Source organism: Anopheles ziemanni, chromosome 3 (genome assembly GCF_943734765.1).
Source record: "Anopheles ziemanni chromosome 3, idAnoZiCoDA_A2_x.2, whole genome shotgun sequence".
NCBI classification, from domain to species: Eukaryota; Metazoa; Arthropoda; class Insecta; order Diptera; family Culicidae; genus Anopheles; species Anopheles ziemanni.
In genome coordinates, this window is record NC_080706.1 from 89707025 (window position 1) to 89846808 (window position 139784).

Sequence of the window (139784 nt, forward strand, 5' to 3'; positions counted from 1 at the left end):
ACCACACACAAACTTCGTTACACTTTTGGTATGTCTCGTTCAACGTCGGAAAGAATACTGAACATTCGATGCTGGCTTTTTCTTGTTCGGTAAGTAATGCATTTTTTATATTTTTTGGAATAGTTTCATTTCAATGCTACCGACTGTTTTTTATAATGTAGGAAAAACTCCTTCGATAACGTGGAGCGATTGCAATTGCAATACTATGAGTCAAATCAAACATAATAATCAGCGCAAAGAAATGAAACACACTGGCCTGCGAGCATTATTTATTTGTCCATTACTTTGCACTTATAAAAATGTTTATGTCTTGTTAAAACCCCTCATCTGTCCTTATCAAAATAATTTGAATATCGTAATAGCCCATCACTTTTTACAAAGGATTTCTACATAGAGTAAGACAAAACACAGCAAAAGGTTTTTATAGATTGTTTCTTTATGGAGGTATCTAATATGATCTCTATTAATAGTCCAAATGGGTTTCTTGTTCTAGAACTAAATTTCAAATAACAAGCGTTTTCATGTTTGGAGCAATACTACAGTGTGCTACCGTCATTTTTTCAACCTAAACTGTTTGTACTTAAACTCGATAGGATTTGACTCATAATGACCAAAAAACCAATGTTGACTAACGTTTTTGATGATATGAACCGTTTATTTTATATTTTTCACCATCGCTAACAGTGACTGACTTTAACCCTTTCAGGACCGTAAGCTATTCAAGACTAATTGGCAATACAACATAATATTTTGACTATTTGGGGTGTAAAATTAGATAATATCACCAGAAAATGCTAGCAGTATGGGTAGGTTTTTTTATAATTTCATGTGAAATATTTTTGTCTATGAACCATAAAAGTCAATAAATGACCAGTATAGTTATGATACCGGAATTTATTTTATTTGCTTTCCACTACAAATTACATAATAAAATTTCTAAAAAAAAGATCTTAGACATTTCTATAAAAAAAAGAGTTCATCAACTTGCCAAATACTAAGTTTTTGTTGTTGGTTGAACGCACGAATGGTTTGGTTTTGGAGCAATTAATTTTGATAGTTCTTTTTTGTTTAATCGTTCAGAAAGACATTTGCTGCCTTTGACATAATGTTTTCTTTGATGTTTCGTTTTTAAAGTATCGTTTTGATAATAGTTGAACAAACAGTAACGAGTTTTGTAGATGGGAAAAATATTTCCCTTGATCGTGAAAGGGTTAAAGTCGCAATCGTCAAAGAATCCAAATAGCAGCCTGACTCAAAGCTATGGACAACAAATGACTTAGGGCACGTTGGGTTCATTTTATAGGTTTTATGCAAGCCTGTCGCTAGGTCTGAGGATTTCAACCATTGTCTTGATTAATTTTAAACAGTAATTTGTTGAAATGTGTCTCATTATACAAAAATTTACCCTCCTGTTTTTTCCATCAATGTTTCACATTTACCTATCTAAAATGTTTCTTCGGTTACTTTTTCTTAATCAAATGTAACTGATAAGATATGTGAACTCTTATTTATGGTCTCTTATCTTATTGCTCTCATATGAATGTTGAAGTTTGGCGTGTACGAGGTGACAAATCGAAAGGTCAATCATTAGTTTGAGGGTTGACTGTTAGTAGTTAGTTTCAGAGTTGACGGTTAGTAGTTTGAGGATCCGCGACAGCCGAGCGGTGGTGCCGGTTAGAAAATCGGTCCATGAGTGTTTGGGCTCACCGCCTCATCGGCGTGGGTTCGAATCCCAACCGAGACCGGACCCTCCACTGTACGAGAGGAGTGACTATCCACGTACACGTAGGGTAAACAGTCTCGTAAGCCCTTAACGGGGCAGGCATGACAAAGAAGGTCGTTACGCCGCGGTCGTAAGAAGAAGAAGAAGAAGAAGAAGAAGAAGAAGATGAAGAAGAAGAAAGGCTTCAATATACCAACATGCTTCTTATCATACCAACTTAAATGAAATTGACATGATTTGTCTTCATTTTACTTCAACTTGTTATTTTTGATGTCTTATCGACATCCCGCTTATCAAATGCATTTTTATTTCTACATGAAAGTTGAGAAGATTTCTAATTTTTTTTATTTTTAAAAATTTACGCAGTAAGAATTGATAAAAAAAATGATTTGCAGAAACGTGATCAATCTATACGAAGTAGTTCAAATACAAAAATTACCGAACAACAAATAGAATAACTTAAATAAAATTGGCAAACTTACCTTCGATATTAAGAGTTAAAAATCGACGGCCACAAATCCCTCGCCACCATTCGACTCCCTCGAAAAACATCCCTTAGGAAATGCACTCCAATCGAAAGCAGTCGTTTGTTGTCGGGATGTATTTGTGTCCTTCCGATTCCCCGTTCCTGCTGTTCCGCTCCTGAAGACTAAACCCAACCGCAGCAACATCGATATTCAGCTCCACTTCCGGGACGGTAAAGCATCAGCGTGCTCCAGCTTTTCCGAGCGCTTGCGATGGATAAACCAAGCGATATCGTGTCGACTCTTCACCACCCGAAACCAGACGTTCCAAAATAGTAGTTGGCGTTGGATTCACCATGGTGATGACATGATCCGAACGAAGTTTTGCTAGGGACACTCAAGAAGTCGCCCGCTAGCACACACACACACGAACGCTAACGTATGCGGCAGGAAGTTGACAAATTTTAATACGGCTGCAGAGAAGCTTTCGGGTGAGAAAACCCCCAAGCCAATAGATGCTACGCCACCGAACTTAAATTGAAGAAGCAAAAAGAAACGATAGCGAAGGCGTATAAAACGCAGGAAAAAATAAATAAACTCATCCTACACAGATGAAGCCACTTCCGATTGCAGACATCGGCCGCACACTACACACGCAAGCGAGCGTTCACTTCAATGAAGCTGATGATCAGATGCGGTTTTCGTTCGACAAAATGATGGCTAAATCTCGGATGTTTGGGCTCACGCCACAAAGTCGTGGCGCAATCATGCTAAGCACAACAGAAACCGACGAGCCAATCGACTTCCGGAGCCCTGGCCGGCTGGCGCTAGGTCAATTGCAGCAAGTGCAATTGCTTTCGATGTCGTTTGTATTTGCTCACGCAGATGCACGATAGTGTGGTTGAAGGAAAATCGAATGGAAACCGATTCGAACGACAAGAGGATGTACTGGAATATATCGAAGGAAGGAAAGAAAGGAACCGAGTAGGAAAATGAGGTCTCATAATGTAGCGTAATCAGAATTAAGCGATGCCAATATTTTACTTCTCAGGAAGTATATCATTGTTGGAATAATTAAGCTTCAAGAAATTATTAAACCGTGCTAACCGGAATTTATTTCACACTCCAATTATTCGCTTCAGATTCCGTTAATCAAATGTTTGTTCATATCCGATATTCATTAATAACATCTTAGAATTTCATCTTTTCTTATAGTGTTGATACTAAAATTAGTATTTATACTTAAAAGATTTATGAAGTTTATCTTGCACGGTTTTTTACTCACATAAACTTTCTTTTGGCTATCATTTTTAACGAACATAAACTCAGTTAATTTACTTTTCCGATTGCATCAAACCGTTCAGGTAGATTGTCACCAGCATCTGTATCATGGAAAGCTTCAACATGGAAAGCACTTTTTATTTCATGTTTTATTTCCCTCCATAACATCCGCCTGCCGAACCGGCTTTCCCCACCGAATAACGGGTGGCATATCGCTAATCAATCTCACAGTAATTGCCCTCCACGTTCGACGCCGTGAAGTGGGCGCATCTCGGCGATATAAATTTTTACACCAAATCAAGATAATTACCGGTGAAACCGTAAATCACGAATCATCGTTTTTCTTTTTATTGCGCAAAACCTGACGAAAGCAATTGGCCATTCATGTCCTATTTTACGAGCGCGCTGAAAGATGTGCCTTAAATGGGAGAAGGGAGTTGGGAGGAGTTGCAGGATGTAAATGGGAAAGAGTGGAGGAAAAATAACAGAAGCAAATAGCATATTTTATTGCGAGTGCTGCCGGCATCACACTCCACAGAGGATGTTAAAGTCGGCCGGATTTGCACGATCCTTCACGAGCTTCGTTGTTAATCTGCGGAGAAAATAATAATAAAATTGGTACAACGACTGCCTCACCTGTCCCTTTTCCCTCTCCACGGTAAGCAAACCCAAAAGAGAGTTCCAATTCGTATCGATTTCGCGTAATCTACACCAATCTGCCTTGAATACTTTGATTTAATGGTTTTCGTCGACCGAAGGGCAACGGTTCTGGTCCGATCGTCCGATTCGGTAAGCTCGGAAAGAAATCGATAGGTAGAAGCACTCATACACAAACACACGTCGACACAACTTGAGTGGAAAACTTCGATGTGAGATTTTTCTCCCGTTTTCACATCGAGATGCACTTTTTCCCCGGGCGAATGGCGCTGCAACCATTTATCGTTAGGTTCGTGCTTTCCTCGATGACGGCGAGCGATAGTTTTCCTTGAAAGCCTAATATTTTGCCACTCTTGGTGAACTATTTTTTAACCCACCGAGGCAGACCCACCTTTCGGACAGCGAGAAATGATTCTCAAATACGAAAATTAAACAGGAAAAAAGAACCACCGGGAAAGCAGGGGGGAAAGTGCAGAACCGTGCAAATGCAAACCGAAATCTTTCAATAGGTTGTTTGCAAGCGCGCGGAGAAACCGAGAACACGATCGGCCCCCAAAAACGGAAAGACAAACTTAGGTTAAAAGCACGATTTTTCATTTGCTTTCCGGTCACGAAGAGCGATTGAGGGAAAAAATATATAAAAGGATGTGCGAGATAAACTAAAATAAAGGTCAAACAAGGAAAATGCTCGGCACGAACGGAGTACGAGAGCAGAAAAAGAAGGATTAATCTGGCAGAAAGGCAAACACAAGACAACCAAAAAGTGCTCCCTTGCTTAACCACAAAGGATAAAGAAATGCTCTTTTTGTTTCTGCTGGGTTATGTCGCTCGCCCGAATCCAATTATTAGAATTTTCCGGGCCTAAAACTTTCAACTTTCAGCAAATCTTTCTAAGCTTCAGCAACCGCATCAAACAGGGAAAAGTCAAGTCGAGTTTTTTTACGGTCAACAAAGGATTCGTAATGAGCGCCACACTGGAGGTTATGTAAAGAAGCATAAATGTAATTAAAACTGTAAGAAGATTTGTAGCGCAGCGAAGGTTGTGAAAACCCGAAAACCTATCGACCCGGAAGTGGAACAGCAAAGAGCGTCGAGTCAACTTTTTCGGTAGAAAACGAGAAAAGTTGTTTGCTAGTATCCATGTACTTGTTAGGAGAGGTTATTCGAAAAGAAATTAAATTAGAACTTAAATTACTAACAATTAACTCCAAGGCGATCTCTATTTTCGCATTAGTTTGTCAGGATTGAAACTTTTTTTAGTTTAGTTGTTTTCTTTCTTTTTTATTCTCAGTTGTAGATAGTTTTAAAGCTAGCTTTTTTCGTATTTTCTTCCTTCTTTTAAAATTGTATTTCCAAACGCAACAAAAAATGTTAAAGTTAAAAAAACGAAAATCTTTTACCAGCGTCTTACATTCGCAAAGCATTTGCAATCCTTCGTCAGATTCTCTGAAAACTGACCTTTTTAACGCCATTCGGAAAAGAAAACCGATAGCGAGTGAAATAAAATCCCTTCCCATTGATGGGAGAGTCGTTTCCATCTTCATCGTAATCATCATTATCATCGCCATCGGCATGATCATTCCGTTGCACATTTGAGCCGCTCATTATCTCCGTCGTGAAAGGAGGAAGGTTCCCGGAGTGCGGTGAAGACATCAGAAAACGCCTTCCCGTCAACACAAAAAAAAAAATAAAAGAAGAAAAGTACTCCGCCCGCGAGCAGTTTATGTCTTCGGCTCGTAAATTTACTCCACCGAAACATCCATGGCACCGAAACATCCATGGTGGTGGATTTTCCGACGTTCGGGGAAAAGAGTTCATTCCGATGGGGTCAAATTGAAGGCAGACTGAAGCAAATCGTAGGTTAAGATGGGTAATATTGGGGGCCACAATCGGTAGAGGCAAAGGTAAAGGATCGTACGAGCTAGTTTTTATTTGCTTCCCCCCCTCATTTCTCTCGCCATTCCCCCATCACCATGCACCGCTTCGTCCTACAGTCGACCGGAAAAAAGGCCAACACAATGAGCGAGTGCCTTTAGCGCTCATTGATGCATTTTATTTCCTTCGACTAGAGACACCTTAAGGCTTAAGCGCCCGTTGGCCGTCATTTTCTTCCCTCAAACCTAACCGAGCCGATGTCGGGCAGCCGGCGCTAGCCCACCGACCCGATTGACCCGATGAGCAATAAAACATTCGGATTCGGTGGTTTGTATTTCGGAGAAGGAAGACCCACATTCCCGCTTTCGTCCACAGTGACCGTAAAAAAAAGGGTCGTAAAGTCAATGGGTTTTTGCTCGCCGGAACAAGGAAGGACGGTACGATGAGGTGGGTGTTACGTCCTGGCCTAGAACCAAACGCAACTGTTCGGGGAAGGTGGAAAAAAGTCAGTCGACGCTGGGTGCTCGAATGGCCAGTGCTGTATTTTTTTTATCGAAGAAGTTTTTCCCGAGTTATTGATATGCCACCCTTAATAAAGAGTGTTAAAGCTACCGGTGAAGCAACAGGAAGCACTTTTTTATCCATTTTTGTCCTCTCTTCTTCGTAGAATGGACCCAAAAATAGTAGATTGTGTTTGAAAGCATTTTATTTACATCTTCCAATAGTTCATCTTAACAAACATTAATCGTGAATTTGGTTATAATGTTTACACAACTGAACCCAACCCAAAGAAACTGATTCTTTGTGTTCTAACATTGTATTATTTATTTACAGCATTGTTTACACACGTTTAATCTCTCTAATTGCAATCATTTAGTGGCATTTATTTTAAGCAAAAAAGCCTCCGACCGCCGAATGCAACGGATTCCTTTTAAATTTACAGAAAAGCACTTCTTGTGAAAAGTTTCAATCCTTGATGAAATATTTCAAATAATTTAACTTGATGAAATATTTCAAATACCCCGCATTTGTCCGCATAACTCCGCTGATCGCTGAATGCAGTTGTGGCTTTTAGTTTGAATATTGCATTTTTCTAACGGAAACGCGACTTTTGTTGACGATAAATTTTGTTTTTTCAACGGAAAAATACAAGACATCAAACATTAAGCGAGTCTGTAATACTTGTTCTAATATTATCATAATTATTTGCTTGATAGGTAAAGCACGAATAAAATCTTCGCTGATTGAAATAGATGTATCAAAGTAATTAAAATTCATTTAAATCAAAAACAGTTTTACATTGTATTTCCTTTTTATTACATTGTATTTCCTTTCATCTTTACTTTACACAGGTTCAACAGAAAATCCATGTTGATCATTTTAATTTCACTCGTCCAAAATCCTAACCATTATGAGTACAATTTACATTTCACTGGCATTGCGTTTGTCTGGTGGTAGAAGATTGTACATTTGTACGTGTATATTTTACTATTTACAACAGTTTTGTCAGGTTTCGATTGACGGTTACGTAAAATCCATTCTGATCCAGCTATTTACAGCGAAACCAACCAACGTCACCACAAGTGGTCCGGTTCGGGAAAGAACGAAACAGGGCCGCTTTGAAAACAAATTACAACCTATCACAAACACGGCGGAACGCTTCAGTCCGAAGGACCAGCGATGCCAAAGGGTCGTTTTGCTTCCCGTCTTTAAACGGCGCACGCGAACGCCTCCGGGAAAGGTCTTCAGGCATCGCCGGGCTTCTGCATCCTACGTTTGCTACCACACTACTGCACCGCGTACATATCATTTGCGTGATAACCGTGCGCGGGCCCGTAATTGGCCACATTAAACAGCCGCTGATAGCCGCCGTCCATCTGGTCCGGGCTGACCGGTAGCACCGACATCATCAGATCTCTGTGGAGGAGAAGAATGAAAAAAACAGTGGTTTACGAAAAACGGAAAGAGAAAGTGAGAACGATGGGGACGGGGGCAGGTTAAGCGGTACGATAAGCCGACGATGTTGTAGAACCAGAAGGGACGCCCTAAAATCGATCGCCCTGAAGATTCTCCTGGCGGAAACCGAAAGGCAACAGACGTCGTGCGTTCTTCAACGGCGCGCATCAAACATTAGGTCGCGAAGAAAGTTCGTTGATCCCGCGGGCTCCCGAAGTGACGCCCGGGCATCATAATTAGGGGAAAACACCACCTTACGGTTGTGCAGCAACAAGTGCACCGAAATCTCGCACCGAGCGGCTTTACGGATGCATATTTTCGGTTGCCCCTAAGGGTACCACTTTTGCATGCTTAATTTTGGGGCTAATGGGCTCCCTCGGGTGTTCTTCGCACTTTGCATCGGTAAGGTCAATCATCGGTGCATTGCAGAGGTGAACTTTTAGACGACGCTGTTGTTTTTACCGTCTTGGTACGTTTTCAAATTGATTATGGAATCATTTGTACATAAGAAAAATGTTCTTCCCGAATCTCACAAAAAAACTTGAGTATCGATCTGTTTCCCTTGATCCTCGTCATGATCTGCACGTCAAAATGGGTAGTTTTAGATTGGATTTGCTCTTATTCACAATTAAGGACATACAAAGTCAAGCTTTACTCGTTTCTGTAATCTTTTTCAACTCCTTGTTTATGAAGATTTCACCTTTGTGAATTCCATTTCTATTGGTCAGAACATTAAGATTCTTATTCGTCTTTGACAATATTTTTGGTAAATGCACTCTTTTTCGTACAACCATTTTCTTCTTTCGTTTTACTGCTTGTTTAGAAAGATTTCTACTTTAAAATTGCATTACTATTGGTAAACACCGTACAATTCTTATTCACCTTTAAGAGTTAATGAAGGTAAGCCACAAATTATTGTATATTCATTTGATTTTCATTTTACTCCTTGTTTAGAAAGATTTTTCCTTTTAAACTGAATATCCTTTAGTGAAAACGATAAATATTGTATTTACCTTTAAGAGTTTATGAAATAAATTTGCACTCTTTCGAATAATAATTTTTGACTTTCATTTTACTCCTTATTTTTACAAAATTTTCCTCAAACAAATCATAAAGCTTCTGGGCTAGAATCAAAAAGAATTAGTTACTTTCTTTTGTGTCTAATTTGAGCAAACTACAACATCAGATACGAGCATATCACTTCACTTTCCACTGACGCTTTAGATGCGATTATCTTTTCCTATCTTTAAGGTCAAGTGTTTGGATGTTTTCCAAAAGAGACTAGATAACTGTAGATAATCGTACTCATGCACAACAAGTCCCACATATGGTAACTCTTGAGAAAACAATAAAAAAAACACGATCCTTCAAGATCCTCAGCTTCTTCGTAGCAAGTGTGAGCTTACATTGCGACGAAGGGCTGAAAACAATCTGTTTTCGTGAAGGAAAAAGAAGCCGACGTTGATCCTTCACGCCTTCCCATCGGTAGGGATCGGCATTTGCCTAGCTAATGAGCAAAAGGACTCAGTTTGCTGCCATAATTCATCTCACCCCCGGAGCACAGGAAGACGTTCTTCAATGTCCCGTAGGATTTTGGGATGATATCAGCCGACCAAGAGCTCGAGTCGATCCTTTGGTCCGTTCGTGGAATACATTAACCCAACCAACGCCGAACGGGTCCGTTGGCTGCAGCAAGATGGTGGTAAGGTCCAACCCGCTTGCCTCTGTCGGTCGAGAGTGAAAACATGTGTTCCGGAGACTTCTGCCAAAAAAGTGCTTTGAAGTCCTTGTTGCATCAAACTCTCGTAACCTTAGGTTCGCGTGACTTTGGACCTTACGGTTTCCGATTCGTCCTTGACCGTTGCACATTTGTTTCCGCTTGCAGGGATCGAATTACCCAAAACCCAAGAGGTCCACCGGCACTGGGCCGAAGTTCTGCATACTTACGGTCGGTTCTGCGGCGTCCGGTCCCGCTGGCGACGGTTCTTGAACCAGTTGGACACTTGGGTCAGCGTGAGGCCCGTCTTCTTCGCCAGCGTCTTCTTCTCGTCCGGCGTCGGGTAGCGGTTGCGCGTGTAGCAATCCTTCAGCGCGTTCCGGCTCTTCTCCTTGAAGCAGTACACCGTCTCCTCGCCGTCCCAGATCGTCTTCGGCAGCGGGTACTTCTTGCGCAGCCGATACTTATCGACCGCCCCGAGTGGCCGGCCGCGTACCTTCTCCGCTTCCCGGTAGTGTGCCTTAAACCAGAGGGCCTGCAGGTCCGCGTGGTACTTCGGGGCGAAGAAGTGCGACTCCAGCACGCCGTACAGCTCATGGTAGAGTCCCCGGTGGTAGGCGACTAGGGCTCGCGCCCTCAGCAAACTTTCGTTGCCACTGATCAAATCGCTCGGCGATAGACTCCACAAGAAGGTGGCCAGCTTCTCGAGGTCGCCTTCTTGCTGTAGCGCCTCGCACATACACTGGATCTGTTCCGCGCTAAAGCTGAAGCACTTCCGATCGAGATTCTCACCGACGCCATTCGATGGACCGAGAGGGTGAACCGTGGGGAGAGGAGCGGATAGGTGTCCTTGCTGTGGCGTCCCTGCCGAAGTATGGAGTGACTGAAGGTAGGCGCTGTTGTTGTTTTCCCGCACTCCACACTGTCCCACCGACGCATTGTGAACTCCAGCTCCGACGGGATTCGGAACGATCAACAGGTTGCCAGACTGTCCGGACTGGTTCACCTGATTCGCTTCCCCTCCGTTCTCCACTCCGTTCACCAGCACTCCACCGGGACCAGAGGATGCTTCACTTATAGGTTTATCTAGAAACAAATGAGAGATTAAAGAACCCTGGACAAATACCAATCTCTTAGGGACACTTACTTGCATAGTAGATAACGTCGGATGGATGCTGCACCGATTGCGTCGGAGGTCCAGACTTCATCTGATGGTGATGGTAGTCGGTCGGCTCATGATGGTACTGCTTCCGTTCGTGCTGGTACGGCTCCTTGTCGGTGAACTCTTGCAGCTTTTCGGAGAAAAACAGCGTCTTTATGGGGTTTCCGGTGTCTCGGTAAACTGCATAAACGGAAGAGACTGATCGTTTCAATGGTATGAAATAAAATTAAACTCAATAAAGTTCTTAAGGTTTCATTTGACCTGCTCGCGACATCCTACCCGATCGAACGGTTCATAATGTCGTCGAAAATAAAACGATAATCACGTAAACCGTTTCATCATGTCATAACGCCCGGGACATCCTCGGGCACGCTAACGAGGATTTGTGCTTCGTTAAACGTAAACAAACTAAGATAAATAAAAACACACAACACCCAACTATCGTCGGGAGTTTTGTTTTTTTTGTATATATGACCAGCCCCGTTGGCGAACTCTTTCGAGATGATTGTTATGACTCCTTGCGGATTTACGACCAACCAGAAGTGAATTATAAACATTCAACATCGATAAGGCGAGTCCCCGTATGCTGGAAGGGTAAAAATTAATACCATGAGTTCGGGCAATAACAATTAGCTGCGCGGATGCCATAAACATGAACTCCCTTGACCTGACCAACGTTGTGCTGTTGCCATTGCTTTCTACCATTTCTTTCCGGAGAATGTTGTAAACAGATTTATAACACCGAGTTATAAGGCATAAGATATGTCAATTTTAAGGAAGAGTAAATGTAAAATAAAGCATTTTAATTTTGAAAGAGAAACCTAAGTTCACTTTGTCTGAAGCTATGAGGCATGATTCTAACGGAAGTAAAACAAGACTTGAAACACAAACTAGATGAAATGCTCCCCTCTTTCCTCTACGTACAACTATCAGAAATACAACCCTACGCTAGAACACGTTTCTCGTTTCGCCGGAAGTCCTGATTGCCATGTTTAGCACATCTTTGACCATGCAAACACATTGATTCCTATGCTACCGTTTCTGGAAAAACAGTTCACAACTTCTCCACTTCTCTCTGCTTTCCGTTTCGCAAATATTTTTGCTTGTGTATGCGAAACAAGGAATGCAAGTGCTTCCATCCGCGCGTTCGCCATGAACTTCGTCATCTTGGACGTATACACAACCGCAAGCTGACCGTAGACAGACGCAATCCGGCACGAATTATGTTGTATATTTGGTGTTCGCTAGCACTCGCCAACTCCCCAACAGTTGTCTGGACGCTACTGTTTGTACATTGTTCCTTGGTTTATTTTATGCTTCCCGACGACTACCACGAGCCGCGGATGGGATTCACGTTTCAAAAAGGAAACATTCATTACGACGGGCAAAAGAAAAACCAAACACACAATGGTCAGAGACCGGAGGAAGTGCTAGTGACGAACTAGCACGGCATAATTAGGGAGTGATCGATGGTGTCGACAGATCGGTCGAAATGTTTGAGGGTAATTCAACACCTCCAACAGTCTCCCAACGGAAGGCGACAAGTAGATTATTTTATGGAAACATTCCTAACCATCCTTTCTTTATGATTTCTTATTTTGATGAACAAAATATCCCTATGGGATATATTTATGATTCATGTTAAGTCCGTACCTCTATTCTTTGTTACTACGGTTAAATAAAAGATCATATTAAACTATAACAATTTTCCTTCAATATGAGTACAAAAAGAAACACATTGAAATTGACACCTATTTTCCAACAATGAAAAGATGACACAAAACACGATTATTTTATACAAAATATTAGATAGCTCTCCTACAATATACTCATGTTTCGAATACTAAAACAATAAAAACAACCTATGCCAGTTTGTCAAACATCTTCGTAATAGTACGTTATTAAAACCAATCGTTTTAAGGTATAAAATAACAAGAAAACTTTAAATAATTTAAACAAATATTTGATTCGTTGTACTTTAATGACCTTAAATGATCATAACAACCAGTCTAAAGATTTATATTACTAGAATATCTAAAACAAAAAGCGTAAAATGGACAACTACACTACAGTACAAAGTCAATTAGGATTTCAGTATAATCCTTTTGAAAGAACCTCTAAATCACAGAAGAAGATTTGATTCATATTCTTTGTATCTTCTGAGTACCCATTTCATATTAGTTTTCTGAGATTTTATCTTATGTAGAATTGAAATCGTCTTGCTAATAACAATTATATAACACATTAGTTTTTCACCCAACTTATTTTAAATACTCAATAATACGTTTCATTTCTTGGTTAAAACGACAATTTTTAAGAAAAGGTGATCATAATTTGTTAATTTCATACCATTTTGATTCATGTAGATCGCCTGATTGTGATTAAATCCTCCGACGCCGTCCGATCCGCCGGAACTAGAGTCCAAATCCGCCAACGGCGATAGTCCTGAGGTATCCATTGTGGTTTCACTTAACGTCGTTCAGGTTTGTTTGATTAAAGAACTGTTTCCACAGCTTTTAAGGTAATTATCTTTTTCCAACTTTTTCTCTATCGTTACTCTTACACCGATTGTTCCACTGGGGTTTCTCTTATTTTTCACAGCAGAAAACCATTTTCACTAGTTTAAAAACATTATAATCACTTGCACGAATTGTTATTCTATTTCTTTTACCATCAGGGTTGGTTTTTTGATAAGTTTCACGAAAGACCACCTCACAGCGTGCGCCACCGTTTTCGAAAACTACGAACCGTCGCGAACGAGGGAAAATTGCGTACTGCGAGTCCCGAGACCGCACCTCCGGCAACGGAACCCGAGCGAAAAAGGGAAGTTCTCGCCCTTTTTCGCTGTCCCAATACTCCTGCCTCCTCGACGGAAGGCTATCCCATTCATAAACGCAAGACAACCACGCGCGAGAGGGTTCCGGAGCATCGTTTTTCCTTTCTTCCTTTTCAACGCGCATTGGCTTTCCGTCTCCGTCTTGTGCGTCTCCTTTCGAACGTGTTTGTTCGCGTGCAGAAGTGACAAACATTTGCGTCCGCTGTCCCGCTTTGTTCCAGTTCGGTTTACACAATTTTATGTCCCTCAGCATAAATCCATGTTGTCGCAAGGGACCCCAGCAGGTGGTGTGAGTAGGAAGGCTGCATATCAATCGAAAGGGAAAATCGTGCTCCTGCTCGACATTAAGTGAATATTTGCAACCAAGTAGAGCGAAGTAAAGAGCGCACGAAATGGGACAACCAACGCGCGAAAATGACGACAATGCTTTATGTTGTCCAGAGAAGCACGCTCTGCTATCTTTTCTCTTTTGGAGGATCGGTTGGAAGCTGTTTTTAATCCGATTTCACACTCGGCAAGGAGCGGCCTCCTTGGACATTTGATTCTTTGAGTTGAACAAGGACAACACGAACGAACGGGCAAGGACGAGGGTGCAAGGACGACGACGCTACCATGTTGGCTCCGCCCACTGAAAAGGATCTGTCACTCCAGTGGACCGTTTCCGGGCGAGTTGCTATTTAGTTGTTGCTAAACTATGGCTGCTGTGATGAAGCTGTTTTCTTTTTTACAATAAATCCATTTTATCCTGAACCGGATGTTGCATATTCTACCAACAGCTGTGAAATGTTCAAGGTTCCCCGAGGGCATCCTTTCTACCATTTACCGGCATACGAAAGCGATACACATGTATTGTAATTAAATTAATTGACCGTAATTTGTACCCAAAATAGTTACTGATAGTTTTAGAAATAGGAAAAAGGGCAGTTTATTCCAAATGTGTCATTTTCTATGTACTCCTCGCCTACACCAAGGAGTTTTGCCGTGTAGTTGATAATGTAGACTCTGCAAAAGAGTATTATTTCGCAACTTTTCGGTTTTCAGCTATCATAACAAACTCTCGACCAGGTCCTATGAAAATAATTCAGGGTATAATATTTAATAAATACATTTCCCAATGATATAATCGCGGTAGCAGCACCAACCACATATCGATTTTTGGACGTTGTTCTTTCGCTCGGAAGAAAAATAGGTTAATTTACAAACAGAAGAACTACTACACTTTCGCAGGTCAGGTGTATGCATAAAACGCCTGTAAAATCAAATTAAAGAAAAGAAAGATAACCTAAATATAAGAACCTAAATATCCACCTTTTGAAGAGATCTACTTACATAGTTCCATTCGATATTTGTTGGTAGATGAGGATGGTAACACATGTTGTATACTTTTTTGGCAATAGTCCATAAGCAAAAGCAAATGCTGAATCTCGATGTCTTCAGTCGTGGATGACAAATAACTGAACTTGGATCTGTTTAACGTCACAAGTAGACTCTTAGCGATGGCGTCAAATATTCTCCGAGTGGTCTTTACAAACGGTGCATTCCGATGCTTGGCCACGGTACGTGGAATGTAAGACTGCAGCATATTTCAAGTTAAAGTAATTCACTTATCGCGACATTTACTCCCCATAGTTGCGTGTGCGATCGACGCCGGATGGCGACATATTGACGGCGTGCACGTTTAGCAAAACAAACACGAAGTAGGCGAAGGAATCGCTGCCAAAATCGCGCAAAGAATCGACAAACGGTACGTCAAGGAACTCTCAGCGTATTTTGTTGTTATCTATCCAACTCCGATTGTATGTGTTTATTTTTGAGTGAGAACATATTCGTGACAAAACTGGGAAACGGGTGCACTCCGAGAATGAAGCGTTTGGTAAATATCAGGCTTGTTCAACTTTAACTCGCGCCAGGTCCAGTGTATCCTCGATATAACTCGTCTTCCACCAACCAGATCGAATACATCAGACACGTCTAACAGAGTTTTGCCACCGACAAGGAGGCGCCGTAACCGACCGTGGTCCACTTGGGTCGCCAACTTGCGCTTGGGCGAAGCATTCCTATCCGGTACTTATGGAAGATCAGGTGGCTGCTTGGGAGCGGATTGCTTCCAATGCAGACGTGTTCGGGTTCGCCCTGAATGATCATGGCGATGACATAAAGCAGTTGGCCGGAATGGAGCAAAACGGTCGAATCTTTCCAGAATCGTTTAGTTTTCATCACGCACACAATCTGTTTGAAGAAGAGTCCCGGAATTCACTTCCCTGATATACAAAGTGCCATCACCATTTATAAAAACAAAGCGTAATAAGCTGACCTTTCAGTAAAACTATTTCAAATCATAAGTACCAAAACATATTATACTAAGGTTCCGAAAACTGATTAAGTTGAGCTCAATTACTCGCTTCAAAGTCTTCATAACGAATCACGTTTCCCAACTGATTCATTTTTTAGTACGAAATGAAATAGGGGGATAAATCTTCGCATTGCGAGTGAACATTATTTATTTATTTTGTCATCCACCATCGACATGGTTCTCGTCTTGCGCAATGCAACTCATCGTACCAGAGAGTAAAATCCTCCTCCCTATCCCCATCTTCAAGGGTGTGGCCTATATTGGACGCCATTTCTAGTAGACAAGCAGTACACAAACATCAAGCAACCCAAACTACAATAAGAACTTTTGTATCAATCGTATAATTCCATTTTTATAGGTCGTTGAAAAAAAGTGTTTTTGATTAAGTATTTCCTTATATTTAAACGCGTAGTTTGTGGGAACCGGCACTAAAAATTATGAACCAGACCATCGCCACCATTGTTTTCCAATACGAATGAGCTCAAAAAATTGCGCAACGATAAGCAGGAAACAACATTAATACAGTTTCCCAAGTCCCGTTATTCCTATGACTGATAACGCCAACAACGCCATTTTAGCCAAGCGGCCAGGAATGGGACGGTCACATAGCAAAAAAAATCGAACAAACATCAACTCCACAATGAGGGCAAAGCCAAACCGAACCGCGCTCCCGGGGATCGGGAATCAAATTTTTGCAGGCGTAGGCGCACTCCAAAACTTGCGTACTGGCGACCGCCTCGTGTACCCTAAATAGGTGTTTTTCGCGTCGATTTCTGCCACTTACCTTTTTCCCCTCCCGCGTGATTGAACTGTGGATGGCATCACATTTCCTCGAAGGTTTTCCTGCGCCATTTCTCGAGTGCCCTACGTCTAGACCTGAAGTGTCATCGTAACCCGTTTTAAGACTTGGTACAACGGAACCAAAACTTTTGTGGGGGTCGAGGTGCCCTTCAAAATACCAGTACAAAACTGGTGCGTTCATACGGAAACTGCGTTGTTGATAATTACAAATGTATCTAATATTGGTGTCCATTTTAATCAGGTTATGAAATTTGACTTCAAACTGGAGATGGCGTCGTACACACTCAGGAAGAATTTAAAACTGTATCTGGTGTTCTAGTATCATATATATCCCGAGTTGAAGTGGCTCACTAAATCATTCTATTCGACGCCATTCAGACAGACCAGCAAGAATTGCTACCAGAACTAGAACCTGACTAGTACAGCTAACGCCATGGAATCAAATTCGCGTGAACTAGAGCCTTTTCGTTCGGTAGAGGTTAAGGAACTCTCGAGTCACATCAAGGGCGCATAGATCTCCAAGAGCTAACCACAAGACTCATCAAATTATTATGAATTGCTTAGAATGTAGTTGCTCCGTGAGGTATCCCCAACACTGGAGACAAAACAAGTGACATATCCAATGTCCGACAAAAATACTCGCGCTAGAAGTGAAGAACCCAGGGATCCAAGTTGGAAGGAGAAAAAAAGTCTACGTCGTCAATCGTGGGAGCTGAACCGTTCGGATACTTGTCGTTGCCCGCTGAAACCAAGACGATGCTCTACGGTGGCTATGTAAAACGTGATTCCAGAATGGTAACCATCGGCAGCCAAATCGTCACCGACACCAGCGGTCTGGATGGAAAGGACGCTGCCGTTCTCCCTGGTTTCCCTCGACCGAGACCCGAAACTGTCTCGAGCTTCGTAAGGGAGAGGGTGCGGTAAAGAAGGAGCCGGAAACCGATTGTTTATGTTATGCGCCGTCGCCCGGATGGTTCCTTTTTTTTGCATCACACATATGAAGGCGGTGCGCAGAGGATTGACATTTCACACGATGGCACGGCTAAATGTTGCTGATTTTGACGAAAACCGTTGGTGGACGGAGAAATATGGGAAGGCAACGTTAAATAACCGGGGAGAAAGGGGAAAGCAGGACGCCGATGACGATTCTCGGATATGCTCGGAAGGTTAATGCTGTACAACTTATGACCGGTGGATATTTCATAACTTGGCGATAGCGTGCCACAAGCGGAATTCCGGTGAAGTGATACGTGTCGTACATCTTCATAAATATGACGGTTTGTAGGTGTTTATTTTAACTACAAGTGAGAAATTAAATAAACGTGAACCGAGTAACATCCAATTTTTTAATAACGAACATTCTTTTGAATTTTAGTATCAAATTATGTTAAAAACTACCAGATTAAACTACCATCCTTCAAATCAACTCATATCCATATTTCAATTTCAGGAACAGTGGCAAAGCTTGCTTGTTAAAAAAAAAATCAAAGTAGTCTCATTTTTCCCTCGCGGACAAGATTTATCGTTTGCGGTTGAACGGTTTTTTTTTGTTACATTACACCGTTACAAGTGGCGCCTCGCTCCTTTAAGGTTAGGTTGTTCATGGTTCCGTATGGTTTCCACTTGGAGTTTTATATAGACCACTTACTCAGAAAGAGTTCCCTGATGTAACGTTTTAACAAACTTTAGGTGTTTTCTACTACTAGATTTACAATTGTTCATCTCTCTATCCTTTTCATACTAGTTCTCGAAAAGCGTTTCCGTAAAACACAGACTCAACAAATCCCCCTTTGAATTTAAATTTTCCACTGAAAAAACGACCTGATGTTGGGTCATTACGGTGGCGTAAAAAGGGAACTGTACTGCACCCGGGTACAAACACGGCACGGGTACTCAAGTTCCAAATTTGACAGGGGACATAAACCCTTCATACCCCAACAGGGACGGGTGCGTGATTTATCGCACCGTCCAATTAATCATAATCCTTACACCGACGTTGTGGTTCGGTCGACAACTAATTAGAGGAAAAACTCACACCACCAGGCGATGCCAAACATGGGCCTCTTGAAGGGAAAGGTGTTTGGTCCTTTAACAATCAAGCGTGTAAGGATGGGTGTTTTCATTTTCAATGTGCTTTTCTGGGAAAAATAGAACACGTTAAACATAGCGTTACTCCGGATGATCTCATGTTCGCAGCTAATGGCAAAAAGTGGAAGAGTCTTCCTTGAAGATTTTCCCAAGAGCTCGTTGTTTTATCCTGCAGAGTGCTTTCCTAGGGTTTAACAGCTGGATTTGCAAAACATTGTACTTGATCATCTCCCACGACCGCCCAAAGTCAGCCTTGCCCATGAGCGAGCAAGTGAATGCCGGCAAAGTGGTCAAATTCGGACTGCAAAAAAGACAGCTCTCCGACCCGCTGGTTCCGGAACAAACAACACTCCCGGCAGGGAAGCCTCGCACTCCCAGCAGGATTCGTTTGGCTATTTTATGTTTTTCGACTATTGAAAATTGCATATGGTTTGGATTGTTCCTTCCCCGACCTTATTTCACACTATTGCCCTAAAGGAATAACAGTGTTGCACTTCTTCTGGTAACCCCGGTTTGCATCGTTCTACGTAAACGACTCCGACGGTGTACAGAACCCTCCAGGAGATTCCAACAGGCACAATCATCGGTTCGTCGGTTGGTGGTAAATATACTTTTCAGGACAATTAACCATAATCCCCACCGTGGGTTACGACGAGCTGAGTGGAGTGGATATTGCCGCAAAAGGTACACACATGTCATGCCCTGTAATCCGCAAATTATGCGATCAGCTACCGTACATGCAGAGAAAACAGGGAAGAAAATTCACATGAAATGGAGTGCCATGGAAAGGTGATCAACTTCTGACAATAGTAAACCAACATAATAAACACCGAAAGAATTGCTTACTTGATCGTGCAATAAAATGTCAACATTTGATTTGCATTCAACTTTGACACTTCACTGTCAGAATGTGTCAATTCGTTCATTTATCCACTTTTGCCGTCCAAAACGAAAAAAAACAAGCCAGAACCTTTTGCCAAACGCAATAAATTCGTCCACCTTACCTCATTTCTCAATGAATCAGAATTGCATCCCGTCCCGGTAAAGCCGTCCCGAAAATGTAAACCAATATTTTGCTGCCGAATTGTTGCTCGAGTGCCTTTTGTTGACGGTACATTGTGACCGAGGGCCCATTAAACGATTTTGTATGTTTTTTCCTACTTCTTTTGCTGCTTAAATCTCTTCTATTTCTCGTTTTCTTTCAACTTTGTTTTGGGCAAACGCCGGAGATAAGTACGAGGTCGCACGAGGGAAAGGTGTCAAACACTCGCACTTTTCATCATCCCTATTTTTTTTTCTCTGTACTGTGCAAAAGGACATCGGGCAAGAACTCAAACAAGAGGGATTAGAGGACAAGCACGAACGAGAGGATTAACATTCTTCCACCATTTCCATTTGCTTCGCTCTAGTTTTACACAAAGTTTTCGGTGGAAAAAAGATGTACATCTTATCTTTTGCTAGAGACTTCAAGCGCGAGCTGCAATCTTAACTTTACCGTACTGCTTCTTCGGTATGTATAGTGTAGAAGAAGAAATTGGAAGGATAAATCTCTTCCGAAAGATCACCACCGGGTCGGGTCATCTTCTCCTTCGGATGTTCTCCTTTTATTTATCTCCGAGTGCGCGCTGTGGGCTTCGGTTTGTCTTGAAAAAGATAAGCAAACACCTACCAACTTAACACTTCCCCCTGGAGAGTGGGTAATCAGCATAAGAGCATCCTAAGTGATCGTATCACAACCTGGAGGTGTTCAAGCAAATATTCACGCCTTTAAAAACACTTTTTTAGACGACCAGGACTGCGTGTCCTGGAAGATGAAAGCTTTATCGGTGAGTCCTGGAAATGATCTCGAAACTGGTAGCAGCTCCACGGTTTCGTCCTGAAGTAAATCGATAAAACTGTAAACACATCGATCGGAGTTTCCCGATACAAAGTGCCAGCGTATGGCTTAGCCCGATTTAAGACGGAGAATAAACTCGAAACAAACGCTTACAAAGCTCTCAACCGAGTGTGAAATCTGATTTCCAGCCAATCCGACTCCATTTAAAGGAGTCGTCCTTCCCGGTTTTTACAACCATACGCCTTTTTTCCCCCGAGAGGATACATTTGAGGGATGTTTGAAACCTCTCATCGTTCGTCGTTACACACGCAAACAACACGTACCTAAATGGTGGAAAACGAGGAAATTGGGGTGAACGAGTTTAGTTGTTTTTTATGCCCTCTTCAAATGCCACTTGAATTTATCTATTAAAATAAGCAAATAATTATCTCCCCTGGGGATTCCTGGCGAAAGAAACAAACCCAGTGGCTGGCGGGAAAATCAGGCGAGGGAAATCCACCCCAAAGCAAAGCACCCTATCCGAAGGTCAACAGAGATTTGGGTTTAGAAAAAGAAAGGCGAAGTACACACCAACAATAATTGGCCATCCAATTAATTCAATTAACTGCCAACACGGAGCCACCTTCCGAGGCGACCATGTGTCGACGTTTAATCCACCACGTGTGCAGGATCGTTCGCGCGCTAGGAAACCCAGCGCTGGCGTCCCCATGGTAACGTCAACATACACTGTACCCCTTTCGGGCTCGTTCCGAACCGGAAGGTTGTTGCGTTCAGGTCCGGGCCGGAGCCAATTCCGGCCATTTCCAGCGTGTTTGCATCCATTCGGTGTCAGGTGAATCGAACGTAAAGCGACACCTTAGGTTCGTTTCGTTGCTCATGCTCATTCCAGACTGGGCCACTTTCTAGCAACGCTCGTCATAAACGGTACCCTTGCATTTCCCGAGCCAAAAGGCGAACCGAATCAAATCAGGAGAAATAATGAAAATCTTCATGAAAATACACCACTGGAAATATTAACAAGAGCGACAAATCAAGTGCAGGTTCAGATGGTAAAAATCTAAAACAATATTCTTTTCGGTTGCGTCACTGCCGGTTTATAAAGCAAAAGTTTAACTACAACGATGTAAGAATAACAAGTTAAAGTTTACAACTGCAAAAGATAGGTGCTGTAAGAAGATTGGTTTGAAGAAGAAGTATAGTCAGTAAAATGTTCTTAATTCAGCGGAAGGTGAGTAAACATATGAACTTTGAAGTGCATTTCGAAAATGTTAAAATCTATCAGATATTCAAATAAAAAAGCGCAACAAATTTCGTGCTAAAGGGTAGGATAAACTCAGTGGAAAAGTTAAAAAAATAATTTAAGTTTTGAAAAATATCATAATTTATGTTAAGCTTAAAATAAATAATAAGATTATTCATCAATAAGAAACTTTAAACTACTTTAAGTGCACTAGCTTTAAGGTTCTTATTCTGTTTCTAAAAACACGACGCACAGCTTTCTGAAGCATTGTAGTTGTTCAGTGTACTTCTCTAATATCGCATCAATTCAATACAAACAACGAGTGTTTACACGAATTACAAATTATGGTCAAACAAAAGTAATATAGAAACGCAGTAATAAACTAAACGAAACGAAAATAACATAATTTTAAACAGAATTTTTAAACTTATTTTTCCATACAAAATGAAAATGTGTGTTTTTTTAAATGTTTTTTATGAATCGGAAGGTTTGTTACGCTTATACTTTGTCAACTTACTGTACTTTTTGCTTGCCAAGGTAAACGCAACCAACAACCAGTAACGTTTGTACTGAGCTAGATGTGTTGCTACCTAGCAACCCTGGCGTACCGGTTCCAACGCTGCTTTGATGTTTCCTATTCTCATCCAGCGCGCTCCGGATGTGCCGAGTGATGGAACAGCATCATTTCTCACCTTCCACCACCACAAAGTCGACGACACGGCCGTCGGCCGGTTCTCCCACGTGCGCTGCTATCCTCCGCCGTCGATGGCGGACGACCCGTAATCCGATCCCGAGCGAACGGTACCGGAACAAATCGGCAAGCGGATGATGACGAGATTTCTCCCCTCGTTGGGTGGATGGAAAAAACATTCAAATACACGAGTGGCTTTCCCAGCGATTCGTTGGAGAGCAAACGATGGAATTGTTTAATTAAAATCGGATTCCAAAACCCAAATCGGACCTTCCGGGACAGTTCGTCACCCGAGACAAATTAAGTCTCCGGAGAGTTTGCAGGACATTTTAACGCAACTTACGATTGTTAGTCGGGAAAAGCTGTTGTAAAACACTTTTCATTTTTTACAATCACTACACACTTTCGGGATGCCATTTTAGGAAGACATGTATTCCTTTAATCCACATTGCATCCAAAACGCTCATCAGAATTGCATCGTTTGCAACCGGCGTTTCTTCTCGGCTGCGCGTTGCTCTACCTTTCCGTCATCTGTCGTCGGTCGTGTGAAATGAGGTGTTAAATTACCGGCAAAATCCACTTTTCAAAAGAGCAACGCTCTGTCTGCTGCTTGGCCGGAAGAATAGGACGAATCAAATGACACAGACCCTCGGGCGCTTCGCCCTACCATTGCCGGTGTCCTTGGCTTGGTTTAGGCAGCCTAGACGCATTCCAGTTGTTCACAATTGCTCTCTCTATCTCTCACTCGTAGACCCTATTAAAGACATCCAGGTGAACCCGGGTGGATGGACATTTTCGTGTAAAATTTGTATTGAAAATTTATTGAATGTTGTTTGGTCCATTATATTACGCGTTAAAAATCTGTAAAAAAAAACAACTATGTTTATATTGGTTACTACTAAAGTTCTATCAAAAACAAATTCAATTTACCTCGTAACGTAAGTATTCACAACACATAAAGATTTTATTTCAATGTACAGATATTCGGTAATATTTTCGACATCGTGAGGTCCACATTTTAAATGATTAAGACCTCTGTTGGAAACTGTTCCAACGTTGTGCAAGCAAGAAAAAGAAACAAGAAATTTCTTAGGGACCGCTGTGGTGCGGAACCAAAAAATTAGTTTTTATTTTACAGGTTTGCACAGAATCCCTCATCGCTCCCAAACGTGCCCTATTTATAGCCTCCTGCCGGCGAAGCCGACGCCAAGAGCCATCGCTCCTCTCGATCAGCCGATCCGTCAGCTGATCGATGAAGTTCCCTTTTTGGGTTATCACTATCGTCAGGCTGTCTGTTCTTAGCCGAATTGACAGCTGGCGTTAGAAGCAAAAGTGTTTCTAACAACCTCCAAAGACTAATTCTAATTGATTAATGTTGCCAATCCTTCAAAACGCATTTTCTAAACTGGTTGATCAAGCATTATTCCTGCAAAGCTAGCCAAATTGTTAGTAAACATTAATACACACTGAGTAGAACAATATTTTCAAGTATTGCCGAACAGCTAACTTGTTTCCTTTGCCTCTAATTTATGGGATTTATTTTTTAAATTTTGTAATGATTGTGATACTTCTCTTATTACTTATTACTTATTCTCTTATCGAAGCGTCAAGTTTGACATTTAAAGTTGTTTAAAATACAAGTTGGATAAAATACAATAAAAAGAAAGTTAGAGGTAAGTTAAGGCAATTCAGAAGATACAAATCTTGAAGTGTCAAACTATTCCACTAAAAAGGGGAAGCTGATAGCGAATTATGAAACAACTCAATGTATTTGGAGAATGCGTTTCATGAAACGAATTGATTTCTGTCTTCTCCTGCTTTGATGGCAAAAAAAAATATAATAAAAAATGTAATATAAAAAGGCCATAAATATGATTAAGTGAATACCCCATCCAGTCATACCATTACCAGGAATTACTTCTTCCGCCCAATCCGAGCCACTAAGCGCTTACCCACGCGATGCAAGGTGCACTCGACCAAAAATACCGCTCCACTGATGCCCCAACCTATGGCCACACAAAGCCACAGCGAGTGCAGATCTGTGAAGCTAAGTACCGTGCCGTTGATGCCGAGCTGCTTCTTCAACTGCTGCACCTGAGCCCAGTGCTCGTAATGCTTCTCCACCCATACTCGCAATCCGTTTTCCTCGTACTGTCCAATGCAGCGCTCGAAAATGTGCTTCATGGCCGTCTCCTTGGCGAAGGTGTACTGATAGTGTATGACAGCGAGCGGTTCGTCCAGGATGTAGTAGTTCCGGCGCCCGGTGACCGCGTCGAATGGTTCCGTACCGTGTAACAGCTGCACGACTCGACTCCTCACCTCCACGTAGCACTCGTCGGTGGACTTACCTATATCGCTTACATCAAACGGCACGAAGCGTTCCTTTAGACGAGCGGACAGCTCCGGACCGGCCTGGAACAGAGCGTACTTCTTATCCAATGGTTCCAGTATCGGAAGTCGGGCGGCTAGAAATTGCTCCAAATTTTGCGGACCCTCGGTGTAGCGGAGTGTCAGTAGGAGCGAGGTTACCTTCGCCAGGTACGCCTCGATAAGGACGAACGTCAGCACGTCCGCAGCTAGGTTTAGCCAACTGGACCAAGGTTCTAGCGAGCAGTACATCTTACCTACGCCTAGATAACCTACCACTGCGCGAACACCTATGAACACCCCGATCAGAATCCACAGTTCCTGCGTGAATGGCTGCAGCAGTGCATCGATCAGGGTACGCTTGAAGGGTCGTGGAACGACCAAACTCAGATGATCCCGCGCGTACAGATGTATCTTGGGCTGCCCGTCGAGTACTAGCATGTCCCGTGTGGCTACGAAGTGAACCGTCCCATTCCGCATGGCAGGCGAGTGAGCCGCGCCGATGAACTGAGGGTTATTTGGCTTGGCGTAAATTAGCTGAAGGCGCAACCGTAGCTGACCGGCGATGACGTTCCACATGTAAAAATCCGTCCCCATCCAGTACCCATTCCGGGCAATGTAGCTGAAGGGATAGAAATTGTACAAAAGTCCGGCCACACGTTCGCCGTCGAGCGAGCGAATGTCGAACCGAAAGATACTCCAAGCGTCGTCAAGTTCCGGCGGTGCGTACGTCACCAGCTCACCGAAGCTGATGCGCGTCACCGAAACCGGATTCTCGGCGGAAGGGGCGAAACTTAGCAGAGCCAAATATCCAATGCCAGAGTTACGTACAGCTTTATAGACGTTCCTCACGCCACTTGCTTGGACACCCTCTGTAAAGGTGCGATCCACAAGCAGGACGAATTTGTTGCTTCCGGGGTTTTTAATCCTTGCCAGCTCCTTCAACATATACGCCAAGCACTTGTTCTGCGCCTATAGATGTTGATTTCAAAATGGTGCACAAAAAGCGACGACAGTTCCACATTACTCACCACCGGCTCGTGACGTCCATCAATCACCACCATCGATTGAGCTTCGATTCGAACCTTTCTCCCATCCCACCGACCGGTACCCAATCGAGGCAGAAATACTCGCGGATAGTCACCTGCGAGTAAGGATACACCGCTGGCACTGCTGGCGGTGAAATACACTACGTTAAGGTCCGATTTAGCCAACCCTGCCTCTATGAGGTTCTGTAGGAAAGATTTTCCACTTTGGCCTGAAGCTGTGGCTAGAAAAGCCACAAGAAAGAAACTCATGCGCAACAGGACAACCATCGTGTTGTTTCTAATTCTTCAAACACTAAACGAATGACGGTACGCCAAGGTCCTTTATATAGAGATGAACAATTAGGAACTGAAAAGCATTCAAAATTGTTTTCCATTAGATCATAATTATGGCTTAGTTATCGCTTCGATCGATTTATTGTTCGTAAAAATGCTGACCGTGTGGAAATTTTCTTTTTCTAAAGGTTCAGCTTGAAAATGAAAATTAAATTGAAATGGAACTCAGACCCCTCTACACAGACTCTAATATTTTTTAGAAATACCTAATAATCAGAAGAATATGTAGACTACCTACCTTGAAGATTCGCGACAGCCGAGCGGTAGAGCCGGTTAGAAAATAGGCCCATGAGCGCCGGGGCTCACAACCTCGATGGCGAGGGTTCGAATCCCAAACGAGACCGGACCCTCCCCTGTACGAGACGACTGACTATCCACGTACAACAGGGAAACAAGCCTCGTAAGCCCTTAACGGGCAGGCATGACCAAGAGTTCGTTACGCCAAGAAGAAGATGTAGATTACTTAATTTGGTTATTCTTATCTTGTCTAGGCTTTTTCAACAAATAATTAATGATGACGCAATATTTTACTCCAAAGATATCATACTGAAAGCCATATGTGAATCATACTCTATTTTGCATTTAAAAAGAATGATGTGTTTGTTGATTTGTATATAAAATAGTAAATTTGGTATTTTGTAACTAGAGTTTTACTGACTTTTCTTTTCTATAACAAATTGATATTATTAGAAAAGGTATAGCATTCAAACAACAATGTAATTTTCAGGATGAAAACCAAATTGCCGATTTAAACTCTTTCGATACTATTTTGCTAGAGATGGAGGAAACATACGCCAACTGAGTTTACTAAGCCACACCTGAGTAGGCGAGCTAAGTGAGCCGTCTGAACAGGTGAGTTTGGTGAGCCACCGATTTGTTGTAAAGCTAGGGCGATGCAACACTTTCCTGAGCCAACAAATTATTCGGTGAGGTGAGCTGAGTGAGCCAAGTGGCTCACATGCTCACTACCCAACACTAGATACAACCGTAAAATTAAGTTAAAAGCACACTCATAAACCATTTTCGCAAACGCCTTCACATTGTTCAGCATGAAATATGCCACCACCCACGTGGTGGGCTAATTAAACCAGCCAAACCCCTGCCAAACAATTTCCATTTGCCTCCTCCACTCCCACCCAAAAAGACCTTGGTTTAAAAGGCTGCGAGTAAACATTTTCGCCTAGCGTATGACTTTGACATTTTCTCCATTCGCTCGCGAGAGAGAGGCACTCGAGGAAAAGCTTTTTCCCGCCGTGAGTGTCAGCATCGCGCTCGGTGAGAAAATTTAGTATTCCCACATCCGTATCGTCCCTTTTCATTCAACGATAGTCGCTCGAACGGGACGGGACATTTTTCAACCCCCCCAAAACGGTCCGCCCGAAACACGGTCGTGACACCGTTTTTCCGTCGCAAATTCGCAACGCTCCAGACGACTCCGGCGGTTATGCAAACCAGCCAGCAAACACCTGTCGGTAGTGGTTAACGGTAGTGCGAACGTGAATCGAATTTTCCGCCGACGAGAGCCAAGTGCAGTGAAAAGTGCAGTCCGAACCGCGGGCAGAGGAAAGCAGCGCAAACGGCAGCGAAAATGTTTTCCCGCAGGGAGCTGCTCTATCTGAAGGCGATCCTTTTCGGTAAGTGAAGGAATCGGTACGCCCGAACAAAGCCAAAGGAGGGACATGGAGGCAAAAAAGAAGTAGATCGAAGTGCGAATAAAACCATCTCCCCTTACCGTTCCTCTTCCACCTAGCAACCTTGCTGCATCTGGCCAACGCACTCCAGCTGGAAGGACTCTCGACAAAGAAACCCCGCATCACGAAGTACACCATGAAGCCCACGGCCAGCTCGGTAAGTGCGATACCGTGTGGCTGCGAGGCGTCGTCCATTTCCGGCCCACTGTCGTGGTCAATTAGTCTAATGACCACCCCCCCAACCCTCTTTTTCATGAATGAACCCTATTCCCCATTGCCAAGTGGTGGGCAACCCAGTGCCTTTGTGTCCAGTGTCTCGATAAGGTGCTGCTAGTTCACCACACGTAAGCGTATCGATTTTTCCTGTCCCTTCGCTTTCCCTACACCAACCCACACACACAGACAGACACATACCCAGCTAATAGTACAACCAGAAGAAGTTGGAAGGACTGTTTTCTTTCTCCCGTTTTGCCCACCCTCTGTCGACGAAAGCATAAACCAACCTTTTTGAACTCACTCCCACTCACTCACTCTTCAAAATTTCCATTGCCCCGAGCGCTTTTCCGAAGCTTTCGCTCTCCGGAAAAACTCCACTGTCACCGAGGGCGCCCACGGAGACACCCACGTTTGACATTTTCCGCGACACCAGAATCGTCTGTTTACCTAAATGTCATGGAGTTTTCATTATGTTTTTCTTGCTCTTTCCCCTCTCCCCCCACGCAGGCCACGGCCGTTCCATCGTCCCTGTCGCTGTACCGTCTGAATGCGTCAAGTGGAGCGACGTGCATTCTGATTCAAACCGACGGGCTGCTTAGTATCCAGTACCGGGATAAGTACAATGAGGATAAGGTGAGTGTGACAAAACGTGTGGCGTAGTGCGTACTGGACAGTCGGCTATCGTGTCGTTTAAATCTTCGCTAAAAAAAGCACGATAAAATGATAATAAAACAAGTGGAAAAGTGACTTCAAAGTTCAAAGTAGTACGGTGAAAAAACAAATCTAGTTTAAGGCACACACAAATGAAAACAAAAGTTCAAATTAATAGCACACCTATTGAGCATGTGATCATGTGTTGCTGCAGCGAATTTAAGAAAAAAATATGGAGGATTGATTGCCAAACGAATATCCCATTGACATAATTATGGCTAGTGTGTTGTTTATTAGATATTTGTGATTATTTATATGAAGAATCAAATCGCTTGTGGGATTATTGTTTCCCGACATCAGATTAATACATTTCACTCGTTTTATAAGGAGAGCGTTTTATTTGCGTATATAGAAATCTTAATGACTTCAACCCAAAATGATACCATCTTAGGAACTGAAACAAATCCCAAAGTCCAAAGAATAAATCTACTTCACTTCTTGATAATCGGTTACAAATCATGGATAATCAATGCCACAAAATGTTATAACTAAGCTTGTGTGTGTATAACAAGTTCAACTTGCAACAATGGATAACAAATATGACAAAACAGAAACAGAAAAGGACTAAAGTCTTCAGTATAAACCAATATCTACCATTATGATCCTTTATTGTGTACAACATGGCCAATTTAAAAAGAGAAAGATGAGGTGAAATAAGTTTAAAGATTAAGGTTAGGAAGTTTAAACATATTCATCAGATTTCAGCATGAGATTATTGCTTGGCTTTCTCTCTACAAGTCAATCTAGCTATTGAAAAAAGCCAACAAAATCACAATTCATTATCATTATTCATGTTGTAGGAAGCGGACACATTCATGCCGGACCAGATGGACATCTCCGGCGAGTGCTGGGAGGACGAGTCGCGTATTACGCTCGCCTGGAAGGGTTTCACCATCAACATTTACTTCTCGAAGACGCCGGGTGGCGAGCGCTGGTACGTGAACAGCGTCGACCTGGCGTACTCGTCCTCCAACAAGCTGTTCGAGCACATCGACCGCCCCGGGCTGGACGTGAAGCTGTCCACTCCGCCCGGCACGCTGCTCTTCCCGACGCCGGTCGGTAAGTCGTACACCTGCGACAAGGAGCTGACCATCACGATGTTCGCGCAGGACGAGAACGACAAGTCGGGCCACCTGGCCAAGCTGTACCTGCGCGAGCTGCGGATGCAGAGCTTCATGTACAAGGCCGGCAACGCCTGGGGACCGACGTTCCAGTGTAGCGCCACCGGCACGTACCGCGACGAGACGGCACCGATCGCCGTCGGTTCCACGCTGGCCGTCGCCACCGTCTGCACCGTCGTTGGCTACGGACTGTGGAGGTACCTGTTTTAACCTATGACCATATCACCATCAGATATTAAATTAAGCTGCCCTTTCCCTTTGCAGATACTTCAAAGTCAAGAAGTTCCAGTACGGAACCATGGCTTAAGGCGTGGATGGTACACCGCCGTACAGCACAAGACAATGGGAGCAGAGATAGTTCTATCGTGGCCAAACAGTAGAACATCAGATACCCAGCACAGCACTTCGTCTATAGCGGGGGAAAAAAATATCCAACCGAAAGCAGCTAGACTATGAATTGGATTGAGAAAACCTTCCATCATGGACAGCAACAGACAAGCACACGCAGAACACCGCCAATCTCTTTAGCTTTCACTGTGCAACCCCTTAGGAACCACAGCAGGAAAGTTGATAACATATGTGAAAATGGGGGAAAACACTTTAAACACACATTAAAACAACTAAAAAATTGAAACACATTGAAAGCATCTTGAAACAAAATCGCAAAACTTGGTAACACTAAAAAAAATAGTAACAATACGATGCAAAAGGAAATATGAAAACCTAAATACGAAAAAAAAACTCTATCACTCTTAATAGTTCTACCGTGCAAATGAAAATCCAATGTATTTACCAATGTTTTAAGATGTAAGCGTAAAAACAAGCGAAAAGTTGTATCAAAATACACATATATATATACATATTATTAATATACATATACAAATCGGAACGTTTGGAGCGCAGATCGGTTAGGAAAGGACAAGCACAGTGGAACTCGGAATTGGATCGATAAGCAAAGGAGAGCAAGGGAATGCAAGTGAACAAGCGAAAAAAAAAACACAAACGTCTAGCGCAGAATAGCGTTAAAACAGTCTTCCATTTTCATTTTAATGATATAATCGTGTGATTAAGAAATTAAAGAAACAAAGTCAAGAAACACTAAACAAAACTAGAGATGAAAAAAGAAAATAAAGGGACACTATAACTAACTAGATAAGCTTACGGTGTTGATGTAATGATAAGATAGTGTTGAAACGGGGGGCGTGAAGTGAAGGATGAATGCCACGGAAGGGTCGATAATTAATGACGATATAAAACATTCGTTCGTCGACAGATAAGGGAACTTTTTCCTCATACAAAAACCAAAAATAATCTTTCCTTTCGCACATTTTTACAAACAAATTGCACTACACTCCGAGAGCAATAGTATTTTTGCAATGAAAACGCACCGTGTCATTCCCAACAAACTAAAAAGTAATTCCCAGCATTATCAATTTGCACCAATTTGTACATATTATCATTCAATAGAGCAGTGGATCTTAACACAACTGACGAACTCGTCATTATTCTCTCCGTACGCGTCCCTTCACTTCCAACACGGGACGGGACATAAAAAGTGCACTCGTAAAACTCGTTAGTCTTTTTGGCAAAAAAAAGTTAAGCCCATGCTAAAACTAACGGTTCGAAAAAGCATTAAACTATGACAGACGAACGGGAATAGACATTCTTCTTAAAACCCAAAAAAAACCCACCCCGTATAAATTCGAACATATCTTGGTGTCCTCGGTGATTCGATTTTAGTTCGATGGAATAAATAAATTAACAACCATAAAACGACGACCGAAACATTTGCCGGGCCGAACGCCTTTCCCTGACTCGAACTAAGAACAGCAAATACTTTACTCCTTCTCGCCGAGGGGTTAGGTGGGATATGTTTTCGGTTCCGGCCGCCTATCGTAGGAGCATAAGTAGAATAACGCAAATGCAAAGTAAACGAGACAACAAAAAAAACCAAAACCCAAACAATGCCGGATGAGAATTGTCTGCAGTAATTCATACGTTTTCAAATTCAACTATCTGTATGTCGTTCGCCAAAAACAATTAACTCGTACCGTCGATACTCGAATAATTCCTCGGTGTGCTTCGATTTACAAGCGTCTTACTCTGACTTTTTGTTCCACTAAAACGTGTGAATTAAACTTGACGTATAATTTCAAAGCCAACCACGACATCTGACACTTATTCATACTCAATACTTTTTTTTCTTATTTCAAACAATACAAACTGTTTTCTGTAGTTTAAATGCATTTAACATATTGTTAGAGCTTCGCAAAGACGAGCGTATTAAAATCGTGAAAAATGGTTTGTGTTGCCGTTCAAAGTATGACCGTTAAACAAATTATTATGCAATACAATATTAGTTCGAATAAATAAATTAGTGTCCGAAGTTTATTCAAAAATCCGAAGAATATATCCCATCACAACATGGTATTACAGCCCTCGATAATTTACAATTAAATATTGTATTTTCCTCGCAAAGCGTTCGGATGCAATAAAAAACCACTAAATGTCGGATGATTAAAGTTTCAAATTGAAATGATATTTCAATACTGCGTAAACGTATATTTTCCTTGTTCAAATCGGCATTCGAAAAGTGAGCCACCAGCTTTCGCTATAAAGATCACCAAAATATACACAAAAACTAAACAATAACTATGGTAAAAAAAAACATAATAAACAGTACAACCCATGTGCCACGAATTGTGCAGCGTATAAAACAGATTAACTCTACAACTTGCCACTACACTTCTAGAGCTGGTTTCCGGATTGTATTATACGATTAAAAAAGATGTCGACGCGATCGCATCCACGAGACACGATGATGCACGATTGGCCGGTTTATGATATATATAGCTGATGGTAACAAAACACTAAAACGCACGGGTGCTTCATTGGACCGAACGGTTATCATCCTTTTGGCTGGCTGGTTTATGTTTGCAATGTTTTTTTATGCTTCTGTGTTTTTGGCTTTGTTTGTTTCGCTTTCCTGATACGGACAAGCTTTTTATACGGCAGCATTGAAGCGTAGGTTTCCTTTAATGAAGATAATCGAAAAGTTAGTTCTCGCCTACGGCACAACTGCAGGAATTGTACAGCGTTTGAAAGGGGGCTACTACTACCGATACATTGTTGATATTTTGTTTTTCAAATGACGAAAGAAGTGGCTTTGATTGCACAGTTATTGATGTTTAATGTAATGTTGTTTTAATGTGATTAGGCTTCCTCCTTTGTGCTGCATCCACAAAGCCATCGTATGTCGTAATGCTATGCTCTTGGGTTTTTTTCTTTTGTTTTACTTCGTTCGATTAGTTCGATAGTGAATAGTCGTTTTCTTTAGGGTATATATCGGTTTCTAATACTTAAATCACGTGTCATAATGTTTTAAGCTTAATATGAGAAGTAATACGAACGAATGAAAATTATGGAAGAAAACAAAACATAAATGATACACTAACTCTCTACGTGTTACTCTTGTCCAATCGAAACTTATCTGCGCTTCTTGGAGCCCGCGAGACATCGACTTTTCTAACCAAGATCACATTCGTTTTACTTTCGCTCGTTTTAATCACGCATTTAATTTAATGCAGTTAATTTTCATAGTTTTTTTTTTCTTTGCATACGCCAGACACACAACAAGCAAACACACAATAGAAAAAATCCATCCCATCCATCCAATTCATTCATCAGGCATGTTTCGAAAGCCAGGATCTAAGCGTTTGCTTCCTTCTGTGTTCATCTTTACATTGTCCAGCCCCTTGTCACACTACGCTGCTATTATATGACTAATTTTTGATAGTTTTCAGTTCCGTTTGAGTGCCGACCGCCGCCACCGGAGTGTCACGAACGGTTCTTCTCTGCTCCATCCCGCCTCCGACATCACAGTAGTACATCGCAATATACCACTTTCGCATTGCGCCACCACTTACAGCTACCGTCGATCGATTCTCAATCGCCCACGATAAACTGCGGTTAACCGGCGCTGATCTGGAGATGTGTATAAGAGAAATTTGTCTCCAAATTAACTTGAAAGTATCAGGGAGATGGGGAGCAATCGTTAACTAGCGGCATAAACAACAAACTGGAAAGCACACAACCAGCGCATTACACAAGGGCACTGGGTGTTAGTAACAAAACGCGTGAACAAAATCATCTAACAATGTTGAAGACTAAACGACATCGATAATCCAAGCACTGTCTACAAAGGCAACAGATCAAGAAACAATGTTTTGAAATAATTTACGGAGTGTTGTAATAGGTTTTAAAAATTGTTGTCCTACTTTATCCTGTACCGTTCAACACCATTTTTGTTTTGCAACAGATTCGATGTTAGCACCAAGCTAATTTGCAACATTCTCTTTTCTGACCGAGTAATAATTGATACAAAAGTGTACATCATCCTCCGTTTGAAAATACAATACAAATGAGTGCTATTAACCCTAGATTGATTGGTTCTCCTTCCAGTACAACATTCCTTCTTATCCCTACCTCGGATCGTTTCCTTGGATGTTTTTTCTTATTTTTTGACTGTTTTATGTTAACCTACTTGAACATAGAGTGGTGTACGGTGTACGGTAGACACATCTCTTTCATTCTTCTACACAACACAACCATCATAAAATTCTAAACAAATTCTACACAAAATGACTTATTGGTAAATTATAAAACCCTATCTCTGTTGTGCGTCCGGAGGGCTTTACTTACATACATAGTAAACCTTTAACGCAGACGGTGCATCTAAATACAAAGATAATCAAATATTGCAAACCTACGCGCGTACGGCGTAGTAGATAACGAAACAGCTAACAACTAACTAACCATCGACTGCAAAATACTTTGTTGTTTTTTTCCTAAACCATATACTCATAGTGCTGAAATCGATGTAAACTTTACAAACGTTTTGCAGAAGGAACGATCGTTTCTCTAGGTGCAAGCACCGTCGGTACAACACCACCGTTTCAAATTATCGCCCCCCACCATCATCATCGTTTGGCTCTTCGATCATCAGTTGTTTACTCTAACTTTTGCTTCGTTTGTCGTTCAACTTCTTCCCGTCCTCTTTCTCGTACCATTTCCATTACTACTTTTTAGTGCGCAACTAAACAAGCGGAAATGATCGTCACTAGGGTGTCGCCCTATATTCGCAAAATTCTAGTGCGCACACTAGAGTGCTGGTTTGTTTTTTGTTTCGTTCGTTCCTCTACGTAAGGTCGCTTGATTTTCTATAGCAAACTATCGGCTTGTCCTAAGGATAATATAAGGCATGAAAAGAATACACAAATGACCAAAGGAAACGTGGTCGGATGGATGAAACAGTTACACCATCATCTATCCGGACGGATTGTAATAAAGACTGGAACTACACTAAACAATATGTATTACCTTAGTGAAATCATGAAAACTTAAACTTCTTGTTCCCAACCTAAACGTACAACGTAATGAGACCTAACGATATCTACAATCATAACGCGCTTCAGTTGACGGTGCGTCAACCGATTTCCTCCAGATCTTTCGTCTACTCCATGGTGTCTAATTTTTTTTTTTCACTCATTGCAATACGAATTGGCCAAAGAAGTACCGGTCTTTAAGCCGGTATCATTTAATTTAGGGTCCTCACTACATTTTCTGTTCTGATTTCTTTCACCTGCTCTGGTTTTTCTGATAAAAAAAGCTTTAGGCGGGTAGTTTGCGTTTTCTAAAGCTCCACGTAGGACATAAAGCTTGGGAGAGGTTATTTTAAAATAAAATCTTAAAAAGCTTTATGCGCATGTGCTACTTCCGCTTTGATCCATGCACTTGTGCCACTCGGACTCGGACGCTGTTAGTATTAGAAATACCAGGATGCCCGTGGCGCCTCAATTGATGTAATGCAACTCTCCTTCCAGATCCTCACTAGACTCAGTCGATGTCAACGTCCACCGGTTATTGCTGTCACCATCGTCCGACGGAAGCTCGTCCCCAAGCGTCTGGTTGTAGGCTCCGCGAAGATTTACGTTGCTGCTGTTACCGACGGTGCCTTGATAGAGGCGTTGCTGACCGCCAACGTTGCCGACGCCACTGTGATACGATTGGGATCTTAGAACGGAGCTTGAATGTAAGAGAATTCAAGAAGAAGTTATTATTCACGGTAATCGAAACGAACATCGTAATTGGAGGATAATCATAATCATTCTTGATATTTAATGTCGTTTATGTCTGATAATATTCATCTCACTTTGTTTCAATCACCCAAAGCGACTGTCAAATTCGTAACCAACCTGCCATGAAAGCATTTATTTACACACAAAAACAACTCAACAAATGAAAATCGTCCAGTACACCTCCATTTTACACACGAAGGTCAATGTTACTCGATTTATCTTAAGCACAACACACTAACACACGGAGCATGAATAAGCTAGCGGTAATACCTTCCACCTGACCTACTCCCACCTAGATTCTATTGGGAAAGATATCAAAAGAATTTAACGCACCTAAAGAGGTATGTAACGCTATCAAACTACCTCATGCCCAAGACGGCATACGGGGTCTGTGCATCTTTGCAGACTCAAGATAAGGGCGGCAAGTTGAAACTATCCACACGAAAGACAAACGTTTTGATAAAATACTGGCATTGTGGTAAGGGCCCAAAAGCGTGGAATGAAGATAGATTGTTTGGACTGATGCAACCAAAACAAGATAAAACGTCGCACCTTATCGGTCACGGCGAGCTAGTCAAGGTACCGTCGTAAAAAAAAGGGGAAGTAGGAAATAGGCTGCAGAGTTTGTGCCACGGCCAGGGACACAATGACAATTGATCGATGAACGCGTCGGGGACATCGAACAGCTAAGCGTTTAGAAATGATAAGCAAATCTCACTCAAAATATACACCCACAGGTAAGGTTTAAACACGATAATAGCATCATCGCTGCAGTGCTTTGTGCAGTTGAACATCATAGAGAGAAACACATACAAAACATAAGGGTAGGAAAGTATAGCTTGAGATACCACGGACGATTACTTTTTTTCAATTTTGTAAACAATAATCAAAAGAATTCATCTGCCAAAAAAGGTAATTGAAACCTTAGAAACAGGAGAAGATAGATTGAATACTTATTCTACAGGTAACGACAGTCATACGAAAGGAGGAAAGGGATAGGACATAGGAATAGAAGTTACAACAGGAAGATAGTGTAGTGAGAGAAGCATCAAGCGTAGCAAACCTTTCGTTCGATTTACTTTGGCGATCCGAATGCTGCGGCTGATGCTGCTGAAGCTGCTGCTGTTGCATCGCCAGCCGTCTCGATTCTTCCAGCTGTTTCTTTTTGCCCTCGAGGGCAGCCTTCATCGGATCGTAGCTCGCTCGGCGGCGCCACATCTCGAGCTCTTGTTCCTTCGCAATTTTCACAGCTAAAATCAAACGAAGAGCGTTATTGTTTGTACACTTTTTAGTTTCAAATGGTAGCACTTACGATCCTTTTTATTTGCCCCGGCCGGACCAGCACTACCACTCGACTTGCTGGCGGTACTACCGGCCGACTTGATACTCCGGGCGCTCATGCGAGTCGGATCGGCCCGACTGAGGGCCGACGACACGGACGCACTGCTCGGGCTCTTACGCACACCACCCCCCTCCTGCCGGACGAGGTAGCTTTTCGATTCATCCTTCTTGAGGAAGTTGGCCGCATTGGAGGATTTGTATTTCGAAATGTCCAGATACTTCGGTTGCACCTTACCACCACCACCGGCGGCTGCCGTCGACGAAGTGGTGGACTGAATCGACTGGGTAGACTGCTGCTGACCCTTGCCGAGCAGCATCTCCCGGCCGGTGCTACTTTTTCGCAGCATCAGATCCTGCTTCATCCGATTGAGGCTGGAATCGCGTGGCATTGAAGCACGGTCCCGTCCGTGCCCCAAGGACACTCCACTCCGCACTTGCACCGCACGCCGTGGAAGCTCCGGTGTGTTAGGGCAAGCCGCAGCGCCACCACTCTGCTTCGAACCACTAGCCGCAGCTGCTCCACCTGCTGCCGCTGGTGCCCCCGAACCGGCCGCGATTTTCTTGTTTTGTTCCATGCGCATCAGGAACGTCTTGTTGTAGCGTGTGTTTGTCAGCGGTTCCTTGCCCGCGCGTCCACCTTCTTCCAGCTCCTCGTCATCCAACTCCCCACCATCGTCGTCCTCGTCCGTAAGCGAGCTAGACGAATAACCCTGCTGCTGATGGCGCCGATCCGCTCCCCCACCGTGCATCTGCAAGCCGTCGTCATCACCGTCGTTTATGTACAGCATCAGCTCGTCCGGGTAGTTCGGGTCCATCACCAGCTGATGCCGATGGTGGGGCGGTTGCACCGCGTGATGATGATACTGTTGCGGCTGCACACCGTTATCTAGCGCTCCGATCATCTTCTTGAAGCTGGTACTACTGGCAGACTTTTGAATCTTTGAGCCACCACCACCCGCCGCCGCCGCCGTCCGTCCATTAACACCACCACCGGTGGCCTTCGCTGACAAGGTCGGTGTAGCCGGTTTCATGACATTCGGTTTAACCGAAAACGAGCTCGACCGCTTGATCGGTGATGTAAGATGTTGCTGCTGCTGCTGTTGAGGATGCGTTTTCTGGCCACGATTAGTGACATTCTTCATTGCGACCGTATCCCGCTGCTGCCCTGCGGCGGTGGTCCCTTGCTGTTTGGCACCTGTGGAGGATGATATAATGTGATGTTGCTGTGGTTGATGCTGCTGCTGCTGCTGTTGGGGTGTTCGTCGAGGGCCCAATGACATCGCCCTTGGTCGCGGCATTGCATGATCGTTAATAGAGGTTATGTCCACCAGCCCTGCCGCCCTTCGATGAAGCTCCTGCTGGTCCAGTTCCTCCTCCTCTTGCTCATCGTCATCGTCGATGTCGTCCTCAAAGTCCTCGTCGTAATCCTGACCATCTCCCACCAGCACATCCATGTCCACGTCATCGCCCACCACAAGTTCGCTCTCACCACCATAGTACCCGACCACCGGAGCACCCGAAGGATCGTACTGCTGGAAGCACTTGACCGGTTTCGGTGGCAACGACGCCATCACACCTTCGTACGAATTGTGGCGCGTATGGTGCCTCATCTTGTAGTCCAGCTTGGGGCTAGTGTTGGCGTTTGCACTCTTCACCATATGACCGGTGGCTCCGTTGGACATGTTGTAACCGGCCCCGGGCGATGCCAGCGGATCCGGCGTTCCGGAATCGAGCGAATGGTTCCTCTTGTGACCGACTCCACCAATGTTTTGATGGAGCTGATGGTGCTGCAGGTTACCGCGCGGATGATGCTGTGGTGAGTAGAGCGGTGAGTTGCCGACACCCTCGCCATAGTTATTGTAGGCCTTCTCATGCTGATACGACGCCGATGGTGAGTGAATTGGCGAGTGTAGTGAATTCATGGGGGATACTTTGGGGGAAAGCTTGCGCGAAGCCGGACTTAGCGGGCTGGATGAGTGATGTGAGGAGCTGTTGCGCAGCGAGTTGCGCCGCTGTAGATTCTGGAGCGTCGAGATGGCGGCCGCAGTCTTGAGGAGATACATTTCCGTCTCATTACCGGAGAGATCCTACAACGAAACAACAAACAAAACATGACATGTTAGGAACAGCTTGTAGAAGAAGGAGAGATCTAAACAACAAAACATTTCCCGCAGTCCCTCTCACTTTTTAATGTTACATAATTTGTGTTGGTGCATCGTTCTCTGTCCCATTTTGCGCGACTCATCCCCAAGGTTATATATTTACTACCGAGCGAAAACACGTGTGCACGAGCAGCTCATGCATACGAGCATCCAAAACTCTATTGCTTTGGCTCAAGGCTACCAGTCACAGATGCGAATCCAAAACCAGCAAATGCCAATGCAATGTGCGCCCTCCTGTTGGAGTTCTACCTCCGAGCAGGTTCGGGTGGGGGGGGATGCCAGTCCGTGTCAGATTTTCCTATAAATAACCCACCGCACTACTCGGCCAAACCAGCCAAACAGTCGAGACCGGGGTGGCCTAGACACACTGACGATATCCGCTGGCGGATGCTGTACCCTTCTCCCTTCCTTCCTCGCCCGACATTCGGAGGAAACCTTGCGCCAGCATGAACAGGCGGGACTCAAGCCAACGAAAAGTTAGGGAGACGGAACACAACACACCCCGGGGGCGATTGCGGACCATGAAAATTTGAAACTTCTCATTTACAATTCACACCACCCGTGTACCGTACTAGGAGGTACAATCTAACCCCAAATATTTTCACTTCAACCAACCAAAGGTGCCAACGAAATGATGCGATGGCATGTTCACACCCGGGGAAATCCTATCCACTTCGCTGCCAAAATAAATGCCACCGTATCATCGTGTACAAACAAACCAGTGGAAAGTATTAGTCTTTCCTCCGATCTCCGATTCCATTTCACTCATCACGCTCGGTAAGTAGTTGCCCGCAGCAGGTGATGTGGTTGGTATGCGGTATTCGATAATATTTACTACCAGCCGGAAGCATTATACACATTAGTGCGAGTTCATTTCCACATCCTCTAATGTTCCGTTCCCGCCGGATAATTGAAAGTGCATAAATTATGAAACCTTTCAGCTGTACACAGCATGCTGCCAACAGCTTTAGGACTTTAACCTTCGATTACTAAACATGAATTTTGAGCCAACCGGTTTGGCCGGACAAGCTACTCCCGCTTGATAGAGGCAATTAAAATCATTAACCTTCATCCAAACCAACCCAAAGGCGCATACACTCTACTGGCGGTAAAAAGAACGCGTTCAAAAGGGAAGGTTGTCCTTTAAATCTCAACATATGCTGGTAGAGGTCGATCTAAACAACCGCGGCCAATCTTTCCCTTCGGCACGCATTCGACCGGGTGCAAACTTTAATTAATGTTCACCTAAACGTTCACCTAAACTTGATCAAACGGTTGTCGGTGGAGTAAAAGGCCACAGTGGTCATCAATATTTCAGAGTTCTGGTTCTAAATTTGAAGTGTATATTTTGACACCAGTGACATTAATAAAACTCAAGGATTATCCTTCTCTTTCGGGCTGTCTATTCTATTAATAAAAACACTACCATATTAACCTTCGGCGTGTAAAACATGGCGTCATATATGGCGTTGACCTTGGCACTTGGGTTGAGCATTAAAGTAAGAGTGTCATAATTTGTTGTGAGTATCAATCCATAAGCATCCAGCGGAATGCTATCCTTTTACGATAAATCTTTCCTCATATGGTCCTCGCTTCATCCACGCCATTCTTGAAACATTAATTTATTCAACCCGCGGATAATAAAGTCCCAACCAACCAAAAAATAACCATATTTCAGCACACCTCCTCATCGTCCGCCGATAGTACTTCCATTTATGGTACCCATATGCCACACGGTATTGAATTTACATGAAACACCCATTATCACCTTCGGATTCTGACTTTCTCGCGCGCGCGCGTACTCTGACAACGGAGGAGGACCTTCGACGCCATCGCAGACATTGGCGCATCAAATCTGTCATCGTAATGAGGGAACATACCACCCGAAGGCTCTTGAGGGACCATTGAAGGCCACCCCTCGGAATGGGTCGACCTTGACATTTACGGTAGTGGCTGGCGACACTTTTATCAGACACAGTCCTATACATGATCCATCCCTTGAGATCCCCACCACACGACACAGTGGTCTCTCAGGAAGAGAGGATCATGGATGGACAATGTTTCTTTATGAAGCATCAAAGATGGTTCTTCAGCATGAAGAAGGTCGTATCGATGCCGTGAAGTACAAGAGCTTTACAGTTCTATTGTTGTAGTCTTAAAGTGTTGTCAAGAGATTTTTTTAAAGTCAAAATGTAATACTCTATCATGTTTTTGTTTCTTGTTACTGTAAAACAAATCCACTAATAAAATTGTTGCAACTTTTAATTGGTTACATTTTTTTTTTTTGAATTGATAAGAGTGACTGAAGAAAAACCTTCAAACTGAGTGTGATTGGTGTTCAGAACGGAACGGCTGGTTGTGTAAATTTGTAACGAGTAGATTCGAGTAGGCGTTTCTTGACAGCGTTTCAGGGGTGCAATTTTTTACCAACGCAGCAGGCTAGATTAATTTTTTTCTGTATGGTAACACTCTCTTGCTTTTGTATAGTGGCACGAAAAGCACGCATTTACTATTTTGAAATAAATCACAACGTAGGAATTAGAGGACACTAAGAGCGATAGTTTCAAGAGGCAGTTTCGAACAAAACAATTGGTGTTAAGCTTGTTTTCCATTTTAAAACTTCTTCAACGAACACTGTGTGTGTGGATGTTTTTGTACCAACCTTTCATAAATAATATCGTGCTTTACAAAAAGGGCGGCATATGCAGGCAGATACACCCACCATCACATCTTTATACGTTCAGCTTAATGCTCCAATGCCACGAGACACGATGCGACAGCCTTGAACCCTACGCCGAGATGGAAGTAACGATGGGTTGCGGTTGAAGTAAACCCTCCCAGCGAGTTCGCATCGAGTTGCAGTTCGAACAAATCGACAAAACATACCGACAAAGGTGCGGGGAATGCAAATATGTTGGAATTGTTCGCTCTCATTTAAAAACCACCAGAAATTATTCCACTTCCTCGTCGGCTTGTATAGGAGAGGCTTATCATCGACAGCAAAATGTCGTTTCCAAACGCAAACGCTCTTCCGCATCTTCAGCCCTCGAATGATGGTGGAATCGTTTCCGTTCTGCCCATTTCCGGATGTTTGCCGAAACCTTTTGGGCCCCAGTTTCCCAACCAGCGCTCGTTAATTGCCCTGCCATAGTTCGAGGTGTTCGAGAGGCATCTTCTTCACGCTTCCTTCTGTGGTCGGATGTAATGGAACGAGCGCCTAAAATAAATCTCTCACGAGCCACACGAAAAGATGCACTTTTATGCATTCTTTCCACGTCCGCCCTTCGGGTTTCCTTGGCATTTTATGAAAGCCACTCAAGATCCGGTAGTGCTAAACGTTTAATTGGGGGTCGGTTAACGATCGCAACGTGGGAGGGGACCGTTTCAGCCCACGGAAGCTTAGCAGAGCGGTTTGTTTTAATTAGCAACTCATTTTTTTACTCCCTTCAGCGTGCCATCCTACTGCTTAACGCGACGGAAGTTGCTTTTATCACACTGGATTATTAATTTTCACACCTTAGAACAATTTGGAAACTAATCCTGCACCCATTTAGGATGGCATGTGTTGAAAGAGAAATAGAATTTACAGCAGATGATGAAAAAACGATAAACGAGTTTAAATCATCAAGTTTCGTTCAGGAAACTAAACAAGTGGACTTGCTAATGGAGTGAGGAACAATTTAGCAATGTTTTAGTAATCACACGATCTGTTTTCTCTCACTCCAGCGAAGCGAAACTGATGATTTGACGGATCTATAATTATCGGGAACCAATCCTAGACGAACGAACTACAATTTAATGCGAGATCTCCCTGAGTCTACTGCAGCTTTTAATTGGTTTTCATTCAACAGTTAGTCCAGTTTTTCCCCCGTACGGAAGTACGGTTACATAAGCAAAGCGAAAATCAAATGTTGTCACCATCCATCGAGACTTGCCGAGGACTGAGCAAGTAACCAATTCAAGAGGGAATTGCTGCATTAGACTAGACAAAAAACAAAAACATTGAAACCGTCGTGAGCGTAGGTTAACGTGCACGTTCACTCGGGGGGAAAATCAACCAATGGATGAAAACAGTGGGGAAAAGAAAATCGAAGGGTATTGATTGGAAAATCTACCGTCGTCCTCTCGCCACGACAGTTCACAAACTTTAATACACGGTTGTGTCAAAGGGCTGCGAAAATTGAATCTTACTGAGGCAGAAAACCATTGGGCAAACAAACCACTCGACTGCGTTAATTACTACATCGTCTTTCGGGGAGTTTTCAACCGGAAAACCGATGCGAAAAATGTATCCGGAACAAGGAAGAAAAATCACTTCCACAAGGGAAGGAACGAACGAACTTAGAGCTCCTCCTGAGTTTGAGTATCACAAAAACAGTCAGATATTTTTTACTATAAATCACGTCCGTCAACCGACACGTGCACAAAAGACAACATAAATGTAAGTCCAGGGCAGTAATAATGCCTGCCCATTTCAATGTTTGTGCCGTGAGATAAGAATGCGAAACGCGACACTTGAACCACCCGGGTTGGTTTGCTTTTTCAAACAAACAAAGACCGACAGAAGGAGGTGTGGCTGTATTTGTTTCATTTTATGATTGTTTTTCAAAACGATTGCTCCCAACAAACGAAACGTTATGGGAAACTGTAATCCATTCATAAAAGTTACCGTCATTTAGGAGAAGTTACCATAAAATAATGCAGCTCCTCGAAGAAAGTGAAATGTAGCATTCATCAGAAACACAAGAGATCCATGCTGAGCATTCTGATTGTCGAACTATACATTTGCGTGAATCGACAACCTCTTTCTTAAGTCTGGTGGAGGACTGATAATCTGCCTTCTATAACCAAGATTAAGGTAAAAAATGGGTTCCTCTAATAGGAAAACAGACAAAACCGTAAAACCAAAGCTTGATAACAAGACAGAATGTTTCAATCATTTTGGGTGGTAGAGTGCTGCAAGTCTCTGGAATTGATAATTTCGACAGATAAGCTTGGCTGATGCTGCCAAACCTTGCGTCAGCTTGGACGAATGAGTCATGGCGAATGCTGGTAGTGATCGCTCCGATCGGAGGCAACGCCTTCCATGGAGGCCATACTGATCTCACTGGACCAGCTCCGTATGGTCATTAACAGGGTGCACAACATAAATCAATGCCAATCACCGATGGGGAGGGAGCGAACCTACCGAGATGTGGAAATGGTTCCCCAGTGTCGGAGAGTAGACTATCCAAGAAATATTTCCAGGAGAAGTGAATTCGCCAGCGTCGTCCGGCTTGAGATCGTAAATGTCAGGCTTGATGAACTTTACCACGCGTTCGAACGATGCGAAATCCCAGACACTACTGGTTAGAAACGTAAACATGCGAGGAACCAGACATGGTTGAGGCCTTAGGTAGTCATAACCATGCTAATGAAGTTCTTTCCGCTCCTACCAATGAGTCTTTGTCTGCAGAATATACTTGTCTACCCTTTCAATGCGTTATTCTACGATAGATTTTATTGCAACCAGCTTCAACAAAATAATCTGTAATAATAGAACGTCTACTCCTGTTAGGAATAACTTGTTCCTTTGTGTGGCTTATCTCGTTAAGAGGTCAGTTCCACACGTTGTCCATCGCAGAGACCTTTTACTTACAGTAATCTCCACTCGATTTCTACTGAAGTCATTATCTCCGGCTCACCTGAATTCACGCAGAGACAGGTCAAGGAGAACTCAGGCCACGGAATCAACTGGTGAACACAATGTCTCGTAGAGGCTCGAAGTCCTGCCTTCTCGGCTCGGTGTGACTCAACCCGTGGGGCACATCCGGACATCGGTAGGAAGAATATATGTACCGTGCAGGGTGCAACAGTGCGTGCGTGTGTGTGTGCTTTGCATATTTACTTTCATTCTCTTCGCCGTCTCTGATTCGAGCCGCCTTTCTTCCAGCTCCCTGCTTCCCAAAGCGCACAGACACGCCCTGCGGTCGCGCATTGGGACACATTAACCGGTTGTTTACATCACGGTCAACCCGCCGGTTTTACCACGGTAGTCTGTGCAACCTTGTGGCATACGCCACACGCCAGAAAAACCGTCAATTCTAGGAGGAAAGGAGTGAGGTTTCGAACGAGGAGTTGGCGATAGCTAAAAATCACTCTTTACGACCAGTTGTGCGTGACAAGCGTCGAACAGGAGGCTCTCCCAGGAGATGGTGAATATTTTATTTATGTCGGTGATACTTCATCCACTCAGTAATAATTCTGAAAGTCTATTGACTGGAAATGATATGAGATGGAAGGTTCTAGCAAACATATTATCATTATCCATGAGTTAGGAAGTAAAATGGTTTTATTTATTCCAAGAAGGCAAAGGAAGTCCAGATTTCTTCAAAAAGTATCATATTGTAACACACTCCAGGATTCCCATCAACAGGTTTACAGATAAACTTGATTTGCAGACTAATTTCCCCCAATGTAATAAACTTTATGCGACCACGAATTAAACACCAGCATAAAAGTCATCATAAATAATATCTCCAGCGGTGAAAGTGGTTCGACAAAACATTGTATAACTTTCCAACCAAATCGAACAGATGGATTAACTTCTCCGCACGCACATTACACGCCCCGTGTATGCTGGGGGGTGGGGGGGAAGGTTGTGGGCGTTCGATTACATCAATCATAAAACACTCACTCACTTTCACTAGGTTTGGCGTTTTTTTCTATTTCTTGTCTTTGGAAGAGACGAAACGAACCCGTTTGCGCCGGATACAACAACTCGGGTCGGACTGCTGTCGTCTTTCCGGTGGCTTTTGCGAAAAAGTCCTCCCCTTCCCCCTTCAACCCAACAGCCGACCCAAGGTGGTATTGCCTCAGCCTTTACTCGTTGAATAATTCAACCGTAACCGTTGCTTTTTATCACTTCAATGCATCGAAAATTAAAACATCAGATCAGTGTGCCGCTAGGTAGTGGCGGAATAACCGTAACGTTCCGTCGGTCCGTGTGCTGCCACCGGTTAATCCCATCCACCAGCTGACGCTGTGTATGTGGCAACACCCCCCTCGAACCGGGTTCGGAGATTGGATTTTGCTATGCGCAAGCCGATCTCCCGGCACAATTAAGGCGATGCGCATGAAACCGTGACGCGAACCTGTTACAACCCGAATGTGAAGCGGGAGGCACTGGTAGGTTGTACGAGATGAGCAATTATGATACGATAGATTCCACTTCTTTGCTATCTCGATTAGATTCAATTAAACCCTGTTAGGGAGAAGTAATTTACCATTGTATATTTTTAAAAAGCCATTTCCAAGTATTGCTCTCCTTGAGATAAATGTAGTAAAAGTTCATTTGGAAGAAAAAGTGGATCCAATTTCGCAAACGTCCGTCCAAAGCCCACCAAACACCATACGGTGGAAAAACGGAAACCTGCGTCAGTTGCACAAATTTGGCCAACCGGATCGAGCGCTTCCGGCAAATGGACGAGGAGATTCTCTACAACCCAAATAACGCTTTTTTGGCACAACACATCCTTCCTGTGCAGCTGCAATTTTCATCTCCATTTTAAGCAACCATTTGTATCTGTGCATCTCGATTCACTCTCACTAATTTCTCACAACGACCGTTTCAACAGCATTTTGAACTCGGCACCATTTCTTACTCCACATCTTGCCCCCATCGTGTGTAGAGCGACATTGACAAAAGTCAGAAAACCATGACCAAGAGCAACCGACACGATCTTTGCGCCCTGCCAGCCAGTGTCATCCCCAACATCCCCGCTGATCGTGATCTTGATTTTCACGATCGTGGAACCGTGGAGGTGAACGTTTTATGGACCAGCGTTTATGGGAAGTAAAATTCATCCCGCAGCTTGTTGGGAGAATACGATACGGTACGATGATGCTTTCGTACTTGAACAAAATTAGGAAGAAAACAAAACGGTCAAAGAAGGGAAAAGAGCTGTATCGTCCGATGGAAGGTGTAAAGAAAATAAACAACAGTAATAAAGTTTCACTACTTGAAAAGCAGTCCTCCATGCCAAACTAATTTCCTAGTAAGTAAAATAGTAAGTGTAAGTATTGTAAACTTTGTGATCGCGAGCTAAATTGACAGGTGAACGAGGGCTTCGGAGTCAGACGGAAATATGATCAATAAGTCCAACATAAGGAGCGAAAAAGGTTATACAAAAGGGCAGCAGATAACCGTCGGGCCTGTTCTGTTGGAAAATCATAGAAAAAGCAGTTTATCTGTGTAACGCCGCGTAGCACAGTTTAAGAATAAAAAAAGTTGTAAGAAATTACAGTTAAAACCGAATTTTCCAACAAGCATAGTGAATAAAGTGTAGCAAATACCAAAGAAAATGTCATATCGTAATGAAATTATTAAAACAACATTTTGGATATTAATTAAAATTAACATGTTTTGCAGTCCCTCCAAATCTTTTTACATCCCATCTTTATTTTATTCTTGTGCATCAACCTAAATTTCTCTAAAACGACTTTCCTTTCCAGGAACAATCATACTGGTCGTTGATTCCATTTCAAGTTTCTTCCCCAAAGACTCTACTTTACTTCTCATACGACGATCGATCGCCAATATCATCGTTTGTCGACCATGTTCTGGGCCATAGTTTTCCCGACCCGATGGATTGGTTCTCGTGCAGTTAAACTGCTACAATTGTCCAACGTGTGTGTGTACACAATTTTCTTCGACACAAAACAGTTCTATCGTGCCGAAGGAAACGTCATTGACGTTTGTGAGCTCGGAACAGAAAATCCAGAAGACAAAAAAAAATACCCCGTTAACGTACAATCTCTCGCCCCGGGCCGCGGTGCAAGCATGTGCTCCGGTTGTGTATTTTCCGAAAAAGGGAACAGTACCGTTGGATGCACCGGTTACTTACCCCCAACCAATACCCAACCCCACAGCCCTCCCCCTCCCCACTGGGGACCGGAGCTCTCGTCGCGGAACACAAAATCCAGTTTAATGTAGAACGAATGGATTCCCCTTGTTACGAGTGGAAAAACGGCACCGGAAAATCGGCCACACGATGGCGTCACGCACATGTTACGGCGGTCGGTTTACGAGAGTGATGAGCTCCGATTGGGGTTTAAGGTTTACGGCAAATAATCTGTAAAAATCTGCAGCATAATATCGGAGAAAAAACTAATTGATCAATCATTAATACTTTTTCGATCTTTATCCAACTCGAAGCTTGTTATTACATTAAGTTGATAACATTAAATAAATGACAATCGCAGACAAGTGTGTAAACATAAAATCAACTTTTTCTCTTGCAAACTTTCGCAGAAGTGTTGAAAAGTGTTCACTGTTGTGTGTCTGTGGTAATGGTCGGCTAAGTTGCTCCTTTCGTTTGACGTGCTCTCGCATGTCATGTCACTTGATGGCCACCTAAACACGGTTTCCTCGACACATTCGAGTGCTCTCGGGTCACCGCACTGACAGCACCACCAACAGCTACAGGTTGTGGTAGATTTAAAAGTAAAAATATTCAACATATGCTGTTTCTTCACCAAAGCCACCCCTTGTCCGGTCTAATGAGCTTTACAACCTAAGGAAAGGAATATGCCACACGGAAAAATGAGACGATGGTGATGCTTGTAATAATAATTTCCGCCGATGTCGGTGAGTTCAACAGCCAGCACAGGCCTCCGACCAAAATGCGGCTTAAATGAGTCATCATGAATAATGCAACAGCAGCCAATTGAGAGACCGAGAGAGAAAAAACGAGAAGATGGCGATAACGGCGAATGGCACAACCGTTTAATATGTTATTTCACAAATTTCAACTCATTTGTTACAAGCCCCGGAGAAACGAGCTTCTTTTGTTGACGGAGAAATGAATCATTTGAGATGAAGTGCGTCACAAACATTAAACATCGAATTTGATTATATCGCGAAAGCAAGCAAAAGGCTTGAGATCAACTTAATAAATGCCTTAATTTCGTCTCGAACCTTGCTCCGATAAGAAAAACACATTTCTCATAAGACAACTGAATAATTTTTTTTTTATATGTGGCACGACATCCCCTAGTGGGACAAGGCCTCTCTCCGAAGAGAGTTTGTGTGACCGAAAGACGGTATATTATAGATCGGTGGTCAGCCGTTCGTAATACCGGAGGGTGCCAGACTCGAGATTCGATCCCACACCTGTGGTGTGGTGTTTCCTCGCGCTACCGCTGCGCCATGGGCACCCCCACTGAATAATATGTTCTTTTAAAAAGCTAAAAAATTATAAATAATCCACAGTAATAATGAATCAAACCGTAACATTAACATCTCCATGTTGGTTTTCCAATCCGTTGAAAAATACTAAAAAAAATATCAAAACCCCAGATCTCATAAACAAATCAGTTTTGTCGCATCGCCTTTATCGGCCATTAATGTATCCGTATTCCATTTGAACCAGTGAGCTCTCCCTTCTTTAGACTCCGAGCTGTTTTGGTTCGGGATTCCATCGTCCACCATATTCCGGAATGTCAATCACAAGCCACTCCCGCTCGTTGTGGTGGCGCAACAAAGTCCGTATGTCCCCTTCGACACCAAGGATATGGAAACACAATTATGGAAACGGATGTGCCGAAAGGTAAGGACCCCAATGGGAAGGGATGGCGGCGGCAACAGGTAATTTAACGATTTCTGGCAAACCCCTGCGGTGAACGAACGAGAAGGTGAGCCGGCCTCGCCCATCAGAAGGCGCTCGGTCGGGCGAACAGTGATCAAATTCCGGCACACCAAGGGATGGCTGTATGTATATGTGTTAGTCCTTTCCGTGCCTGGCCAACCTAGCATCATACATACATAAACAAACCCGAGGCCGGAAGGCGCCGGTAGAAATAGGTGGAAACCTTTTCCCGTCCCGGCCAGACACCAAACCCGGGTTTGGTGCAACAATGACAAATTACCTCCGGTGTCTGGGTGTTGAGTATTTTTAACTTTGAATATGATTAGGAGTGTGATTTATTTTTTCTACTTTCAGTTTCAACATAACCAAAATAATTTTAAAATGCTGAATAAATAAAAAGACAAATTTCCTGTTGGACAAGAATTTTAAAAGTTTGTTTTCACGTCGTGATATCCGGCACATTACGATGCAAATCTGCATCGAATGCATCTTCTCGTTCGATCAATTCCAATACCAAGGGCAGAATGGGCAACCAAATAAAAGTGAGCGGTCGGTAAAGTACGGTGAAGTATAGTATGGTAATTAATTAACTGCAAACTCAACCTCGAACTCGCGAACGGATGCACCGAGAACGTGAATTGACAGTGCAAAAGGGAACGTGTTTCGTCCAGTTCTACATCAGTTCACACCACACCACACGGGAGGTGATTGTAGGTTGCCCCTGGGGTCCTCGAAACATCCACTCCAAACACGCACGACCTTGGAGCTTGGCTGTTCAATTCCATTCCCTTTTTAAACGAAGACAATGTTACGCTTATGATAAATAAAAATGGTGTTTGTGGTAACTAAAAACTAAAATTCAAAATACAACTCTTCCAAAATCCATCAAATTGGAAAATCAAACACAATAAGAAGTGAAACAAATGAAAACAAACTGTTAAGTTTCAATTGACAATGAAACGAAATGAAACACAAACACCGTTGCAGAAAGCAAAACAAAAACACAAGTCCCAAAAGTTTGTAGAAAATCCATTGATACAAAAGAAAATAATTTCACCAGCTGAAAACAATGAAAAACGAATGAAATCCCTTCAACACATGTTGGAATGCCTCGTAAAAATCAAATTCTGCCGGGAGCTCGCAGTGTTGGTGAACAGGAACACGCAGCCGCCGTGCTTTCATCGATCGATCATCTCGACGGATCGAATTTTCCAATCTTCCCATATGTGTTCCTCATCCACTTGTTTCATTTCCATTCAATTTAGGGGCGTAGACCTTTGTCCTGCTAGAACGAGATCAACCAGTTAACAACAATCATTTGTCCGTGAATGTTTTTTTTTTCACCAACCGCTGCTTTAAAAATAAACCCGCTTGTTGGAAGGAGGGAAAGAGTATCGTTTCGGTGCGAATGTAACTTTGGTGAGTCGACTTTGCAATGTACTACAGGAGAAAACTCATCCGCCGGACTCGTGACCGTGTTTACCTCTACACCTCTACGCTGACGCCTTCCAAACATCGGGCGAACGGAGATGAAACAAAAGAAAAAAAGGCAAAACCAAACTAAACACGTCATTACAAGATGTTCGCTTTTCTGGTTTCCCTCCGTGAAATTGGCAAACAAACCCTCCCTCCTCCCGCTGCCGCCGATCCGTCCCGATCCGAGCAGACAGGTTAACCCCCGTGCATTTCTGGATGCATTCGTGTATATGGTTGAACTTCGGTGCAGGAAAAAAGTGGTAAAAACAAGAAACAAATGCTCACACGAAGGTGCCCACTAATTGGGGTGAATAAAATGTCTAAGAGAAAGAGAAAGAAATAGAGAGAGAGAAAGACGGTGAAAAACCACCCGGAGAAAGTTCCCCCGGTTTGAGTGATTTTCCTCCCTCTTCATTCGTAGGTTTTTCAGAGATGTTTACTTTTTTTCGTTTCGCAAACCAAAGTGTGGCATCAACAAATGGGTAAGGCACGTCTTGACGATGATTTTCATATTCGCACGGCTTCGCACCATACTACTAAACCACTCTTCCCCAAACAGCCCTTCAAACAGCTAAAACCTAACCAAGCCTGTTGATTTCCAAACAAAAATCTGCATCGCGGCGCAATATTTTTCTAACATCCATCTGCGGACACCCCTCGCGCCGGCTTATGTGCCAAGCTAAATCCATCCACTTGCACGATCGTCAACCATGGCGAGCGATCAAAATGCAAACACCTCGATAAACATGTGTTATTTTGTTCGCCGGTTAATATCGCATCAGCTTGAATAAAAGGGGGAATTTTAAAATGGAAAATGAACAGAGACTAGAGAAAAAGCGATGGATGACCGTACGATTAATCGAAAAATTTAGCATAAATATTATGAAAAGCAATTCGAAACATTGCAAAAACGCACTTTGGAAAGTGGTAAACTTTAGATTAGAAAACCAAAACACAAACAATAGTTAACCAAATGGAAACAATCACACTTGAATGTTCATTGTGATACATAAACTGAAACAAACACATTGGGAGCTAGTAAAGGGAAAATGTTAAAAGAATTTATGGGAAAATAAAAGAAAAATCATCTGAACATTTGTAAGTAAAAAAAACCACACAAATAGAAACGAATGTAAGACAAAAATGGGTGAACTGCATTAGCCTACACTGTATTCGCCTCTGGGCAGAAGGAAATTTGATTTATTTTTTTCTTGTTTCATTCGAAGCTATTTTAATTCAAAACCGCTTAGCCCCGTGGAAAGCGAAACTCGAGTCGCACATTGCCCTGGTTTCTCACGGCTAGTCAAACAAATTTCCACAACCCAAACAAGCAAGAGAAAAAAAACACAAAACCAACACCACGAAAGGCAAGGCAAATCGTCTGCCTATAATTTGTTGAAATTTATAATCCATCACCATCCCGATGCAGCCCAATTTTTCCGACCCAATCGGAAGTGGAACAGGGCGGTGCAACCACCGGAACACCATTTCGGACGAAGGGGGTTTTGTGATGTCGGGCAGGGAACTAGGTCCATTGAAATTGGCCAACTAGAATGAACCGTCATTTTAAAGTCATTCAACATTCAAATGGCAAACAGATCGGGATCGAGAGGGTCGTGAATTTTGACCAAACTGGAGTTTTCCTTTCGTCGTCGACTTTGGATCTCTTTTTCCGTTTGTGATCGTGCTCGCGGAGATATTTATAAAAATCTTCATTATTCCAAAGCGCGCACGGACAACACGAACGTCACACGAATGGAGGGACGCCGATGATCTCATCAGTGTGGGTATAATTGAATTGACGAAAAGCAAAGGTTTTAATGAAAAGATGAGACGAAAATCAACGGTTGGGTGGAAGGGTTTTCTTCCCAAAGTCCGAGGGGAAAGTAACTCCCTCTTTGCTGTAGAATAAAGACAAGACAACAAGTTGATTGAAATATGCTCCCTCGAAAATATGCCATTCACGATCAACACACAGACTGGATGTTATTTCATTTTTCGTCTACGCAAAACGAAAGAAAGGAGGCAACTCTTGTTCACATTCAGCTGCAAACACGTAGTATACGCTCGAAGCCATGCTGCTCCAAACACATGCGAAGCAAGTAATCGAAAAATTCATCACCTTTCGAGACGTCATTTGTATGGAATTGTTTGGGAGGAATGTGTCCGTACTACGTCATCAAAGGTGTACAAACGTCTCTTGACATTCCAACGTTGATAAATCAAATGCTCATTTGATAACGCAATCGATATAAAAACGGATTTTCATTAAAGAAAGATATTACTATTTTTCTATTAAATGTTTCAAAAATATTTTCAACGAGGTGTTCGAAAAGATTGATTATAAAACAAAGACCATCGATCCTCAATGATCGAAGAGAAAGCGTTCCGAAACCGATCACCTTAATGCGACAGGATTTGTTCCAAGGCACAGCCACAGCCTTCCGCTACAATTTAATGAGTCATGTGTCTGGTATATTGAAACGAAAAAGTGAATAATAACCTTGAGTAAATATTGCAAAATCGTTGAAACTTAAAAATTTCAAACATAAAAAATATAGAAATACAAAACTATGTTCCTTTAAAGTGAGTCTCAACATGTAGAAAATCAGTCATACATGTACAAATATGTACACTATTTGTTTCTACAAACGAAGCCATTACGTCATGCACATGTAGTCAAACACTGACAAATCCAACCCATATGGCCTTGGAGAGGGTGGCCGCTATTCACCTGTCCGTGTCAGACGAACCTACTACTTCCAGCGTCAGTGACTGAGTCATCGGCAATGCGTCCCCGATTCGCAAATGATCCGTCGTTCCCAAAGTCCCCAAAGTTGGTCGTGAAATCAACCAACATTACATGGTGGGGTGGCATAGAAATAAATAAATAAATAGCGATACGAACTAGGATATCGTATTTCATGAATTCCCGTTACAAAAACCAACAGCAAAAAAAAATATAGCTGAACCCCAGCCAAAGTAATTCGGGGGACCGTCTTGCAAGTAAGTGTGTGGCTAAAAATTGTGACTTCATTTTCACCAGCCGATAAACATCGGCGAGCGGGACGGAAATGAAACGAGTCCGCGCCATTTTTGGGGGAACCATAGTTCGCGCGACGAATGTGACCAGCATGAGAAGTTGGTTGCCTTTGTGGTACCTCAAATACACGCGTTTCCAAAAGTAATGGTACAACTTCAATTCCCAGGATTAACTACGAATATTTTGGCAAGTTCTTGTCGCATTTTAAGAAATGTGAAGCTCATAAGGTAAACCATAAAAAGAATATTTAAAAGTACCAAAACGGAAAGATGCCCATTAGGATCTATCAGCTATGAAGAATCTACTCACCGAATTGCTACCCTGTAGACTCCGGTTCCGACTGACGCTACGAGCTCGACCGATCGATCCGATCGGGGACGGGATTTTACTCGGACTCATCGGTGGTTTGGCGGCCGCGGACACCGGCGACGGATGCTGCGCTTGCTGCTGATTGTTGCCATATCTCCGGGTGGAGCCGCGCGATCCCGTCCGTGCAAACTCGTTCATCCCGTAGGGCAGCGCGAACGCATCGTCATCCGGTGTGGTTGGATGATGCGGTTGCTGCTGCGAGGGTTGCTGGCGAAATACCAGCGGATCGCTACCTCCGGCTGTGTATTCCGGATGGCGCGAGGACGCTTGCTGCGATTGTTTACGTGCGCTAGCGCCACCACGACGCTGCTGCTGCTGCTGCTGCAGCTGCCGGTGATCCAGATTGTCGCCAAACTCCTCGTACTTCTTCGCCTCGTAGTAGTCACTCTTCGTTAGGTCGATGTCGAAATCGTACCCGAACTGATTCCGGTTGCGCGGGTTCCGTTCGCCATCGTAATCCCCGTAGCTGCGTGTCATGTGCCCACCTGACGCCGGTACCACATTGGTGCCATATGCCGTCGATGCGGGCGGCGGATCGTGCGGGTGCACCTTCGGACTTGTCGATTTCGAGTACTCGCGGGCATTCTTCGCCCATTCCTGGATCCAGTCTTTTTTCGTCGCCACCGACGTCAGGGCGGCCACATCCGAGGATGTGGGCTGATGGTGGTGTTTCCGTCGGCCACTTCCGACCGGGCTCGCCTCGGACCTTCCCTTACCACCGTGGTGGGCCTTCTCCGAATCGGTGTAGCAGTTGAGTATCTTCAGTTCTTCCTCTTCCTGTGCGTCCTCCTGCTCGGCGGAGACCTTAGCTGTTAGTTCTTCGCGCGTAGGAGGTACCACCACGGACGACACACTACTATGGATGTTCAGCTTGGCCACCCCCTGTACGTACTCCGAGCTGTCGATATGCGCCTTCGTTAGACTACCACGACGTCTTTGAGCTGCCGCGGGTGCGCCCGGCACGGGATCACCCTCCGGAAGCGTAGGTTTCAGACTCAGAATTCCACTCGTCGTGACGGAGGTAAATGTACCCTGGTCGGGTGAGTCCAACTCTGGTGCCATCAGCACCTGATGCTGTTGCTGGTGTAAACCGAGTTTGTCGACCGAAGAGCGAACACCTCCGGTACTACTTCCGGTCGTTTTCAGTGTCATATGCTTCATTCGCGACTTGAGCTTCTCGATGTAGGACTGCTTGCTTTTGGCGCGTTCCGTCACACTCTTATCGTTCGCCACCGGCACCCCAGCCGGTTCGTGGAAGTATGAAACCTCCAGGATGTTATGGAAACGCTTTTCGGTTGGAAGTTGTTCCTGCTGTGGCTGATTTGGTTGAGGCTTCCCGGTGGATGGAGGGATTTTTCTTCCACCCCCACCGGGGATCGTACGCTCCAGGTCAATCACTTCCAGCTCCTCACGGAATCCAGTGGGACGTACAGCCGTTCCCGTAGGTGGAACGGCCGGAACGGGGTCTATTTCGGGTGGCAGTGGTCCAATCCGATCGATGTTCATCCGCTCCTTCTGTTCTTCCGTATAATTAGCCCCATCGATCGTGTACGTGCCCGTTTCACTAACCGCCTCCTCATCGTCGTCACCATCCCTCTTTGGCGGGCGGAAGTTCTCCAGTGGTGCCTCGAGACAAGGAATTCCTCCCGACGAGTCGAGACTTTCCGTGTTAAACTCCGAGCTGGAGTAGGACGCATCTTTCCCAGTGAGGTGGGAAGCCACCTGTTGCTGCTCAAGGGCCAGGGCTAGTGTGGCCGATTTCGGTGCGAACCGAGCACCACTTGCCGAGGGAGTTTTACTGCTTGGTTTTGGTGTGCCCTCCTGTGGTCGTCCACTGGCGCTCATCTCGGTCATACTCGTTCGCGGACTCCAACTGTGCCGCTTGGTGGCCGCTTCACCCCGACCGACCGTACGCTGGTTCTTTTCCATCATTTTCACCGCAACCGGCCGTCCCGTTGTATCGTCTATCATCACCATTGCCTGCTGCTGATCGCCCGCATCGTACCCGGGGGGCTTGTTCCGCCGGGGAAGGTTTACACTGGCCGGGGCTCGCGTTGCTCCCGGCTGCGCCCGTGCCGAGGACGGCGATGACGTGACCGCACCAGAGCTCGATTCCAGCTTCGAGAGTGACACACCGCGCTTGTGGCGGGCCTGAAACCGTTCCAACATTTTCTCGTGCCGCTGCGAATCGACCGGCTTCCGACCGTCACCAAAATCGATCGTGAATGCAAACGCATTCCGCACCGAGTCCATCAGCTGAGCATCGTCGTCGCCGGTCCTGGCTTTCGACGAAGGTTCCTCACTCACACTCCGGCCAGCGCCACCACTCGCTTTAAGCATTTCCTGCAGTGAAACGCTTTTCGACACGGAATCGGTCGCCTCCGAAGTGCGGGTTTCCGACCGTCCAAACGCATCGCTTCCGTCACCTTCCGGCGAACTGTCGCTCTTCTTCGAGTTCTCCGGCGAGCAGTCCGTCTTCTCCTGCTGCTGTTCCGGATCGTTCGGTGTGGTCGGTGTGTTCGCCACCGATGCCGTCCCTTGTGCGGGTTTTACCGAAGCGGGTGCGTCCGTCGAGACCGCCATTGCCGCGTCGGTGACAGGTTGGTGGTTACCGGTATTAAAGTTACACTGCATTTCCCCAAACGGATCCATCGTCGGCCTCACCCCGCAAACAATGTGCTCCAAAATCGACTAACTTTGTACACGTAGTAACGATTCGCGCGATTCAAGAATCACGACATGACGAAGGAAGATGGTTGCTACGATGCAAGCATGTATGAATAGCAACGCACCGAAGATTTTCACACAACGAACACGGAGATGATTCTATACTCGCCACCTGTTCTTATGCCTTCTCAGAAACCGCAGCAGCAGCTGATGTCATTCCTTGGCTGTGTATTTTTTTCCTGACCGCACTTTTACGTACACGTTTGCGGGAATCGTAGATCTGAACAACCAATAATCCACTTCTAGCCTGTGGAATACTTCCCAAAAAAACACGCTCTACGCAGTCACTTGATGTTAAAAAAATATATACACACAACTACACTACACTTTCGAACGAAGCACTATCTCGCTCTATTTCTTCATTTGTGAATCATATTCACGAAGATTTTCCTCCAATTACTCACACGGTTTTAATCACACACTTTTTCATCAAAATTTTCTTTTCAGTAAACTTCATTCATTTTCCTCTGCAACACGTACACATACACGCATACACACACATCGAGTGGCGCTACGAATTGGTGGAAAGTCAGATGCAGCCAGACTGTTTCCACCGGAAGTTAGGAATGAAAAAAAGGGGAGAAACAAAAATGAAAATATTGCACTAACGATGCACCGAGCAGCCGAGTCCCATTTACTCTCAATTCTTTCTCTCCATCGTGATCGCTTTCTCTGTGCGGGACCGTAATATCGCCCTATTTGGAGGGTCAAATTAACAACGGCGAAGGCGAGACACTCCTTTTTGCATCGTACGTTGAACTGTATTTGCAATGTTTTATTACATCGTTCTTGTGCAAGAACACTCTATCGTCATAGTAACCAACAGAAATGCAACTGGACTTCCGGAACAAACCTTCGTAAAGATCTTTTGTGGCAGCAAGTTTAAAACCTACTGCAAATAAGTTCGAGTAGGCTCTTTTGGAGACTGTTTTCATGGTGATTTGTGAAATCATACCGAAAAATAGCAACTTACTTCTTCCTCTCGCCATTTGTGCAACATCTCGGGAGAATACCGAACTGTCAAATAGGAGAACAACAAATCGCAACAACAACAATGATGCAAGGGAGTGTTCAAGTCTGGTTAAAGATTTTTTACAAAACGAAATGCTTTTAATTTGTTGTACCAAAGGAACACAGTATGCAGTCAGAAGAAAACCCCGACATAACGATCCATGCTTGTTACATTACATCGAACAAGGTTTTGCACGGTGCCATGATTTGTGTTTCTCTTTTTTTTTTGCATCGCACCGAAATGACAATCGTTTTCTTGCTTTGCCGAGGACACGCAGACAACTGCTCCCCGCCGACGTTGTGCCACTTGACTGCACACCCGATTTTCTATAACCGGATGTATCTGTTGGTGCGCTGAAACTCGGTCAAAGTTGAAGGGGGTAAGCTTGATCAGTCAATATGCAGGTTCACTGCATCCTTCACTGTTGAACATTATTTTCCCCACGAACCATCGTCGAGCGGGTATGCAATGGTGCGGGGGCGACGCACGAATGCCACAACACAATCCTGCACGAAGGGGGAAGCGATCGCGGATGGAGACGGAACAAATGAAAGCAAATAACAACAGACATGGGGAAGTAGGCTGTACCTCGTTTTTCTTATCACGATTACGCCTACTGTTGTCATATCAGCAAGCGAAAAAGAACACTTGAACGAACCCTGCGTGTAGAGGTGTTTCAGCTGGCGATTTCGCGACCCATTTTATCAACTTGAACGACTGGGACTGCTGCACTTCCACGAACCACGGTACGCGACGCGAACAAACAAACTGCTTGCGCGAAGTCAACTTTCGTGTGTTTGCACCGCAGGTCCCCCAACACCAATGTATACCAGGTGTAATCAAGCAGACTTTCACTCCAAAATACAATTCTTATCCAGTTTGCTGCATCTACGAAGATCGATTAACTCAGTGGCAAAAAATACCGTTTAAGATCGCAGCAGCAATCGAACAAAAAATGAAAAGTATTATTGAATTAATCTTAGTTTAATCGTTTCTTCAACTTACTCAATGAACCAACCTGGCTTGGCTCATCCATTCGCCTTTATTACATGGACTTTGACAGTTCATTTTAAAAATTTGACATTTTCTACAAGGTTTTTAATGCCAATCGCCGGAAATTGAGGTGAATCTTTTATTAGCAAAAACTGTTTTCTCTTCCATCTAGATGTCTGTTGAATTTCAACCACACACTTCTGGCATTTTTGATCACTTGAGCCCTCCGATATCATAAATGGGACCATGACCAAGTTCACATTAGGAAGCTTACCCCCAGAAAATGAACGTGGCTCATTTAATAATTGTCTGAAGAGCTGTAAATTAAAATCGATGTCTCATCCTTTCAATCTTCTTTGAAGCCTATCACAGAATAATCTAATGAAACGAATGATTTTCGAAATAAAAATCATTTAAATTTGGTATAACTTTCTTGAAAATAATATGCTATGGAAAGTTAGCTTGGACAGTACGTGTGACAGCTAACAGTCATCATCAACTTCCGCCGTTCAGCTCCGGCCGACTGCTATCCCTTTCGCTCTTTTCCGTCAATCGCAGGCATCGATAGTGAAACACATTTCGTGTCGCTTAGCGAATAAATTGCCGTAAGTTTCGTGAATTTGGACATTGTGCGTCTCGAATGGCATCAAAACTAATTCCGTAATGTGTGCCCGATCGATGAATGTGCGCAAGTGGTCCGCTTTTAGCGTATTTGATGTGAAATTTATCGAGTCACGCATCGCGTAGTGTGCGGTTCCTTGCTCCTCGCTTGGGCGGCGCTGACGTCTCGCAGGATTTACTATACCGTCGGGTGTCCGGTGTACATTGGCGGAAGATGTTTTGATGTCATGTTGTGCGCCCCGTGGCCTCCATGTGGTAGCGAAATTATTTGAAACTAATCTGTCTGGTATTTTGTTTTATTTCTATCTTTCGTTCACATCATGCAGACAATGTCCGACGTTGAAGTGTAAGTATCGTACAGTTTGTTGACACACGGCTTCTGCTGTTGGACTACGAGTCAAAAGCGCACGGCTGAGCAAAGAGACCCACCGATGTTTAAAACATGTATGTTTCTTTTGCAGTGAGGCCCCAGTTGCGCCCTCCGATGGCACCATGGATGTCAACACCGCCCTCCAGGAGGTGCTGAAGAAGTCGCTGATTGCCGATGGACTGGTGCATGGAATTCACGAGGCGTGCAAGGCCCTGGACAAGCGTCAGGCAGTGCTGTGCATTCTGGCCGAAAGCTGCGACGAGCCGCAGTACAAGAAGCTCATTACTGCCCTGTGCAACGAGCATCAGATTCCGCTGATCCGTGTCGATTCGAACAAGAAGCTCGGCGAGTGGTCTGGCCTCTGCAAGATTGACAAGGAAGGCAAACCCCGAAAGATCTGCGGTGCTTCCTGTGTAGTGCTGAAGGTGCGCATTTTATCGGACGATGTGTTTCCCACTAGCGTCTTGCCTAACACGAATAATTTTTTTTTTTATCCTCCGACAGGACTTCGGAGAGGAAACCCCGGCCCTCGATGTCATCAAGGAGCATCTCCGGCAGGCGAGTTAAACAAGTGAAATTTTACAGAGCATTATGATTTATTGTGAAGTGGAAGAGAACACATAAACCAGGGTGTCGCCGAACACTGTAAATTCCACACGACGATTGTTTCTCATTCCATGTTTCGTTCTCCGCTATTCACCCAAGTTTAAACTGATGACAAAGTTCTTTGTGTTCCGGCCAGTTTTGCACCTGGCAGTCACTGTTTCAAACATCGAAAGCGCCACAAGAAGAGATGTTAACGATCGGTAGAAAAACATAACGTCTATTTATTGTACTTACCGTGAACAGTAAAACACTAGAAGACATTTGGAACATTTCTTAGCGGCAGGTGCTCCACAATTCCCGCACACTTTCCCCCCAACGGCACCTTCGTCTGGTTTTAAGGAAACACGTACTTCCTCGTCCTCTTTGGTGATGTAGTTTTCCAACAGGTCCATGTTGTAAGCAGCGGTTATACGTTTCGCCATCTCTCGAACGTCTTCCTGTTTTACGTCGATGAAAATCGCCCTTTGGCGTTCAACAATGTTATCCCATCCGATTCTTCGTGCGTTGGTAAGCAATTTATCGTGCACTTCCGGCAGCTCCTCAAGTAGTAGGGCATCATTTCGCATCGTTTGGTTTCCACCTGCTTCTTTCGTAACTTGCAGCGTGCAGAGGTGTTGTTTCAGTGGAATCAAAGCCGGAAGCTGATCCAAAAGGTTCTCATTGAGCAGTCCCACACATTTCCCAATCTCCCGCTGTCGATAATTGTTTATCTCGTAGTCCCGCATCACCTCACCGTTGAAGAGCAGTTTGTACAGGCAGAACCACGTTTGGGCTTCGGTTTCGGTAACCTTCAGCACCGCTTCACCAACGGCCGGCTGCCAACTGTCTTTACGGAATTTTTCGAACACTCCGCTGCGGGACCGACGAAGCCACGGTTTCGAATGCAGAATTTCCGCTATCAAACACGGAAAGTCGTGTACGCGCACCAAACGCGTTGCGGCACTCAACGGTAGTTGATTCAATCCATCGACCAGGTAGGAAATTATCGAGAGACACTTCATACCGATGCGAAAATCTAATCCACGCTGCATCCTACAAATTTCCTCCTTCATCGACTCGTTGAGCAGCTGCTCCGGAGGTGGATCGTCCTCACGGTCATTATAGCCGTTCGCCAGCAGTCCCATCAGACGGCCAAGCGCCTGGGCGCAGTAGTCAATCAGATCCAGTGCGTTACCGCCGAGTGCTTCGCAGGTGCTCCGATGGTAAAGAATCGTTTCCAGCATCGATCCGATATTGACCTCATGGTAAATTACGCTGTACAGTTGGAAGTTGCTCTCCGGGTCCTCCAGTGCCAACAAGCGAGGCAACACCTTCGTCCGCCACACGAGTACACTGAAGAGCTCATGGATGAGCAGGGGGATTTTACCTTCCAATATCAAATATTCCTTGACCACTTCCCCCTGCTTGGTGGACGCTTCGATGTAGGCTTGCTGACACAGTTTCAAAAGGACCTCATGTTGTTCCATCCAACTAAAATAGTTTAACACGGTTAGTAAAGCAGTTGCATGGCATTGCTTCTGAAAATTACCCTTTGCTTCCGATTTCCGCAACATCGTAGGATCGCAGGCTTTGCACAAACGGTTCTATTTCTTCGGGAAAAATTGCACACGGGTAAGACGACATGATTCAAAGATGAAATTGGTATGAGCTTCCTTGAAATTTTAGAGCTCTTTGTTCAACAACGTGAAACTCGTATCCTGGCAACGGTTAAACAAGATAGGTTGATGTAGAATTACCATTGGTTGCTGCAAACAGCTATCGAAATTAAGAAACCTACCAATTTATCCCCACCAAACAGATCATATTTAAGTCGGTGTCTGCAGATTGGCCAATACAGAAAAAATATTAAATTCACAAACGTGGTTTATCAAAAAATTGGGACCGATGGCCGTTTGGAGTATTCAAGCAGGTAGTGTAATTCCTCGATGGGCCACCGAAAACCTTGAATTCTGTCAAAACAGGCGAATGTCTGTCAGACGGGTTTGCAGTTCAGAAAACAACGTAGTTTCGCGAAGGTGCACTGCGTTGCCTCTGACGGTGCAGCAGTTCGGTTGCGGGTTGTTGTTTCGGTGTGTGGTTGGAAGTGGTGGAAGCAATGCTCGTCCCGTTCCTATCGTCCATCCCTTCGGTGTCTACAGTGGTCTGCTAGGGTCAATATTCGATCCCTTCGTTGCCCCCCGACGGCTGCTCTGGACTAACGCGCGCATTGTTCCGGAACCGTCCGAATTCGAGAGGACTATTTATTGATACCCGCTCGAAGTCCGTCTTGGGTTGGTGGTGAAATTTGCCTTATCGTGCAACAGGTGTTTGCTCTGCCAGTACATCGCCACGAAACATCCTCGTTTAGCGCAGCTTCATCGTGCAGCGCAGCGTGCCAAACATCGCCTGGCGAATCGAATGCTCCGATAGCGAACCATCCCGATTAGGTAAGGGGCAAAAGAGTTACTGTAAAGCAGTGAACCCCATGCGGGTTGGTCGATGACGACAGACGAAAGCAAATGGATTAGGAAACAAATTCCTTAGCCCTAGGGGGAAAGTGTTATCTATCGACCAACTCGCGCTTTTGCGAATCTGCATAAGAAATCGCTCGGCAGCTATTGCTCATTGGCCAATTGCAACCCCCATCCTACCCTATCTTTTACCCCAACGATTTCCGCAGGACTTGTTCTTATCGGCGAAGAAGTAGACCGTGCACAAAACCGAATGAATCGCAGTACACGGTTATTGATAAATGGATGAAGTAGCCGAATACACAGTTGGCGATGTGTACTTAAGACATGGGGAAACAGAGGAACGAAAGAGACAGCTAAAGAAATGATTCGGCCAACTTTGTCCGCTATCCGTTGGGATGTAAATCTCACGTTAAATGTAATCCTGGCAAAGGGAAACAAAAACTGTGGGCTCGTGGTTTCACGCTGCTAGGAAGTACTCCAACTCATCGTGGACATTAAAACGTGACTACGAATGATGCGTACAGTGACTGGCACAATTAGTTGTCTGCACTTCGCACCTGATTAGACAGAGCGCAGCACGACCCAAAGAGAGATGATAATTGAGTTGAAAGAATTCTTCTTCTATTTCCCGTCGAATGTGCCACCGGTTACAAGGCAAACAAGTTTCTTGCTTCAAGTTTACATTCCTCCTATTGCAACTTTGTACATCGTTTTCCCTTTCGTGGGAGGTTCTAGTCCTCGTTATCGTTTGCCTTATTGGGAACGGATGTTCATATATAGACTCTTCGATGTGTTCCTTCTAAGGGTTCTGTTTTTCTTTTTAGGGGAAATTTGATTGGTAAATTAAACGGATACACGCGGCGGCACCTGTGCTAAATCAATTATACGCAATGGGCAACACGCACAGCAATAATGCAAAAGGCTCCAGCGGTACGAACAGCCCATCCAAATCGAAACCCGAAGGTTCGGTTGATCCGAAACAAACGCAGCAGCCGGGACTGCAGGCCCGTGGCATGACGCGAACTGCTAGCGGGGCCGACATTCAGGATCGATCGCAGACGCAATTCCAGCCGGTAGAGAAGCTCGGCCGAATATTGGTGAAAAAGTGTGACGAACAGTACGGGATACAGGGCATCACGGGGGACATTTTTGCGGTGAGTTCGGCGTGCCGTGTAGAATATCATTTCGAATGTGGACGAAACGGAACTAACTTTAATCCCGTCTTCTCCGTCAGCGCTATGTATTCCCGAAGTATCCTGACCTCGGTCTGAAATTGTTCCGGTATCTGCGCTTTTTAAGCCATGCCAAGACCGAACACCTAGGACTGGTGGCGTTCCGGCAGCAGTGCGAAAAGTTTCTTGCCCTGCTCGACGATTCGATTATTCTGGAGAGCTACGTTCGTATGTTTGGTGAGCTCAGCGAAGAGCAGCTGATTAAGCCGGAAAATCTGAAGAATTTGTTGCGCACGTGCTACAATCTGGCGATGGCACACTACTCGGACGGACCGCAAACTTGTCTGCTGGTAAGTGTTAGCAAAGTTTGAGATTTTATAAAAAGATTAAAATTTTCCACCAACAACTTAAATCCCACCACAATATAATTAAAAAACACAAATATAAAATATAATACAGTATTGGGTAAAGTAATAAATATAATTTATCTTTGATATATTTTTTATGCCGCTCACAAAGATAGAGGATGATGAAACTTCGGTAGGAACATTCAGTTTGATTTGTAAAAGTTATTTTAAAGCTTTGCGTACGAAAGCACCATTTAACATTGCTTTTGCCCTCTTCCACCAGCTAAACCGGACCCTCGAATCCGTCGTGCAGTCGTGCTTCTTCTCGAAAGAATCGCTCAGTCCGGGCTACATCTGTCGCTGGCTCGAAAACAACGTACCCCGGCTCGTGCCACCGATCCACAAGTACTGCGTGCATGCGCTCAGTACATCGCACCGGACAATCATCGACAGCAGCATGGCCAGCAACAGCGAAACGGTCATCTCGGTTAGTGCCATCAACGCGGGCGAGGCCAGCTATGGGCTGGAGCTGCAGACACCGATCCTCGAGAAGACGAATCCATTCAGTAAAGATGTCCACGTTGGCAGCAGTGGTGGCGGACGACTTCCGGGCGGTGGAGCGGCCGGTGCCGGAGTCAGTGAACCCGGAAAACCACTTACGGACGAAGAACGGGAACGAATAAAGAACCAGCAGCCGCTGCTACCCCTTTCGGAGGCCTGGTTGCTGGCGGGATCGCTACCACCACTGTACAGCAAACCGCAATCTATACCGGCACCGATAAACCCGCAGTCCGCAAACCTCACATCGCATGTAAGTTGCATAGTGAGGGAAAGTTGTACACGAATGATTCCTTTTCTTTTTCATTCCTATATTAGGTGTTTTTAGCGAAATTACTCTCACTGGTACCGTCCCACTGGACATCCCTGTACGACTCACGGCTTGATGGAGCGGGCACGAACCGCTTCCTGCATCACGTACTCGGCTATCGTGGCCCGAACTTGCTGCTGTTCCGCTGCGAGGACGATCTGCTGTTCTGTGTCGCCAATCCGAACGAGTGGCGTGAAACGCACTTATACATCGGCGACGAAGGGGCCTGTTGTTTGCAGTTGCTACCGAAGTAATTGCCATAAAATACGTTGAGCGTCGAGCGATACCGTTTAATACAATTTAAAATTTCCATTCACCTTTTCAGATTCCAGATGCTAGAGAAAAAACCGAAAAGTCTCTACCTGAACACGCACATCCGTGGCTATCCGAAGGGGCTGCGAGCCGGCTCCGATCCGCGCAAACCGATCCTCATCGTGGACGAACACTTTGAGCGGCTCGAGTACCGCTCGCTGCAGCACAAGATCCTTTCAATCGAGGTGTGGGGCTGCGGCAATCAGCAGCTGCGCGACGTCCAGCTGGACATCAAGAAGTGGGCCATCAAGGAAGCGGAACGGCAGCGGACGGTCAAGATGACGGCCGCCGACTGGATGGATCATCCGGATCGGTATCTGCTCGAGCTGGGTGGACGCCAAAACTATAACAACTCATCTACGTAAAAGCCCAACCCCATCAGTGTTTCGATCGCCTGGGTGTTGTTTGAGTGGGACTTTCGATTTGGTACAGTCGAAAGTTGTGAGAGAGGAGAACGAAGTATTAACGAGCTAGTTTATTCGCGCGCTTCACTTTGTGCTACCAGAAATTAGTGGTGTGCATTGTGTAACGAAGCAAGTCCCACCTGGGAACTCGAGGTCCGGGACAGTTACGTGGTCACTAACGGTTGTGCCTAAACATGTTTGGTTTTGCGGATGATTTTGCAGATGGATGTAGTACTTACAATGTTTCCATATTTTCGTATTTTGCAGCGGGGGTCCGCGATAGCCTAGCGGTAGCGCCGCTTAGAAAATCGGCCCAAGTGGGCTGGGGCTCACTATCTTGACGGCGTGGGTTCGGCTCCCAACCGATAACGGACCCACCCCTGTACGAGAGGACCTGACTATCCAAGTATACAAAAGGGAAAACGTCTAGTAATCTGCCCTTAACGGACAGGCGCATGACCAAGAAGAAGACGGTGGCCAAGACGAAGAAGCGTTCACTTCAACGTACACGTCTTTTGGAAAGATGATTTAAAGCGGTCAGATTTCAAGCTGTGAGTCTAGGAAGCAAATAAGGAGTTTGAGAAAAACAAAATCTATTGGTACTTAGGTAAAGGTTCCACTACTTTGGCCATGGCTTAAATATTGTTCTAGATTAATTTGTGAAACGTAAAACGACATTTAGTTATCCCATTGATAGAACAGTGTTAATGATGTTATTCATGAGATGATGAAACCCACGTGGCTGGTAAAAAGTCACATGGGACATTATATTACTTTTTCCGCGAACAGCACACAAACACACACAAGGAGCAGTGTTATATCGCGTGTACTTATTTTAATTTGTAACAGCAGGTTCCGTTTTGCCATCCAATGGTTGCCCCAAGCTAAGCTGATGTTATGGATGGTTTTTTTTTTGTTTTGAAGTGGTTAAATTAAAAACATAATCAGTTTCCCTGCCACTCTGGGGATCGATAATACGCGAGTCGGCGATTGATGGCACTATTTTTAGATGCAAAAGCAAACCGCTATTTGTTGTTGTCAGATGTTGTTAGCAGACGCGCTGGGCGTGATGTTTTATGCGCATCGAACGTAAATGTTGGTATCGCGAAGTAGGGATTGATTGCAGATGATAAAACCATATATTGTGTTGATAGAATATATGAGTTTTATATGACACAGCATATTTTGTTTGCGACTATGTAAAGCTGGATTTGAATGCGTTTGGTTGTCGACATGCAGAGAGGACAATATTCTAGTTAGTAAGAAAGAGATTTATACGGCACACAAGTACTGCACGCCCTCGTTACTTTTCTATCTGGAAATGCCAGTTTGGATTGTTTGTAACACCAATCAACAAAATTGCCTACAAAGCCCCTGAAGAAAATATCTTCTTGCTCTTTTATCAGCTTGACTTCATTGTATTGTGATAGTTAATAAATGAATCAAATGCTATTGAATACATTCTAGTACAATAAACCATAGTGGATGTTTGTTTTGTATCAAATGTGCTTACATTGAAAATTGGTAACGAAGTTCATTTTTATTATTCATTTTTACAGCTGATCCACCGTTCACACAGGCAGTTGAGAAATTATTTGTGTAGAGGTGATGACAAATTAAGGAATATTTTAAAAAATGCACTATTCTACAAAAGACAATACACAATTCCTCCAGTAGAAAACGAGAGCCTCGTTAAACAATTATGAAAAGCCATGGCATATCGACCCGGGAGGGACGCATGGATAAGAAAATTCGGACGCTGAACCTAAAGTAAGCGCTTCAACTGTGACGAGAATTCAGAGATCTCTGGTCCAACAGTCGCATCGGATATGTAGAGAACAGTGAAAAGAACAATCCCTCAATTTTACTTTTCTAAAAGAATTATTCCTCACAAAGCAAATAGCTTTTGTTTCTGTTTTAACCTGCTGTGTACTGACATAATGGTTGCAGTGTATATTGATAAAAATTCTACGTAATAATAAACTTCCTAAAGAAAAATATTCCTTAACAATATTGCAGTTTCATTCTATTTCGACTAAACAAATGAATCGATAGCAAACGAAAGAATTGTATTAAAATTAAAATTAAAAGTTCCCAACGAATCATCACGTGGTTCGCAATTCAAATGCCGATTTCAAAACCCACAGCATACTGACAGCGTCTTTGACAATCGCCGATGACGGCTTTCTTTTCTTGTGTTTTCTTTCCATCTCGCTCCTTCTCACGCGGAGGTGTGTGTCATCGAGACCTCGTGGATTGGATACATTTTTTAACCAGGTTTGTACCAAAAAGTGAAGAACCAGTTGATGTCAGGCACGTCTCGTGGATGTACGTGAACGTTGTTCGTCAGTCGTGAAGGTGCTGGCAACATAACTCGTTAGTTTCGCGTCCCAACTCACTTCCCTTCCGTTTCGTCCTGTGTCGATTGTCGTGTACTACACATGTCTTTCCTTCATCTCCCCCCTCCGTTCTTGGCCTGATCTTGTGCTACGGAACTAGTATTATGTAAACACTTTCGCGAAATACCCGCTCGTGCAAGAATCACAACCCACAGTGAGAAGAATCGGTTTCATTTCCATTGCATAAGCCCGCCCGTGATTGGGTTTATGTTCCGTGCAGTTACAAAAGCTTCCATGGTCCTGCCACTGCCAAGGTGATAAGAGCGCGCCCCAAATTGCATTCCGCTGCATAAGTGTGCCTAATCAGTAAACCAAAATTTCACCTGGTGCACTCCTGGATTATCGGTTCTTGTGTGCTACTTCCTCGCTTCTTCCCGGGGCCAGAGCCACAATCTAACGGGATATCAAGCACACTTGTACCTACGGCCCCGAGCCTACAGCATACCGCGAGACGAGAAGTTGTGTGTTTGCTGCGACTCGGCAACGGGACTGTAGCATTAGTGTTTGGAAACCCAACCGAGTGGGACGGTTCTGCTCTCCACCAATTGGACGGTCTCCCCAGCATCACTGACGTGCACAGCATAACGACGTCGGGCCAACCTTCGCGAGACACGATCTCCCGACCGACCACACCAGCATTGCAAAGCGGACAAGTAGTGGCCCATTTTTTTTTGTCGTAAACCATATGTTTTACCGTACACTTTCACCCCGCGAGTCCACCGTAACCCGTCGATCTGGATTTAGTGGTAGTGTGCAGACCGAACGTGCAGACAAATTATACGTTCACGACAACGTAACGACACTGCCGGTGACCTAAGATCCCCCGGCTGTCCGTGTGTAACCATTACACAACCTACGCCGTGCGTACTTTCACGCGAGCAACAAATGCACCTTTCGGCTTAAGTTTGGTCAAAGGTTTGGCGGGCATCTGGAGAACTGCCATTAGACGAAGGGCACGTTTAAAACATTGACGAGAAAAGCCAAGAACCAACTGAAATATCTGCCACCGAACACTGCCAGCAAACTCTTTTGAGAAAATCATCGAAGGAGTCGGAATTGGTCTGCAAAAAGAAACCATGGGTGACGATCAGGAGCGCGCGAAGAAAACGATCCGTGTCGGATCGCGGAAAAGTGAGGTAAGTTCACGAAGCGTGTAGTTACAATTTTGTGAGCTCACGTGCTGCTAAAATAGACACTTACCAGCAATTGTCTTAAGCCGGTTGTTTGGCTTAAGCTTTTCCTACTCACGGCAGTAGTTTGTGCAGCTCTTTACAAGTATTTGCCTACTTGAGCTGTGATAAGACAGGACAATTTACGAGAATGGATAACGAGTTCATTCACAACCAGTTATGAGTTATTTTTAAATCTACGACATCTTTTTACGAACAGATTTACGAACAGTTTGTCGTAAAAGTTCTGCATGATGCACGGCAGAAACAGACAGAAAATCATGTTTTAAAATGTTTATTCAACATTTCATTTTTCAAATAGTTTGCAAAACACCTTAAAAATTAAAAATATTAAAACCACACAAGAGTTTTCACTGTTTCCAGTGTATGTATATTTTTAAACCATCTTTTCGTGTGGCTTCATTGAAATTGTGATTTCCTCGTAGATCTACCATTTCATTTTATTGTAAGGCTTCCGAAGTATCGCTAGGTACCTCTGGTACACCTGGTGAAACATTGAAGGTGAAAAATATTGTTTCAGGTGTTTACCAGGACCATGTTTGGCGGTTTTTTGCAACCATCAACTAAAAATAAAAGTTATTTATGGCGTACCGAAATTTCGTTGGATCATACTTTGTCTCTCGGTCGTGTGAGAGGAAAGTTGGAAATGGATTGGACAACATTTGGTTATCTTTTAACTCGACTTTTTTCATCATGATCTGTATGTACAATTTTCTTTTATGTGACAATTTGCTCATGAATCGATCCGTCTCATGGATCTTCTGTCCTCCTGTTGCAAACGCTTCATTAGATTAATAATGGGACATACTGTTCACCATTGGTGAAGATAATTTGCTGTCAAATGGTTTTCTAATGATGATTACTTATTCCCCCGTTTTCGTGTGGACAAGTTCCTATTGGAAGCCCAATTAAACGTTCTCCTGCTCATTGTTCCAAAATGCAGACCTTGACTACACCCCACCCCGGTCGTCATCAAAAAGACAAAATTCATTCTGAGGCTCACGATGCAAAGTGAAGGCACATCGCTTATCGTTCATGGAGGCACATCGCATCGGCCACCATACAGGCAACGTCAGCCAGAAAGGGCCAATTAGAATTACAAAACGACATTTGACTCTGGCACGAGGGATGTACTTTACTGCTTGGGCACCAGGGCATGTTGTAGTTCCATTTGTAACTTTGTCCAGGATCTTGGAATATCATTGGCAAGAATTTATTTTCCTTGAAAGCTTGAATAATACAATGACATGTTGATTTTAAATATTTATGTCGGAAAAAGAACTCTTTATTTTATCTTTTCGGGGACTTGAGACGGTGGAGGATTGTTTTCAAGGGCGCGACCCTTTGTTTTGAAATTTTATCAATCCTTAATTTCACTCACTAACCATGAATATATTCTCATGTAATATTCGCATTTATTTCGCTTCCAGCTGGCCCTCACACAAACGAAGCACGTGATCGCATTGCTCCAGAAGCTCAACCCGGATGTGGTGTATGAAATTCGTAAGTATCTAACCCTGACTTTATTCTCAGTCGAATCGTTTTGACCGATTCTGAAAATAGAAGATCACACCTATTGGTTGCGAAGTTCGAAAGGTTGCGCCAATAACCTCCATCATCTGGGGGGATAGATCCGGAGTCGTTTCAAGAGTTGAAAGTCATCGTGACGGACGCTTGGTATCTTTACCCACAACTGGACGCGTGGTGTAGCAGCGCACATATACGATCATACTCCTCCTTATGGTTTTTACGAACACGAACTCGAATGAATTGACTCCCGCCGCAATATCGCGAGCCGGTCGCGTCTAGTCACAGTCGTTTTGATAAGTATTGCGTGCAGCGATAAGCTCATCGTTCGTTCACTTTTAAGCGAGATGTTAACTATAAGACTTATTCAGAAAATTACACTGAAAGGGCCCTCCAAGCGATAGCTATCGAAAATGAACTATCATCTTTCCTCGCCACGTGCGTCTTTGAATAATTGATCAGCGAAAGGCAACATTTACTTCTTTAAACCTCTCGCTTTTTCAGCCTAAATTATGGTTTTGTAGAAGTCCAACAGAGTTTTGGCCACCCCCTTCTTTTTGTTGAACCATACCACTCGGAACGTGCAGGCGCAACGCCAAAATAACGCTAACGACTTTGGACTGAAGCACGTTCTCGCGCCGAGATTTCCGTTTTTTTATTCCTTTCAGCAATTAACCTTAGAATTGGTGACAAGGCCCGCGGTAGTGTTGTTTTTGGCAGACCGAACGACGTTGATTGTACGTTTCATATTATGCATCCGGTCACTTACTGGATGTGGAAGAAACTATTAATATAAGAAATGATGTTACTTAACCTATTCACTTAACTTGTTTTTATAGCTTAAGTTTCCGTAAAGTCAAGTAGGACTTACTTGAGAAAACTTTGTAGTTCTTTTGATATGTTTTAAAGCTCGTATTAAACCTTTTTTTATTCCACACTTAGCTGACCTTGGACCTTGGTTCGTCTAAGCAGATTTTTATTGGACTTTAGCCTTGAAAAATGAACGAAAGCTGACTTAACATTCCGTTCCCAGCGAAACCCTTTCGCTTGTCGATCGGACAAGATAAACCACCCCTGGTCGTCTCAGGGCACTTCTCCCCCAAGTACCGAAATGTTGTGGTGTGATTGATAGTTTCACCTTCGTTTCGCTCTTTTTATGAAATAGAAAGGTAGTTTATTATCTTACAAGCTAGGCCACAACGCTAAGGTTTGAATTTGATTCTCTGCACGATTTGAAGTTGTTCGTTTTGCTCACCATAAAAATCTCTTTTTTCGAAAAATGTGCACAACAGCTCAAGTCAGTTTGTGTTTGAGCGTAGCATTGGATTTCATTCAATGTACCCTACCTTATCGGTAAATTTATTTGGCCGCAGGAAAGAATTACAGACTCCGGGAGGATTCTTCTGCTTGATGGTTGAATTCTTCTTTCTAGGCCCAGTAACAGGCTTCATTTATCATCAGAACTGACCCGAACGCCATGATCTGGCACCTTGCCACACAGGTGTGTTGCAACACGTTTGTTTGTCGGTTGAAAAACTTCACGGCTGCGGATTTGTTAAACCAATGATCAGTGAGCTATCACCGGCACTTCACCTCGATCGCATTTGCAATAGATAAGGTTTATATTTAGTTTCGAAACCTGCCAAGATTGTTCTCCAAAACACTTGGACTGTACATGAATTGGTTTTTTTCTATTTACTTAAAGTACTCTATGATTTGCACCTTGTTGTTAATTCAAAAGAAGAAAAATCAGAACAGCTTGATCTTGCTCGATCAAATGATTGTTGTATGACTTAATAAGTGTTTTCCATTTTTATTGATATGAAATTTATGTTTTTAAATTTATTTTATAAAATTTTATCATCGTCTTTTATCTTTTGGACACATTAGGCTTATGACAGTGATTTTTATAGACTGTCAGTAGATGTTATTCGATGAACGATGTTTACGAAAAGTTTGCTGCTAAAGCATCGAATTGATCAAACGCTACAATTAACCCGTAAAACAAATTTAACTTGCAAACTTTTAAATTTCTGCGAATAGTGCGGAGCTAAGATTCATACATAAAATGTGTTTTCCAAACCATGTCCCTGGATGCCAGCAAACCTTTTCCTTCGCCGTTTCTAATAGCAACTTAATAATGTACTCTTTATTTTTCAAATCTTTTCCATCATTCAGATACGATGACGACGGTCGGTGATCGAGTGCTGAACAAATCGCTGCCGAAGATCGGCGAAAAGTCTCTCTTCACCAAGGACCTGGAGGATGCGTTGCGTACCGGTGGCGTCGACTTTGTTGTTCACTCGCTGAAGGATCTGCCGACGGCCCTCCCGGTTGGCATGGCCATTGGAGCCGTGCTGGAGCGTGAGGATCCTAGGGATGCGCTCGTGTTGAACGAACGCCACCGGGGCTGCACGCTGGCCACACTGCCCCGAGGCTCGGTTGTGGGCACATCGTCATTGCGCCGTTCGGCCCAGCTGGCTCGCTACTACTCGCACTTAGGGGTGTGTGACATTCGGGGGAATCTGAACACTCGCCTTGCGAAACTGGACGCCGACGCATCCAAGTTCGCTGGAATCGTGCTGGCCCAGGCCGGTCTCGTTCGGATGGGTTGGCATAAGCGTATCGATCAGATTATCGAACCGCACGAAATCTTGTACGCTGTTGGGCAGGGTGCGTTGGCCGTCGAGTGCCGATCCAACGATGACTACATCCTGACTATGCTGGCCAAGCTGTGCCATCTGGAGACCCAGTGTCGGATCCTGACCGAGCGGAGCTTCCTCAAAACGCTCGGTGGAGGCTGTAGTGCACCGGTGGCTGTACGGACCGAGCTTAAGCTCTCTCAAGAGGCTGCCAATGGCCGCAAGCGGGCCTCGTCGGCGAGTGACGATGGCGAAACTTTCCAGCTGCACGTGCAAGGCGCTGTCTGGAGCTTAGATGGCAAGACGGAGATCCGATCCGAGGGCGAGTGTGTGCTGAATCTCGGCGAAAGTCGTCCGAAATCGCCTCGCTTGGAGGATCGCAACTCGGAGGATGAAACGCCGGTAGCGAAAAAGGCCAAACCATCGTCTGGAGGTAGTTCGCCGGAGTCGGGACGCGTCTGTCCCATCGATCACCATCAGCAGCGGAAGAAGAGTCCGGAAATTATTGTCGATTCCGACGAGCTGCTACTGCTACCCGGCTGCTCGAAGGATGGCGGGGCACGCTTGGATCTGACCAAGTTCATCGACATCCATGGTGAGCTGTTCAAGAAGTGTCCGTACTCATCCGAGCTGACAAAACTGGCCAAGGAGGCGAAGCAGGCAGCCCTAGATCGAAACGAATTGGAGGGCGAAAAAGCCGAAGAAGAGAAAGAGCAGGACGAGGGAAAATCGCAACCAACGGAACAGGAGACGGGAAAAAGTGAGACAGATCGATGCCCTAGCAGCCGGTTTCCCGTTGGGCAGGAGGTAATGGGTGACTGCCCGTTCGTTAGCACCGAGGCAAAGGTTGACCTCGGTGGCAGTCTATCGGTAGGACTCGTTTGCCCAGTGACAGGCCGGAAGCAAGAGAATGGCTCGCAGAAAAACGGATCTTCCTCTGAGGCGACCACCGAACTGAGCACGGCCCCGTTGGCGGATAAATGTCCGTTTCTCGCAGCCAAAGTGCTGGACTATAATGAACATCTCGATCGGCGCAAGATCGCGGAACCGACACTGGAGGATAACAGTGAACAGCTGTTCTGTGGAATGCATCGGCACTCGTTTATCGAGCGGGCAGTTTTCGAGAGGTGCGAAAAGCTCGGCTACGATCTTGCCCATGACCTGATCGCAAAGGGTGCACTGGCAGTGATGAAGTGCGCCCAAAATGAAATACACTCTAAAATAGCATAATGCAGCATTCGGGGTGCTTACAGTGCGACACCGTTATCTTCATCGTCTCAACCCGAAGCAGTTGATTTTGTTTGTTAATCTATTTTTTCGTTACGCGCGATTTGTAAACTTAGACAATGTGGGAGAAAAGGTGGAAAACGTTGACCCAAGGGATCAATTTTTTGTATGTTCCGGAACATGTTTTGCAATATAAATGTTAGAAAACGGCGAATTGAAAAGATGAAAAACTCGTATCGACGTTAGTGCTGGGAAGAGTTTTGTGTGAAAGAAATTGCCAGAGGTATATTGTTACATACTACTATTTAAATGTATTTTATAAAACGAAAATACACTATTACATGTATACGAACGGATTACACAGTTTTATAGTATTTAAGAAGCACATCAATAGGCTACAATAAGATAGCGTAAGTACTATTCTGAGATTGGAACGACTCTTAAGGAATTCTGAAGCAGTCTGAATGAATGACGCAAAGCTTGAACGAGTTCAAAAAGAATACGTGGCGTTTAAACGTTAATAACGCTTTAGTGGAGTGTTGCAAAGTCTTCAGTTTGTTGTTCCAAACGGGTACAGCGAATGAAGATTTAACGACGCTTCTTTTTGTCCTGCTTTCGGCTGCGATGGTACGGCCGTCTGGGGGTATTCTGAGGCGATGAATGTTCCGAGCTGGAGTCTTCACTATCGTTGTTCTGCCAAGGGATATACAAAATATAATAGAGTAGATTCAATTGCGTAACTATGCATCGTCCCTACCTTCGGTGACCAGCATCCGGGGTCGCCATTTCCGGAGGAAGAGTCCGGCAAAACAATGCATGCAGCCAAGCAGACCATTTGGAATATTGCCCCCACGTACAGTCCGTACCTAATGACGGTGCCGAAGAAATCCTCCTCGGCAATATTTACCAACGTGGCGCTCATGCTTGAATGGGGTTCGACAATCTGGAAATGCAGTGCGGTGCACAGTTTCAACCGGAATTCACAAACGTCCGAATAGTTTTTCTTCTTCTTCGGTTTTGCGGGCTAGCTTAAATCTTCCTGTGAATAGTTTTTAAAGACCACTGGTTTGTTTATTTTAAAACCGTCGGTCCGACATATCGATCGATCGATGAAAATTTGACATGCTGAAAAAATCGTGTTCGAATTTATTTTTCGAACTCGAGCAATCATATGATTGCATTGCACAACATTATACAGATTGAAACATTTTATTTATCAATATTTTGCATCACATAAGACATAAAAAATTAAGAAAATAATTTTAGTGCATTTTGAATACCAGGAATTGTAGGAATTGCTTAAAAAATATTCAAAGTGGACAATTCCGAATTTCAACTGCAATGCCTTTCGACGCCGCAGTATAAACGCATCGCCCAGCCACGAATGGCATTTGACAAGCGTTGCAAACGTCAATGCGATAATTTGTCAGTCGTAGTTGGAAAGTCAACGACAGTGGTTCATCAACGTGCAAGTTCCTCGTTTTCTGTGTGCTATTTTTCTAATCAGCCCTTTTCGAGGTCATTTGCTCAAGTGAAGAAAAAATCAGTTCGAAAGTTACTCAAACACGTAAAGGTTAGACCGAATCGTTAGCAACTTTTGTGGTGCTTCGTTTTGAAAGTCGATTCCTTGTGGGGAAGTGTGGTCTTTGATCGTTCGCAAAAGTACTGCGTACGTGCGTGCGTGCGTGTTGTGTCGTGTGTGCCCGTTACCACACACAGGAAAGGAGAAAACCGACGTGTGCGTCGCGTGTGAAGTGTGTGCTAGCGTGCCTATTTGGAAAACAGATTATCGGTGCTACTAGAGAAGCAGAAGAAGCAGGGAGGGTGACAACCAAAATGCACACATTTAGTGAGACGGGTACGGGTGTACCAGCGTTTCTGGCAAAACTGTGGCGCCTGGTCGAAGACGCCGAAACGAATGATTTGATATCGTGGAGCACGGTGAGTGTGGGTATTGCGGGTCGTACCATGTTGAAATCAAGTGTAATCGTGCACAATTTAAGGTTACTGCGGTACCATTTCCATCGGGCAAATAATTCAACAGCAAATCATTTCTCATTCAGTATGTGTGTTCGTGCAACCAGATCGACAGTTTGTGCCTACCCCCCTTCTCCCGCTTTGTTCACGATGCGTAGGCTGTGTTGAACGGGCATGTACGAGATAAAAAAAAGTTGTTACCACATTCGGAAAGTAATTCGCAGTCCTACCCTGAGCTTTTCAGTGCGGCAACATCGCAGCAAACGAGTGGAAAATCAAGTATCCAAGAGAGAAAGAGAGGGAGCTAGAGAACGTGAGAGAATGAAAATAGCAGTGTAACAAATAAAAATGGCCGACATTTGTATGTTTTTGTAGTGTTCGATGCAGCCGACGTTGTGTGTCGCTTATGTGCATGAACGAGGTGCTCCGTGACCGGTCAATGCCTGCTTCGCGTTCGCCTTTCGTGTGATAATTAGCGTTTGTTCCTGTGCAAACAAAGCAGCTTCGGATGATAATTTAATCAATTTCTCAACTTTTCAGTTGATCAAAAATGGTTTCTTTTCATTCTGTTCCTAGATAGAGATGTTTCAAATATGATACATCAAACGTATCGTAACGTCGTCATAATGAACGTCCTTCAAGTAGTTCGTTTAGGGGTTTGTGGTTAAATTTTCCTCCTGTAATATGCGCTAACGTGGGCACCCTTTTTCATCCATCGTTCGTGACGTCATTCTGTAGCAAAGGCCACAGCCGTTTCTTCCACCTCGATATTTACTCGCGAACACTTTGTTTGCCTGCCCATTTTTCGGTATGTTTTTGTTGTTGTTTTTGTGATGTTTTGATGTCGACGAATTACTGAGGAACTGCGCGAGCGCACGATCACCAGTTTACCGGTGAAATTTATTTGTACACCACAGACGCACACACGGAACCCGGATGGCGAAACACTGTTGCACTACGAATGATTATGGAAAATTTTGGTTTTCCTAGAATAGGGAGAAGGAAAACGAATTCCACGAAGGAAAATTCATTCTTTGCACTCCATACTGATACTGATTTTAATCAACGCCCCAACACGAACGCATACCGCGACGTGTGTGTAATTAGTCATTTACGTAACGTAATGTGAGGTTGCGTTTATTTAAAGTGTGTTATTTATTATTTACCCCGTAATTGCCCCATGGGCTTACCACCACGAATGTCTGTCCCATACAAAATATCGTCATATCAACGAATCGATTAAATCGTTCGGGGGGTTTACTGTATCGTACCATCCCGTCGTCCTTTTGTAGGTTATCCTGGCAGCGTTACAGAGCACCCCCCACGTACCAACCCACCTAACTGTTGTGAAAACAATTTAATTCGACAGTTCGGCGAACGGAGCTTGCTGTTATCAACAGCGATAACAAAAACAAAACACCGTCCCACGCAGAGAGAAAATATTATTTTTGGTTCATCATAAGGCAACCGTCGCCCAGGTCGTGATCGGTGGCAAAATAACGTCTTGTACAGCGACATTCACCACCAACCTGAAGCAGCACTGACACCTGAACACCACCTCGTCGTCCTCGGGCGGCGAAGTTTGCCTTTGGTTGTGTTATCCGGGCGAGAGCTGGTCTGGTTGGGATATCCTTGGCTACCTGCGAGCTAGAAAGCCATGGTAACCGTCGGGCGGGCACCATTTTTCCAACCGATGAAAAGCCTCCCCAACTCGTCGTCTTTCGCTGCCCACATGAACCAAAATTGTTTTTGATTCTTTCCATCTGAGGCCCAGGGGGGGGGGGGGGGGGGGGGAGAGCCGTGCTATCACCGTCACTTCATTCAATCGCTATGGCTTCTGGGAAGTTGTTTTCGCGTTGATTTTAATGAGCTCAATTAGCGGAATCCTGCAATGGGTGCTGCGTAGCTCGAGGCGCAAACTAAGTTATCTAAATAGATTTTTGGAAAGTATCGAGCTCCAGCACTTCACTGTAAGTACCTCTGAGCCTTGGGCGTCCTCGATAGTTGTTTATGACTATCTTTGACTCTTTTGGTATTTTTAAATCTTTGATGTACCTCTCCAGGACTGCATTAGCTTGGTATAACCGTTCCAGGTTTTTATTTTTTTTTTTAAATAAATATGTTTACAGCAAACCCCAAAAAAATTCATGAGGAAGAGAACAGTAAAGATAAATATATTTTGAATCACTGAACAAGGCTAAATCAGTAGGTCTCTGTTTCACTGATTCCCTTAACTAATAAAGTAGTATATGGAATTGGAAAATGCAATTATGGTGGTGAAAAGCTCCACTTTATTTTGCAGCTTTGCGTATATGCTTCTAACATGCAGACTCATACCTTCTCTTCGGAAGGTTAAAAAATATCGTTTTTAGCGGCATGGCCGAATCCGCGAAAACAAGTGTCTTTGAAAGAGTTTCTTACTGGCAGAGGCGCTGCAACGAGAAAATAAAATCCAAACGGTGGAGCCCGTCCTGGGTGTGTTTTATAAAAGCACCACAGGTTTCAGTTTTCTTCAAATAAAAGCTATAGCCCATAGATATACCACATCCGCATCATCCAGTGTGTGTACAGCTTTTTCGCTGTATCAACAAAACAACCAAGCCAGCCCATACCAGACACTGTCGAAGCCAAGACCGACAGCGAGATCCGAATTTATCCCCCAAAAACCGCTCGATGTGGCCGTTCTATATGGCCCAAACTTTTTGCCATGTTTTCTTCCTACCTTGGCGTCAGTGTTATTTTTCTGAATCCCCTGCGATACGAATTTTATTTGCATTTGCAGTTTTCTCCCCCATGCGCACGATGATGCTGCTCCGCCCGTTCAAGTTGCTTTTGATTTTATAATGATGCATTTATAGCGACAAAGTGATAATCGGATCGTATCGGAGTGTAGAGTCGACCAACCATCAACCTACCAGACCACTATTTCGTTTCCAGTCCATGTGTCAATAAAATGGTGGCCGATAAAGTAAACTTGTTGTAGGAAAAAAACGACTTAGCCATAAAGTGATTCTAATAAAAACAAGTTATTCAAAAACTATTGAATAAAAAAAACCGGTAACTCAAAAATAAAAACATAAGTTTTCCATTTTTTTCTAAAGTTAAAAATCGGAATCCAGTCTGCCTAAATGTAAGATTTTGTTCTGTGTATAATTTATTTAACACACAGAACATTTTGTTGATTTTCTTTATCATTCACTTTTTACTGCTGCCATGTCAAACGCGAAAACAGCTAACCGGTTTTAATTGACTCTTTTTCTTCTCCCACTCTCCCATGGAGGTGTGCGTGATGCTGTGACACGATTCACGATCCAAGTGGGGCTCGCTTTCGGCCCCCTTTCCGCTTCGCTCGTTCCGTCGTTCTCGTGTGTTAGCCAATAAAAATAGCTTCTACGCTGCGGCGTTTTTCCATCCCGCGACCACCTTCCCGATCCGCGGTGCGTTCTGCTTGCTGCACCGTCCGATGGTACAGAGTCCAACACCGCGAACCGCGCGATCGTATGCTTGCTCTGGCCCTCCGGCTCCTACCCCAACTCGTCGCACCTGTTTTTGCTGCAACCACACCACAAAGTGGTGGTCGGTCCATCGCACAAACCGGATAGTTGTTTTTCACATATTTTCTCCTCCCCACACACACACCCTCTCCGAAGGAGGAGGGGATGTTTGGTGGCGTGGATCCCTGAGTGGAGTGGAGATATGGTGGTCGTCGCTCCGATTTCGGTGGTGAGACTTATCAACTCGACAAAGTGCGGTCATTTCGCCCTTCCCCCATCAGTCCTAACGCGCTGAATGTGAATGCCTTCGATGATACAACTATTATGACCACCATTAGGAGCCGCCACTTACGCTACACTACTACTTCTAATGCTGCTTATACCGCTAGTGTATCCGTTTAGTGTCTAGAGTGGAGGCCCGAAGACGACGCTTCCCAAGTCCGTGCTGCCAGCAAACATTTTCGGGAAGATCTTAGGAGAAGATCTTTTTCAGGGTCACGGCACGATCACAGAGAATACCTACGAATTAAACCACGCCGTACAGCTTGCTTCTCCTATGTTGATTTATTCTTACGAGTGAACCTGCGACCGGTTTATAAATTGGATTAGACTCGGAGCGTTCTACATTGTATGGACACAATGTTTTCTGACCCACCATACTCAAGATAGCATGGGTATGAAACCGGTGCACAACGTTTGGTTTTGGTTAGAGACAAGATCGTACAAAACAAAAACCAAATGAAAACGATTTCAGGATGCGCACGGCGTACAAACAGCTGGCACTATAAATTAAATAAACTACTCTAATTACTCGGCAAATATGGCCGGAAACTCGTAGGTCAGTTACTAGAGGTCACTTGCTCAACCGGTGTCGTTGGTGTTCTAGCCCATTATGTATACTCTTTAAATCGTTAATTTGTAGATTTCATCGACTTGTTTGTTAGTCAACATATGATGCTTTAATTACAACTTTGATTAACGGAGAAAAGATTAAAATTTTCTGATTAATACACTCGTGACACTATCTCTGTCACAATAAATAGCTGCGAGTGTAAAACTTCACGAGTAATATCTATTTCTTCGCTACTCCTAAACTTTATATTTGAACTGAACTATTTAAAATTTGTGTTTTCCTCTAAATCGTGGAAAAAATCAATCTAAAAAATTTGATCCATCCCCATCCACTTTCAAATAAAAAAGTTCATGGTTCCACAATGTGGTGAAATTGATTAAAAGGGCACACGTGTTGACCTACCGAAACGTGTCACACGCAACCATTTCCAATGCAAAGATCTAATTTGTTAAACATGTTTCGTTAGCTGTTCTATATTAGTGCACCGTGCTGCTTTTTGGCGAAAGTGGTTTTCGAATATTACCTTTGTGTATCAATTCCGCTCCGTTATTTGTCAAAACAAATTTTCACCATATGAGGAACCTTCCATGCTTGACATTATGGGTTTGTGATCATACAATCTATTTCCGGTACACTTAGTACGAAATAACACGTGTCCCTTAGGCCCATGTACATTATGAAATCGAAAGTAAAGGGCGTAAGACTGATTCGTCCCACGTAATCAGTAAACATCAAAGCCATTAGATTTCGTTCAACATTAGATTCGTCCACAAACCAGGCTCGTCGTGGTTGCAATACACTCTCATGGGAAACAGTGCGTCCTTATCAACCATCGGCCGGCTGCCTCGGGTTTCGGGCTTTGCCCACACTTCAATGATCGATCCTATCGTGGCCCACAAGACGCTGTGGACGGCATCGTGACATTTCGTTTAGGTAGGGGGCTAGTATGACAATGCGTAATAGAATTTTTCTGCCCGTCACTATCGCTTTTCGGGGTTCGTTTTGGTTCGGCCTGTTGTGGCTTTTACTGTCACTGTCCACCGTTTTTGCGATTACCGCCGCCGTTCCCGTTGGATGGGGGCCCTAACTGATAAAGTCTATCCCTCGTCGGCCCCGGGGCCGTCCCGTAAGCATTACTCTACCAGCACTCTAGTTTCTTTTTTTAATTTATTATCTCGTTCTTGATCTATATGGCCCCTCAAGCCATTTGTTGCTGCAGGTCGAGCGATTAAGAAAGTATTCATCAATTTGGGTCTGGCAAAAACAATGTTCCTTTTCTCCCGTGGCCTTTTTTTCGTTATCGACCAGAAATTGGCAACCCGTCTGTGATTGCTATTTCCCGCGTGTGACCGGCCGTTATCCGATAAGCACAATCTGATTCAGTAAAAACTGAAGGCTGTTATCAATAAAACAAGGAAAAAAGAATACGGCGGGGGCGTATCAAAAACATCGTAACTGAAACGCGAAAACAGTCATCACTTATCAAGGGTTTATTTGGTTCGTGTTTTATTATCACTTTCTTCTAATCACGTGTGTTTTTTCCTGCGTGTTTCGCCCCCTCAGGATGGCCGGAGCTTTATCATCCAGAATCAGGCGCAGTTCGCCAAGGAACTGCTGCCGCTCAATTACAAACACAACAACATGGCCAGCTTCATCAGGCAGCTGAATATGTGTAAGTAAACCGGAACTCTGGTAGAAACCAATCGGTCCGAACTTTTAGCTGACGAATCTCCTTTTTGGAAATGGATTCTAATGGTGTTTTCCATGTGTATGCAACGGGTTTTCAGATGGTTTCCACAAAATTACCTCCATCGACAATGGTGGCCTGCGGTTCGACCGGGACGAGATGGAGTTCACGCATCCGTGCTTCCAGAAGGACCATCCGTACCTCCTGGAGCACATCAAGCGCAAGATCGCCACCTCCAAGCAGCAGCAGCTGCAGGCACAGCAGGCCGCGGACGACAAGAGCGCGCTGAAGCTGGAGGCGGTCAGCCGGGTGCTGAGCGAGGTGAAGAACATGCGCGGTCGGCAGGATTCGCTCGACTCGCGCTTCCAGGCGATGAAGCAGGAAAATGAGGCGCTCTGGCGCGAGGTGGCGATCCTACGCCAAAAGCACCACAAACAGCAACAGATCGTGAATAAGGTGAGCACCGCATGACGGGTTGGTTCAGAGTTGTGCGGCCGGAAAACCTTTCAAGTAGTCGAATGGAATCCAGTTTGATGAAGAGATTTAAAAAACACAATGAAGATACAAATTTTCGTAAAGTAGAACTGGAATAACGAAAACAATTTCTTGTAATGAAACTTCTTAGGCATGTAAAAATTACTAAATTCACAAATTATATTTATTGGATCAACTATAGAAAATTTACATTTGCAACCTTGACGAATTCATGATGCATTCCAAAGATGCATTCTACACTGTTACTGTGCAGGGCATTGAAAAAGTTCCCCTTACAATGTATTCAATTATCCCAGTAAAGCTTCTCGGCATCAGCACCTGAAACGTGATGTACGGGTCACTCTCCACTTATGCAACGCAACAATAAATTTATTGGAAGACAAATGACATGGGACGCGGTGATGATGATGGGCGACAACCGTAGCCAAACGAAATTAAACCGCATCCCCGAGACACATTCTGCGGTACAAATGTTCAAAATTTGCATACTTTGATGTTATGTTGATATTATGGAACGATTTCTTTGCTACCTTCGCTCTGGAAAAGGCGCTCTAGAAAAGATTTGCCGAACATGCATGCGGGACAAGAAGAAGCAAAATCCTTTTTTAACTTTTGAAACTAAGTTATTTATTTATACACCCTCCCGTAGAGGGTGATGCGTGTTCAGCTGGCAATGTCTAATGGTACCCTTTTCTGAAAGGTGTATAAATTTTTGACAAATTATTCTATATGAATAAAATCTTTCGAGTGATAGTAGGGGGTCGGTATTGGTAAGTGGAGTGTACCACCTGGTCTGGTGCATGGCCGTGGTGTGCTTATAAGCTACAGGAAGAAACTGACACTTTGCAAGCCAAATTCAACAAGGCTTTGTGGAAGAACAAATTCATCCCAACAACAACATTACGCCACATCGCGCATCAATAGCGCTCTATCAGAGCGTCACCGGAATTGTCCACCGATCTATGATGAACCCGATGATCCTGATTGGGTTTCAGATTTTCTTGTTTTCACCATGCCTACCACTGCTCCGAAATAATAGCACCCGCTCATTCGCATCGGGTATCAGTTGACATGGTTTTTTGCTCACTTCCAGGAACGGAAGATAATAATCTCTAACGAGCAAAACCGCGCGCTGTGTAAGGCACAGGGCTCTGTAGGGATAGGGAGTGATGAACATTGAAGCTTAACGCACTGATTTGGTGGTTTTTTTCCCTCTCAATTCCTATCTCATGAGTCTGAAAGTCATTCGAGGTCATATGCAACATGGGAAGGGAGGAAAGTGGAGTTCGTAAAAAATACGACGGATGACGCACGTGCCAACAATCAAGTGCCAAACAATCAGTTTGCCACAGAGAGGCCCATGATACTAAATGATTTTGAGAAGAATTACCGCGCGTAGACGATTTGCCTGACTTATTTATGTGTACACAAGAAGCTTAGCAAAAATACATTACAAGTTAATTAATTGATTATGTGTAATTAATAACACTTACGGCACTTCTCTCCCTTTAATTGCAGCTCATCCAATTCCTGGTCACAATTGTGCAGCCCTCCCGCGGGGGCCTCGGTTCGATGGGCAATGGCAACAACAAGCGCCGATTCCAGCTAATGATCAACGATGCGCCACAGCAAGCAAAGGTGAGCATTATTGCCTGCGATTTAATAGTGTCTAAGGTGTCGATTGCCAATTTTCCCCCCGGGGGGAAAGGCAATTAAAATAAAGAGAGATATCGACCAACGCCTAAGGGCGCTTCCTTCTTGTAATAGAGACTAATAAGCTTTACCTTTATCAGGCGACTTTGGCTTATAAGATTAGCACGTGGCAGGGAAAGAGCTCTGTTTATGTGGCAGTGAGGTATTATCTCGTTTTAGAACGGGGAAACAAATGTTTATGTTTTTTTTTATTTGCTTTTCTTAAACAAGTATCACTTTCAAACGAATCGGAGCACATGGTATTATGATATCGGAATAACTAGCTACAATTAAGATTTCTGTTCCGTTCGAGGTTTTTTATAATTTGATTATTGATGTGATTGAGTTTATTAGAGAATTAGGAATTCATATTTCTATCAGGGATTCATATCACTATCAGTGATTCGCATTTCAAACAGGGACTTTCGATTCATATAAGAAGAGTAAAACGATTCAATGAACTAGAGAAAAAATACGTTACTGGTTTTGCATAAGGTTGGAATCGAATCCGTGAGTTCCCTGTTACATCTAATAACAAGGGTTTAAAACTAAAGATTCTAATCATCGTCTGATTCAAGTCTTTCAAAAGAGTTGTTATTCTCGTTACTCAATTCACATCAAACATACTTTTCTGCTTCGGATGATATGTGTATGAACTGGAAATAGCGTTATTGAAAGTAAAAAAAATCCCACGGTGATGGAGTACATGATCAAGTCGAAGGTTGCTCACTAATAAATAATGATTTCCACTACCTGGAAACAATCGATACAAATATAAGGGGGGAGAATTCTTCTTACACACGATGTCGGGTAAAAGGTGCACCGAGTGCTTGCACCATCGATAATTCATAATCTCCACTATGAAGAATCTGTGGTAAATAAAAAATAAGAACGAATCTTAGCCGCTTCGTTGCGGTCTTCCTCCGTAATCGATACAAACATTCATCTGCCCATTGATTGATGGTGATAATATGATAAATCATTTGCGGTTCCCTGAATCCAGCTGGGCCTTCAAAAGGGATTAAAATCACAAAATAATATCGTTTCTCTCTGTGCTTACCCTATTTCTTCCAGCTCAAGAAATCGGACTACAGCGATGGCGGTGCTACGATTGAGGAGCTAGGCGAAGCTTTGGAGGAGGTCGCATACGCAAACCAGCAGGAACTGCTGTAAGTAACATCTCCTCATCGTGAGTTCTTTTTGTTTTTGTTGCAGCTTCTTCGACTTTTCTGTTTTACTACGGACAACGAACAGTATTATTCTTACGTAGTCGCAAGGTAGTGTAAAAGAACAACCCGTAGAGTGTGTGTTGGGAGAAGCCGTTCGTCTGCGATGTATGAACGGTATCCCGACGGTGGACTCCACGGTCTTATGCAGTGTTTTTTGTTTAATCAAACTTCTTCGAACTTCTTTTTAATTTGTTCCCCCCTTCGTAACGCAATCTTTCTGCCCTTTTATGTAGCGCGTGATGTTGGTGCAGACAGAGGCATGTTATGTCGCCACCATCATATTTGTTTCACAAACTTTTGCAACTCGCAACAGACTAAACACACTACACACTGTCATATATAAACACTACACTTAGCTAACACATTTACTAAAAACACAATTGTTTTTAGTATAGATTTCATATAAGAGCTATTTTTGTTTATTTCGTTTACTTCGCTTGTCTTTCGATCTCTTGTTTTAAGGTTAGGTGCATCTTCTCCCTTTCTTCGTTTGCTAGTTTCATATTTCGATGGTTCAATATCGTTCGGATTGTTCAGATAAATGTACCGTTTTTCTGGTCGTGCTTTCTATATCTTGTATCCATGTGTAGTGTTACCTTTTAGTTTGTGTATGTATAAAACCATTTTTATGCATTCTCAAACTAATTCTTTAAACCCTTAATTCTTTGTAGATGGAAGATTTTTCTTTATTTTCGACATACTGTTTTAAAAGCATGTGCTGCTGTCAAGCAGTGCTCAGTATCGTCCGTTTTGGTAGAAGCAGCGTATTTTTTTTTTGTAAGTGAACTAACTTATTGACTGTTTTTTCTGCATTTAGTAGCGTAATATCGATCGAATTTTGTTGAATGTTTGAAACGATTATCTTTAGTTTCAAATCATTCGAATGTTTAGTTCGGTGCATGACAGAAAATATGTAATAACCTATTTGTATTATTATTTATTGTTGTTGTACCTTACTACATAGCTGTTTGATACAATTCCATTCGTTTGTTTGCTCCATTTTTTTGCGTAGGTCATGTCTTTTGCTAGTGCCAAAAAGTAGACAAATTGAATAGACTCATAATAATGCTTTTGTGAGAATGCGCCGCAAACGCTCGTTTCTCAGGTGCAAATGTAATGGAATCGAATTTTGTGCATCACTCTGCTTTGGGCTGCTGTTTGCGCCCCCTCTCTTGCCTGCTGCCCGTATAGTGTATGGACCCCTACAAATACCAGGTCGGGTAGTTCGATGGAGTTTGCCATTTATCGTTTGACAACGACGACTAGCTTCCCTCGATCGAGTGAGAGAAATGCATATACGGAGTATATATTTGTTTGCCAACAAGCATATTTTTGTATATTGTTGTTTGTATAGAGCTTTCAATCAACATGATGCCTCCTCCTCTTCACTTTTCTTCAGGTCAAAACAAGACAAGAGTGATAAGAAAGAAATACCGGTCGTAACCGCGCAGATCGTGCTAACTCCTCCGTCCACCTCAACATCCGCCACTTCTTCTTCTTCTTCTGGCACCGTTGTCGGCAAGGGTTCGAAGGCTACTAGTAGTAACACTGCGACGCTGGGTGGTGGTAGAACGATCGTTAAGATACTCGACCGTGGTACTAGCATTATTAAGAAGCAGAAGGTGCCGCCAGGCGGCAAATCCAACAGGTAATGTTCGACACCCAAAATTTAACGGTAGCTACCGTTTAACCTTGTTTTTAACAACTGGTCCACTCGAAAAGATGGTTGCTTTCTCCAATGGATACCCCCCTCCACCATCGATTCACTTTAGTCTTTGCCCATGAGAGGAGTTTGCAAAATTGATTCGAATATATGGTCCTAGGATTTCGTGCCTTCGTTCTTGTGTTTCTATTTTTGGTAACGCCCTAGATACTTTGTCTTAATCACTGTGCTTTAATGTTTTTCTTTTCATTACCGAAAGTTTGCTAATAATTTGTCCTTTCAAATGTACAAAGTTCTACTATCATTGGTCCCTCAATCATTTGAAAATCGGTTCCTTACTTATTCTACCCGTTCTTACGTAGTTGTAAATTAGTCGTTTCTGAAGTTTCAGAGTTTTTGATCCCGTTTTGTCTGTGATCTTCTTCGCAAACGAGCAATTTATCGGCATTACACTCATCACTCATTTTGTCTTCCGTGTTCAATCGTCACATAAACTCATCTTCATGATACAAATTAACTCAACTTAGGAAATGGTGGGGTCAGTATGTCTCATACATTTCCGTTACAATTTTTTTTCTATCTATTTTGGCGTGCTTTACTAGTGCTGTTATCGCTTCCTTTTTTCACTAGTGCATACATTGCATTTAACCCGGCGTGTCCTTTTTTGTACAGTTCTAACCGTAAAGATTATGTGTGGACCATGCTGTAATTGGCTTCTAGGGTACATCGTTCATTACAAACGAACTAGGTAGACGTAAATACAAACTCCAGGTCTCTCAAAGTGCAATCAATTTACGTATGAAAAGATTCTTTGAGTATTCGGGATTTCGCGTTAAAAAGGAAACAGATTCATTGCGTCAAAACAACGGGGGTCAGGCGGAAGAGTTCTTTGAGGACCAATTTCTTCGGACGCCAGTTAACCAAAAGGAATCAAGCCGAAGAACAATGACGGGTTAAGCTGTTCCGTGGTGGAGCAAATGGGGACCAAAAAAAACCGTGTGGATACGAAGATGGCAATCTCTGTGATCTAGGCGTAACAACTGCCAATAACTTACACAAGCACACACACATACACATACACACATGCCAATGTACCTAACATCACCAGGGATCGTCCCTTCGTCCTTTTCGCGAGACAACGTTTACTCCTACTGCGTGACAGCTTACCTTGTTGTGAACCGGGAATTGGAGCAATGTGGCGTTTTACTGCACAGTGATCCACGTCACAAAAATGCTCCTTGAATATACGAACCGTGAACGGCAAGATACCCGAGAGAGAGAGGGGGGGAATATCGAGAGAAAAACCGAGTAGCTTTGCGATTTTGCGATGTGATCTGATCTTTTCCCCCTTCCTTGTGCCGACAGGAACTCGGAAATACCGGAGGTTAGCTCGCCGATGTCGTTCACGGAGCGGTCACCCTACCATCGTACGGCCACGCCGGCCATGTCCACCGGCGGTAGCAGCATCAGGAGCAGTGAGGCGGGCGACGGTGGTGGTGGAACGAGTGATGAAACGTTCGAGGAAATGTTTTCTACCTCCCCGATGAGCCAGTTCCGTGCGGTGGGAGGTGGTGGATCTTCCAAGTCGTCCGGCGCTCGCGTGAAGGTCGAGAAGTTAGGCCAGGGACAGGGACAGCAGCAGCATCAATACGTTATGCGGTCGCTAAATACAGCCAGAGGCAACAACAGTGCGCCCACCAATCTGGCCCAGCTGATCGAGAACGCGGTCGACGAGGACGAACTCGAGAGCTACGGAGACATCGTGGAGCAGGAACTGGATGAACAACAGGATGAGTCTAACGCGGACGATGAAGAGGATGATCCTGATGCGGTGCAGCACGGCTATCTGGTGGATCACGTTGACGAGATCGATCCGACGATCGTGCAGCTATACCAGGACGGCGATAACGACATGATGCTCAACACGCCGATGGTGATTCGGGAGATGCAAAAGCAGCAGCAGCAGAAGCAGCAGACGAAGGAGCGCCAACAGCGTCTTCAACAGCAGCCCGGTGGAAAGAGAGGCGACAGCTTGCTGAAGACGATGGGTGGTGGAGGAACACTCAGTGGTAATAAGCGCAATGGCGGAGGAGGAACTGGTGGTTCCCAGCGCAATCAGAAGAGTCTACTGAATACGCCAGTGAAGACGGAAGTCGGTGGCCTTAAACCGATGATAGTCACGAGGGGTGGCAAAAAGCTGGCGTTGGCTAATGCTGCCAAGAAGCAAGCTAATGCTGCTACCGGCGGTGAAGACGACGCTTCGCCAGGCCCATCTGGGTACCAATCGGGTGGCAGTACCCATAGCCCCTCGCCGCCGGCCTCGATCTCTCCCGCATCTGGCCCGACGTTCATCACTGATGGACCCAACAGTGGAACCAGCAGCTACGTCACGGCGAGTGACATCCTTCCCGGAGACATTTTCGAAATTACCAACGACCAGAACACCCTGGAGGGAGAGTCTGGTGGAGACGGCGGTAACGGGGTGATGGTAAAGGACACCAACCCATCACCGATGCTCAATGGATACAGCTTCATCGACGGCGGCTTCTACAACCCGAACGTTAACATCAACAATATCAAAGCTAGCCGACAGCAGCAGCAACAACAGCAACAAGCACAACAGAACCAATCTGGCCAGCAGCCAGAACAGCAGGCACAGCAATCAACGGTGGCGACGACAACGACGCCAGTGGATCGCGCCGACGAATACGACGAGAACTCGCTCGACACCAGCATGCTGCAAACACCGCGAGCGGCTTCCGGCGAAAACAACGAACAGCAGATATCAAAGTTTGTTAGCAATGATTCTGACGTGTCCCGGTTGAACACGGTGTTAGTATTTTTGTCTGGGAAATTGATGGCCGACAACGCCCATTCGATTATTAGTATCGCATCAACACCAACACCTGAGTCGCGTCGAGGACACGTTTTATATTTCATTTCTATATATTTTAACAACAGTTTTAACTATATAAAAATCGCTAAAATCGCAACGCACATCGAGCCTCACCCACCAGAAAAAGGCAATCGGCAATAATCGGTAGAAAATAGCTTAATGCAAATAGTAATTTTAACCACAAATCGGGCTGTGAGAAAATGCGGGGAACTCGAATCTCCCAACCAAAAATGGTTTGCAACCACACACGCGCACCAACTTCTTCATCCCTATCAAGCCATATTTACGCACTATCACTCATCTTTCGAACTTGCTGCTTCGTCTTCTTTGCACCTTTCGATGGTTTTTACCAAGTCTAGTCTCGTTAGTCGAGTCATCATATCTTTCGAGTTTTTCGCTCTATGGTTCCCTGTTTTCGATAAACTTTTGACATTTCTCCCAACTCCTTTCCTCTCTTGTCCGTTTATTCGCGATCGCGATCTGTTTCTTTTACCTGTTGGTTTGATTGTTCAAGTTGTCTTTTGCTGTTCCAAATTATTCTTCCATTACAATGTTATGCTTATTGTGTTATTCTTACGTAAAGCTTAAATTAAGACAAACATATTGGCTGTTACTGTTTCATACTACGATCAAAGCAAAGGGTGGCCCATTTCAAATGCGCGTGAAATTGGTTCGATGTTGTGACAAACATTTGAAATGGATCTTTCCTAGAGCAATCATTCATCTCTTCATTGTTAAGTATACCTCCGGTACCGGTGTCTATCATTAGATGATCGCACGGACAAATAACACCATCAGCAGTACAACAAACTCACAGAGGGCTAACCTATTCTCAAATGCAACCGCCAATCGTATCCTCCATCGATGGCTAACTCATACACGACCATATTTACCGTTTGGGGTTGGGGATCTAGCTGTGAGAGATTAGAGGAAGTAATAGAGAGCCGGAAGACACGCATTAATTTCAGCAATCGGTGCAAACTACAGCATAACTATTGTGTCCAATTTTTTGCGTTTGCCTTCAACTGCTGGGTGAGCTCGTTTGGCGCACACCGATCGTCGCCCCCACGTTGCATATATAGTTCGCGTCTAAAATGATCGAGAAAACAAGGATGTCTGGCGATATTAATCGAAGGTGGTTGCGTGCCCGTTCTCTTCTTTCCTTTCTTCCTTTCAATGTTTTTATTTCTTTTCTCTTTTTTTAACTGTCGTGCCAAACACACACACAACACACCATTTACACAATTGTTCCGTGCTTCTCCGTTCGTCGTCTTCTTCCTCATCCTCGTATGCACGTACGCACGCACGCACGACACGATTAATTTCATTTACAGGGCCGAATACGGGCAGCACATTGATACGGTTCAGACGGATCTGGAGTCCCTGAAGGAGCTACTGAAAGGCGAAGGCTACCAGCTCGACGCGAACGCTTTACTCGGGGTAAGTGAGAGGCCGGGGTGGGTTTATATGAAGAGGCAAGGAGAAGGTCTTGAAAAAGAACGATTATTCTTTTGGCGATACTTTTGAACTGAAAAATGCGTTATTTTTCAAGCTTTTAATTGGCCCAAAAGTTATCCCCTGCGCACACAGTAAAAATCAAGGCGCCTCAATGATGGTCCTTTCTTTGTTGGTAGAGAAATTCATTCAATTAATGTGGTGTTGGTATACCTTTGTTTAATGGACACGAGTACTAACAAAAAGGACAGAGGAATTTCAATATTACCAATTGGTATCCAATGTATTCGTTGTCTGTGTTTAATTAATGTTTAAGGATTTCGATCAATCCCACTAGACTCTTTGTCGTGGTAACTTCTGTTTTAGCTATCTATTAGCACTGGTCGTTTGATTTGTGTACGACTTTTTGTCCGTCTTGTCAGATTTTTTTTAAAATCGCTGACTGTGGACGTCTTTAAATGATTAAACGCTAACCCTTAATGTGATGTAGTGCTGTTCTATTTTTCATGCGTGTCAATTGTTTTCTTCTCTCTTCCAACTACGTTACCTTTTTGCAAACAAATGTAAAATCACACGTTGAACGTAAAACAACAACACCCACGAACCATTAACTCAATTCCAACTTTTCCGCTACGTTGCTTTTTCCGCTACGATATTTTTCCATTCCGGATAATATTTCTACCGGAAACAAAAATGCAAATCGTAACCTAACGCGTTTTATTTTGGAATTGAATTTTGGTATAAATAAAACCAATTACTTACATTTGTGTGGCTGTGCGTGCTGCTTTGTAACTGGCAACACCCAACCCAACTCGCAACCCCCCTGCCGATGATGATTATATTGATGCTGATAACAATGATGATGATGATGATGGAGCAAATTATCTCCCTGATCGTGTGTGCCGCAACCACCAACGTAACCATCCACCACCACATCTGGCCCTATTGTTGTGTGACTGGATGATCCGAACCGTGATGATTGCTGATGATCACAAATATTTTATAATGCAATTATAAAACTCAATTCACACACGCCCTACGCCGATCCGTGCAACACACATACAGAATGCTTGCTCGGCGGTTCCAACGTACGGTCGGGTGTACTTCCCGTCGGGCCCGTTCGATCCAGATACCATCAATAAGGTTAGGACCGATGTAAGCATAAACGATAGTTAGTAAGCGAAGGATGGCCGCCGCGTGCCGATGGATGTCCTTGTGAGAGAACGTAAAAAAACTACTAAACCATCTCCCCGTAAACATTAAAAATCAGCACTTGAAGAGAGATGATCGATGCAGATGAAAAACGGAGATGGGCTTTCGCAAGTTCTAGTAAAATTTTTCGTGAATTCCTCTCTCCTGTTCCTTTAGAATGTAAGTTGTAATTGTGTGCTAATTTCCGATCGAATTACAGTCCAAACAAAATTCCAACACACCCCATATATAATTCAAGCTAATCGGCTCAACCATGCGCGGTGTGGTCGTCACAAACACGTTCTTCTGGAAATGAAAGATGGTAAAATTCACAAAAAGTTTCACACATTGAACCGACGTTCTAGCGGAACGATTTGGGGGAAAAAACACTTCATTCTGCGTTCTCACTTTCGCTGGCAGTTTTCATTTCACAAAATGTTTTTTAATTCATAATAATGGAAATTGAGCTGGTTAAGTTGACTCCTTGCTTTTATAACTCGATATACTTCTTCCAACTTATCACATCAGTTCAATGCACGTTTCCCAGTTTTATAACACTACTGCACATACTGCCAACCGGTTTCGTCGAGTTAGAACCATTTCAATTTCCAATTATGACAAACAACTCTTCCCGTTCGATTCTCTCAGTTATATTTTTGTTTTTTTTTTTTAACCCTATTCTCATTGTGTGGCATTCCCCTGCCATCCTGCTCTGCGTTTGATTTCTTCTCTTCCCACACCATCATGCTCTGGTGTACAGCTTTTCCACAACAACGAGGACATGCTTGGGTACGATTTCCCCATGAACCTTCCGGATCTAATGTCGGACGACCAGCAGCTGCAGCAACAGCAACAAAGCTTACAGCATCTGACACAAAGCTCCCTGCAGCAGCAGCAGCAGCAACAGCAGACTCAACAACAGCTACAACATCTCGGCGGAGGAAGTAGCGGTGGCAGCGACAAATCGGCCTCGTCCAGCAGCCCGACACCCGGTACGTAAACGGGTAGCAGGTTTTAAGAGCAATTATAAGCAATATTTTCGTCACTACGCTCGTATGCTTAATTAATGAGATAATCTTTTATTTCTTATTACATTCTTGCCCATTGTTGATCAATAAACTCTGGCAAACACATTCCTCCACAGCAGCGCGATTATGAAGCAGTAAAAACGTTGTAAAATGTTGCGAATGATTATTGAATGCTGCTGTGCGTGTGTGCGGTTGAAGAAAAACAGACACTTCTTCTCCCGAATCCTGAGAGCAGCAAACACAATGGAGGTTGCAAGCGCATGTTTATAAATAAATGCAACAGTGAAACGATACGACATTGAGAGTATTATCACTTTGATTGGATTTCGTCGCAGGACCAAAAAAGAATAAACTTAAATACGTCTTGATTGAGAAAGGATATCGGATAACAAAGAAATGCATTCGGTCTATGCGCACCTGACTGTCCTTTATTCTTCTTCCCTGCTTCAGTATCAAAAATCCTTTTTAATAGCAAAACAAAAGTACAATTCGCACAAACAAACAAAAGCAGAGAGAAAGATGCTTTGCAACGAAATCTTTCGCTCCGCCGGATCTGTTCAAACACTTGTTCATACTCCTTCTCGGTTTGGTTACGCTGTACAGTTTCTTTCTGGTCAGTGTTTTTGTTTGTGTGGTGTAGTATTTTGTTCTTGTTATGTTAACACAATTGGCGCTCTTTTTCATAGTTTTCTCGAAATTTGGATAATTTCTACACAGAAATGCTGTGGTTTTGCTAGTATATAAGATACTGTACTAGTTATAAGTTGTTAAACATCATTTAAATTTTGTTAAATGGATCAATTCATCCCTTCAGTTACGTGTTGGTTAGATTGTGCGTATGTAGGTTATTTCTCGTTAGAATTTTAAGGGTGTTGAAGTATGTCTTTCTTTGTAGTAGAAAGGACTTTCCGTATTGTTTGTGCTTTGTTCTACGGAAAAATGATAATAGTAATTGATTTATCATTTGGAACATTTTTTTTCACATTGTGGGAGTTGCAAAGGTTACAACATATTGTAGATTATGAAAAGTTAGAACTTGCACCAGACGCGAATCCTCTCGATGAATATACGTCGTTTAGTAATGAAAGCTTAGCAAATGTATGAAGGATAACACAAAGATAGAGGTCGTTTGCGTTTGTGCTTCTCTGTCCATATTCCCTACGGGTCCGTGCAATGAATTTATCTTATGATATTTCTCTTCTACTTTCTTCAAATCACAAACCATAAACCGCGCAAAATAAACTAAGAAAAGACATATCGAACTGTTACAGCTACAAACAAATGTCCTTTAACATTTTTTCTTACCCAAAGCCTAACAGAAAAAGCATTCAATTTTTACTGTTCTCTTGTATAACGAAAAAAGAAAACAAAATTTCCTCGTCCCAAATACTTTCCCAGTGCTAAAACATTTATATTATTACAGCAACACTTACTGTATCCAATTCCCGTTTCCTGAAAGTAAACAAAACAAAAACCAACGCAAAATAATTATTACTATTCTCTCTAATCACAACAATCTGACCTTCTTCCTTTCCACAGGAATGTCTGTTGCGATGCAAAGATATGGTTGATAAAAGAAAATGGAAATTGAAAATGAATTGAGATAGGATTTTGTGCAGGATTTCAGTCTCTTCGAAAACAAAAACCGAACCACGCGCGCAAAAACCGTAACATGTCATGCAAAAAGTAAAACATGAAACGCCTGAATGAGCGTATATGGGTGCGTGTGTGTGTGAGCCGTGTGCGTGCGTGCGCCATCGTATCTTTCGCGTGCTCGAAAAAAGAAATCGAAAACGAGGAAAAAGTGGCGATAAATGGCGATGATGATCTTCCGGCGACACTAGAGTCGAGGAAAAACACTTGATATGTAGAATGTAATGCAAAACCAACGCAATCAGTCAAAAATCATCCCCCCAAAGGATCGATCAGATGCATGGGTCAATGGATGGATGCCTATAGCTATAGCATCGGATCAGATCGCCGTCTTATTGCCAATCCTTTAAGAACCATGTTTGATGCGCGCATAGCCACAGCCACAATCACCACCACCACAACCCGCCACCATCACCACCACCATACCACTCCGCGTTAGCTGGTCGGTTCGGGTTCTCCGCCGCGTACCTCTGGTTTCTGGTGCCCTTCTGCTGGTCCGTTGTTATCGCATTGTTGCATTCCGTTGGATCTGAGAGTTGTTACTTCGAAGTGTTGCTGGCGCGCGCGCTGCAGATTGTTGCTGGTGTTGCGGAGGAGGACTTCTTCCCGGTGGGCCTGGCACCGCCCCTCGTTGACTGTCTGCTTTGAGCTAGAGTTCGGTCGACGCGTGTCCTTGCTAAGAGAGAAAGACGGATAAATAGAGTGAGAGTTCAGAGGAGAAAAGGGGAAAAAAGGAAAGGAGCAGGTGCAATTTAAAGCGGATCCAAAAAAGACGCCCACGTTCGGCTAAAGCAAAAGTTGTTTGATCTAGAGACAGTACAGAAGTAAACCAAACGAATAATCACTTTCAAGGATGATGAGAAAATAATGATGATCGGGTTTCGCCAAGAGTTTGAAAATGATGTGGACCAATGTGTCTCTCTCACCCACAGGCCGGGCACAAGGTACTGTTGTTGTATGCTACTTCCCATTCACACAAAAAACACACCACATTTCCGGGGTGGGATCGAAGAAAAACAAATGTTCTCTTTAGATAGTTCAATTTGTAAATCTGTTTACTTTCTCCTTAATTTCATTTTACAGTAAAAAAAAATACCGCTTCATCAATATATGTTTACTGCAGACACACACAACCTCCTCCTCATCCATAGTCACAATCACTCCTAGTTAGATCCACTTATGAACCCTCATCAAATCCTATTTAATCCTTTTATCCTTATCCTGAATTCCTTTATCAGTCATTCACTTTGGGGTGTAGGTAAACATATTGCAATCAGACAAAACGATTTTCCTTATTTGTTTGAAAGTTGTCCAATCTTCTCTGTGTACATCTGAATGCTTGAGTACTTAAAAGAATGATTCGTATCGTATGGAAACAGTATGGGACCTTTTTCACGGCAAAAAGAAACTTGCATTTTTGAAATAAAACAAAACTTGAGTTCTTTGAATAAGAGGACACAAAATAAAAAGGAGAAGGTAAAAAAAATAGAAAAGATAAAAAAATTAAACAAAACATAAAGAAAAGAGTTTATAAAACATAAAATATTTAATTCAAGCAAAGCTACAACACACAACTACAACAAGAAATATACATACCTTTCCATACCATATGTGTGAATGTGTGTGTTTGAGACCAACATCAGTCGAATAGTGGAAATTCAAGCAATCAAGTAGGCTTATGAGGGATGGGAAAAAGGGATAGGCTGGGTAGGAAATGCCACCATTGAAAAACCAACAACAACAACAAACATATTTTGTCGACATACTTAAATTATTTATGGCAAAATTTTTAAATTAAATTAGTTTAATAAACAGTATGGGATAGGATAGATTAAAGAAGGCTGTGTTTAGTAACGAGAATGGAAGCAGAATGTTTGTAGCAACGTGTATGCTTGTGTGTATGATCGATCTATTTGGTGTGAATGTATGAAAGGTTCGTCTGACTTTTCCTTTTGACCCACCATATATCACCCAAAGGGTGTGAAGTGAAATATGGTAGGGAACCAGGGCGAAGCAGTAGGGATTAGTTGAAAACTATTTGAATGTCTAGCTTGTAAGGTGTAACGCTTAAGTAAAACTCCATTTTACAGCAACTAATTTTCTGTTTCTCTTCTGTCCGTTTTTTTCTGTATCTTCCGCACCAATCGCGTGTTGTCGAAACAACACCTCTTAATTCTGAAAATAAAAACACCTCAACGCGCACCAACGAAAAAATCCGTTCGTGCACAACCAACAACGATCATCCCGTTTGTGAACATCCACCATCTTGCCTGAACACACGAATATCGGAATCGCGCAATCAGGTGGTGGACAAATGTCTCCCGTATCCCCGGTGCCATCAGCACACACCCAGCTGATGGCCTTCAAACTCGGTGGCCACAACGGCGGCGGGGCCGGTAACGTCGGTGGAGCTGGCATGAACAATGGTTTCTTCGGTCCCGGCATTCACGATGGCGCTGGTGGCATTGCGGGCAATGGAAACATGGCCGGCTTGCTCGGCGGCGGTACGATGATGGGTCCGAGTGGATCGCTCGGTATCGTGTCCGGCGACTACATCGATCTCAACGAGCTGCTAAGCATGGACGGAAATGGTGGCCACGACGAGGACAACGCATCTATGATGGCCTAAAGATGGAAAATGTACCCAACATTTTGTGGCAGTCCCATATTTTTTGGCGTCGCAATTCGGTTTGACTTCAAAATCTCAAATCTTTCGCAAACGATCCCGTGCATCACTATTTTGAACCGCATATGCTGTTGATCGTTGATGTTTTTTTCCGCACTCTACTCAATGCCACACAAACGGCCAGCCAGCAATCCTGTATGCCATCGCCGGAAACATCATTTGATCAAGCGTGTTTCCGTCATTGCTCCCGACCGACCGCCCGCCTGCCTGCCCACCCATTCAACATTCGCGAGGAAGACCACAACCGAAATAAACAACGTTTTGCTCCAGTGAAAAGGCAACCAGAAATAACCATATATAGTGGTGCTGCAAAAGGAACCTGGTGGTGTTTTAAGAGTAACTGATATTAACCGATGCTTTCGTTCGGCAAGCTTCCTGGAGAAGGCCATCGGACAACAATTGTACGAAATTCCGGGACGGAAAAAGGATTACTTCACGCGAGAGTAGAGGAACGCTACAGAAGATTGATTGAGTGATAAACAAAGATTATTGAAGATTGAAGGAGAATTTCTACATAAATAACCACATTTAGTTACGAGTGAAAATTATCCTAGTTTTTTTTTTCTCGAGTGGAAATTAGTAATTGATTGTTTGTTAATGTGTGTTTTACTATTTCTAATTAAGCGATGCTACTAAATCCATTCCCACGAAGCCTTTCGATCGTCCGTTGAAGGACGATTCTTCTGCGCAGTTTCTAAAACACAAGGATTCAGTTAGGCACGACGATTGCGCGTTTGTCCCCTTTTGCTAACCCCTTCAAACGTGGGTTCGTGTCGTTTTAGTTTGTTTCAGTAATCGAAGATTTTCGTTAAAAGATAAGTCACTCGTTTTGAAAAGAATTGATGAAAATACGGTGTATCTTTACAAAGAAAAAGGGGAAAACATAACTACATGTTCTTCGTATTTGGTGTGTAAACTTGTATCCACATTGTGTGGTTTTTTAACGGACCACACTTCTGTGTTCTCTCTTGGAAGGACACACTCTCTCCCACCAGAGATCGCAGAAGTAAGCAATGATGTTGTTGTAGTTGGTGTTGTTTTCTCGTTTTTTCTTCTAAGCACGAAAAGGGAAAACACTCCCAACGCCTATCAACAATGGCGTAAAGCCTTGCTCAAAACGGTTGAATCCTGGTTTGATTGGAGTTCCGGACTCTCGTTTCGATGCAGAGGGTGAGGAACGTCTCCCCCAAGCCCAGGCCATATGTTTGAAGTTGGCTGACTAGTTGGAAAACAGGAGTTTACAAATGGATTGATGGTAAAACGATAAGAAAACAAGAATTAGATTGATAGATAAGTGAAAACAAAATGAAACAAAAGGGTGAAATAATCTACGTTTTTTATCTTACAAAGATTAATTCAGGCTAGCATTAGGCAATGCGCAAGCATAGGCACTTTTATGTAAGAACACGCAAACAAAAACATGGTGAAGGATTTTGCTCTCATATCTACATTAAAACAAAAAAAACCATACAAAAATTGCATTAGAAAGTAATCAAGATTGATATATACATATTATTTTACCATAGTCAACCGCTGCGTTATGTTTGTTCCACTTCAAGCACGAGGAAAGAGTTTCGAACATGCTTTCATTTAGTGTTTTCTGTTCGACATTGAAAAGAATAATGATTCGCTTATATCGCAAAACGAAATGTTGAATCTTATCGAGATGTTCTTTTTATGCAAAATCTCCCTTGCGAACCCAAGAAGGATTTACAGCACGTTGTACATATGAACCGAGGATTAGAAGAAGAGTCCCAGCAAAATCCCCAAAATAGAAGAGCTCACATTATCTTTGGGGGCGTGCATAAGAAGGAGCTTAGTAGTGGGGGGACAATAGAATATGTATAACCACACATGGAATCGTGTACCTGAACCATTCAGCGAAAACGGGACGCCAGTCCCTTTTTACATGACGAGCATGTAATATTGCGTTAGGGAAAAACAAAACTAAACGACTTTGTGTCCTGTTCTTTGTCAAGAGTCCCTAGACTCAGTCACGGAGGAAGATGATAGAAGAATGACTGATTATTCGTGCCGTGCATTAATCGTACTCTTTTTTCCACTTTGGATACACGAATCGGTTGGCCTGTCTTGTTTCGGTTTCCATTTTCCATCGCAGATTTGAGCCTTACCTCCTTGGGTCGCGACTGCGACGAAGCGTCGAACAAACGAAAGCATAATGGCTGAAGGTTAGGTGACGGAAGCTACAAAGTTATACATTAGAATACAGAATATATTCTACTTTACAGTAATGAAACTATGTTAGGTTTAAAGTACTACTACAGTTTACCTTTTAACAAACAACCATATAATACTACTATTCAGACAGTGTGTACCCCTAATTTCTACTCTACTTGATCGTTAAAACTGTCTATAATTGTTAACTGTCGTCGTGTCCTCTGTATACGTTATACGCATGTCAGTTCCCATTCCCCGTTCCGTTAAGCAACATGGAGTTTGGGATTTTCTGTTATGATCTGCGCATCGTAACAAATCCAGAAACCTTACGGCGTTTCGTAATGATTCACTGCATTTGGCATGTTCTGTTGCCTGCTCCGACTTGCATCAAATAACTTCCTTGTGCCTTTTTTTCTCTCACTTAAGGAGTTCTAAGTTATGTGTCGGATTTTGCAATTTATTCTAATGGTAAATAATTTTAGCTTGTTTTATATATCTTTTTTTAATTGTTTTCGGTAAGAAAGTGTTTCTTTTCTATTATTTCAATCGCTCCGTTCGCTCCTCATTTTAGTAAGTAAACCCTGTGAATGTTACTGTATGTGTGTGCGAGAAGTCGTTGTTGGCGAGGAGGACAGAATGATCTGGTTTTGATTTGTTTTGTGTGCATGATAAGAATGTACCAAAGGATATTCGCACGGCGCGTACTTTTGTTTCCTTTCCCAGTCCGCACCCGCCGGCAAATAGATTGTAGGAAATGGAACTAGATAAAAAAAAACCTAGAACACATAAAACTCATGCTACAATGGGGGAAGAGAGCAAAAGATTCTAGTGCTGGACGATACAATGAAACAAAATAATCAAATTCAGGTAATAGCTTGTAAAGAGACTGTAAGTGAAGAGAGACAAAAAAAAAGAATTAAAGATAAGAAAGCAGTAAAAAACATACAATGTATTCCCGTTTGAAGTTGTTTTTTCTATAACATAGTTGTCATGCAAATCATATCGTTTGCGAAAGGTTGATATCTTATACTGTCGTACGAGAATAAAGTCATAACTATGATGTGAAAACATGATGTCAAATTATTCGATTATTCTAAAAAGAAACTGAACCGAAAGTACACATCCATACCCGGGAGAACTTGGATTGAGTGAATTATAAATATCTCTCTTGAAGCCCTGTCTTAAAAAATCTTCCACGATCGCATTTTTGATGGTCTAACGGCTATTGGTTTCTCCATTTGTCCGAATAGTTCGCTTCGAAACACCTGATAAAAGATAAATGTATCATCTTCAACCTAGAACATAACTTTTCATTGCCTTTCTCATCCTCCAGCGCTTCATCACTTTACCTGCGCAGTTCAAAACGTTGACGGTAAAACGTTGAGTGTGGGCAAGAAAACTGCATGAGCTGGCGCGAAAGCTGTGCATTTGCAGCATCCATCTGATCTCGATGGATGAGGACGCTCCTCCATAGAGTGCGGCATCGGAATTCGATTCCATCATTCTTATTTTAGCTCCTCACCCGGTTTATGCCGTCGCAGAGAAATAAAGCTTTACACACCTACATGTAATGGATTTCGGGGTTCATGTGGTCAATGAATCATGGTTGTGGAATGAATCGATGCACGAGTGTTCGGTTTGTGCACATTTTTTTTTTTGGGGCAAAAGAAAGCCGTTGCAATTTTTAATTAAGATTTAATTTTACAAAATATAACAAAATAATCATCGTGTCATCTTCTATCAATTCGATTGTCAATTTTTTCAGCTGAGTCATCTAGCAGTGAACAATTTTGGTTTTATTAAGTTTTTGCTCGCACATTATAAAATAGCTGCATTAGAAAGACCATGAGGTGCCTAACAGCCTATTTAAAGCAACTACATCTTTCATAACAACAAAACTTTAGCCATCGGACGCAAAAGCATTCAACTACCTCTTTCTCAACAGCATACATCGCAACTACCTCGTTCTCAACAATGTTTTTAAATCGATTGTAATCTTCATTACCAGTAAGGTTTTGAGTCAACGCTAGTTTGATTTTCTCCAAGACTTGGGTTCTACGTTCTCCATCGGACGCGCTTTGCCAAGCACCTTCTTCATTAATCCGCTTGAAAAGATTGGCCCGCTCATCTTCGTCAACTTCTTTACTAGCTTCCATCCGCATAACCATCTGCAAATCATCCACATCCTGCACGACATTTTCACTTTTATCAAACACCTTTTTCAACATCGCCACAAGAGATTCATTGGCAACAAAATCTTCCGGTTTGGGGATACCATTCAGTAGCTTTCTTCTCTCTCGGTCTGGTAGATTTTTAAGGTCATTCTTGACCTACACGGAAGAAACCATTCAAAGATTTAACAGAAACAAAGATTTTAATATTTCGATGCACAACAAATATTCAAACACTAGAAACACTCACTATCTCGATTATTTCAGTCTCGGTTAGACCCATCGTTTGGTTCGTATGTGCTTGGATTTATGATAAGATATTTACGGTTTTCGAAACGTCCCAATGTTCTGAGGCGATATCAACTTGTCTCGGTCAGCAGTAGAGATGAACTGCGCGCCCGTCGTGATGCTGCGCATTGATGCACACAACATACCACTGCGTGGAGTGGTCAGTCGCGGTTTTGGGGAATTCCCTAAGAGGCATCGCAGTTGCGATGCGTTTGCGCAGTTTTCAATTTTTCTTCAAATTCCATCAAGCAATTTTCTTCAAATAGCCCTGCAACCGTGCAGTTCTCGCGCCAGGCTCCTGTCCTCCACCCAACGTTTTACCTGTAACGTTTCGGGTAATGCATTGGAGAAATCGGAACGAGTGGACCGGGCTTTACTCACTCCAGGATCTTGGACATCTTCTATTACTTATTGTTGTATATCATTTTTCATACTTTGTTATAAAACATTTTGTTTACTGATGATGGCAAAGATGATATTATCATTCTAAACTATTATAATTACTTGCTATTATAATCCTTAGGAACATTTTCTTAAGCCTTATCCTTGCTCACTATATGTGATAAGTTTGAATTTCGCCTTTTTTGCGTGCATTTCAATGTTGGCTAAACATCTCATTTTAGACTACTAGAAGCAAATTTCGTTCGAAAAAATGTATGTTACAACACAGAACGATACAAATGGGTTAAAGAATGAAGAAGAATAGAATTCCGTTCGAACGAATTGGATTCGATCGTAGTCTGTGCTATGCGCCTAAGTCTTTGTTACATCTTTATCACACAAAGGTAATTTTGTCAACGAATTGATTCTTTGATAAGCACAGGAGCATCATTTAAGAGCTCCTCTGGGCAAATATCCAGCTTGTTTCAAACAACCATCTAAACAGCGAACACGTTTACAATCTTACCTGAGTCTTTCTTTTCCAGTAAAATCGACTCGATATATTAGTTCAGTAAAACGAAATATACACAAAAATATTAAACAAAATTGTATGTTGCGTAGTGTAGATATTATACATAAATTTTATTATTTACTCTTTCTCAAACAAACTTACTTTCCCTCCCTCCTTCCGTCGTGCACGCTCAGTTGAGTTTACTTCCTTTTTCCGCCACCTCCCTTTTTCCCACCACGACCTGCTGTCTTCTCACCGGCCCCCGCCTTTGGCTTCACACCCCTCTGACCGAACACTTTGCCCTTGTTGAACTTATTCAGGCCCTGCTTATTGCGGATCTTCTCCGTGCTTACCTTCATTCCACTCAACTTGCGCTTGTCCAGCTTGTCCATCTTCTGCTTCTTGGACGCGTCGTACCGCAGCTTTTTCACGTTCTTGTTCCGCACATCGGTCAGATCGCGCTCGAAGCGAGTGGTCTTCTTCTGTCTCTTTTGGCGGCCGCCAGAGTTGTTCGACGTCGTGCGCTCGTCGACATCCTCAGCGGTGGCCGTAAGACGCGCCGGCCGATTACGAATCTTCGCCAGCTTAGCCTGCACCATCGACACCTTGCGCAGTTCCTCGAGAGCGCGCTGCTTGGCCAGCACATTCGGGTGTTTGTTATCGGAGGCGTTGGCGTGTCCCGGCTTTTTCGTTTTCCCCGCGCCTTCGCCCGATTTGAGCTTCAACATCTTCTGCCTATGGTACTCGACGGGATCGAAATCATCATCGTCGTCACCGTTGCGTCGTTTGCGCTTTTTGGCGGCCTCCAGACGGGCCTCTTTCCTCTTCGCTAGGGCCTCGTCGCCGGCTAGCCGGTCCTTCTCATCGCGACGCTCACGACTCGACTGGAACCACTCGCGGGGCGGTGCGTTCGGGGTATTCGTCCCCTGCAGGCCCTTCAGCTTGCGCTCGGCGCTGGTCAGCTGCTGCTCCGTCTGGCGCAGAATCTTTTCCGCCCGTTCCTCCGCGAGCACCTTGTCGATTTCCGGCTCCAGCGTGGCCACCTTGCGCCGGTACTTTTCGATAATTTCGGCCGGAATGATACGGTTCTTGACCGGGTTCGTCGCGTTTTTGATGATGTCTTTCACGATCCTACGCTCAGCCTCGCCGGCAAGCGACACCGACACACCCGCCTTCCCCGCACGGGCCGTACGACCGACGCGATGGATGTAGTGCTCCAAAGTCGGCGGCATAACGAAGTTGATCACCGTCTTTACGCCGCTGATATCTAAACCACGGGCCGCCACATCGGTCGCTACCAGGATATCGATCTGTTCGTCCTTGAACTGCTTCAGCGACTCGAGACGCTGGGCCTGCGTCAAGTCACCGTGCAGCTCGCCCGCCTGTACCCCCAGCAGCCCGAGCAGGATACGCAATCGATGGGCGGTACGCTTCGTCTGCACGAACACCATGCAGTGATCGTGGAAGGTACGGCACACGAGGGCCGCCAGAATGGGCTCGCGATCCGCTTCACGGCCTTCGCGCACACGGATAAACTCCTGGCGCAGGTTGAACGCCACCGTCTGGTTGTTGTTGACGAAGATTTTCACTGGCTTCTTGAGCGACACCGCCGCCAGGTCCTTCACCTCCTCCGTCATCGTGGCGGAGAAGAGCATCGTCTGTCGGGTGGCCGAACAGCTGCGAATGATTTCCTTCATCTGCTCGGCAAAGTACTCGTCCAGCATACGATCCGCTTCATCGAGAATCAGGATCTGAAATAGCAGTTGAGCAAAACATTCCGGGATTAATGAATTGCATGCGGAATTGTTTGTTAAACTCCATGCTTCCATGACAATCAGAAGTAAACAAAATGATCGCTCGGCGTTCATTTTTTCATTACACCCGAATTCGTCATTCAACTGCGAAGCAGTTTTTCAGAGCGCAAGGAAATATATTTCATCATTTAAGGGATTTGCTATAAAACAGTGAATATTAGTTATCTCTCGATTTTGTGTCGTCTACAATAGTCGAGAAATTCCGGTACGGTGCGATCCTCAACTGGGATAAAACTTACCTCAATCGAATCCAGCGTGAAGCTAGGCGTATTTTTAATGTGATCGATCAACCGACCCGGTGTTGCGATGACAATGTCCGGGTTTGACCGCAGCACTGTCTCTTGTGCCTTCACGTCCAATCCACCGATCGCGATGCCCACCTCCACGTTGGTGAACTGCGTCAGCTGTTTAGCTACCTGGTAAACCTGTGCACCGAGCTCTCGCGTCGGCACCAGCACCAGCACGCGCGTCACAGCCTGGGCCGCGTTCGGCTTGTACAGCAAACGCTCCACCGTCGGCAACATGTAGGCGGCCGTTTTGCCCGTACCGGTCGCGGCGCAACCGCAAATATCACGGCCCATCAGTGCGATCGGAATGGTGGACGCCTGGATTGGCGTCGGGTAGATGTAGCCCAGGGCACCGATCGCTTTCATCAATGGGCGCGACAGGTCCATCTGGTAGAACGACTGTATCTGCTGGTTCGCGTCTTCCATCTCCTCGAAGTAGTCGGCTACACCGTCTTCCGTTTCTTCCTTCACTTCGACCGTCGTCGCTGGAGCGGTCCCATTTTGTTGCTGGCGCTTCTTGCCCTTGCGCTCCTTCACCTTCATGTAATCGTGCTTCAGCTCATCGTCGGACAGATCGACCTCCTGATTGAACGTCCGTTCAGCCTCGTCCTCATCCTTGCCCAGCACCTCCGCATCCTCCTTGGTGCGGTTCTTTATCACGTCGGCAATCTTGTCGTCCACTTTGCCACGATTCTTGCGTTTCACGAACCGCATCAGGTCGTCCCACGTGTCGTGGTTATACTCCTTTATCGACGACACAAACTGGAAGTCGGCATCGAAATCCCCTTTCTTCTGATTCTTTATCTTCGTCGGCTGATACTCGACCTCCGCGTCGGACTCCTCGGAGAAATCTTCCACCTCGTCGTTCTCGTTGATCGTTTTGATGAGGTCCAGATCGCAGCTCGCCTTGATCACGTCCTCTTCGCCCAGGGCTTTACCATTCGTTGTGGCGGCCTCTTTTGCCTGCTTGGCAAGCGTTTTCTGTTTTTTATCTTTCTTCATTTTGCTAAGTTTTCCTGCTAACGCCACGATAGAACAGCACGGTGTGAAATATAAACCCTACAAAAACGAGATTTTAATGAATGCCAAACGCACGTGTGTTTACAAAATTCATTCCGTGTGGATAGCTGTCAAAATGATCGAGTTTTCTAAAATAGCCGGCCTCACCAAGGTGTGGTATAATATAAGTGAGGTAATAGCATTTCCATGGCAGTCATGTTCAATTTGATTTGTAGAAGTTATGCCATTGATGGCTTCGCTCTAGTCATACATGAAGCCACTTGCTTTTTAATGTAGCATCTTCAGGAAAATTAAATGCTATATGAGAGTAGTATTTGCAAAACTAAACTAATTTCGTTTGTTATCATTTTTTTTATAAACGGACCTTATTTCTACACATACCGTGGTAGTAACGACAGACGAAGAAAGCAAAAATCGGCTGTAAAAACCGGTTGTCAAAATGTCAATTCACCGGCATATTTCGATTGCGTTTTATGATGAACCTTTTGGAAAAAAATCTGTTTTTTATTTCTTAGTCGGTCTGCGCAAAGTAATGGTTGCAACAAATGATCGAAACTCAACTCGGTTCAAATGTGGCTTCGAAACCAACCTCTTGTACAGTTTTGACAACGATTCCATCACAACCGTTACGGTAACGGTATCAAGTAACACTTTTGATCCGACCTTGCGTCCACGGACCTTGGTGCGTTGAGCAGTGAGCGTGTGAGGAAACAAGTGATACTTGATGTTACGGATGCCTTTTTGCCATCATTCTCCAATTACGAGTTAAACGCGTAGAGATTTGGGGTTTCCCGTATTCTGAAATCCATAAATACGAGGTGACTGTGAAGTAAATGTGCTTGAGTTTAGCGCTATGGTAAGGCACGAAGTTCGCCTCGAAGTGTAGTTGGTCTGAATTCTTCATTCGGGCCAGCTGACAACAGTAGGAAAGGGTGATATTATGGGACGGGTGAATAAGCACTGGAAATGGGCTGCTGCGAGCAGGAAAAGATGATGCGTCAAGTTTTCCAAAGCCCTGTAAAAGCTACTTTGATGGCCAGTATGTGTTAAAGTTGTGTTCTCGATCGTGATGTGTCCTTCCCGTCATGGACGTTCGTTCCAGGCTTGGGTTTGCATGCAGGTGCCGGAAGTATTGTGAATGCGGTATCTTTGTTTGTTCCCTATCGTTCTTAATGTGAAAAGTGCATCAATTCATGCATTTCAAGAGCGCTGCCTGTTTTTGTGGCATGAAAAATGATTAATCCATTGTGGGCTTCTTGAGGTGAGGGATGACAGAACGGCAAAGTGCTGAATGCACGAGAAGGAAACGCGAGAACAACAACAAAAGCAGCAGCAGCAGCAGCAGCAGAAGCAGCAGTTACTCTCTTCACAGTTCAACGGAAAAAGCAGCTAAGCAGATTACAGTGAAGGGAACTGTAACTGACAACCTAGTAGCTCTCTGAGCAAATCAGCAGTAGTGTGAGTGTGTTGAATTAAAAGAGAAATTACAACTACACTCGTCAAGCAGAGTTGCTTCTCGAAGGGTGGCGAACGCAGCTCTTCAATTTTGTGTGTTTTTAGACGGGAAAATGGTGATTAAACAGTACAAATTGTGTCACATAGTGTAGGCAATGTCAACAGGCTCACATTGAAATATAATGTGCAGTGGAAAGTGAATTGCAGTGGTGAAAGAAATGTGTTTTCGATACTCCATTTCCCTCTGGTGCCATCGATTTTGCATTCAATCTATATACCCCTAGCTCGGGCAGCACGTACGCACACACACACACACACACACACACATGGGAGCGCAATGCTGTAACGTCGTTGGTTCGGTACCTTGCGGCGTGTGCGTGCGCGAGTCCTGCTGTGTTGCTTTTGTGTAGCGAAGCCGCTCCGACTTCTCTCGAAAGATTCGAATTTCTTGTTCGGTCGCGTTTTGGTTGGTGTCTTGATCATGGTGGATAAAGGCAACGCGCCGAGTACAGTACCAGCGATTTTGTGTCCAAGAGGAAATGAGCAAACCTCACACAAGAAAAAGAAATGAATCACAAAAGCGCCTGATGCCGAAAAACTCGATCAGTTTTTATTTTTACACTATTTCATTTGTTCCACGGGAATCGTTTGGCAGTTTTTTCTCGTTTAGCAGATTCTGTTAAAATGTTGAGTGGTTTGTCGATTTGACAGTTAGTTAAAGTTATGTTAGTTTAGTGCTGTGGAAGAGAGAGAGAGAGAGAGAGAAATCGAATCTTTATATTTCCTGCTCCGCCATTCGTATGACACTTTGATCAGAAAATGTTTACAAACAAATATTGCAATGTATTTGCTCATTTATCTAATTGTAGCTGTATAACTGCATAAAGTAAAAATAAAGCTAACGTATATCTGAAGCGTTTTAGCACATAAGGTACATAATTCTTAGAACGATTAAGACCACATTCAGAGAGTGTCGTTAGATGTTCTTTACCGTCCGTTAAATTGAGCTAGAATCTTGATAATGTAGAAATTAGTTGGTATCAAATCAAAAACCACTTTCTGAACAAACTTGGTAGAAATAATCAAACATATGCAATGGTGTGCGTTGTCTTAGGGCAATCAACTGTCACTTTTCCGTGCGTCGCTCTCATTCTTTCATGTATAAGCCGGCTAAGGAGGGAAAGGGAAAGGGCATAACATACAAAACACACGAGCCGCTGCTTACTTTATTACACATAGACTGTACCGAATAATACTAAAAAGAAAGTGAAAAGTGTGTTCAAAACATAACGAATTTGACTGGAACAAATGGTTCCGAGCATCTAGTCTGCTTCCGGACCGAAGACATTCAACAAAGGCAAATTAAATCCACTCTGTGATCAGCGTCGCAGTCTCATAAGTGGTGTGTCGAAGGAAGCAATCGGAGTCAGTGATAAAGGAAGCAGCAAAGCAAGACGAGAAAGAACGGAAAAGGGTCAAAAGCAACAGCAAGAGAACGCTCGGAACCTGCAGTTTTTTTTTGTTGCTGGTCGTCTGGTTTTTCCTTCTAGATCGGTGTGAAGTGGCGGCACTGAGATTTTGTCGAATGTTTGTGAGAATTATTACCGTCGTGAGAGTCATCTTTTGAATAGGCTGAACTTTCGGGAGTAAAAAAAGCATCAAGCAAACCAGTCATGTTGGAATATGACGTTTCACGCCGGAGTTATCACCTGACAGTTGAATTCTGTTATTTGTGCACAAGCGTCGTAATAGTTGCGTTTGTAGACCTTTTATCTTACCTTATGCCTTCAAGTTAAACTAACCAAGCTCTTAAAATGTTTCAGCAGTTTAAAGTGAATCTGTGCAATTGAAAAGTAAAAAAATACCACTAAGGAAATGCATCGAAACAGAGCTCACAGCAGCAGTGAATGAATGAATGCATGTGCGGGTGAATATTATACAACGCGTGCGCGCGATCGCGTATTGTTTATGGTGTCAACAGTGAACTGAAATCCCCCTCCCTGTGGCCCTGCTGCGCCCGACATCTACTGTGGGCTCGTTGGCGGTCATCGAACGTGTTGCGTGAACAACGGCATCAACGAAAAGGGATTTCGAAAATGGGCAAACGAAATGCCGCGGCCGCCATCGTGGACGCTGATCGATTGCAGCAGTTTGAAACGCCACCAAAGCGCATGAAGCATGCCCCGGCGGCCGCCACAACTACACCATCGACGGTGCCGCCGACGTCGCCTGCCAACGACAGTGCTTGCGAGTTTACGCTCAGCAAGGAGTTCGTCGATGGCACCAAGCTGATGGATCTGACACTCAAGCAGTGGCGCATCGGCAAACCGATTGGTAGGATTCGTTACTACCAATCTCGATACCACTCTTTGGTGGTTTGATGTTCAAATGATTTACTCCTCTTCCTCATTCCCCGCAGGCAAAGGAAGCTTCGGTGAAATATTCCTCGCCTCGGATGACATCGATACGCCGGTTACGAGCGAGAATGCGAAGTACGTGGTCAAAATCGAGCCACACTCCAACGGGCCACTGTTTGTCGAGATACACTGCCTGCTCAACACCGCCAAACGTTCAGGTTAGTTTGGAAAGATAAAAGACTACCCGAAAGTACCCTTTCTGGTGGAATGTGTTACAAATGAGATAAGGTTGCATTTGTTTTAAACGCGCTAGTTAGACAAACACAGCAGACCCTGACGCGTATTTGAATTACTTTCTACCTTTTTTCCTCTTTTGAAGGTTGTGTTTTCGGTATCAAATTGCTGCGCAGGTCCAACTTCGTTCGTTTGTTTACGCTTCGGTCGTTCCATTCTGCCCAGAGCCCAGAAACAACAAATCGTTTCATTCTGAAATTCTGGAAATTTTTGTATTAATCTATTAATGTCCATCCGGCAATGAAGTAAACAAAATATGCGGCATAACCACACAGCCTTCTATGGAGGAGTGCATACGAAAATGTCAAGTGAAACAGCTGTTTGTAAACAGACAGTTTTGCTATCGAGCAGCCGATGTGCCGGTTGTGCAAAGGAGCATAACGCTCGAGCAGTTACTTCGAGCAGTTTAAATACGGACTGCACACGCACACACTGACACGCGGATAATTTTGTTTGAAAACAGTCGGTCATCTGGTGCGGTGTGGTTTTGTTTCTATTATGACTATAAAACACTGATACAATTGCTATGTGCAAACTAGTTTTATCTATTTTTTACGCTTTCTTAATGTTTTATTTTTTTCCCTGGGTTCCAAATTTCGCACATTAAAAATTTTAGATGATAAATATCAAGCTGTTGAATGCGTTAGAGAAAGAAGTTGTTGCGATATTTTAATCGATATTGTATGGATTTGAAAAACGAAATCGTCGTACGATAAAACCAATATCGTTATCGTTAACATTAAAATTAAATCGTATAATTTCATCGGAAAGTCGTATGCCAATTGAGGTTTTTTTCTAGAATTAAAAAAAAAATCATTTAACTTTCTATTTTAAAACTAATATTTTTTATTTTACAATGTTTTAAAATGTTGATTTTTTTTTTCGTATTGCAGAAACCTGCCACATCCCGCCAGGCATGCCGGAATACATTGCGTCCGGTTCGCACATGTTCAAGAACGAACGGTACCGTTTTCTCATCCTGAAGCGCTACGAGCGCGATCTGCATTCGCTAATAAAAAACAAGCGCGTCAATCCGAAGAGCATTCCGGTGGTCGCTTGCCAGATACTGGACGTGCTGGAGCACCTGCACGATCAGGGCTACGTGCATTCGGACATCAAGGCAGAAAATCTCATGATCGGCAAGGTGGAGAACGGAGAGGGGGTGATGGCAAAGACGTCGCATACGAACGGCCGAAACGGTGCTACGGTTTGTCAGCAGCGTTCGCCGAACAACGGAACAACACTGGCAAATGGGGGAGCAAAGGCGGTCGGCCGAGGTGGCAAGAAAGCGCTTGACGAAGCATCATTCGGAGGTCATTTAGTTGAAAATGGTCTGTATCAGCACCAGGAGCAGGAAATGGGTGGTGGTCGTTCGCGCAATCTACGCCCCCTAAAGACGGTAACGTATCGCGATCTGAGCGATGAGGATGGTGGTGGGAAAAAGTCATCGACCACGGGCCATCGGAAGCGGGGCCGCAAAAAGAACAACGATGCGTCGTTTAGCTGTTCTATTTCTCCTCGCCGAAGCGGTTACGACGAGCTACGCGCGGCCACCTTGGAAGCACACCGGAACGAACTGCATCTGAAGCAGCAGCAGGTCATCGAACAGAAGAAGCCGTTGGGAGCGCCCGAGGAGCGGATACATCTGATCGATTTCGGGCTCGCGTCCAAGTTTATGGACTCAACCGGGCAGCATCGGCCGTTCTGCATGGATCAGCGGCGGGCGCACGACGGAACGCTCGAGTTTACGTCGCGCGACGCGCACATGGGAGCGCACGCGCGTCGCAGCGACCTGGAGTGTCTCGGGTACAACCTGGTGTACTGGAGTCGCGGCTTTCTGCCGTGGAAGGACGAGAAGCTTCTCAACCAGCCGGAGCAGGTGCACCGGATGAAGGAGTACTTCATGACGGACGTGCGTGAGATGCTGAGGCTCATCTACGGCGACGAGTGTCCGGCCTACCTGGGCGACTTTCTGGCGTACGTCGGTCAGCTCACCTACGACGAGCGGCCCGACTACCAGCACTGCCGCGCGCTGTTTCTCAAGGAGCTGAAACGGTTAGGCTGCCCGGTCGGCGGTGGACGCAGCAATCATCCGCTGCGGCTGGACGTGGAAGCGATCGAGCGGCAGAGCGAACCGCTGACGGCGCAGGACGAGGCGGAGATAACGAACAAAATCAACCACGTCAAGTCGCTCATGAAGCTCGGCGCCCTGTTCCCGTACCGCGAGAGTACCCTGCACAGTAAGGCAACGTCACCGAAAAACCTGCGCTCTAAGCGGCGACACGTCAACGGTCGCAACGCGCTGGCGGGAGGAGGCAATGGTTCCGAAGCGACGACGGGAGTTGCGAGCTCTCACGGTGCGGCGGGAGATGGTGGACACGCCGCGGCCGCCCTCGGCTCATCGAACGCCATCGGCGCACGGAAGCGGGAGAAAAAGATTTCGTGCGAGGAAATTTTCGCCACCGACGCCGATCAGATTGCGCGCGAGCGCGTCGAGAAGGAGTACGAGCGGGCGGAACAGATGGAGGAAACGGTCATACGGTACACCGGGCGTCCGACATACGCCATCCAGGAGCTCGAGCGAAAGATGCGCTACAGTGGCGCAGGACACACTGGTGGTGGCGGCTCCGGTGGGCTGGACTACACGGAAAGCGAGGATTACATCAAGGGCTACACGAAACCGATGATGGACATTTTGCGCAAACGGCAATCGCAGCTGTTCCGCGAGATTGAGGCAACCAATGCGGCGGCCAAGCGGTCCAAGGAAGAGGTGGTTCAGGCCGAAACGGCCGATGATGGCGAAGCAAATGCGGAAGAAGGGGAGGGTGAGGAGGAACCAATGGAGCAAGAGGAAGCAGCAGCAGAAGAAGATGGAGAAGATGAGGCAGAGAAGGATAATGATGACGACGAAGGTGACGATGACGACGACGATGAGGCGGAGAAAAGGCTGAGACGGCAGAAATACTATCATGACACGGATTACGAGGTACAGCCGGAGGAAGAGGAGGAGGAAGAGGATGAACTGTCCACCGTGGAGGAGGAAGAAGAGGAGGAGGAGGAGGAAGAGGAAGAGGAAGAGGTGGTGGTGTCGAGGAAGGGATCGAAGGGTCGCCCGAAAGCGCCGAAAGGTGCCAGTAAACAGCAGGAGGAAGATACGGACAGTGATTTCTTCAACGACGAGGAGCAAGAAGTGGAAGAGCAGGAGGAAGGCGAGGAGGATGAGGATCAGCAGGACAGTGACTTCAACGATCAGGAAACCAGTATCACCGCCACGACGACATCCGAGAGCGAAGTTGTAATGCCTTCGAGCCGTCGTCGGCAAGCTTTTTCTTCCAACCGTCGTAGAAGCAAGAAAAAGTCTGTAAACGGAAAAATATCGGTGAAAGGGAGAGGAGGCCGAAGGAAGCGAAAATCCAGCAAATCCAACGCATCCCCACTAGGCATTGACGACGGTATCCATGACAACGGCGACGATGGTGCGATGGTAAACGGGTTTGCAGTCGAGCGGTTCGGAAGGAAAGCAATCGAAGGTAGGCATTCGAGGAAGAAGCGCCGCGCGGACGTCGTGCACGATGACGACGACGAGGAGGACGATGGGGATAATGCACGGCACAATGGGCACGTGCTGGGTGCGCCGACGGTCACGGTCCGGCATCAACACAATAACAACAATAATTGCAACAGTAAGGCCTACTATGGTGACGTGGACGATTCGTCGCACGATGCGCCTCCAGCATTATTGAACGGTAGCGGTCTGTCCAGCGAGTCTAAGTATCGGTTGGTGAAGCGCCGCAAGTCCGGGCTGCGGGAACGTATCCGACCGACCGACCGAGGGAATGATTACAATCAGCAGCGCAAGCAGAAGGCTGCCCAGCGCGACAAGCGGAGAAGTGAATCACAGGCAGCAGCAGCGCACGGACTGGAGGTATCGGGGGTGGCCGATCTGGAATCGACCCTCCATGACGACGAAGCTTCCTGCAGTAGCAGCATCATTAGTAGTAGTAGTGGCGGTGGAAGCAGTACCAGCACGACCACGACCGGAAGCGACGGAAGCGTCAGTAGTGGCGGCAGTAGAGCATCGTCCTCACGTGGTGGTGGTGGTGGTGTCGGCGTTGGAAGTAGAGACTCGGTTCCGTCTTCGGCCGTTTCGGAGGCGGCTTCATCGGTCGCCGCGCCCTCCACACACGACGAGCCGGTTGCGCCGGTGCAGCAGGCAAGGAAGAGAGGTCGTCCAAGAAAAGTGGTGGTGACCACCCCCGTCGTTGCAGAAGAAGTATCCGAGGAAAACGTGTTCCCCCAAACGACCACCACCCACGGCAGCAGTAAAAGTGGCCGCCGCCGCCGAGAGGAAGAATGTTCGGAGAAGTCTGCCTCGGTCAGGGAGGCGGCGGCGGCGGCGGCGGCGGATGGCAGTGATGCCACGCAGCACTGGAGCCAGGCAAACTCGCACAGGGGGAGTGTATCAACAACGACGGCCACCTCATCGCGTTCATCGTCGGTATCGGCGAGCAACGGTGGAAGTGGCCCGGAGCGATTACCCACCCTTCCGGAGGACGATGATTTCCTCGACGAGGACGATGACGATACGCGCGACGTCGACTACTCACCCGTCTGCACCCGAAGGAAGCGGAAAGCGCTAACGACCACGACCTCCAGTGGGAATGGAATCTCAGCCGCCCGGAAAACGACCGCTCCGGTTCGTAAGCGAAACGATTCGAAAGGTATGTATCGAATTAATGGTTCCTCTACTCATTAGCTGTAGCATAACCGCTTGGTTTAGTGTGTGTGTGTTTGTGTGTGTGTGTGTTGGTTACAAAGTAAAACAAACGTATCGAAAGTAAGGTATTCAAAAATGGGTATAAACTAAACATTAAACAAACAAAAACAAGCAGTTAGGATTTGGGTTGTGTTATTTGAAAGCTGTTAAGTTACAGTATCGTTGTTGAACAGCATAACATTTTTTTAAAACATATTTTCCACACTAAATTTTCCTACACTGAGATCTAGATTTTTCTTTCATAGATTCGACTAGTTACTCCTTAAAAAGAAGGTTCACGTTTTGTTAACACTAGAATTCAAATATCGGTCATTTTGATCAGGCTCGAAATCTTTTTTCGACATTTACAACAACGTCGACATTTTTGAAAATGTTTCTGATTTGTAAATAGCTTCTTTTAAGTAGATGTGTTGCTTGGCATTGTTGGTTTTTTGATGCACTACTCCATCCAACTAGACAGTCCAGAAAGTTATTAAAAGAACTCGTAAAATTGAACCAACATGGCCTAAAAGAATTGCGGCGCGATCTGTTGCTTTACACCGAGCTAGTGGAATGGTGGAGAGGTGCATAAAAAAACCAAAAACGCGAAAAGATAGTTAACTAATTTACCGAAAATGATGAAATTTCTAAAAGAGCGATCAAAAATACCGCTAAATAGCATTCGGACAATACTCTAATGGGAACAGGGTGAATCTGGTTTATTATTTAATGAAATATGTATGATTTTAGAGATTTTAAACATTAATTATTTGAATAATTGTAATAGTAACAAAGCTTCAACTCATCACAACGAGTAAAAAGTTTTTGTAACACCAAAAAAAAGATCCTCGCCCCCGGGTGGACTCGAACCACCAACCTTTCGGTTAACAGCCGAACGCGCTAACCGATTGCGCCACGAAGGCCGATGTGTAAGGGGTGACAGTGGAACAGTTTTGAGTTTGATTCTGGTTTTGCCTAACACATTCTCGCCTAACTGAAGTTTAGTTTAAAACTAAAACTATTGGCATTTTACCTTTACCGTGCATATTTTTCTCACCATTTATGATAATTTTCTTTTCTCTATCTTTTCATTCTACCGCCCACCCCTCCCTCCGAATTCTTCTTCGTCTTTCGGTTAATTTGCTTTTCGGACGACCCAATGTTTTTACCTTCCTTCCGTCCATCATCGACTGTCCCGTTTTTCTTCTCTTTTTCTTGTCTCTCTCTCTCTTTCTCTCTCCCCGATTTTGTCATTTATCTTCTTCTAGGATCATTTTCGTTGATTTAATGTCGCTCCTGTGTTGTTGTCCCTCTGTTGTGTGCTGTTGAAGGATTTGCATCTCCTTCGCCGATATTACTCCTCTCATCGCCGAAGCGCTGATATAGGACATGATAGGAAATTAGGGTGATCGATACCCAATGGCAACGTTGGCTGGAGAAAACGAATGTACTGTTTAGTAAAAAAAGACTGTTTTTAGCAATTAGTAGATATACGAACACCCTTAGGAAGAGTGTAGGCATAAACAAATTATTTGTGTTGTTTCGAATGTAAAAAGTTATATTTTTATGTATGAAAAAAATGAAAATCGTCCTGCCGACGCTAGTTGCGGCCTTAGTACGATAAGTTTTAGAATTTACGATATTTTGAGCGTTCCTTCCTTCGCCGGAGTTGGGAGAATTTGAGCTTAGAAAACGTCAAGACGGTTCCAAAATTAAAACGTTTCTGCTCTATTGTTGTTGTCCTTTTTGGCACACACAGGTGGGAATAGTAGAGGGACAGGTCCTGCGCCGTCGTCCTCCTCGTCGGTCGCCGTTCGCCCCGTCGCTGACAATGGAGTGGCCATCAACCCGCAGCAGCTGCCCGGCGGCAGAGTCATTGCTCAGCCAATCGCTCCATCGGTACGCCGACCACCGGTAGAACCACCGCCGCAGCAGCCACCACCGCCGGCTGTTGTAGCGATACAGCCAAATCGTGGCCGGAGGTTACCGGCGCACCATCAAAACTACTACCATCCGATGGAAGAACCGCCGCGGATCCACCACCAACTTCATCACCATCATCAGCATCTCCAGCACCATCATCCGCCCACGATGCTGGTACGGACGTACAGTCGAGGGTAGTCGGAGCGGGTCGAGGGTCCAAAGGATCATCAGCGAACGGCAAACCGCGATCGTCGGGACCGTCGTGTGATTGTCGAACGGCGTCATTGCTGCAGTTGTTGATTGACACCGTTCGGAACCGTCAGTTCTCAGCGAGAAACTGAAAATACAATTGAAAAAATTGCATTACATAGCTCTACACTGTAAATGTAAACGATCTAAAAATGGATTTATTCGGACTGCCGGGCTATGTTCCGGCGGTGGTTTGTGTACATATTGTTTTAAGTTACTCAGCTGTCCTATTACTGCATAAGAACTTCCTAATTATACTTTGTAGGCTACATGTAATCGGTAGTTCGTAATTATAACAGTTGAAATAGCAATAAAAACCAGAAAATCGGGAACCGACCGGAAACCGCATGCAAGATTAAACGTGCGCAGACCACAGATCGCCTTCTTTTCGTTCCACTCGTTCGATGGGTTGCCTTTGTTGTAATGTGAAACGAATGTTTTTTCCCGCTCTTCATCACCAGGACCTTTTGGGGACGTTGGTCGGTGGTAAACGTTAGAACAAAATAAAAGTCATTTATATCCTTACACGCCCCAGCGGCAAACAATTGTTAGATGGAAAACCCAAAGGGCTTACAATCCTATTTCGTTCTTCGTATGAAGCATTTTTTTAGTTTCATCCACCTCTATCTCACTTTGGGCAGCTTTCAACCCTACCTCCAGCACTTCCAATGGTGTGCTGCAAGTTAATGGTAATTGTGTAATGCATTTTCTTAATTCCTCCCCCTTTTGCTATGCTACATCCAAGTGAGAGTTGTTCTTACAGACTATCAAAAAAATATGTAGAAATACGCTGTTGGTGTGCAACACAAGCTGAAAAACTCGTTTAAAACCCTTTGTAGTACACATTTTCTATCGAATTCTGTTGTTAGGACGCTAAAACAAAACACTTTTATTTATAGGTGATGCGTAAGATAAAAAAAATAGCGAAAGCAAAGGAATGTTGCAGGATAAAAAAAATGTATTAATAAATTATCTCCTAGTATGTGGCGGAAAAGATCCAGTGAAATCATGCAATGTGTGGTAGATGAAAGTCCTAGTTCAATCCAATTCGTATTTGTTGTAAGAAAGCAACAGATTCACTCTCGAAAAAAAACACCTCCCGTTCAACTGGGCATACGCCTATAGTGTAGTGTAAAGTTGAATGTAAAGATGGAAATGAATGAATCAACTAATATTATCTAACGCTACAAAATATTGAAATGTTTGCGAAACACTATGTTACTGGAAAAATAAGGCTGAAGAGATAGATGGTATCCCTAATAGTTGTCGGCCGTACGGTAGTGTTGAGTGTGAAGCTCGTTTGGAGCGATAGATAATAAATAATCATTTGAGCAAGTGCAAGAGGTATGGCGTTCAAACGGAACTGCCACACATCGTCTGTGTTAGGCAGTGAATTTTATCCATCTTCCAGTGTACCGGTGGTAAGTGTGAGCAAATAGATAATGAGGCATTACCCATTTAACATGTTCGATAGCTATTGTACGGCGAAGATGAAAGAGAAAGAGTGAAATTTAAATTAAATGTAAATTTGTCTCGTAATTTGTTTCATACTGGATAAACTAACTATTGGACTCTTGCTTACACTTTTTTGAATGGAGTGTGTGTAGGGAACGAGACCGCTGGTGGAGGACAAGTTGATGTCCACGTAACCCCGGGAGCTAATCTGTCGTGACTGACCGTAAAGGTAAAAATATAAAACTAAACATACGCACGCGCGCCGACACAAATAACATTAATCTTTGCAAATTGAACGAAAAAAAAATCTTACAATAAATTAATAATACATCTTATTACTGCGAAAAAAAGATTGGAAACAAAAGTGTACATGCACTGCGTATCGGTCGATACGGAGACAACTTACAACGTGGCTAAATAAAACTTCATGAAAATTAAACAGTAATTTAAGAGATTCTTTATTTAACTATTATTCTATTTACGGTTTACGTTTTACTGTTACTGGTTGAAAAATAGTCAGCCATTTCAATGTTCCATAGTATTCCAAACAGTTATAATATTAAATCTACCCATCACAATTGGAGACAGCTCCTATATTCATGACTCAATTCCAAAACAATATATCTTAATTCTTGCTTTTTAATAAGTGTTTTAACACGAGAACGCCAGAACATGTGTGATTAATTTTTAACGGGCATAATAATAACGGGGAAGACTTTTCAAATCCCTTGGATTCGGACGAAATTCGGACAGTTAGTTTTGACAACTCACTGACAGGACGGCATGCTGTCAAATGAAATTGTTTTGCTGTCAAAATTTGGTGAGCCTTCCCGAAGATAATCGTACTTTCATGCGAATTGTGTAAATCCCGGACGGAATCGCTGGTGTGAGGGCGATAGTTGAGGAAACACACTGTCCACCGTCGGAGGAAGGGGCTAGGTATGGCCCGTGACTCGCGGAATTATCGAATAAACAACGCCCCGTGTAAAGACGGCCAATGCGCCGCAAAACTGTCGACGAGTCCACCGAACAACAGATCGAGCGACGTGTAGGGAGTGGATGATTTTAGTGTAGTTTTGAAGCGCAAAAAGGGGAAAATCACAAATAGAAAAGTAACACGCACGAACTAGTGCACGCACAACAAACTAGGGAGGACTCAAGCAGTTGTAAATGGGCCAGCAGAAGTGGTACGGTACATGCTTCCTTACGCCAAAGTAAACAAAACATCCCGTTGTTTGCCGGATGTCTGATGTAAGCTAAACTGTCCTAATTTCCTTTTTTTGCAGCTCAAAAATCGACAAAGTAAACGAGCTCTAAACATGGATCGCGTGAAAGTATGTGATCAGATTTTGCTGCAAAAGTTGCACCTGCTAAGCAATGAGGTGCTGCGGACGAACCGTGGCATCACCGAGCGGGACATGGAGGAAGCGTTCAAGCAGTCGATCGGCTACCGGGCGCCACGCTTCTTCCCACAGAACGACGGCATACTGGCGATCGTCTACAGTGCCATATTCGTGGTCGTGCTGTTCATCATTACACCGTTCCTGGCGGGGTTCCTCGAGCTGGTGCTCGGGATGCGCTGCATCGTGCCAAACAACTATCTGATCTGGGAGGCGACGCGACCGGTCTCGAACTGTGACTTTTGCCGCGGGGTCGACCGACCGATCATACTACAGAATCTGACACGCGACGAGTTCCAACCGTACGCGTACTCGTCCCGGCCGATCATCATCAAGCGGGCGGTATCGCACTGGCCGGCCGTGCGGCTGCTCAACTACACCTTCCTGAAGGACCTCTACCTGAAGCACCCGACGGCACTGGACAGCCTGCACGAGGACTGCCAGTTTTTGCACTTTAAATCGAACTTCCAAACGCTACGCGACGTCTTCCGGATGTCGGACGATCGGGCCGAGTTTCGGGCGGGCCAGCAACCGTGGTACGTCGGCTGGAGCAACTGCAACCCGGCCGTGCTCGGTGAGCTGCGGAAGTTGTACCCGAAACCACACTTCCTGCCCGATGACGCCGAAATGCCCAATACAGATTTTGTGTTTCTCGGCTACGAGCAGGGAGCCGTTATGCACGTAAGTTCACGATCTCTTAACGTAAGTTCGTGCTGTCACTCTGATTCATCGCACCCCCTTGATTTCCCCATCGCAGATCGACTACATCCCCCGGTTGATGTGGCAGGCGCAGCTGCGAGGCAACAAGAGCTGGATCCTGGCGCCAACGCCTGAGTGCGATGCGGAGTGTCGCAGCTTCAGCTTTTACGTCGAACCGGGTGACGCGCTGCTCGTTGACACCCGGCTCTGGTACCACGGTACCTTCATCCACTCGAAGGGCGAGTTTTCCCTTACCATACAGTCGGAGTACGGGTAGAGAAGTGGGTGGGTCCTGTCCGAGTAGAGCGAGAGAGATTTACTCCAAAACATCAAGCAAGCCAATTTAGTCGATAACGAGTCTTCGTGATTGCCCGATCGTACAACGATCGGACAAACCAATCAAAGGATCGACTGCGAAAAGTCAAGTCAAGTCAAGTCAAGTAGTTCAATCGTCCTTCCGTAGGTGAAATTTCATGTCGTGTTCGTCGCGCCCTGTGTAAGATAGCTTTACGAGCCTCCTTCATCCTTCCTACCTTTTTTTTTCGTCTAATTTCTCCTCTACGCCGCGAGTGCGTCTTACCGCACGAGTCACGCGGATGCGGTTCGTGTGAGTGTGCAAATGTTTTTCTGTGTGCGTTTTTTTTTAATATTCAATTTTAGTGCCATTTTTCTTTTAAATATTTATTGTACAACGTAGTTTCATTTCTCGTATCTCGTTTGATATTAGCAATCGTAGGGTTGCGCGGTGTTTTTTGTTTGCGTTCATAACTAGTGAGTGTGCATGCTAGCTTTTGTGTTTTCCCCGTACATCATAAGTGACCCATTTCCCTGTGCGCGGTGCCCTTTTCCGTTTGCGCTTGTAAATAATAACGGGAAAGGGAAATCAAGTGGATCGAAACCAGTGGAGCAGAGAGATATTTACAAAGCAGCAAACCAAATGCGTTTCGGGAGCAATAAATCTGGACTGAATACTAATTAAAGTGATTATAAAGTGAAGTGGAAGTGGGGAGCTGTGTGAGAGCACTGTGTCCCTCTGTGCTCGGTAGTGGTGATATCACAAGGGCTTTTACGTTCCATTTATCGAGTCATGATTTTTATTGCTAATTAAAATATGTTAACAATTTTATTACATGTACATACATGTTAACAGTAGTTTAGTAACAGCTGCTTGTAGTCATTTCAAAATAGTACCTTAAGTTGTGGTTTATAATTGGTCGGTACTTCCATCACATACAGCCCTGATTTGCCAGCCATTCCAATTATGGGTTGGTTAGAGGAAAAGATAGGTGGCAACGATTGTAAACTGAACAACTCTCTTCCGTTATATTGACGACTTGATCGTTCTGTCAATTGAGGTACGAAGCCCGATTAAAGGTCTGCAAGTGTTGCGTTGTAGTGTCAAGATTCTAACTCAGCATCAAAGCCATCAGCAGCAAGCAACCGGTGTCGAACACCAGCAGCAGCATCAGCCACAGCCAAGTCCTGTTAAAGACGCATCGCCAGCAGCACTCCCGGAGGCGGTGGTACACCTGGCGGCATCATCACCGTTCCGTAGGCAGACCGAGAATCCATGTCGTCCACCGCCTTGTCCGGTCGGATCGTGGTGAGCTGCTTCAGGTTCACGAGCCGACGGGCCGGCTCACCGTCCATCTGCTTACAACCGCGAACGTCCAACACCCGCAGCCGGTGGCAATGGCACGCGATGTAGTCGAGGCTGTAGTCGGTCAGCTGGTAGCAGCCACGTAGGCTGAGTACCCGCAGTCGGCGCAGATGGATCACGATCTGGCGTACGGCTTCGTCCTTGATGTTGTAGCACTCGCTCAGATCCAACTCCTCGATGGCGGGACAACCCCGCACCAGTGCGTGGACACCTTCGTGCGTGAACTGTTTGCAGGCGGCGAGCGATAGTTTGCGGAGCTCAACGAGCCGGAAGTTGAACAGGAGCGACACGTCGGTCAGGCTATTGCAGCCGGCTAGGTTGAGCACACGAAGCTGCTGGAGTCGTTCGATCGAGTAGCCACTGAACGCAGCAGTCGATGAAGACGCCTGCTGCGACATGCTTTCCTTCTGCTGCATCGCTTCCATGAGTTGGCGCTTTCTTTCGGCATCTTTCACAATTTCCTGCTCAGCCCGGCTTCGCAGCGAGATGCGGAAAGGTTGAACTGGTGGAACGGTGGGCTCTGGTTGAGCTTCTTCTGCTTCGGGAGCAGCAGCCTCTTGCTGTGCATTTTGGGTTCCATTTCCTTCCGTTGAAGGATCCTCAGTAGCTGCCTGCATATGGTGCTGCACCTGCCCGAGCATACCCAGCCCAGTCAGGCCACCGTCCGACACCTTCCTGCAGCCATCTAGTGTCAGGTGCGTCAGGCGAACCAAATTGCGGCAAATGAACTGCACACAGAGGTCGGACATGGCATGGAAGCAGTAGCCAAGATCGAGCACACGCAACTCTCCCAAGGTCTCTGTAATGGCAATGATCGACCGCTCGGACAAATCCAACCCACCGATGTACAGCTCCCTCAGAACATCATTCTTCTTGGAGGCGATTCCATCGACGATTCCTTCACCATTGATGGCCTTACAGTACGAAATGTCGAGCACTTCGAGCTGGGTTAGTTGCGATAGCTGCCGCACGCCCTGGTTGCTGATCGCACGACATTCGCGCATCTTGAGTACACGCAGCTCCGGGAGTTCCTGACAAATCTGCACCAGGCAGGAGTCGGTCACCCGGTACGAGCGCGAAAGGTTGAGATGCTGCAGATGGTTCGCTTGCGTTCGAAGCAGTGTTCTCAATCCTCGACCGGAAAGTTGCTCGCAGCGTTCGAGCTCGAGCCGCTCGAGCTGAAGCTCTGGCGCCATGGCGGCCAGCACCTCCAGCGCATTATCGTCCACCAGAGTGTGACTAAAATCGAGCGTCCGAATGAACGCCTTCCGCTCGCCGATCACCTGCGAGATGTACTGAAAGGTTAGCACACTCTCCGACGGTTGCTTACGATCTCCGGGGTAGAATTTCCGGTACAGCCCGGGATGAAAGGACACGTTGCATCCGGCGAGCCCGAGTGAACACAACGAAGGCATGATTTCCACCAGCCGGTGCAGGATCGCGTCGGAGAGATACTGAATGTTTGCGAGGGACAACTCCGTCACGCTGGACAATGTTTGACGAAGGGCCACCCGTTCGGTAGGATTCTCGAACAACAGTACACACATAAACAGATCCCGACAAGATCGTATCGTGAGCGACCTCAGTCCGGACAGGTGGCTGAGGATGGCAAACAGTGTGCGCTCCTGCAGGTCGCACGTATCGAATGTGATTCGCCGGATGAGTGGCCCGAACTGTTGGAAGAAGTTGCCGAGCCGCTCGAAATCAACTTCCCGTAGCTCGATGTTCGGGAAGTGGCGGAAGCTGTCGAGAAGAAGTTGTACTGGGAGTTCATTGACGTCGAACTGGATGCGCTGCAGTACAAGCCAGAAACCGTCCAGAAATACCGTATGGTGGGCGGCCTCGCACCAACGGCGACAGGTTAGGCCCGCCTCGCGTCGATCCGATGGAGTAAGGTAAGAAAACATCTTTATCAGAATCTTGGAAGAAAAAGAGGAAAAATACTTTGTGGTCAGTACTTTAGATTACGCTAAATATTATCAACCTACACCATATTGTTCAGCCATGGAACCAATTCATTCATTGACTACTTATGTGCGTTTGTTCGTATTATCTCCCTTCCTTAATCAGCCTTAGTAGGCCATTTTTAATCGCTAACGTCACGGATAATATCGCTATCTAGATGTTTACAGCGTAGATAGCATTTTCCTATAGTCATTGGTGCGCATCATGTCTCCGATCGTCGAAGAGTGCGAGTTGTTTTTTGTAGTTTTGGTTTTCTTGTAATCTGGACACGACCGATGGGCGTGAAATTATCGTATGATAACACCCTGTCAGGTGTTCTCTCCTTTTTTGTTGGCTTGCCCAATTTCATAACATTATAATACACCCACTGTCTACGCCTTTCCAGAAAGAGATCTCGTGACCACCAATAAAAAAACACTCCCCCCCAAACCTTACCTCCATCGGAAGGTCCGCATAACGCGGTCCAAACTCATCGTAGTTGGCATCGTACGGTGCTAAATCTGGCGAACGTAGCTCGGACTCATCTTTCTCGATACTTCTGCTACGAAAACTGGTCAGGCCTGCCCGAAAAGCCATGGTGGTCACAAATGGATACTTTAGAATCCCTTTGGTGGCACCCACACACTTCTCGTAACAACGGCTGATCAACTCCGAACGTATCCGCGCACTACGGTAGACTGCACGACGATGAACGATAAGAGAAGTACTAAACCTTTCGATGTTTTGATGACGTCGTGGGGGTGGTGGGGTTGGTCGAGGGTAACATTAACTACCACCCCGATGGCCGTGTGTTATGGGGGCCGATGTAGGCGAAGGTAGCAAGATCAGGGTCGCAAAACAATACACAGTCACAGTTGTTGTTTTCATTTTCGACCGGTTGACGTTTGTCTCATTGTTTTGAAACCGTATGAACCCAAGGAACGGAGTCATCGATAACAAATGGAGCGAGCTAGGGATGGAGGCATTGAAATACTCTGTTCAAGCCGTTACAATAGTATCACAACCAAACATTTCGTTAAATATGTTGTTGTAAATCCAATTTTTAGAGCGAAAGATGTTTTTATGAAAAATATGATAATTCTAAAATAATTACAGTGTACTTATTTCAATTCAAAAAAATAAAATGAGATGGATACTTTATTTTAGGGGGTCCGCGACAGCCGAGCGGTAGCGCCGGTTAGAAAATCGGTCCATGAGCGCCGAGGCTTACCACCTCGACGGCGAGGGTTCGAATCCCAACCGAGACCCTCCCCTGTACCAGAGGACTGACTATCCACGTACAACAGGGAAACAAGTCTTGTAAGCCCTCAACGGGCAGGCATGACCAACAAGGTCGTTACGCCAAGAAGAAGAAGAAGATACTTTATTTTATGTATTATGTCGGTACATCATTCTTCTCACTTAATTTACGCCTACAACGCCACCTCCGTCTTTCGGGACAGCCTGTAAGAACTTTACGAGCTGGGTCGTACGATGCCATTCGCTTGACATGACCAGTCTACCGGAGCCTGGTGAGTCTAATTTGCTACACCACAATAAGGTCGACTCATAGAGCTCACCATTGTATCGGCTCTTCTTCTCTTCTGCTGGTGGAGCCTTATTATGCAATGATTTACTTTTTTATTGAAGTACTGAGCCTACCGTGAGAGGACCTTTGGCTGGTTGCTGATCTTTGATGCGATACCAGGTCAATCTGCGTACCCGCTAAAACTGGTGTTGCCACGATGTTCTCCTGACAGGTTGTAGGCACAGTTTGCTGTCGTTGTCTGTAGAGCATACCATCTCCCACTCGTATCTACTTCTCCATGTTGAAGTAATAGAGACTTATCTCTGAATCTCTGGCAGAAGAGTTCGACTCAACTCTCCTTAAGACCGGTAGCGATCGTTGTTGACTGCTCTATAATTTCCTATGTTCAACAGAATCGATTGGTAGCGGGGATCGAGCAGACACAACTCTTAACGGGGCGGGCATGACCAAGAAGAAGAAGAAGAAGAAGACGAAGAAATACTCTAGCTCTTATATTGCATTTTTATTGCAAACACTTTTTAGACCTCATAACAGCGGGCTATCAAAACAGGAATCAACGTTTTTAGACCAGTGGTTTCTCAACACTCATTTTTGATAAAAAATGTTTATACAACAAATGCTTAGAATTGTTTTTAAACCAATTTCAAGTAGACTTATCTTTCCTAAGCCTTATTGTTACAGCGTTTTACAGGTCACCTAGCAATCGGGGCAGTGTATGTAGAACATCAAGAATGATAGCCTACTGCAGAGTATTTGATGTAGAATAGTAAAACCCACAAGTGGCAACACAAACCGGTAAGTAGAATATCCATCACTTTCTAGGATCTACCAGAATGAAAGTTGTCTCATGGATGTTCGAAGTAGAGACGACCAATTGAGAGGTACAGGATAAGGTAGGCTATGATCGCTTTTTCGCATCAGAAAACGAGCGCGAATCACAACAATGCTCGCAAAAGTATGTTTTCGACCGGAAAGCGATTTTCCCCTACTTTTACCTGCACCCCTCAACTCGTCGTGCCTACTTCGAACATCCACGCGACAACTTTCATTCTGGTAGATCCTAGAAAGTGATGGATATTCTACTTACCGGTTTGTGTTGCCACTTGTGGGTTTTGCTATTCTACATCAAATACTCTGCAGTAGGCTATCATTCTTGATGTTCTACATACACTGCCCCGATTGCTAGGTGACCTGTAAAACGCTGTAACAGCTTCTTCAGCCCACCACTAAATAGTGCAATACTCGATAAATTTCCTGGCAAGTTCTAAATTGCCTGTCCTATGACTATGTGGATCATTGGCAGTCAAAGTGTTAAGACGCTACCACTTCTGTGTCTTGGTCGTGTATTTGAATGTTAGTTCTTTCCCGGGTTTCTTCTTCATATTTACTCTACAATGCCATCCAAAAGAATGAAATTTAATCCCTTTTGTGAATAACACTTTTTTTTTCACACACAGCAAATTTTTAATCAATCACAGTTAAACTCAATATCATGATGCTCTCTGGACGATTGAAGTTCTGGACGAGCACCGACAGAATTCTCAGACCACAAAACTCGTATCGTATCCAAATGTGCATCAATATGTGGATACAGCGTTTTACATCTCACCTAGCAACCGGGGCAGTGTATGTCCTACTTCGAACATCCACGCGACAACTTTCATTCTGGTAGATTCTAGAAAGTGATGATTTTTCTACTTACCCGTTTGTGTTGCCACTTGTGGGTTTTGCTATTCTACATCAAATACTCTGCAGTAGGCTACCATTTTTGATGTTCTACATACACTGCCCCGGTTGCTAGGTGAGATGTAAAACACTGTAAAGCAAGCCGTAGACGTTAAAGTACCTACAGACTGTCGCCAAGGCCTGCCAAGACAAGACCAAGGCAACACTTGACAAGCTACTAGCAAGTGCCAAAAAATCTTGCCTTGGTCTTGCCCGTGTGTGAAAGCCCTCGGTAATACTCAGCAATCATTGGATTTGAAATTGCTGAGAAACCGTTGGTGATTTCGGAACAGTCGATTTGATTCATTTTCATTCGTTCATAGTTGAACGACTTTAGTGCCTAATCTGTTCCAGGACACAAAATAACACACAATTACACTACAAACAGCGTTTCACAACACAAAGCACTGCACTATTTTCGTAGACACATCCATTTCTGATGCACACGCATAGAAAACAGTTTGCTTTGATTGTTTCGTTAACAAGTTGTCAAGTGTTGGCGACAACATTTTCTCGACGAGCAACTTTTGGTTGCGCTAGCTATCACTAGTAGTCGCTAGTGTAGAATCGCTAGCGAGTAGCGCATTGGCGGTAAGTACTTGGCGCCAATATTGGCGTAGTCTGTAGGTGCTTTTAAAGTACCTACAGACTGTCGCCAAGGCCTGCCAAGACAAGACCAAGGCAACACTTGACAAGCTACTAGCAAGTGCCAAAAAATCTTGCCTTGGTCTTGCCCGTGTGTGAAAGCCCTCGGTAATACTCAGCAATCATTGGATTTGAAATTGCTGAGAAACCGTTGGTGATTTCGGAACAGTCGATTTGATTCATTTTCATTCGTTCATAGTTGAACGACTTTAGTGCCTAATCTGTTCCAGGACACAAAATAACACACAATTACACTACAAACAGCGTTTCACAACACAAACCACTGCACTATTTTCGTAGATACATCCATTTCTGATGCACATGCATGTAAAACGGTTTGCTTTGATTGTTTCGTGAACAAGTTGTCAAGTGTTGGCGACAACATTTTCTCGGTGAGCAACTTTTGGTTGCGCTAGCTATCACTAGTAGTCGCTAGTGTAGAATCGCTAGCGAGTAGCGCATTGGCGGTAAGTACTTGGCGCCAATATTGGCGTAGTCTGTACGCACCTTTAGAATTACAATTATTTAGTTTTTATAATTACTTTAGCTTTTATATTGCATTTTTATTGCACAACACTTTTTAGAGCTCATGACAGAGGGCTATCGGGCGATGTTAGAACAGCGTTTTGGTACAAATAAACTCAATATCATGATACTCTGTGGACGATTGAAGTTCTGTAGGGGCACGACAGAATTCTCGGATCACCAAACTCGCTTCGTATCCGAATGTGCATCAATATGTGGAGAACACTACAAATGAATGTCCCAGCTCGTGGTACTTGTGTCCGTTATGGCCTGCTGTGTAGTGACTTTTGTGGAATAGTGTACATCCTAGACTATCTGCAGAGATGAATTAGTAACTTACCAAAAATGTGTCATTTTCATCATTTTAAATTCAAATACATCAAACAAGATGCCTAAGTTTGTACGAATTCGGTTTGCATCGATAACCACTCCATCCATAAGCCGTGTTGGCATGCTTCCAACAAATTTTCTGTAAATTTCTTCACTTAAAGCTTGCCAAATAAGCTTTTTCTACCAATTCGGAATATCCCTCGCCCCTAGAAGAAAAACTACTCGCCCTTACGAATCGTGGTGAGTTGCTTCAGGTTCACGAGCCGACGGGCCGGCTCACCGTCCATCTGCTCGCAACCACGAACGTCCAACACCCGCAGCCGGTGGCAATGGGACGCGATGTAGTCGAGGCTGTAGTCGGTCAGCTGGTAGCAGCCGCGCAGGCTGAGCACCCGAAGCCGCCGCAGATGGATCACGATCTGGCGTACGGTTTCGTCCTTGATCTTGTAGCACTCGCTCAGATCCAACTCCTCGATGGCGGGAAAACCCCGCACCAGTGCTTGGATACCTTTGTGTGTGAACTGTTTGCAGGCGGCGAGCGATAGTTTGCGGAGCTCAACGAGCCGGAAGTTGAACAGGAGCGACACGTCGGTCAGGCTATAGCAGCCGGCTAGGTTGAGCACACGGAGCTGCTGGAGTCGTTCGATCGAGTAGCAACTGAACGCAGTAGTCGATGAAGACGCCTGCTGCGACATGCTTTCCTTCTGCTCCATCGCTTCCATGCGTTGGCGCTTCCTTTCGGCATCTTTCACAATTTCCTGCTCAGCACACCTACGAAGCGGGATGCGGATAGGTTGGAATTGTGGAACGGTGGGAATTGGTTGAGCTTTCTCTACTTCGGGAGCAGCAGCCTTTTGCTGTGCATTTTGGATTCGGTTTCCTTCCGTTGACGGATCCTCAGTAGCTGCCTGCATATGCTGCTGCACCTGCCCGAGCATACCCAGCCCAGTCAGGCCACAGTCCGACACCTTCCTGCAGCCATCTAGTGTCAGGTGCGTCAGGCGAACCAAATTGCGGCAAATGAACTGCACACAGAGGTCGGACATGGCATGGAAGCAGTAGCCAAGATCGAGCACACGCAACTCTCCCAAGGTCTCCGTAATGGCAATGATCGACCGCTCGGACAAATCCAACCCACCGATGTACAGCTCCCTCAGAACATCATTCTTCTTGGAGGCGATTCCATCGACGATTCCTTCACCATTGATGGCCTTACAGTACGAAATGTCGAGCACTTCGAGCTGGGTTAGTTGCGACAGCTGCCGCACGCCCTGGTTGCTGATCTTACACTTGCGCATTTTGAGTACACGCAATCCCGGGAGTTCCTGACAAATTTCTTTCAGAGTGTCATTATCCATCTTGTACCAGGTTGAAAGGTTCAGATGCTGCAGATGGTTCGCTTGCGTTCGAAGCAGCATAGAAAAGAATTGGGACAGCTTCCTCATAAAAGTCTCACAACGAGGACCTATTCCCGGACCTATTCCCGACGTTTCTTCCAACTCGAGTCGTTTGAGTTGAAGCTCTGGCACCATGACGGGTAGCTCCTTCAGCTCTCTCGCGCTGATAAATGAAGTCGTATAGCATGGGATGCATTTGCATTGCAATAGCTTGGAATTAAAGTACACGACGCGTGTGACAAGCCCGAGCGAACAAAGCGAAGGCATACATTCCCCCAGCCGGTCTAGGAGTGTGTCGTTGATGTTGGCAACGGACAGCTCCGTCACGCCAGACAACGTTTGACGGAGGGCCGCTCGTTTTGTTGGATTCTCGTCCAGCACGCTCTTGGACGTGTACGGGATTCGACAAGAGCGTATCGAGAGCGACTGCAATCCGGATAGGTGGCTCAGGATGGTGAATAGTGTGCGCTCCTCCAGGTCGCACGCATCGAATACGATTCTCCGTATGTGTGGTCCGAATTGAGGGAAGAAGTTACCGAGCCGATCGAAATCAACCTCCCGCAGCTCGATGTTCGGCAAGTAGGAGTAGTGGAGCAGGTGCTGCATGAACAGTTCATTCTCATCGGACTCGAAGCGCTGCAGTACAAGCCAGTATCCGTCCAGAAATGCCGTATGGTGGGTGGCCTCGTACCAACGGCGACAGGTTAGACCCGCCTCGCGCCGATCCGATGGAGTAAGGTAAGACAAAATCTTTAGCAGAATCTTGGAAAAAAAGAAAAATACTTCGTGGTCAGTACTCTTGTAGAAAACAAAATGTGAATCATTTGTTGCCAAACATTATTAGTAAAGAATATTGTGAATCAATTGAAAAACAGCAACCACTTGTGAGCGTATGTTCGTAGGCGATGCACTCCCTTCCCTAATCAGCCTTAGTAGGCCACTTTTAATCGCGTACGTCACGGATAATATCGTTATCTTGATGCTTGCAGGGAAGATAGCTTGTCCCCACAGTAATTGCCGAGAGTGCAAGTTGCTCCTCGTAGTTTTGGTTTTTTATTGTCATCAGAACGCGTTCGAAGGTGGTGATCGTATGATAACAACTTGTCGGGTGTCATCTCCTTTTTTATTGATTTACACAATTTCCTAACATTTCAATACCCACTGTCAACATCTCTTTCCAGCAAGAGATCTCGTGACCACCAATAAAAAACATTCGCTCTCCCCTCAACCCTACCTCCATCGGAAGATCCGCAAAACGTGGTCCAAACTCATCGTAGTTGACATCGTACGGAGCTAAATCTGGTGAACGTGCAGCGGACTCATCTTTCTCATCTATTTCGATGCTTCTGGCCCGGTCTGCTTTGAATGCCATAGTGGTCAGAATCGAATGCTTTATAACCCTTTTGTATGGCGCTCGACACTCCTAATAACCGAGTACCTGCACCGAACGTATCCGCGCACTACGCTAGACTGCAGGACTAAGAATGATAAGGAACGCACTGAACCCTTCGATGTTTTGGAATTGACGGTTTACCCACATCCGGGTTGTCAGGAGGTGATAGAGGATAAGATTAAATACCACGACTGTGTGTTGTATGCGCGGTATAGGGTGTAGGCAAAGGTAGCCAGATGAGGGCTGCAAAACAATTCGTTGCAGGGGGATTTTATTGTCATTATCGCACGGAATATCAATGTGCAGTTGAGTAAAATCATAGTACGGATTGATATGTTACTTTTCTCAGTAGCACGTTACAGATAGAAAGTCGAATGAAGAGTATGCAAAGTCGGGAAAAGAGAGAATGTATTTTTCATAAGGTTATGGGTCCCGATTCCAGTTTGAACCCAGAATACAATTTGAAATTCTGGGGGGTTGAATTCTGGTTGATTCTGGTTGGGGGTGAACTTGGATGGTGTGTAAGATGGTTGTGCATCAGTATTTGCAGCAAAGCCAGTGGTAAATACGAACCAGATTAAGTTTCTAGGATAGCACTTTGTGTGCCTTGAATGTTGGTCATAAGAAGTCGCTATATGCATGGATGTCAAATTTCTACTTTACTGTTCAACTTTGTAGTTTACAATACATTGTATGTTCAAGTATTGATTTGAAGTTCAAGCCGTACTACCTAATGGTGATACTCGAGCTTCTACTGTTTTTCGTAAAACGGGGCTTATCATGAATACAAAATAAGTTTTTGGGAGTTATTATCTATTTATCAAATCAGTATGTTGGTTGGCAAGGAATAACATTTGCGATGGATTGATTTTCATTTAAAGTATAATCATAAGTATAGTATAAGTACAATCTTTTTTGATAAAATTTGTTTTATAACATTTATATAGTTATATATATTTATATATATAACTATAATTTTCATGTTGCATTTTCATTTACTTATGGGTCAAAAACTTTTTAGAACTGATTTTTGCTGTCACCCACTTTTGGGTGACATGGCAGTCAACGTGTTAACACGCCGTGTTGGCATGCTTCCAACAAATTTTCTGTGGATTTCTTCACTTAAAGCTTGCCAAATAAGCTTTTTCTACCAATTCGGAATATCCCTCGCCCCTAGAAGAAAAATTACTCGCCCTTATGAATCGTGGTGAGTTGCTTCAGGTTCACTAGCCGACGGGCCGGCTCACCGTCCATCTGCTTGCAACCGCGAACGTCCAACACCCGCAGCCGGTGGCAATGGGACGCGATGTAGTCGAGGCTGTAGTCGGTCAGCTGGTAGCAGCCGCGCAGGCTGAGCACCCGCAGCCGCCGCAAATGGATCACGATCTGGCGTACGGTTTCGTCCTTGATGTTGTAGCACTCGCTCAGATCCAACTGCTCGATAGCGGGACAATCCCGCACCAGTGCGTGGACACCTTCGTGCGTGAACTGTTTGCAGGCGGCGAGCGATAGTTTGCGGAGCTCAACGAGCCGGAAGTTGAACAGGAGCGACACGTCGGTCAGGCTATAGCAGCCGGCTAGGTTGAGCACACGGAGCTGCTGGAGTCGTTCGATCGAGTAGCAACTGAACGCAGTAGTCGATGAAGACGCCTGCTGCGACATGCTTTCCTTCTGCTCCATCGCTTCCATGCGTTGGCGCTTCCTTTCGGCATCGTTCACAATTTCCTGCTCAGCACACCTACGAAGCGGGATGCGGATAGGTTGGACTTGTGGAACGGTAAGCTTTGGTTGAACTTCGTCTGCTTCGGGAGCAGCAGCCTTTTGGTGTGCATTTTGGATTCGGTTTCCTTCCGTTGAAGAATCCTCAGTAGCTGCCTGCATATGGTGCTGCACCTGCTCGAGCATACCCAGCCCAGTCAGGCCACCGTCCGACACCTTCCTGCAGCCATCCAGTGTCAGGTGCGTCAGGCGAACCAAATTGCGGCAAATGAACTGCACACAGAGGTCGGACATGGCATGGAAGCAGTAGCCAAGATCGAGCACACGCAACTCTCCCAAGGTCTCCGTAATGGCAATGATCGACCGCTCGGACAAATCCAACCCACCGATGTACAGCTCCCTCAGAACATCATTCTTCTTGGAGGCGATTCCATCGACGATTCCTTCACCATTGATGGCCTTACAGTACGAAATGTCGAGCACTTCGAGCTGGGTTAGTTGCGATAGCTGCTGCAGGCCCTGGTTGCTGATCTTACACTTGCGCATCTTGAGTACACGCAACCCCGGAAGTTCCTGACAAATCTGTTTCAGAGTGTGATTACCCATCTTGTACCAGGTTGAAAGGTTGAGATGCTGCAGATGGTTCGCTTGCGTTCGAAGCAGCATAGAAAAGAATAGGTTCACCGTCTCCATAGCATTCCCACAACGAGGACCTATTCCCGTCGTTTCTTCCAACTCGAGCCGTTTGAGTTGAAGCTCTGGCACCATGACGGGTAGCTCCTTCAGCTCTCTTGCGCTGTTAAAACAGTTCTTAAATATGTAGCCTGGGAAGAATTTGCGTCGCAATCGCTCGGAATTAAAGTACATGACACGGCGCACAAGCCCGAGCGAACACAGCGAAGGCATACATTCCACCAGCCGGTCTAGGAGTGTGTCGTTGATGTTGGCAACGGACAGCTCCGTCACGCCAGACAACGTTTGACGGAGGGCCGCCTGTTCGGTTGGATTCTCGTCCAGCACGCTCTTGGACGTATACGGGATTTGACAAGAGCGTATCGAGAGCGACTGCAATCCAGATAGGTGGCTCAGGATGGTGAATAGTGTGCGCTCCTCCAGGTCGCACGCATCGAATACGATTCTACGTATGTGTAGTCCGAATTGAGCGAAGAAGTTACCGAGCCGATCGAAATCAACCTCCCGCAGCTCGATGTTCGGGAAATGGTGGGAGTAGTCAAGCAGGTGCTGCATGAACAGTTCATTCTCATCGGACTCGAAGCGCTTTAGGACGAGCCAGTATCTGTCCATAAATGCCGTATGGTGAGTGGCCTCGTACCAACGGCGACAGGTTAGTCCCGCCTCTCGCCGTTCCGATGGAGTAAGGTAAGAAAACATCTTTAGCAGAATCTTGGAAGAAAAAAGGGAAAAAATACTTTGTGGTCAGTACACTTGTAGAAAACAAAATGTGAATCACTTGTTGCCAAACATTATTAGTAAAGAATATTGTGAATCAATTGAAAAACAGCAACCACTTGTGAGCGTATGTTCGTAGGCGATGCACTCCCTTCCCTAATCAGCCTTAGTAGGCCACTTTTAATCGCGTACGTCACGGATAATATCGTTATCTTGATGCTTGCAGGGAAGATAGCTTATCCCCACAGTAATTGCCGAGAGTGCAAGTTGCTGTTCGTAGTTTTGGTTTTTTATTGTCATCAGAACGCGTTCGAAGGTCGTGATCGTATGATAACGACTTGTCGGGTGTCATCTCCTTTTTTTATTGATTTACACAATTTCCTGACATTTCAATACCCAGTGTCTACATCGTTCACAACATCGACACTTTCCAGCAAGCGATCTCATGATCACCAATAAAAACATCCACTCTCCCCTCAACCCTACCTCCATCGGAAGATCCGCAAAACGTGGTCCAAACTCATCGTAGTTGACATCATATGGAGCTAAATCTGGTAAACGTGCAGCGGACTCATTTTTCTCATCTATTTCGATGCTTTTGGTACCAATACTGCCCAGGTCTGCTTGGAATGCCATAGTGGTCAGAATCGAATGCTTTATAACCCTATTGTATGGCGCTCGACTCTCCTAGTAACCGAGTACCTGAACCGAACGTATCCACGCACTACGCTAGACTGCAGGACTAAGAATGATAAGGAACGCACCGAACCCTTCGATGTTTTGGAATTGACGGTTTACCCACATCCGGGTTGTCAGGAGGTGATAGAGGATAAGATTAAATATCACCCAGACGGCTGTGTGTTGTACGCGCGGTATAGGGTGTAGGCAAAGGTAGCCAGATGAGGGCTGCAAAACAATTCTTTGCAGGGGGATTTTATTGTCGTTATCGCACGGAATATCAATATGCAGTTGATTGAGCTGTTGAGTAAAATCGTAGTACGCATTGATATGGTACTTTTCTCAGTAGCACGTTACAGATAGAAAGTCGAATGAAGAGTATGTAAAGTCGGGAAAAGAGCGATTGGATTATGCGTCAGATGGTTGTGCATCAGTATTTGCAGCAAAGCCAGTGGTAAATACGAACCAGATTAAGTTTCTAGGATAGCATTTTGTGTGCCTTGAATGTTGGTCATAAGAAGTCGCTATATACAGGGATGTAAAAATTCCACTTTGAACTGTTCAACTTTGTAGTTTACAATACAGGCTGGCCCCGGTGTTCGTCACCAAACGGGACTTTGACAGCGACGAAAACCGAGGCTAGCGGACTACAGCTCTTACGTTTATAATACCTACTCAAGACTTGACTAACACAAAACAAACCTTACTTATGTACATTCTTCTCGTCTGAATTTTCCAGTGGTTGATATGAAGGTGTTCTTCAAACTATAACAAAGTTTGTGTGTTTTATCACCAAATCAATGGCCATCAATCGTTTTATACTACGTTTTACTTTCTTGGTTTCCATGCCGCGTAGGTTTACAATAATACGTTCAGTGCTTCAATTGGAAGATATTTTTGATTGAGCAAAGTACCCAGCGAACGGCGGTGCACTGAATATCGAGCAGTTTTTTGCCTTTTTCTTTCGGACCCCCCGATATCCGCTTAACGGGGGGTCGGATTACACGCACACAACGTTGAGTCAGAGGTGACACGCACACCAAGCGCGCCAGGCAAAAAAGGGCAAAAACATAGTTGCTCTCTTATTCCGCTCGCTACTATGCTCAGCCCCCAAGCTTTCTCCCAGCTCGTCTTCAATTCTCACCAATGCGTCTTTTTCTACTATTTAGTCGTCATGTTGTCTCGATAGGATAAGTCAGTGCAATAATCACTCTGGGCTATTTGTCAGTTGGCGATGCCCGAGGTTTAACATCCAATATTAACCTAGGAGGAATGGACATCGTTTTCCATGACGTTCCATTCTCTCTCCCATCATGGCGCACTACCTTGCTCCGCTCAGGTGTAAGCACGGATGGTTTCGCAAACAGCTGTTCGTAG

General features: G+C 44.5%; 15 protein-coding genes and 1 non-coding gene across 17 annotated transcripts; 7 read left to right on the plus strand and 9 right to left on the minus strand.

Annotated features, from left to right (window-relative positions):
• Positions 1 to 7787: 7787 nt before the first annotated feature.
• LOC131287933 (protein sine oculis) lies at positions 7788 to 13293 on the minus strand. The gene is made up of 4 exons (XM_058317028.1): positions 13185 to 13293; positions 10821 to 11015; positions 9904 to 10759; positions 7788 to 7917 (listed from the first exon to the last, which is right to left on the minus strand). Exons 1-4 carry the CDS (start codon positions 13291 to 13293, stop codon positions 7788 to 7790), a joined length of 1290 nt encoding a protein of 429 aa, XP_058173011.1.
• A 14725-nt stretch (positions 13294 to 28018) lies between these two features.
• Positions 28019 to 30476, plus strand: LOC131288267 (uncharacterized). The gene is made up of 5 exons (XM_058317387.1): positions 28019 to 28064; positions 28181 to 28278; positions 28845 to 28970; positions 29849 to 30366; positions 30434 to 30476. The coding sequence occupies exons 1-5, from the start codon at positions 28019 to 28021 to the stop codon at positions 30474 to 30476; spliced, it is 831 nt and encodes a 276-aa protein (XP_058173370.1).
• Positions 30477 to 36002: 5526 nt separating this feature from the next.
• Positions 36003 to 59705, minus strand: LOC131289301 (uncharacterized). Its single transcript, XM_058318528.1, has 5 exons — positions 59653 to 59705; positions 55266 to 58596; positions 37619 to 39734; positions 37370 to 37556; positions 36003 to 36253 (listed from the first exon to the last, which is right to left on the minus strand). Exons 2-5 carry the CDS (start codon positions 57975 to 57977, stop codon positions 36022 to 36024), a joined length of 5247 nt encoding a protein of 1748 aa, XP_058174511.1. The 5' UTR covers positions 57978 to 58596; positions 59653 to 59705; the 3' UTR covers positions 36003 to 36021.
• An 865-nt stretch (positions 59706 to 60570) lies between these two features.
• On the plus strand, positions 60571 to 61708 carry LOC131290037 (small ribosomal subunit protein eS12). The gene is made up of 4 exons (XM_058319418.1): positions 60571 to 60662; positions 61005 to 61024; positions 61140 to 61473; positions 61553 to 61708. The coding sequence occupies exons 2-4, from the start codon at positions 61008 to 61010 to the stop codon at positions 61613 to 61615; spliced, it is 414 nt and encodes a 137-aa protein (XP_058175401.1). The 5' UTR covers positions 60571 to 60662; positions 61005 to 61007; the 3' UTR covers positions 61616 to 61708.
• A 36-nt stretch (positions 61709 to 61744) lies between these two features.
• On the minus strand, positions 61745 to 63277 carry LOC131285772 (zinc finger MYND domain-containing protein 10 homolog). The gene is made up of 3 exons (XM_058314628.1): positions 63183 to 63277; positions 61889 to 63124; positions 61745 to 61808 (listed from the first exon to the last, which is right to left on the minus strand). Exons 1-3 carry the CDS (start codon positions 63275 to 63277, stop codon positions 61745 to 61747), a joined length of 1395 nt encoding a protein of 464 aa, XP_058170611.1.
• A 416-nt stretch (positions 63278 to 63693) lies between these two features.
• On the plus strand, positions 63694 to 67177 carry LOC131286724 (uncharacterized). The gene is made up of 7 exons (XM_058315714.1): positions 63694 to 64080; positions 64932 to 65261; positions 65342 to 65629; positions 65799 to 65819; positions 65910 to 66437; positions 66503 to 66744; positions 66820 to 67177. The coding sequence occupies exons 2-7, from the start codon at positions 64998 to 65000 to the stop codon at positions 67169 to 67171; spliced, it is 1695 nt and encodes a 564-aa protein (XP_058171697.1). The 5' UTR covers positions 63694 to 64080; positions 64932 to 64997; the 3' UTR covers positions 67172 to 67177.
• Positions 67178 to 70667: 3490 nt separating this feature from the next.
• LOC131290083 (uncharacterized) lies at positions 70668 to 76500 on the plus strand. Its single transcript, XM_058319467.1, has 3 exons — positions 70668 to 70745; positions 72230 to 72302; positions 74505 to 76500. The coding sequence occupies exons 1-3, from the start codon at positions 70686 to 70688 to the stop codon at positions 76196 to 76198; spliced, it is 1827 nt and encodes a 608-aa protein (XP_058175450.1). The 5' UTR covers positions 70668 to 70685; the 3' UTR covers positions 76199 to 76500.
• Positions 76501 to 76571: 71 nt separating this feature from the next.
• LOC131288306 (protein anon-73B1) lies at positions 76572 to 77117 on the minus strand. Its single transcript, XM_058317427.1, has 2 exons — positions 76953 to 77117; positions 76572 to 76888 (listed from the first exon to the last, which is right to left on the minus strand). The coding sequence occupies exons 1-2, from the start codon at positions 77115 to 77117 to the stop codon at positions 76784 to 76786; spliced, it is 270 nt and encodes an 89-aa protein (XP_058173410.1). The 3' UTR covers positions 76572 to 76783.
• Positions 77118 to 77705: 588 nt separating this feature from the next.
• LOC131288603 (uncharacterized) lies at positions 77706 to 100388 on the plus strand. Its single transcript, XM_058317751.1, has 11 exons — positions 77706 to 78136; positions 84083 to 84191; positions 84307 to 84662; positions 86220 to 86339; positions 87468 to 87562; positions 89022 to 89270; positions 90651 to 92117; positions 93516 to 93621; positions 94702 to 94791; positions 95588 to 95819; positions 99812 to 100388. The coding sequence occupies exons 1-11, from the start codon at positions 78032 to 78034 to the stop codon at positions 100135 to 100137; spliced, it is 3255 nt and encodes a 1084-aa protein (XP_058173734.1). The 5' UTR covers positions 77706 to 78031; the 3' UTR covers positions 100138 to 100388.
• A 5447-nt stretch (positions 100389 to 105835) lies between these two features.
• Positions 105836 to 108888, minus strand: LOC131290054 (probable ATP-dependent RNA helicase DDX27). Its single transcript, XM_058319434.1, has 2 exons — positions 107777 to 108888; positions 105836 to 107474 (listed from the first exon to the last, which is right to left on the minus strand). Exons 1-2 carry the CDS (start codon positions 108824 to 108826, stop codon positions 105924 to 105926), a joined length of 2601 nt encoding a protein of 866 aa, XP_058175417.1. The 5' UTR covers positions 108827 to 108888; the 3' UTR covers positions 105836 to 105923.
• A 682-nt stretch (positions 108889 to 109570) lies between these two features.
• Positions 109571 to 119827, plus strand: LOC131285773 (uncharacterized). The gene is made up of 5 exons (XM_058314629.1): positions 109571 to 109700; positions 112126 to 112633; positions 112719 to 112874; positions 113844 to 117671; positions 119466 to 119827. The coding sequence occupies exons 2-5, from the start codon at positions 112396 to 112398 to the stop codon at positions 119825 to 119827; spliced, it is 4584 nt and encodes a 1527-aa protein (XP_058170612.1). The 5' UTR covers positions 109571 to 109700; positions 112126 to 112395.
• On the minus strand, positions 118556 to 118629 carry Trnan-guu (transfer RNA asparagine (anticodon GUU)). Its single transcript has one exon. It is a non-coding gene; the product is annotated as a tRNA-Asn (tRNA).
• Positions 119828 to 122164: 2337 nt separating the features above from the next.
• Positions 122165 to 124410, plus strand: LOC131286573 (uncharacterized). 2 transcript variants are annotated; one of them, XM_058315543.1, is made up of 3 exons: positions 122165 to 122547; positions 122620 to 123414; positions 123491 to 124410. In XM_058315543.1, exons 1-3 carry the CDS (start codon positions 122530 to 122532, stop codon positions 123707 to 123709), a joined length of 1032 nt encoding a protein of 343 aa, XP_058171526.1. In that variant the 5' UTR covers positions 122165 to 122529; the 3' UTR covers positions 123710 to 124410. The 2 variants fall into 2 exon arrangements, with proteins under 2 accessions (XP_058171526.1, XP_058171527.1); XM_058315544.1 differs by having other exon boundaries at positions 122165 to 122520.
• A 109-nt stretch (positions 124411 to 124519) lies between these two features.
• Positions 124520 to 127840, minus strand: LOC131286568 (uncharacterized). Its single transcript, XM_058315536.1, has 2 exons — positions 127493 to 127840; positions 124520 to 127011 (listed from the first exon to the last, which is right to left on the minus strand). The coding sequence occupies exons 1-2, from the start codon at positions 127631 to 127633 to the stop codon at positions 124918 to 124920; spliced, it is 2235 nt and encodes a 744-aa protein (XP_058171519.1). The 5' UTR covers positions 127634 to 127840; the 3' UTR covers positions 124520 to 124917.
• A 4188-nt stretch (positions 127841 to 132028) lies between these two features.
• Positions 132029 to 134579, minus strand: LOC131285774 (F-box and leucine-rich repeat protein 13-like). The gene is made up of 2 exons (XM_058314630.1): positions 134442 to 134579; positions 132029 to 133969 (listed from the first exon to the last, which is right to left on the minus strand). The coding sequence occupies exons 1-2, from the start codon at positions 134577 to 134579 to the stop codon at positions 132029 to 132031; spliced, it is 2079 nt and encodes a 692-aa protein (XP_058170613.1).
• A 1206-nt stretch (positions 134580 to 135785) lies between these two features.
• Positions 135786 to 138365, minus strand: LOC131285775 (F-box and leucine-rich repeat protein 13-like). Its single transcript, XM_058314632.1, has 2 exons — positions 138216 to 138365; positions 135786 to 137723 (listed from the first exon to the last, which is right to left on the minus strand). Exons 1-2 carry the CDS (start codon positions 138363 to 138365, stop codon positions 135786 to 135788), a joined length of 2088 nt encoding a protein of 695 aa, XP_058170615.1.
• Between the last annotated feature and the right edge of the window lie 1419 nt (positions 138366 to 139784).

Excerpts from the sequence above, each read along its gene's own strand:
- LOC131285775 (XM_058314632.1), bottom strand. The coding sequence starts at position 138,365 with ATGGCATTCCAAGCAGACCTGGGCAGTATTGGTACCAAAAGCATCGAA. Across the intron at positions 137,724-138,215 it reads TTGCGGATCTTCCGATGGAG|ATTCTGCTAAAGATGTTTTC; the intron begins GTAGGGTTGAGG and ends TTTTCTTCCAAG.
- LOC131285773 (XM_058314629.1), top strand. The coding sequence starts at position 112,396 with ATGGGCAAACGAAATGCCGCGGCCGCCATCGTGGACGCTGATCGATTG. Across the intron at positions 112,634-112,718 it reads GCGCATCGGCAAACCGATTG|GCAAAGGAAGCTTCGGTGAA; the intron begins GTAGGATTCGTT and ends CATTCCCCGCAG. Across the intron at positions 112,875-113,843 it reads CAACACCGCCAAACGTTCAG|AAACCTGCCACATCCCGCCA; the intron begins GTTAGTTTGGAA and ends TTCGTATTGCAG.
- LOC131286573 (XM_058315543.1), top strand. Across the intron at positions 123,415-123,490 it reads AGCAGGGAGCCGTTATGCAC|ATCGACTACATCCCCCGGTT; the intron begins GTAAGTTCACGA and ends TCCCCATCGCAG.
- LOC131288267 (XM_058317387.1), top strand. The coding sequence starts at position 28,019 with ATGTTTTCCCGCAGGGAGCTGCTCTATCTGAAGGCGATCCTTTTCG. Across the intron at positions 28,065-28,180 it reads TCTGAAGGCGATCCTTTTCG|CAACCTTGCTGCATCTGGCC; the intron begins GTAAGTGAAGGA and ends TCTTCCACCTAG. Across the intron at positions 28,971-29,848 it reads ATAAGTACAATGAGGATAAG|GAAGCGGACACATTCATGCC; the intron begins GTGAGTGTGACA and ends TTCATGTTGTAG.
- LOC131290054 (XM_058319434.1), bottom strand. The coding sequence starts at position 108,826 with ATGAAGAAAGATAAAAAACAGAAAACGCTTGCCAAGCAGGCAAAAGAG. Across the intron at positions 107,475-107,776 it reads TCACGCTGGATTCGATTGAG|ATCCTGATTCTCGATGAAGC; the intron begins GTAAGTTTTATC and ends CTGCTATTTCAG.
- LOC131290037 (XM_058319418.1), top strand. Across the intron at positions 61,474-61,552 it reads CTTCCTGTGTAGTGCTGAAG|GACTTCGGAGAGGAAACCCC; the intron begins GTGCGCATTTTA and ends ATCCTCCGACAG.
- LOC131290083 (XM_058319467.1), top strand. The coding sequence starts at position 70,686 with ATGGGTGACGATCAGGAGCGCGCGAAGAAAACGATCCGTGTCGGATCG. Across the intron at positions 70,746-72,229 it reads TCGGATCGCGGAAAAGTGAG|CTGGCCCTCACACAAACGAA; the intron begins GTAAGTTCACGA and ends TTTCGCTTCCAG. Across the intron at positions 72,303-74,504 it reads GGATGTGGTGTATGAAATTC|ATACGATGACGACGGTCGGT; the intron begins GTAAGTATCTAA and ends TCCATCATTCAG.
- LOC131286568 (XM_058315536.1), bottom strand. The coding sequence starts at position 127,633 with ATGGCTTTTCGGGCAGGCCTGACCAGTTTTCGTAGCAGAAGTATCGAG. Across the intron at positions 127,012-127,492 it reads ATGCGGACCTTCCGATGGAG|ATTCTGATAAAGATGTTTTC; the intron begins GTAAGGTTTGGG and ends TTTTCTTCCAAG.
- LOC131285772 (XM_058314628.1), bottom strand. The coding sequence starts at position 63,277 with ATGTCGTCTTACCCGTGTGCAATTTTTCCCGAAGAAATAGAACCGTTT. Across the intron at positions 63,125-63,182 it reads GCGGAAATCGGAAGCAAAGG|TTGGATGGAACAACATGAGG; the intron begins GTAATTTTCAGA and ends AAACTATTTTAG. Across the intron at positions 61,809-61,888 it reads CTAGTGTTTTACTGTTCACG|TGACTGCCAGGTGCAAAACT; the intron begins GTAAGTACAATA and ends TGTTTGAAACAG.
- LOC131288603 (XM_058317751.1), top strand. The coding sequence starts at position 78,032 with ATGCACACATTTAGTGAGACGGGTACGGGTGTACCAGCGTTTCTGGCA. Across the intron at positions 84,192-84,306 it reads CATCAGGCAGCTGAATATGT|ATGGTTTCCACAAAATTACC; the intron begins GTAAGTAAACCG and ends ACGGGTTTTCAG. Across the intron at positions 95,820-99,811 it reads GTCCAGCAGCCCGACACCCG|GTGGTGGACAAATGTCTCCC; the intron begins GTACGTAAACGG and ends TCGCGCAATCAG.
- LOC131287933 (XM_058317028.1), bottom strand. The coding sequence starts at position 13,293 with ATGGATACCTCAGGACTATCGCCGTTGGCGGATTTGGACTCTAGTTCC. Across the intron at positions 11,016-13,184 it reads GATCTACATGAATCAAAATG|TTTACCGAGACACCGGAAAC; the intron begins GTATGAAATTAA and ends CCGTTTATGCAG. Across the intron at positions 10,760-10,820 it reads CGACGTTATCTACTATGCAA|ATAAACCTATAAGTGAAGCA; the intron begins GTAAGTGTCCCT and ends ATTTGTTTCTAG.
- LOC131285774 (XM_058314630.1), bottom strand. The coding sequence starts at position 134,579 with ATGGCATTCAAAGCAGACCGGGCCAGAAGCATCGAAATAGATGAGAAA. Across the intron at positions 133,970-134,441 it reads TTGCGGATCTTCCGATGGAG|ATTCTGCTAAAGATTTTGTC; the intron begins GTAGGGTTGAGG and ends TTTTTTTCCAAG.
- LOC131286724 (XM_058315714.1), top strand. The coding sequence starts at position 64,998 with ATGGGCAACACGCACAGCAATAATGCAAAAGGCTCCAGCGGTACGAAC. Across the intron at positions 65,630-65,798 it reads GACCGCAAACTTGTCTGCTG|ATAGAGGATGATGAAACTTC; the intron begins GTAAGTGTTAGC and ends CCGCTCACAAAG. Across the intron at positions 66,438-66,502 it reads CCGCAAACCTCACATCGCAT|GTGTTTTTAGCGAAATTACT; the intron begins GTAAGTTGCATA and ends TTCCTATATTAG.
- LOC131289301 (XM_058318528.1), bottom strand. The coding sequence starts at position 57,977 with ATGGATCCGTTTGGGGAAATGCAGTGTAACTTTAATACCGGTAACCAC. Across the intron at positions 39,735-55,265 it reads GTCTACAGGGTAGCAATTCG|GATCTCTCCGGTAATGAGAC; the intron begins GTGAGTAGATTC and ends GTTTCGTTGTAG. Across the intron at positions 36,254-37,369 it reads CAAAGTAAATCGAACGAAAG|CTCCGTTCTAAGATCCCAAT; the intron begins GTTTGCTACGCT and ends CTTACATTCAAG.
- LOC131288306 (XM_058317427.1), bottom strand. The coding sequence starts at position 77,117 with ATGAGCGCCACGTTGGTAAATATTGCCGAGGAGGATTTCTTCGGCACC. Across the intron at positions 76,889-76,952 it reads CCGGATGCTGGTCACCGAAG|AACAACGATAGTGAAGACTC; the intron begins GTAGGGACGATG and ends ATCCCTTGGCAG.